This window comes from Mesoplodon mirus (genome assembly GCF_964341445.2).
Source record: "Mesoplodon mirus genome assembly, chromosome: 3".
Lineage (NCBI taxonomy): Eukaryota > Metazoa > Chordata > Mammalia > Artiodactyla > Ziphiidae > Mesoplodon > Mesoplodon mirus.
In genome coordinates, this window is record NC_138978.1 from 103,033,671 (window position 1) to 103,175,576 (window position 141,906).

At 44.0% G+C, this 141,906-nt stretch overlaps 5 protein-coding genes across 12 annotated transcripts; 3 read left to right on the forward strand and 2 right to left on the reverse strand.

Moving 5' to 3' along the window:
- Window positions 1–5,443: 5,443 nt before the first annotated feature.
- GPR61 (G protein-coupled receptor 61) lies at window positions 5,444–6,799 on the forward strand (the record flags this gene model as incomplete). The annotated part of the gene is made up of 1 exon (XM_082615150.1): window positions 5,444–6,799. One exon carries the CDS (start codon window positions 5,444–5,446, stop codon window positions 6,797–6,799), a length of 1,356 nt encoding a protein of 451 aa, XP_082471276.1.
- Window positions 6,800–11,017: 4,218 nt separating this feature from the next.
- On the forward strand, window positions 11,018–50,249 carry GNAI3 (G protein subunit alpha i3). The gene is made up of 9 exons (XM_082614930.1): window positions 11,018–11,234; window positions 33,128–33,170; window positions 33,286–33,427; window positions 38,615–38,772; window positions 40,563–40,691; window positions 44,310–44,439; window positions 45,004–45,157; window positions 49,491–49,704; window positions 49,795–50,249. Exons 1-8 carry the CDS (start codon window positions 11,117–11,119, stop codon window positions 49,679–49,681), a joined length of 1,065 nt encoding a protein of 354 aa, XP_082471056.1. The 5' UTR covers window positions 11,018–11,116; the 3' UTR covers window positions 49,682–49,704; window positions 49,795–50,249.
- A 1,815-nt stretch (window positions 50,250–52,064) lies between these two features.
- On the reverse strand, window positions 52,065–71,288 carry GNAT2 (G protein subunit alpha transducin 2). The gene is made up of 9 exons (XM_082614933.1): window positions 67,506–71,288; window positions 65,742–65,784; window positions 65,298–65,439; window positions 64,420–64,577; window positions 62,381–62,509; window positions 62,020–62,149; window positions 60,191–60,344; window positions 54,825–59,655; window positions 52,065–54,583 (listed from the first exon to the last, which is right to left on the reverse strand). The coding sequence occupies exons 1-8, from the start codon at window positions 67,621–67,623 to the stop codon at window positions 59,465–59,467; spliced, it is 1,065 nt and encodes a 354-aa protein (XP_082471059.1). The 5' UTR covers window positions 67,624–71,288; the 3' UTR covers window positions 52,065–54,583; window positions 54,825–59,464.
- A 3,151-nt stretch (window positions 71,289–74,439) lies between these two features.
- AMPD2 (adenosine monophosphate deaminase 2) lies at window positions 74,440–86,061 on the forward strand. Of its 4 annotated transcripts, none has more exons than XM_082616445.1 (18): window positions 74,440–74,524; window positions 79,472–79,602; window positions 79,820–79,950; window positions 80,506–80,574; window positions 80,664–80,775; window positions 81,034–81,220; window positions 81,453–81,594; window positions 81,707–81,796; window positions 82,051–82,180; window positions 82,347–82,541; window positions 82,630–82,761; window positions 82,971–83,134; window positions 83,370–83,496; window positions 83,586–83,749; window positions 84,042–84,162; window positions 84,418–84,591; window positions 84,774–84,884; window positions 85,000–86,061. In XM_082616445.1, the coding sequence occupies exons 1-18, from the start codon at window positions 74,515–74,517 to the stop codon at window positions 85,207–85,209; spliced, it is 2,400 nt and encodes a 799-aa protein (XP_082472571.1). In that variant the 5' UTR covers window positions 74,440–74,514; the 3' UTR covers window positions 85,210–86,061. The 4 variants fall into 4 exon arrangements, 3 of the variants coding, with proteins under 3 accessions (XP_082472571.1, XP_082472570.1, XP_082472572.1); XM_082616444.1 differs by lacking the exon at window positions 74,440–74,524 and adding an exon at window positions 75,375–75,533; XR_014293607.1 differs by lacking the exons at window positions 74,440–74,524; window positions 84,042–84,162 and adding an exon at window positions 75,374–75,533 and having other exon boundaries at window positions 85,000–85,018.
- Window positions 86,062–100,927: 14,866 nt separating this feature from the next.
- On the reverse strand, window positions 100,928–140,456 carry LOC309799696 (glutathione S-transferase Mu 3). 5 transcript variants are annotated; one of them, XM_082613129.1, is made up of 8 exons: window positions 140,355–140,456; window positions 139,892–139,967; window positions 139,487–139,551; window positions 138,313–138,394; window positions 138,135–138,235; window positions 137,145–137,240; window positions 136,945–137,055; window positions 136,448–136,645 (listed from the first exon to the last, which is right to left on the reverse strand). In XM_082613129.1, the coding sequence occupies exons 1-8, from the start codon at window positions 140,400–140,402 to the stop codon at window positions 136,547–136,549; spliced, it is 678 nt and encodes a 225-aa protein (XP_082469255.1). In that variant the 5' UTR covers window positions 140,403–140,456; the 3' UTR covers window positions 136,448–136,546. The 5 variants fall into 5 exon arrangements, with proteins under 5 accessions (XP_082469258.1, XP_082469255.1, XP_082469254.1 ...); XM_082613128.1 differs by having other exon boundaries at window positions 139,439–139,551; XM_082613132.1 differs by lacking the exons at window positions 136,448–136,645; window positions 136,945–137,055 and adding an exon at window positions 100,928–101,087 and having other exon boundaries at window positions 139,439–139,551.
- Between the last annotated feature and the right edge of the window lie 1,450 nt (window positions 140,457–141,906).

The following is a 141,906-nucleotide window of genomic DNA, read 5'->3' on the forward strand; positions in this document are numbered from 1 at the left end:
TCATGGCTGCCTCATAGAACTGGTGTGAAGATTGAAGGTCTCGTATGTAAAGGGGCTGGCACTCGTAAGAGCTCAAGAAAGGGTGGCTGGGATATTGGAGATCACAAGGTCGGGTCTGGGCTGGTCAGTGGCCTCTTTGTTGTTGACCTGGGGCAGCCACCTTGCCCCCTCTGAGTTTCCTGGGTGATTCATTGTTCTTATGGCTCTTTGGGTTGGGTCTGGTAAACAATTCCAGAATTCCCTTTCTTCCCTTTTAGAGACAGAGGGAGTTCCCATATAGGTGAGTCTCAGGAAAGAGGGCTCTGGAGTAGATATTATGCCTGAATTCCTTGTCCAGGCTCATGGCTCTGCCATGCGTGGCTTTGGGTAATCTCTTGACCTCTCTGGGCCTCACAAATATGGGTGCCTTGGCCTGTAGGATGTCTTACAGCTCTACAATGTTAGGATCCTATCCTTGGGTGTCAGTCGTAATCCTGGGGGAGCTGCTTTCTTCCTAGTTGGTGGGAAACCATGCCCCTTCATCTCACCTCCAAAGGCTCATCACCTGGCCTTGGACCTTCTGCCGATAATGTTCCCCAGCTCTGCTCAGTCCCGCAGATCCCACAGATCCAGACCAAACAGAGCCTTCCTGAGTACCTGCCTCCCACTCTGCCTTCAGGGAGCAGTGCTGTGCTGGTACCACAAGGTGGCTTATGAGGATGTTGGATTCCCTCATCTCCACCAGCTCTCTCAGCCCCACACCACATAAACATACAACCTAAGAAGACAATAGGAAGGCACTTTTTGAGGGGCAAGTGCAGGGTTAGGACAAGGCCCTTAGCTCCTCTTCAAACCCGACAGCCACTCCTGAACCTGTCCTCTCTGTACATGCGGCAGCTTCCAAAGGAGCCAAACCTTGGGCCACGCCCTCGAGCCACAGCCCCTGCGAGACCTGACCCTAGTGCCCTGTGTCTGCACTGACTGGCCTGGCTACAAAAGCACCTTGGTTCTGATGTCACAGAACCATGCAATGACAGGGCTGTCAGGAACCTTCAGGGATCATCTGTCCTATATTCTTTTTGAACTGATAAGAAACTAAGGCCAGAAATGGCAAGTGACTTGCCCAAGGTCACACAGTTAGTAACCGCCAGAGCCAGGCCTTAAACCTGGACTTTCTGACTCTGAGTGCTCTTTTGTGTCATCAGGCTGGCCAGGAGGGTCTCCCCCGCCTGCCATCACCTGACCCTAACAGGTTTTTGAGTTACCACTCCAGAAGCCTGAGAGGAGGGGGAGGGGCTGGGCCCACTCCTGGGCGCCTTGCCTGGGGGCACTGGTGCCTGGCTCCTGGTTCTAGAAGTGGCTCCAAGGGGCTGGGTGGGAAGCAGGAGGCCATTAGGACCCAGAAGCTCTCAGCGCATCCTGCTCTGCCGGCTGCCTCTCACTGATCACTGCAGTGGTTCAGGCTTCAGCAGCCTTGGAGAAGCATCAGCTGAGAGGAGCTATCACATGGGAGCCGGGAGCTGCTCAGCAAAGGTAGGAGTTGCCGACTAGGCCAGGAATGGGGGCCAGACCCAGGCCTGGTGGTGAATGCTGAGGTACTGTACAGAAGGGTACAGCCCATCCTACCTTACAGTGGGCAGTTTTGTCAGGGGATGGGCCCCCAGGTATCCCGAAGGCAATATTGGGGTGTGGGCATCTCTGAAGCCTAGAGATGGGGGTTGATCTGCTGCCAGCAGGAGTACCCACATCCTGCAGGCAGACAGGGTTCCTCATCTATCTTGCTCTATGTCGTAAAAATGGGTCCCCTTCATCCTAGGAATGAATCCTTTGGCATCCAGGCCGATGGGCAACTCTGTGTCTTGGGTGTGGGCAACTCTCCTGGGGAGAGGTGCTGTAGCCCCCTGAAAATCTTTCCTGGCTTAGAAGGGGCACGCTCTTGTCTGAAGGGAGGCCAGTCTCGGGTCCTTGGGATGAAGGCTCTGTATCTAAGAAACAGGTATATGTGAATCCCAACACCTCTGTGGCCTTGGGCTGGGCACTTATGTACATCTTGCATCCTGAGACACGGCTGTTTGTAACTTGACCATACCCCTGCTAGAGGCCCAGACCCCAGCTCCTAGGGTGGCAAAGCCTTCCAGGTACTGAGAAGTCCTAGAGGTGAGGGAAGGTTTGCTGGAAGGGAGCAGAGGGAGGACAAGAGTGTCCAAGAAGGCATGATGATATGAGCTAGGAATGGAGTGAGGCTCCCTGGGCTTCCCCTGTGAAACCGTTACCCACAGCCCTCTCAGGCTTTACCCTGGTCCATCAGTGAGGAAGTGCTGGGGAGCAGGTATATTGGCTCTTCTTTTAGAAGGTAAATGGGAATACTGGAATTTAGAGGTCAGTGCAGAGATACTGGCAAGTCTGAGGGGGTGAAAAAGAGAAATGTCCAATGCCTTCTTGCCTAGGGCTCCATCATGGCTGCACAGCACCCCTCCATCTCCACGTGGAAACAATGTCTGCTCCCGCAGTCTGGGACCCTGGGTGAGCCCTGCTGGCAGACACTTGATGTCCATGCAGACATGGTGGGCCTTGACTCCTTTAGCTTCCAGGGCCTCAGAGTCACGTCTTCTGGGCCCCACTCCCAGGTAGAAGGAATGCGGGAGTCATGGCATAGAGAGTAAGGGGCAATGTTGCCTCCCCTGGTGTTTCGTTCCACATTTTATTCTGGCAGATTGTCTTATGAGAAGGGTCTGCATTTCTGGGCCCTCTCTTCACCTTCTCTGCAGACCCAGTGGCTATGTGACACGTGCTGTCTCTTATCCTGGGGGAGAGGCACGTCTCTAGGTAGTTGTTCAAAGTTAGGGCTGCCTCAAGTCCAGGAGCCCGAGTTACTCGTTCCAGAAGACAGGCCCCTGGCTGGCACACAACTGATGGACTGAGTGTTCTTAGAGTATGTCCTACGGGGCAGAGATACAACTGATCAATCTGAGTTTGATTCAGGTCACAAAATTGTACTGAGCACCTATCGCATGCATGGCATGCTGGAAGTTAAATTAGTGCAAGGTTGGTGGTAATGCCAAAAACCAAGGGTGATTGTAAGGCTGTAGCAATTCAGGGGCAAGAGGACCCATCTGCCCCAAGTGGGCCCCTTTACTGCAGTAAGAGAAATGATGGGTTTTTAACTGAGCAGCCACCAGGCCCTCCATAGCCAAGGAACTCACTGAGCCATCAAATGTTGTTATATATGGGAAACTTAGAGGTTGTCCAGTTCAAACCTCCCATTTTACAGATTAGGAAACTGACCCAGGAAACTTCTGGCTTGTCTGCAGAAAGCCCATCAGACTTGGCATGTCCACACTTTGCCTCTAATTTTGATACCTTAGTACACTATGTTGAGGGAATCTGGACTTCAAGAATGGCATATGGAAATCAAAAAAAAATTAAAATTATAACTGACCCTTGAACAATGTGAGGCTTAGGGGCGCTGACCCGTTGAGCAGTGGAAAATCCAGGTATAATCTATAGTTGGCCTTCCATCCTACATTTCTTCTGAATCTGCAGTTCCACATCTGCAGATTCAATCTACTGCTGATGGGGTCCTGTAGTACTGTAGTATTTATTACTGAAAAAAATCTGCATGTAAATGGACTCCTACAATTCAAACTCATGTTGTTCAAGGGTCAACTGTACACTGAGCAACTTATTTCAATTCTGTGCAAACTCAGCATGGATAATGAGACACGTAAAACAGCTTTGAGCAGGAGAAATGAGAGACACTGAACACTCAGACCCCGCCCCTTGCCAGTTTCTTCCAGTTTTCCTCTCTGCTTTATGCTCACCCACCTCCACCCCTCCATACCTCTTACACAGATGCCTACTCCTCCCTCCTTGGACTGTGGTAACAGTCCAGGAATAGGAGGGTTTTGGCCAGGGGTCCTGTGATGATCCGCTCCAATGACCCAAGATCCAGGGGCCTGGGAAGTGGGAGGTTAAGAGCAGCTCCTCTCCCACCTGTGGGGGAACAGTGACCTTGGGAAGTTAATGAGTGGGTGGAGAAGGGCAGCTTTCGTATGACTTACGCCCTTCTGGCCTTGGGAGCTGTGGAGTCTGGATGAGCTGAGCTCCCAGTTTCCCTCCACCTGGGATGTTTTGTTTTCACTGGTCCTTCTCAACACTCCCAAAGTGGCAGCTCTTTGTCTTGGGGATGGTGATGTCTGAGCACACTAATGCACAGTCCTTCCCCCTTTCAGGTAATCTCTGTCTAGTGGTGAGAGACAGTTTTAGAGACGGTTCAAATTCAACAACTATTTACTGAATGTCTGTTATGTTGCAGCCACTGTGGAGGGCACCATCAAACACAGTATGGCACAGTGGGCTGGAGTACTGGCCCTGGAGCCAGGCCTCCCGGGTGCGTACCTGGACCTTGCTACTTACTAGCTGTGTGACCTTTGGTAAGTTATTTTATCTCTGCAAGCCCCAGTTTTATTGATTGCAAAATGGGGATAAGAATAACATCTACCTCATAGGGTTGTGTAAGGATTAAAATGAGTTAATAGGGGCTTCCCTGGTGGCGCAGTGGTTGAGAGTCTGCCTGCCGATGCAGGGGACACGGGTTTGTGCCCCAGTCCGGGAAGATCCCACATGCCGCGGAGCGGCTGGGCCCGTGAGCCATGGCCACTGAGCCTGCGTGTCCGGAGCCTGTGCTCCGCAATGGGAGAGGCCACAACAGTGAGAGGCCCGCGTACCGCAAAAAAAAAAAAAAAAAAAGTTAATATACGTAGAGTGCTTAGAACAGGGTCTGGTATATGGAAAGCACCATAGACATGTTACTGCTTATTATTAGCATTTTTATTAATAAATTCTGCAGCATCTTCCAAACAGTTGTGAAGTAGGTATTATTCCCTTCATTTCACAGATGCCTTTATGAGGAAACTGAAGTTCAGAAGAGTTAGTAGTTCCCAGACCTAGGACTGGAAACGAGATCTCGTGCTCCTTCTCCTCCCCGACAGCTGCTGCCATTCTGAGGAGACAAGAAATCATGAAGTTTACATAAGCAACCCTAATACTGGGGCACTATCCCAGAGTTCAGCAGGACCCTGGGAAAGGGAGACAGAGGATTTAGAGTCCCTGGATAACAGTCCTTGAAAGGGGAGAAGGGTGTGGAGAAGAGAGGAAAGGAGCTGGAGACCACTCAGAAGACGGAGTGTTGAGTGGGTGAGGCTCCCGCATCTCTCATGCTCCTGCTTCCCTGCAGTCACCAAGGTGGACCCGGAGCTGCCTCCCGAGCCCTCAGTCCCCGGCCTTGAGGGCTGGCAACAAGAGCCTGCCCGAGAGGCTCCAGCAGGAGGCGCTCTCTCCCCACCCCAACCCGCACACACAAAATTGGGAAGCCTGGGCCTGGGCTTGCCATCCCAGGGTCACTGGACTAGGATGGGGGATGGGCCTGTGACAGGAGGTGCCCTGGGTGTCCTCTTTCGGCCCCATGGAGTCCTCCCCCATCCCCCCGTCCTCAGGGAACTCTTCCACTCTGGGGAGGGTCCCTCAAACCCCAGGTCCCTCTACTGCCAGTGGGGTCCCGGAGGTAGGGCTGCGGGACGTGGCTTCAGAGTCTGTGGCCCTCTTCTTCATGCTCCTGCTGGACTTGACCGCTGTGGCTGGCAATGCTGCTGTGATGGCTGTTATCGCCAAGACACCCGCCCTTCGAAAATTTGTCTTTGTCTTCCACCTCTGCCTGGTGGACCTGCTGGCTGCCCTGACCCTCATGCCCCTGGCCATGCTCTCCAGCTCTGCCCTCTTTGACCATGACCTCTTTGGGGAGGTTGCCTGCCGCCTCTACTTGTTCCTGAGCGTATGCTTTGTTAGCCTGGCCATTCTCTCAGTGTCGGCCATCAACGTGGAGCGCTACTATTATGTGGTCCACCCCATGCGCTACGAGGTGCGCATGACGCTGGGGCTGGTGGCCTCTGTTCTGGTGGGTGTGTGGGTAAAGGCCTTGGCCATGGCTTCTGTGCCGGTGTTGGGAAGGGTCTCCCTGGAGGAGGGAGCTCCCCGTGTTCCCCCAGGCTGCTCACTCCAATGGAGCCACAGTGCCTACTGCCAGCTTTTTGTGGTGGTCTTTGCTGTCCTTTACTTCTTGTTGCCCCTGCTCCTCATCCTAGTGGTCTACTGCAGCATGTTCCGAGTAGCCCGAGTGGCTGCCATGCAGCACGGACCACTGCCCACGTGGATGGAGACCCCCCGGCAACGCTCCGAGTCTCTCAGCAGCCGCTCCACCATGGTCACCAGCTCGGGGGCCCCCCAGACCACCCCGCACCGGACGTTTGGGGGAGGGAAGGCAGCAGTGGTCCTCCTGGCTGTAGGGGGACAGTTCCTGCTCTGTTGGTTGCCCTACTTTTCTTTTCACCTCTACGTCGCCCTGAGTGCTCAGCCCATTTTGACCGGGCAGGTGGAGAATGTGGTGACCTGGATTGGCTACTTCTGCTTCACTTCCAACCCTTTCTTCTATGGATGTCTCAATCGGCAGATCCGGGGGGAGCTCAGCAAGCAGTTTGTCTGCTTCTTCAAGCAGGCGCCGGAGGAGGAGCTGAGGCTCCCTAGCCGGGAGGGCTCCATTGAGGAGAACTTCCTGCAGTTTCTTCAGGGCACTGGCTGTCCCACGGAGTCCTGGGTTTCCCGACCTGCACCCAGCCCCAAGCAGGAGCCACCTGCTGTTGACTTTCGAATCCCCGGCCAGATAGCTGAGGAGACCTCTGAGTTCCTGGAGCAACAACTCACCAGCGACATCATCATGTCGGACAGCTACCTCCGTCCTGCCCCCTCACCACGAGTGGAGTCCTGATGGGCTGCTGGACACTTGGAGGGAGATGGGGCTGGGGGCCGGTTAGGACCGCAAGGAACTCCTTGTGGTATCACCTTTTCCCAGCTAGCTGGGGCTGGGGGTCTCTGCACACAGCTTTCGCTTAGTGTTTTCTGGGTCAGGAACAGAGCCAACTGGATGGATATGTGGCAAAAGCCTTGGACATGGCTGTGAGCCTTGACTCCTGGGGGAGGGAACCTGGTGAGATGGTGACGAGAGTAAAGGGTCAAGAAGGTGAGATGATGCCTCTCAACCAATGAACTTCCATGACTCAGGAAGCAGGGAAACTCTAAGGGTAGGAGTTGGAAGATATAGGGCAGCAGACCAGGCTTGGAGTTATTCTGGGGACCCTTTAGGATCTTTCATTTTTCAGTGTAATTGTCCAGGGCAGAAATTGCACTCAAGCAAGGTAAGAAAATGACCCATGTCTTCTCATTTCCTTGCTAGGTTTAAAAACAACTAAATTACAGCCAAGTGTTTCCTTTGAGTTAATAGATTTTTTTTTTTTTTCTAGTTTTAAACCTGAGGTTTCCTTAAAGCGAGAGGACCAGCTGGGTATATTCCTTTCTTGAGTTTGGTCAAGCGAGGGGAAACAGCAATCAGGGCACACAGAGTAGAAGAGAGGAAAGTTGACTGCAGCTCTCTCTCTCCCACCCTCCAGGAACAGCCGTTTTGTTGTATTTTTCAGTTTCTCTTTTGGACATGGGAGATTAAGTTTGGGGCTTGATCTTAGCAGAGGCAAGAATAAAGCAGGAATGTTTTTCTCTTTGTCTTTTAGGATGAAGAAGTGGAAAGATTGGGGGTTGGATGGCTGAAGGTGGGGGTTAGCATTTGAATCGCTAAGGTGGTTGGATACAGAGAGGCCTGTAGTAACCCAGACCAATAATACTGTAAATCTTTTTTTTCCAGAGCTGGCCTCCCTGATCTCTCTCTTCACGGCAGTGACCCATCGCCAGCCCTCTGGACAATCGGGTACAAGAGACTAAGGTTGGGAATGGGAAAGGTGGGGTTTCCATGGTTCATTAAATGCCTCCCTACTCCCATTCATCGCTCTCAAAATTAGCTTCAGTGGCAAAGACTTAAATCTCTCTCCTATCTGCAGCCCTGGGTTGGAGAGGGGGCATGGGAGTTGGGCTCAGCTGTTCACTGATTGAGACTGTAGGAACTGTGTTGGGTGGTCTTGGTGGTGGTATATTCAAGGGAGGGGGAATAATCACAAACTGGACAGGACACCCATCTAGGACTACCCGTCCGTCCACTTCCCTCAATTCAATCAGGTCACATTAGAGAGTTGAGGCCGGACCACATGGTGGTGTGATCTGTATTTGAACAAATTCCTGGCTTAACTGAGCATCAAAGAGGAAGATGGCTTGGTGGGAGTGGGACAGTTTCCCCTCTGAACAGTTAATAAATAATTTTTATTATAAAAAGTTATGCTGATATCAACATTGACTCCTTCAGTTCAACTCAGTGCATGATAGTTGAATACCCTATTCTGTAAGACTCACAGAGGATTTGCAGTCACTGCCTTCAAGGAGTTCACAGTCTAATTTGATCAGGTACCTTGTATTTTGACAGAGCATTTACATATAGTAAAGCACTATGGAATGTGTTAAGAGAAATATATTGAGGAATATGTTCGTGGTTCTAACTTCTGAGAGTTCAGCCTATTGCAGCAAGATGCCTATATGGAGTCTTCCTGCAGATTGAAAGTCTGGGGGCTGTAGATGAAACTCTAGTTGAGGAAAATAATTTATCACATGAAACGGGGCAGCTTCTCCTCCTCAGATCTAGGAAATTTTCCACGTTTCTGTCTTCCTACCACTAGACTTACTCTAGTCCAGTGCTTATTACATTGAGGAAATCCCTTAGATAATATGTACACCGAGGAGAGTCTTTTGCGATTGAAATGCATGTTCTCCTCCTCTCTCTCCTAAAGGTAAATTCCTAAGGGACGAATCTCATTCCTAGATAGGGGGAAAACTTCCGAACACCACTGAAGAGCTAGCCGACCCTAAACATTGCCAGCAGGTGGCAGTGTGAGTCCAGTGGAGCTAGGAAAGATGAGGGCAGGTGGGGAGGGGCGGGGGGGACATTAAACACTGCCTGGCAGCCATTTTGTTAACTTATTTTGCCTTTTTGTTTGACTTTGCCCTCCAACTCTTCCTTCGCATACATCAAAGGAGAAAATCTTAAGTACAAGAATATGGCTAATTCAGGCTGAAGTTTCCTGACACTGTGATCTCACTGGTGTTTATTACAGAATTTGACATATGCTGGTTCATTTGCCATTTATTTTTCCCGGAGTGGATCATGAAGGAAATAAAATTTTCTCTTCTATTATGCTGAGAACTTTCCCAACAATTTGTCATGACCACCTTCCAGGGGTTTTCTAATCACCAGGATCACTTGGTAAAGTTCCATATGTAATTCTTAGCTGTGAAAGCCATTCCTGGACAAAATTTGACCTCTAAATCCACTGAAGAAATCAACAGGTTGAGAAAACCGTGCTCTCAAGTTATTTTTTCCCCGCACCCTGGTGGTGTTGGGGTAACTCTCAATCCTAGATGAAAACCTTCTGTTGTCGGGTCTCCCAGGTAACATCTTATAGTAGCATGGTAGAAAAGGAGTGAATTTGGAGTCAGATCTACTTACTCACTGTGTGAACTTGGGAAAGATGCTTAATTTCTCTGAGCCTATCTCCTCATCTGTAAAAATGGGGATAATATTAACCTACCTCACAGGGTTGTTGTGAGGAATAAAAGAGATGACACATGGAAGCACCTAGCCATACTTGGCAAATAGGTACTCAATAAATATTGGTTTTTCTTCCCTTTCCTCTTGCCCTTTTTCCCCATAAGTATTGATTATGGGAAAGCAGTCCCTTTTATTCTAACGGTCACTTGGAAAAGAGTAGGAGACTTCGAACTTTGAAGAACTGGCAGTAATAAATTATGGTGGATGAGGCTGTTTAAGGTGGCTCTCAAGAAATTCCTCTAATGATCATCAATCACCATATAGACCTTTCTGTTTGGACCGTATATTCTAAGGTTTAGGTTCTACTGGGGAGATAATATTTAATCGTAGAGAAAGGTTTTGAGGGCTACAAGAGTTCCCCACCCTAGAATATATGGTGAGAGTATTTGTGGGGCTATTTGGAAGTAAAGGTAATTTAGGGCTACTTTCATTGTAGTATCCAGGATTATGAGTAAAAAGGCTATCAGTCTGGGGCTTTTATAGGGGATTTATCAACTTTCAGGTGATGCTATGGCTGAGAGGCAAATTTTACCAGAACTTCCCTTTCATGTGGTACAACAGGTAATTTTAATAGGAGATTCACAGGATGCACTGGTTTGTTTTAGGGTGTGGAACTTTGGTTGCCTAATCCTGGTAGAAGTCCTAAGCGCTTAACGCAGGACGATATGTGAGCGCTAAAACTGGCTTATGTTGGGGAAAGACAGCATGGAAATTTTATGGAGAAACTACACTCTTACCTTTCAAGTAAAGTAAGATCTGTTAGCGATTTCAAGTGACCATTTACCAACGTAGTAGCTGGGCAACTCTCAAGTTCACTGGGTACATTTTGAGAGCAGGAGGCGGTGGGCCAGAGGAGAGGGCAGAAAGGGATCGATAAAGTCCCAGGCATGGTCGGTCTTACTAATTTCAGATGTGGAGCGCGGCCAGGGCCCAGACTCTAATTCTCATCCTATAGATCTGGCTGAGACAACTTCGGTCGAGAAAGTGTCCTACACTTGGGCAGAGGCTCCGTATCTCCACAGCCAGAGTCCAGCTGGGTTTTCTGGCCAGTGGGAAATTCCCAGCAGAGATTTCCGTGTGGGCTGCGGCCTTTTATTTGGGAATTCCCATCCCCCACGTCAATCTGAAGCCGCCTGTGTGACCTCGGGAGAGTGTCTTGAGCCGGAGAAGCCAGTCCCTGTTTTTTCCACACTTATCCAAATAAGGCAGCCGAAAAGGTGAAAGGGGACTAAGGTCGAGCGGCGCCCGGCGAGCTCGACAGGGCAGCCCTACACCACGGAACGGCCGCTTGACCTGCTCGCTCCTGTCTTCGTTCTCTCGCTCCCGGTTGCTCCTCCTTTACCCTAGCTAGACAGGGCCGAGAAGTAACGGCCGCGGGCGTTGCCGGAAGTGTCGTAAACCGCCGGATATCCGGTTCCTCTGGGCGCTCAGGGAGCTGACGGAGAGGGCCGCCGCCCAACAGTAGTCGCTGTCTCTGCCGGCTCCGCCGCAGTCTCCGGTGTGTGAGTGAGGCCGGGCCTGGTCCCCTCTCCCTCCGCCGCCATGGGCTGCACTTTGAGCGCCGAAGACAAGGCGGCGGTGGAGCGAAGCAAGATGATCGACCGCAACTTGCGGGAGGACGGGGAGAAAGCGGCCAAAGAAGTGAAGCTGCTGCTACTCGGTGAGGGGCTGGGGGCGGGGCTGGCGGGGTGTTCCCGAGGGCCCAGGCACTTGGGAGTCCTGGGCGGGGGTTCAGGCCGCGCCGGAGGAGAGGACCCCGAAGAATCTGGAGGGCGTGACGGACGTGGGGCGGGGTGTGGGGGGTTGGTGGCTGAGGCCGGAGGGCGTGATGAGGGGGTGGGGTTTTGGGGTGGTAGGAATTAGGCTGGAGAGAGGGTGTGCCTCCATGCTGGAATTGGGTTCAGCGAAGAGAGCTTGGAAGTGTGGTCCAGTAGGACATTGAGACTATTAGGAATATGGGAAAAGCTCATAAAGGAAGAGCTGCTGTTAGGGAAGGTTTTGCAAGGGGGAGGGGTTGGAGTGAGTTGGTAGCGAGGACGGGAGAGTGTGTTGGGCTTGTAGAGAGGGGGGCAGGGACAGAGTGGTCACATAGGACGTTGTCATTTATTAGAGAGTGGGCATTTTGAACTATCGGTAAGGTGGAGGAACTCTGGGTTATCCAGGAACAGGAAGGTGTGTGGTTGAGATAAATGACAAGTTCTCAGGTATAAAGGAAAAGTTTGGGTGCAGAAGCTGTGTGTACTTATCCACCTTTTTCTATTATTTTTATTCTCTTAAGGTTTTATAACTCCTTGTTTTTATAAAGTGGGAGGTTGTGTGAGCTGAGGAGATTTAAGGACTTGCTGGTTTGAGGTTTGTGGCATAAGATGTGATGATAATAGATTACACAGTGGGAGTTGCTGAATAGTTGCTAGGGATGATGTACAGTGGGACTGCAGTTATCTTAGGATAAGATAAATATTGGACATATTTACTGTAAAAGGTGTGACAGTGACAGATTTCTGGTGAGCTGTTCTTTTTTTTTTTAAATATTGGCTTCAGGAATTACTTTTATTTTACCTGACATTTGTTTTAAGTAGCTTTTATGTACAGTCAGATGCATTTTACTCAGCATGGTTAGTTTTAGAATTTTTGAGAGACTGGTTTCTAGAGGCTCAGTAAATCACATAAAGTACCCTGGTATCAGCTTACCAAAAGATAAAGCCACATTTCTTCACCTTTAGTATTTTCTAGGGATCTGTTAGGGAAAACTAAATAAGAGTAATGGTTTCTGTAAGCAATAGAACTTTACTTTTTAAAACAAGTGATTTTTGGGAAAAAGAAGTTGCTTTAGAAGTGCCAAGTTTTTATGGTGTAAAGCTCCAGAGGACACAATGCAGCACCATAACCCAGGGTTTATTTTGTACTCCAGGGTGTTCTGGGTGGCCATGCTAGTCTTTTCATGTTAACATGTTTGATGGTTTGTAGATTGCAGAAGCCCTGGTAACAGCTTTTTGGATAAAGAGGGAAAGTTATGCATTGGAGCTTGAGCTTTCAGTTTGAAGACCCGATCTTACAGAACGTATGAAATAAAATTGAAATTCCAGACTGCCACTGTCCATATAACAGTATCATTTGTGAATGAGCGTGGTCCCTGGTACATAGTAGGTGCTTCTTAAATATATACTGTTAACCAGCATGTGCCAGCTAATGTTGGACATTGCTCCTTGGGGCCTTTCAGATGTTTGATATAAACCATAATACTCAAGGCATTAGCATTGTCTCTATTGATCGATTAGTTATGAAAGTAAAGGTGTATTTTCATCTTCTGTGGTTATTTTGATTTACAATCATCATTAGAGATCCCCTCAGGACATTAGCCTATTGTGATACAGGACTTTATAAATAGTGCATTTAATTAAAAACAAAATTAAACACATGATCACTTAGGGAACTTCAAAAGCAGTAAGTAAAAACATTTGCTTTTACTTTTCATCAGTTTCATTGTTTTAAGTAATATTTTTTTATATTCTTGAGCAAGTTAAATCAACAAATTCAAATAGGTGGCAGAGAGAGATGTTCTTGCTTGAACCATAACATAACACACTTATGAAATTAAAGTTATCTTCCTTGCTATTTCTGTAAGCAAAATGCACCCATCACTGTATACAAATAATTTTCTTTTTGCTGTAGAATACCTCCTTTGATGTACATGCAAGTCATTTTTTAACTTCATCACTGTAAAACTATCAAACTTGGTCTAAGTTGAGATCTATTTACTTACTTTTGGGTTTCCTGGCACATAATAGGTGTTCTTTAAATATTACTGTATTTCCTTCCTTGCGGGGATGTAATTTAGCATAGTGATTAACAACATGGGCTCTGAAGTCAGACTGTTTCAAATTCTAATTTCCAATTACCAACTATAACCTTGGAAAGTTGTTTACTCAATTTCTCTCTGCATCAGTTTCCTCATCTTTAAAATGGAGAAAACAGAGGTACTTCATAGGATTGCTCTGAGGATTAAATATGATAATGTGAAGTAGAACACAGTCTGGCACAAAATATTAGTGTAATGAATATTAGCCATCATTGTTATTATTATATCAAAATGAATGTTATAGATTAAAGGTACTATAGAAATTCAGATTAGTTAAGGAAGAATGCAGTGTTATAATTCTCTGGTTACCTTTGGTTTAAATTTCTTTTAGATGTGTTATTGAGAAGCTCTTGATATACCAAATTAGTGTTTAATCATAATATTCTACAGAAAAACAAAATTATGTTATGCAGGGCTTCCTAACCAGAGTGTAGTGCATAGGAAGGCATACAGTGTGCTGTTTGCAAATGTTTTATGGTTTTGAAATTTTAAATCATTTTTATGATGTTATGATTTTTAAATCATTTTATGATTAACTTTTAAAAATTTTACAGCAGTTGGAATGATATTTGAACATTTTTGGTATGATTCCATCAGTAAACTCTGAATTTGGCAGTTGAAAATATTTGATTCAGAAGGCTTATACCAATTAGTATTTAATATCATCTGTAATATTTTGTATTTTATTTTTCATGTCATCATTTTATAATATAAAAAAAAAGTATTATTTTCACCAAGTCCCTCCAACTTACCCCAGTAAGCTTTACAAGTATTACCATTTTCAGCATGCGACATGATGTGACCAAAGTTGGGAATCACTGGGATAAAGCATAACAGTACTGCTTTTGGAGTCTCATAAAACTGAATTCAATTCCCACCTCCATTTACTAGCTGTGAGACCCAGAGCATGTAACTTAAACATATGAGTCTTAATTTTCACATATATAAAGTGGAGATGTGATGCTTATTTCAGAAGATCAAATGAGGTAACGTATGTAAAATACTTAGATAAATATTCACTAAATGGTGACTTCTGTCATTACAATGATGTTTGGAAAACTTATCATTTTAGCTACTTTTTTCAAGGGTGTTTCAGACAGATATTTGATTATTTTTCAAATATTAATGTACCCTTTTCAAAGATCTTCAAGGAATTTTAATATAACTGTTGTGTGGTAAAAGGAATTAAACATTATCATTTAGTTTTGTAAGTTACTGAATGATCTACTCCTGTGCTATCTCTATCTATCCATTTCTTGATAGTTCCCCTTAGCAGATCTTGAGAAAACATTGTTACACAAAATGAGGTTAATGCTTTGTTCTTTAGGATTTTGCTGGTAGTGGTATGGCAAAAATTGAGTTGCATGCAGAGAATTGGAATCATCTAATTCACTTAAACCTTATATTTTATATTTGATTATTTACATTTAAATATCTGCATGTTACTGGCAGAATATGCTTGTTATTGAAAATCAGACTGTCCTTTGATAAATATGCTATTATATTGTCATAAGATGATATTCTTTTTAATGTTTGCTATTTATTTGGCTTGAGATTCCTGGACAGTTATTAGATTTCTTGTGGGGATGCATCTTGTGCCTGGGCAAAAGAAACTGGCATAAAAAACAGAAATTCACAGTGCAAAAATAGGTTTGTTTCTTATAAGCACTTATTATTCTTTGTGTCTTTTATTTGCATTCATCACTTCTGCAGTCTGAAAGTGTGGTATCCCTTTCAGGAATTATAGTATTGTAATCTTGCCTGAGTATGCTAATTATGTAGTAAGTACAGGGATGACCATAGAGTTGGGTGCTTAGTACTTATTAGATTTGACAGGACATGTAACTTTTTAATCAGGGCTGCAACTGTGTTTCTTTAAAAATTTTAGCCTATTGAATGTATTTGCACTATTACAAAAAGTCTTTTAGTTTTGGAGCAGTGGTCTCTGATAAAAATAGTTCGTTCTTTTATAGAGAAGTGAGGTAGAACCTCAAGCACTGTGCTCTTTATCTCTCCCCTGTGGTGCTGAGCTGCTTCATCCTCTAGTTGCTTGGAAAGGAAAAGGGAGTGGATGAGTCTCTACAGATATTTCCTCTTTTTTCTGAACCCTGTCTCTTCTTTCACAGTTTCTTCCACATCATGCCTTAAAAAAAAAAAAAACAACAACAACAGCCTGGGGTGTGTGTACCCCTTAGGGCTTCAGAAGATCCATGAACTTTCTAAAATTTTTAGCAAAATTTGTGGTTACATGTGTTTTTCTGGAGAGAAGAGCCATATTTTTCATCAAGTTCTTCTTCCATGGTACTGCCTAACCTCCTTAAAGTCCCTCATCTTTGGACCAGGAAAATCAGTAGCTGGCCAAAAATGGAACATTCAGAATGAAAAAGAAAAAACCTAGATGTTGTGAAAGGTCTTTTACGTCTTCTAAAAGTTTTTTCCTTGGAATTTTTGAGAAAACTGTTTTCTGTACTTGAGATGGCTCCTCTTTCTCCAGTTCCCCCAGTGACACTTGCCTCAAGTCAATATATCCAGTACAGAACTTGCCACCCCTCCTCACTTCTCTCTCCCAAATCCACCTGTTGTGAACTTTTCTGTTCCGGCATTGTCATTCTCAAAATCATATACACTGAAAACTGAACTTGTTTTTTTAACTCCTGGCTTGCTCTCATCCATATAACCAGTCAGTTGCCAAGTTCTATGATTCAGTTGTTACCAGATTTTTGTATTTCATGGGCCAGTAAAATTAATTTTTTTGTTGTTGACTGACTTAGGATTCTGACATTTTATTTTTGTTAGTAAATACATTTAAAAAATATCCCAAGGTCCATCTATTATTATTTCTATTTTAGTTCCCTTTCCTCCATGAAACCTTTTTGATGTTCTGAATTGGATATGATCTGTCCCTCTTTTTGAAACCTCATAGTACTTTTTATGCTTACTGTTTACCATATATTATGGTTATTTGTATACTTAGCAGCTCCTCACTATATATGGTCCTTGAGGGCCAAGAGAACTAACTAGGTATTTCTTATCTTTATATGTGCTGCAGCACCTAAGATAATGCTAAGGTGTTTTGCCTGAAAGGAATAGAAATTCATACTTCTTCCAGTCAAGGAAGGCTTTGTTGAAAGGATACAGTAGGCACCTTCATAGGCATCAGACAAGGATAGATAAGAAATGCAATACAACCAGGTTGCGTGCACGTGGAATGTAATACATGTCCCCTCCCCCCATTTCTCCTAGAGTAGACTGGTCACTTGCTCTGCTTTGTTGGTAAGTCACCTCTTCAGAACAGCTTTCTCTGCTCACAGGACTTCTTTGCCTTCCTCCAGTCTTCAGCTTTGACTTACTCTCATACCTCTGGCTCCTCACACTGCCTAACCTGGTAGTTCAGGCACTTCATGTCATCTGACTCAGGTTCTCAGGATTCGCATTCCAGGTTCCTGGGAAAGAATATCAGATTGGCCCTTCCTTGTCAGGTGCCTGCCGCAGTCTAGTCATCTGTGGTGGGAATATGGCAGGGCTGTGGGGTATCATGAGTTTCATAAGGCTGACCCTTTCAGGGACAAGGTGGGTCAAGTTCTCAATTAAAAAGGCATGGCTAGAAAGTTAATGTTTAATAGATGACAGTGCCTACCAGCTAGTAGACACTCACTGAATATAAGGTGAAAATAATGGAATGAGATGGAAATATTGAAGAACTAAACATATCATTGCTTTAGTTTTTCTTTAATTCACAAGAGCATGCCTGCTAATTCTCAATATTAAGTTGTCATTTTGTATGGTTGGGAGATGTAATTAAATTCAACTTGAGGTAGGTGCAGGATTTTAAACTCCCATTATCAATGCATCCAACTCAGAATAGTTAATGTCACCTGATTTTAATTACCTTTGATTTTAATTCAGGAATTAATTTTCTTAAATGCCTATAATCAGTTCAGGGTCTATGCTTCGTTGTCCCTGCTTTTTTCCAGTTAATTTTCCCCCCTATTATTTTTATGAGCACCAGAAAATTGTCCAGAGCTAAGGGAAGAGGTAAAATGGACCATTTTGCTCCTTGTTAATAATCTTGCTTAGGGCTTCCCTGGTGGCGCAGTGGTTGAGAATCTGCCTGCTAATGCAGGGGACATGGGTTTGAGCCCTGGTCTGGGAAGGTCCCACATGCCACGGAGCGACTGGGCCCGTGAGCCACAGCTACTGAGCCTGCGCGTCTGCAGCCTGTGCTCCGCAACAAGAGAGGCCGCGATAGTGAAAGGCCCGCGCACCGCGATGAAGAGTGGCCCCCGCTTGCCACAACTAGAGAAAGGCCTCGCACAGAAACGAAGACCCAACACAGCAAAAATAAATAAATTAAAAAAAAAAAAAAAGACTGAGAAACAACATATTTCTGGATGGATTATTTAAAAAAAAATAATCTTGCTTAGAGGTTTTTGTTAGGGAGTAGGTAAAAACATTTGGCAAAGAGATTGCTCATAGCTTTTAGTTATCCATGCTGTGTCTTCTCCTGTTTAGTTTAGTTTTGTTTTATTGTGGGTTGGGGCTTGTCGGGGGAAATGGGGAGGAAGAGATGCTTTAAGTATTCAAGAGCTAGAATATTAGCAGTAAAGACCAAAAAATTTAAACGTGGGTCTCATAAGAATTGCCTAGAGCAGTGGACACTAAATTTGTTCAGATTACTGAAATTTGTTTTAAAATTTGTTTTGTAGTCAACAGAATACAGTAGACTAGCACTAATAAAATCCATCTATTTGAACTAGTAACTCAATTCAGAAATAGGAGATACCATGTGATGTAGGGCAGAGAGCAGAGACCGAAGACTGGGAGAGCAGTCCTAATTTCTGAGCTTCATTTTCCTTTTTCTGTACAATGAGGTCTGACCTCAGGGGTCCCTTGTCTGTGAAGTTAATATTATCAACTAGGACTTCCCTAGTGGCGCAGTGGTTGAGAATCTGCCTGCCAATGCAGGGGACCAGGGTTCGAGCCTTGGTCCGGGAAGATCCCACATGCCATGGAGCAATTAAGGCCGTGCACCACAACTACTGAGCCTGTGCTCTAGAGCCCGCGAGCCACAACTACTGAGCCTATGTGCCACAACTACTGAAGCCCGTGCGGCTACAGCCCGTGCTCCACAACAAGAGAAGTCATGACAATGAGAGGCCCGCGCACCACAACGAAGAGTGGCCCCCGCTCGCCACGACTGGAGAAAGGCTACGCACAGCAACAAAGACCTAACGCAGCCAAAAATAAATAAATAAAAATAAATAAATTTATTTAAAAAAAAAATAATATTATCAACTAGATGGAATATTTTAGCAAATTATAAAGGGGGCTATTTTTGTGTTGTTATTTCTCTTGTTCTTGAGTTTGATTGAAAGTAGTTTAACTTAATAAACCTGTTTAGGAAGATAGTTAAAAACTGAAGTTAAAAACCTGAAAGACATAAATTCACAAAGTACCCGTATGTAAATGTTCAAGGGAATATAAAGAAGTTCTTCTAGTATTTGATTTCTCCACCAATTTTAATTATCTTCATTTTGGTACAATTCTTTATCAGTGCTGAGCTAGTTAGAGTTATCCTTAGGCCTTTATCTATCCAGGCTATCCTTTTACCTCCTTGGTAATCATGTATATCGTTTCTGTAATTCAGGCTGCTTGAACTGAATAACATTGTGTTAGGATCACTGTTTAATTGTTCTAGTTTTGGTGCAATGCTGTATGTAAATGAAATATACTGTTTTCAATGTTTTGCTATTAGGTGGTAACAGAAATGAACATATCTGATAAGAACCAAGCAAACAAAAGATACCAAAAAGACCAAATTTGTTTGACTTGTACCTGAATAATGGCCTAGGTGATCTTAGAAACAATTTTCAGGAGGGTATAGTCTTTTTTTTTTTCCTTCCTTTTTCTTTTTGGCTGCGCCGCATGGCTTGCAGGATCTTAGTTCCCCAACCAGGGATTGAACCCAGGCCCTCGGCAGTGAAAGCATGGAGTCCTAACCACTGGACTGCTAGGGAGTTCCCGGATATAGTCTTTAGACATGAATTTCCTTTGATTTTGAAGTTAGACTTGGAAGATACTTAAAGTTTAAGACTGTTAAGGATTAGCTGAGATGTTACTGTATACATTGTTCTATTACTATTTTGCTGCTATAGTCATCAGTCTAATTCTCGAATGGGTAAGTGTTTTAACATACATACAAAAGTTTAGTTTTTTGGATGATGTTAGTATTTTACATCTCAAAAAGTTTTCGTTGCTTAACTTAAAAGTAGATAGTATTCTAAATTTTTTCTAGCTGCTCATGTAAATCTACAGCTGGCATGTCAGGCATCTCTCACCAGGATTAAAATACACACTATTTGTATATTTAAATTGTTCTTGTATCTCCTGCTTTTATTCATGTGGCCTGCTGTTAACACTTATTACACTGGTGATTTAGGGACCATTTAAATCAGACCTCTTTAAAATTAGCAAGGTAGCTGGATTCTTGTCATATTGTAATTAATCTTCCTGTAGTGGTTGATTGTGCAACCTATTTACACTGGGTCAGATACTCAAAATTTCCTTTATCCTTTCAAGTTGGATTTGAAAACTAAAATAGTATTCCATTGAATTCTAAGAACTAATGAAAATGTTACATTGTATTTGGATTTCTGTTTTAGCCATGTATTGATATCCCTAGTTTTTATGTTTTTATTTAGTGGATAGTTTGTATATTATGATATGATCTTGGAACTTCCCGGTATGATTTTAGAATCATTAAGTTTAAAATATTTTAAAATCAGTTGAGAAACAGCAAAACTCCTCTTTAGTCACTGCTCTCGAGCTAATGTGGAAATGAATTTTGCCCAGGACCTTGGAAGTTATATTTTACAAATTACTATAAATTATAGAAGGATTGTTTTAGAATGAGATACCTTTAATAGAACATTTCCCCCTCTATCTCCTGCAGTTAGAACATGGGAATCATTAACTTCAAAGCAGAGCTCTGTTTGAAGTAATGATATAAATACTATAATGATTTATGTAGATAATGTAGTTCTGATGTATGGGATATGATAGCACAGTCTTAACTTTTCTATGCAGGTTATTTCAATATTGAGTTATTTATTTCTGAAAATAAAAATTGAACTAGTTCAGTTTAATGATGTAAATCTTTTCACCACTTTGCAACATTAATAAATCCTGACATATTTTGGTTCATTTCATATTATTAAAAATAACTTCCGGGCTTCCCTGGTGGCGCAGTGGTTGAGAGTCCGCCTGCCGATGCAGGGGACACGGGTTCGTGCCCCAGTCCGGGAAGATCCCACATGCCGCAGAGCGGCTGGGCCCGTGAGCCATGGCCGCTGAGCCTGCGTGTCCGGAGCCTGTGCTCTGCAACGGGAGAGGCCACGACAGTGAGAGGCCCACGTACCACAAAAAAAAAAAAAAAAAAAAAACCAAAAACTTCCTTCCTGTCTACTTCTAAGAAGAGAAGTATATTTCTTATTCTTTTATTTTTGTTATTGTGGTTGCAATTAAAATCCACATTCATGTTCTCATTGGTATTTTGTAGTTCTTTCAACTTTTTCTAGACTACTGAAAAGTTTTTTAGTAAGCTTTTTGTTTTGGAATAATTTTAGATTTGTAGGAAAGCCGCAAAGATAATGCATGGAGTTCCTGTATACTGTTCACCTGATTTCCCTTAGTGTTGATGTGTTACATAGCTGTGGTGTATTTGTCAGTACTAAGAGATTAATATTGGTGCATTAATGTTAACTAAATTTCACACTTTATTTGAATTTCAGCAGTTTTTCCGTTAATGTTCTTTTTCTGCTCTGGGATCTAATCCAGGCCACTGCATTGCATTTAGTCAAAGCCACTTTTTATTAAGCTTTTTGGTTTTCAGTGTTCAGAAGGAGGCTCATTTATTGACTTATTTATGATTAGGTATCTCTGGTTGTCTTATGTGTACACAGGTACTTTCCTAGCCTGGAGGTATAAATGAGAAATAGACAAAACTTTTAAGCAGTTCAACTTGTGGAGATATACAAGTAAACAATGGTAATGGAATGTGGTTACAGAAAGAGTAGCCAGTTTTGGAAGGAGGAGGAGGAGGAAGAGACAAATCAGGGAAGTCCTCCCAGAGGAGGTGACATTTGAGATGGACCTCGAGGGATAAATAGGAACTCTTAAGGCAGTGACTGGAGAGAAGCACATCCAGACAGAGGGAATAGTATGTACAAAGACTCAGAAATATGAGTGAGCAAATAGATTTGCCCTGGAATAAAGGGTTGGCGCGGGAGGAGTGTAGGAGGTAAGGCTGGAAAGGTTTGCAGTGGATTTGGAGAGTATTGATTTGAATTTTTAGTAGCTGTATTTTTTTTTTTTTTTTTTTTTTTTTTTTTGCGGTACGCGGACCTCTCACTGTTGTGGCCTCTCCCGTTGCGGAGCACAGGCTCCGGACGCGCAGGCTCAGCGGCCATGGCTCACGGGCCCCGCCGCTCCGCGGCATGTGGGATCTTCCCGGACCGGAGCACAAACCCATGTCCCCTGCATCGGCAGGCGGACTCTCAACCACTGCGCCACCAGGGAAGCCCAGTAGCTGTATTTTTAAAAAGCCACAGTTTATTATAGATAGATAAAGATAAATATAGATATAATTTGGGGAAGCCATCTAGAGACTTTGCGTTCTCCTCCCTCTTATTACCTGCCTTTTTTGCCATTCCACTACCATTTGCCATTCCAAATTCCATTTGGGTTTTGACTTACAACATTGGTGAGCATTTATATGGTAAAGGAAATTGAAATTGTAGGCATCCTTAGGAATGCGGAACTGAATTTGAATTGAAACTGAGTTGAAATTGTAGGCAACTGAATTTATAATATTTTGTTATTGGTGAATTTTTAAAGTTGGTATTAATTTACATTCAATTAAATAGGCATGCAGAAAAGTGCTGTATGCTGCCGTCAATGTTTGCGACTTAGATAGGGATATGATTTTAATATTTTTCAATGTAAAAATTTGATGAATGGATTTAACATTGCAGTTAACTTTGTAGGACACCTCCACTACATATGAATTATTTGTGTGGGTTAAATGTATATTTTACATTTTTATCTCACAAAATTTTGAGGCAGAGCTAGTAAGAAATGTACCTATTCAAAAACAGTTTTCAGTCAGGTCATATGTACATACCATGTAATTTAGCATTAGCACCATAGTGACACTTTGTTGCTCTGCTTTCAAAGAAGTAAAGGGAAAGTTACCAGAAGCCAAAATTAGAACATTGCGGGAGCCAGAGGATGATCCCCCTTCTTGCTCACAAGTGATTGATCCCTTAAGCATTCTTTCTATATTCCACAAAAGTGAGGAAGAAACCCCTCTTCTCCCTGTAAATTGGCCAGTTGCCCAAAGAGAACACATGATTCTTAGCAACACTCGAGTTACCTTGTTCATATTCTCAGGTGAAAAGATATTGAGGAGAGCTACTTGGCTGAGTGAGCTGCCTCTTTTTTTTTTCCCATTTAATCAAACCAACATTTTCCTTAGGTGATTTATGAATGTTAAAATGGCCATTAGCTTTCTGCTGTATGGTTTATAAGGCTTGTAAAATGATAGGATCATGTCCATGAAAGATGTGAAACTGAATAAATGATGCACTACTGTGTAAGCTGGACATATTTTGGTTGTTAGGGAGTTAAAAAAATTTCTCCCCCTCCCTTATTGCATATTCACCCTCTGGAAATATTTAATGAAAAAGTAATTGATATTGGGGAGGAACACATAGGTGACTTCAGAGATAACTGGTAATGTTTAATTTTTTATATTGGGTGATAGGTACACAGATGTTTGTTTTGTCACACACGTCATAAACATCCCCTTTTGTATTCAATATTTAATTGAAACAACTTAAAAAGTTTTAAAGGCTGAAAAGGGGGTAATTGATTCTAATTAACTTAAAGCCAGTTCCATTCAAGGTGGTTTTTGTTTTTGTTTTGTTTGGTCACAAGGAATAGAAGACTCACTCAAACTAGCTCAAAGACTTGGAGAGGGGAATTATTGTTAGAATAGAGATAGGTTTTATGAGAATGAAGGAAGACTTGAAGAATCAGGCCACAGAAACTGAGGCAGCTCTGGCATTGGCCAGGCTATTTTCTCTGCCTTTCTTCTCTTTCTTTCTCATTGTCTTCATTATTTACTATTTCTGCCTCTTTTTACTTTCTTGTCTTTACTTGTTCTCCTTGGTCTCTTCCTCTCTTTTTTGTCTCCTTGGTCTCTTTCCTCACTCATTTTCTATCTCTCCTTTTGTATGGACTCTCTTCTCTCATGACATCTGTAAGTCTCTCTGTGCCTTTGTCTATTCTGTTTTCTCTCCAGATCAACTTCCTCTGAATTCTTTCCTTTATGGTATTGATGTGCATGAAGCCCTATAATGGTAACCTAGGTTTTCACACATTGTGACTTTGTAGTTTAGGATGACTTTTTCTGTATCTTCCAGTGCAGATTCCTCAGAAAATCTGGCTGGTCTTACTCATCTTTTGGAGCTAGATCACAGAGGGTGTAGGCCCTCTGTCCCCCTGTACTGGGTGACTCCTGTGTCAGGTATTTATTTACTCATTATCCAGCCACAGAGAGGGGCATGGCCCAGATCCTGTAGGCCACCTGCCCTGCAAATGAAATAGGGATTTCTCCAGAAGGGGTTATGGGCAGGCAGGTACTATAATATATCAATTAAGTTTTATCAAAAATTTCTTAATGCATTTTAAGCCTCTTTGGTGATTGGTATGTGATTGCTTCCTAGAAAAATCTTTTTCAGAGAAGAGACCCATTATCTTTGTCCCAGTCACAACTCACTGCTATCTTTTATTAAGATATTCATTCATTCACTGAACAAATATTTAATGACCACTCACGTTTCTTGCACTCCTTCAGGTATTAGGATACAGAGTGGGCAGGACAGATTCATAGCAGTTAATTTCACTGAAGCGGATGGTGGGCACAAAGGAGCTGGGACTGGGTTTTGAGAGTGAGGTTTAGAGGGGAATAGGGAGAACAGGAGGCTTGTGAATGAGTCCAAATTTATTGCCAAGTATAGTTGTGAGATGAGAGTTGAAGGCATAACCAGGAATGGGTGTGGGGCTGACTAAAGATAGCAGAGGAATGGAAATCTTCTGTTTCTGTTAACTGCCTATATCGAAAATTCCATCTATTGCAACTGGCATTTGGAAAATGTAATTAGGCAACCACTGGATCTCATAGAAACTCAAGCCATTCATCTCACAGTTATTAATGTGTCTACTGTGTCCTAGACTGTGCTCTAGACTGGGGGTAGAGGCACAAAAAGAAGGCACTGTTTTGTGCTTTCGAGGAGTGTGCTTTTGAGTTTAGGACTAGTGGAATACTAAACAGGCACCAACCCAAATAATTAAAATAATTTGACCAAGTATTAGTGTTGTGGTGTTTGACATTAACCTGTAGGATCAGGTTGAATCTGGTCAGAGTCACCTTGAGGGAGAATTACATAGATGTGGAAGGGTTTTCAGGTTGTACCAAAAAGAGTTTTGTTACCATTTAAATCAAAATCAAGAAAACCCATTAGCAGTTTATGAGATTCGGAGCTGGAAATAGAGACAAAAAAATTTTTATTTTTGAGTAGCCAGAGCTGGCTAGAGATAAAATGAGGTCAGGTGTCTGGGAAGGACAGTTTGGGACTTGATTTTGGAAATTAACCTCTGGGACTGATGCTGAAATGGAATAATCTGTGCCAGCCAACAGAGCGGGACTATTAATTGTGTTCAGAGGGAATGGGAGAGGCTTCAGCAAAGATTGAAGTTTGAGTTGAATAGGGTTTTCAAAAATGTTTAAATGCAGAGGCTTGGCATGCTTAGAGGGACAGTGGGCTGGGTGAAAAAATTATTCTGTTATTTCAGGTTAAGGAAACTTGCTAATTTCACAAGAAAAATATATCTAACTTCTCCCACGAGACCATAAATTCCTAAACTTATTTGTATTTGAAGTCTCATTGTCTAGCAATGCCAGGCAATGCAGGGGGGGTGGTGTGTGTGTGTGTGTGTGTGTGTGTGTGTGTGTGTGTGTGTGTGTGTGTGTGTGTGTGTGTGTGTGTTTTAAAGGCTGAATAACAATTTTTGTTTGCTCTGTGACGTGTGTGTGTGTGTGTGTGTGTGTGTGTGTGTGTGTGTGTTTTAAAGGCTGAATAACAATTTTTGTTTGCTCTGTGACATTTTTCCCATCTGTAATTTTGCTAACCATTTCTTTTACTGAATCAGGAAGCTGGAAACTGGTTTTTGTGTTAAGTATGGTACCTTGAAAAGCATTTTGGATGAAATGTCATTTTTTACCTTAATCTGAGTTTTTATTATCTTGGCTACTTATACCTCTATAGAAAGGAATCAGTGGGAACAATAGATAATCTTATTTTTGGAAATAGCAGGAACTGTGCTCCTGTGATCCTTAGTTATAGATATTCACATTTTTTTTTTTAAGAATAGCAGTCTAACTTGAATGTTCTGCTAGTTTAAGACTGTATATAGAATATCCTTGAGCATGAATATAGGAGCTTGGCTGCCAGACAACTCTTACTTCCTTACTGTTGCTACACTCTTTAATTCTTTCTGCTCTTTGTCCCTTCTTTTTTTTTTTTTTTTTTTTGCAGTATGCGGGCCTCTCACTGTCGTGGCCTCTCCCGTTGCGGAGCACAGGCTCCGGATGCGCAGGCTCAGCGGCCATGGCTTACGGGCCTAGCCGCTCCACGGCATGTGGGATCTTCCCGGACCGGGGCACGAACCCGTATCCCCTGCATCGGCAGGCGGACTCTCAACCACTGCGCCACCAGGGAAGCCCTGTCCCTTCTTGATCAGTAGTGCATAATTGAAGAACATGCTGATCACTGTATTATGGTAGTATTGTGGATTGTTGGGTTAATAGGAAGATGTGGATCCATGGTTTGATTTGAAGCCTCTGTGTGTCAGAATTAGAGATTTAGTCTGCCTTTAGCATTATAATAATTATAATCATTGAATATTAGAATGCAGCCATAAAGCACATCTAAGCCAAAGTCCTTCACATTTTATGTGTAAGGAGACTGTCATGAAATTAGGTGACTTGCCCAGGGTCACAAGCTAGTCATGGCAGAGCTAGGACCAAAGTCTCCTCTTCCATAGAGTTTGTTCCTACATGGTATCCCTAACTAAAAAAATCTTTTTAAGTGCCTGAGTTGTAAATGAAAGGTGAGAATAAGTTAGAAAGAAAAATCAAGTTACTGACTAAGCTTTCAATCTGCTGTGGGAGAGAGGCTGGTCTGTGCCTATTGCAGTCATATGTTCCCATATATCTGATTATGCAGGCCTGTAGAGAGACCATGAGCATGTGTGTCTAGCACTGGCTAGAGGGTTATCCAAAAATAGTGGCATATTGGGGCTGTGAGACTTCTAGAAAAGGGGGTGTGCTGTAGTTATAATCCTGGCCTTTTAGAAGTTTCATGACTTCTCTACAGAAGCAAGTATTTAAAAGGAAAAGGAGGTGTTTCAGGTGCCACTGGAATAACTAATAGTACATGAGGTAGTGGTGCAGACTGTGGGCAAACTTAAAGGAAAAGCTGCAGAGGTGCAGATGGGTGAGAAGTATGGGAGAAGAGGTAGCAGACAGGAGTATCTAGGGCTGAAAATAGATTTTAGGAAGAAAGTGTTTTTGTTCTTCAGGGTAGGGCAGAGAAAATGACTAATGCTTTGATGTAGTTTGCTGTAGCTTTTAGGTTATAAGTTGCTGACTAAGTGTGTGAATCCAGGTTCTATCCACGGTATTGTTATTGTGAGACAGCAGCTAAGTAGTTACACCATTTCTACTGAGGTGTTGAACCAACATCAGTATCCAAGAAGTTTTTATTAAATTAAACACTTTGGGCCTTAACATTACTTGGTGGTACTTGGAACAGAGGAAACAGCATTCACAAATAATGGCTGGTTAACATTTACTGAATACCTAGTATGTGCTAGGCACTGTTCTAAGAATCATCTATTGACCCCTGTTTTACAGATGAGGAAATTCATTATGCCTGATGGCACAGAAGTATGAAAGAGCGTAATATACTCATGTACCTTCTTTGGGCTGGTTTTAAGTTTTCTTTTAGTCAAAATGAGAGAGAAAAAAGAGGAGGCATCAGGTGACACTGTGGTTTTGAGTGTCAGCCATCTTTCAGGGTAAATTTTTAAAATCACTGTGTATGTGAGCTGAATGTGTTTACTCATATATAATAATTTATACGAGCAATTCACTGGCCTTAAAGATCTTGCAAAGAAATCATCACCATTTCTTATTTTTCACATTCATAATGTAGTATATGTTATGGGAAGAAATAGGTGGGCCTGTGATATGGTACCTGCTCTCAAGGAGCTCCTTAAAAATAAAATTTAGAGTATATTTAGCTAAATACAGTGAGTCTACAGTAGAATATATACTGGTAAATTGTTTTTTGTCTAACGGTGTTGGTGATTCTGTGTGCTAACCTGTACACACATTTCTTTCTTGTTCTGTTTGATTGTTTTATAACATGGTTTTCTAAATTAATTCCATTCCTTTATTCTCTGCAGATTGCCTTGTTTCTTTTGTTGAGAACAAGACCATCTAACTTAGTTACTTGTCTTCCTTTTCTCTCAAAAATCTCTGTAGCTTTAGCTCTCATCCTTTTTTCCTATTTATATTGGATGTACTTTAGATACATATCGTTTTAAGGATAAATCTTTTAAGTTGAACTGATCCCATTGCCTCCTGTCTCTGGAGCCTTTCAGACTTTTCTTCCCTATATGTCCTATCGCCTGCCCAGTTCCTCCCCTTCTGCCTACAAAATCATCTTCAGTTCCTTCCTCTTCAAGCCATAGAGTCTGTCTTTGCAATTCCTTTATGTCTATCCCATTCTTTATATCCTTATTATTGAAGATTGAAGATGGGCAAATGAATCTCTCCTTAAATTTGTGATGAATTTTGAAGGAAGATACATAAAAAGATGTACATAAAATTAGGAAGTTTCAAACACCACATGTGTATTGGGGAAGGAAGGTGAGACAAGGGAAGCAGTTTGGGGAAAACCTAAGAGTGAAAAGTTATTAGAGAGAGAACATACTACTGAAGCAGTGGAGCACAGAGGACTGAGGTAAAAATAAACAGTTCAGACCTAATAAGAAAGGGTCATAGAAAATGTTGGAAGAATTTGGAGAATTATTAGATAAAGTGATGTTTTTTTTTAATTTATTTATTTTTGGCTGCATTGGGTCTTCCTTGCTGCGCGGGGGCTTTCTCTAGTTGTGGCGAGAGGGGGCTACTCTTTGTTGCGATGCGTGGGCTTCTCATTGCGGTGGCTTCTCTTGTTGCAGAGCACGGGCTCTAGGAGTGCGGGCTTCAGTAGTTGTGGCACATGGGCTCAGTAGTTGTGCCTGCGGGCTCTAGAGCACAGCTCAGTAGTTGTGACACATGGGTTCAGTTGCTCCGTGGCATGTGGGATCTTCCCGGACCAGGGCGCAAACCTGTGTCCCCTGCATTGACAGGCAGACTCCCAACCACTGTGCCACCAGGGAAGCCCTGATGTTTTTTTAATAGTGCCATTTGGAGATGATGAGAAGGAAGAGGGGCTTTGAGCTAGAAGTTTGAGAAAATTGCAGCAGTAACATCCAGTAGGTATACGTCAGGCTCAGATAGATGTGTGAGGAGTAGAAAGGATTAATTTGAGAAATGCATAAGAAGAAGATTTTGTTACAGCTTGATGTAAGGAGAGAAGAGTGAGTAGGTTCCAGATGACTCTTAGATTTCGTACCTGGAAGGAAGGTAAGATGGTGGCACTTTTCATGGTGATCTAGAAGCTGAATGGGTCAAAGCCTTGGTATAAAACAATTCATTCTTTATTTGTATGAAATGCTATGGAACACCTACTGAAACAAATCCTGTATTTAGTTCTGTGGTCAGTAAGAGGTGCTTTCTTTTAAGAGATAGAATTGGATGCCTAATAAAAACTTGAGTGAATATATGTTGTGTGATAATAAAGAGAAGGACAAACTGACATTTTATCAGGGAGCCTTGGAAAAACATGAGAGAGAGAGTGGAACATTTCTTTCTTTTTTTTTTTTTTAAATCAGCACCTTCATAGGGGTAGAACTTAATGAGATGGGTAAAAATTGATTCTGAGATTAATAAACTTATTATTTCACTCAAAATAATCCAACATCAATGGTAGAAATGCTGTTTTCAATACATTAAAGAATGGTGCACATTACTTCATTAATCTCTACTTTTTGTAGTTAATTTTGTAGTTGCTGCTAACATGGGATAATCTGGGAATTGTGTGTTATAGACTATTTTAAATGTAAGTGGTATGCTTTTGTATTCTCTTCCTCAAAATTGAATCATTAGGGGTTTTTTTAGATATGCATGGGAGAAATCACTTCTTTCTCACACTGTCATTAGGAAGTTCTTTGTGTGCTCCTTGAATATTAACTGTTTTTGTGCTACCCCGATTATCAATTAAGTGATAAGAACAGAGATAAAATCATATATAAATGTGCCTTTTGATTCTCTAAAAATGTAGATGTTTGAAATTATAAAATTATTTGAACTTTATTTTAACTAACGTTTTTGGTTGATAGAGTTGAGAAATATTAATAAAGGATCATGCTTATTGAACAACAGTCATTCATCTGTTCAGCAGTATTTATCTACGTAACCAATTTATGTCAGGCACAGTTCTAGGCCCTGGGAATACGAGGATAAATAAACGTTCATGGAGCTTATATTTTGTGGAGAAGACAGGAGATGAAATATGTAACGTGAAGAAGTGACGTGCTTTTAAAAATATAACAGAGTAAGGGGAGAGAATGTGATTGGGTGGGGGCTGTTTAGATAGATTAGTCAGGGAAGGCTGTTCTGAGGGAAGCAGAAACCTGGGTGAAGAGATCTTGTAAAAACTTATTCCAGGCAGAGAGAATGGTAAATGTGAAGATCATGAGACAAGATCTAGCTCATTGAGAACCAGTTTGGTATGTTGGAGGAAAAACAAGAAAGCTGGTCTGACAAGTGCAAGACAACAAAGTGGAGAATAATAGGAGTTGAAGGTAAAGGGGTAGACAGGGGCCAGAGCATATTGGGCCTTATTGCCCATGAGTTTTATTTTGAGTGTAATTGGACACCATAGGAGAGTTTTGGGACAGAGTTGTGACATGATCTGATTTACATTTTACAAAATTCATTCCAGCTACTGAGTGGAAAACTGACCATAGGAAAGGTGAGGTCTAAAGCATTGGACCATTTAGGAAGCTTTTGCAGTGATCTAGGCCTATGGTTTCCAGTATGCTCATGACCATTGTGCTGCAAGAAGAAACTGTTAGAGCTATATTTATTTTTATTTTTAAAAATTAAGCTCTACTAATTCAGTATACATATTGGTCCTGGCACCCCCATTCCATCTGTATGTTAGCTACATGTCACTTACCAGTTTTGGCCTGAGTAACTGGGTGAATGTTGAAGTCATTTACTGAGATGAGATACATGGTGGAGCAGGGTTTGTTTGAGGGTAAAGGTGGGGAAGCAGTAAGTCAGTTTGGGCATTTTAAGTTTGAGATGTCTACTAGAAATATAAGATTTATCAGGTAAGTAATTTAGATATATGTGTCTGGAGCCAAGGTTAGAAGCCAGGGTATGGATTAGAGATCTAAATTTGGGAATCATTAGCACAGAGGCAGTGTACAAGAACTTTGGAGCCAACCTGTGTGTATTCAAATTTCAGCTTTGTCACTTACTATGTAGTGGTGGACAAGTGAATTTGTCATCTGTCTATAAAATGGGGATAGTAATATTATCTACCTCACTGGGTTATTGTGAGGATTAAATGAGTTAACACAAGTAAAGTGTTTAGAATAGTGTCTGGCATGTAGTACTCACTAGCTGTTAACTCTTATCAGTTTATGAGTGGTGTTTAAAACCATGAGCTTAGATGAGATGACCTAGAGAGTGAATTTAGATAGAGAAAAGGTCCAATGAAGGAGCTCTGAAGCAATACAACCTTTGGAATTCAGAGACAGGAGGGAGGACACTGAGAAGGAGTGGGGTAGGAGTCAAACCAGTAGGATGTTGGACCTAGAAGCTTGCCTAATGAAGAAAATATTTCAAGAGAAGTCATCAACTTGGACTAGTTCTGCTTGAGAGTTTGAGTAAGATGAGGACTGAGAATTGACCATTGGATTTGTTAAGATGGAAGTTGGAGACTTTGAGAAATGGGTAGAGTAGTGCATATGAACACCTGATTGGAGTGGGTTAAGGAGAGAATTGGGGGAAAGAATTGAAGAACATGTATATAGACAACTCAGAGGGGTTTTGCTATGAAGAAGAAGAGAGAAAATGGAGTGGTAGCTAGAGGAAGATTTGTGGAGTCAAGGAAAGGTAGGAAATGGGGTGTGTTTGTGTTGATTTTAAGATGGATAGTATAGCAAGTTTGTATAACGAAGAGAGTGACCCAGTGGGTAGAGAAAACTTGACGATATTTGAGTGACATGGGACAATTGTAGCAGCCAAGACCTTGAATAGGTAAAATGAGGTGGGTAAGTGCACAGCCTCCAATTGTGAACTCTCTCCAGGGTTAGTCTTAGACACTGGCAGAGGTAGTTCATCCACTGATAAAGGTAGAGATTAATGGAGGTGCAGATAGATTGGTGGGTTTGGTTATGGGAAAATGAGATAATTTTTTCAGAGTGCTTTACTTTTTCCATTAAGAGGGTGGCAGGATCATTAGCTGAGAGTCAGAGTGGGTAGGGGTTTGTAAGGTTTGAGAGAGAGAAGGTGGTGTCAGATAGGCATCTTGGAAGGGGGGAGAATGAGTTGACTAAGGAAGTGCAGGTGGAGTGTCAAGGAGTTCAGGTGGTCCATCTGACATTTGTGGTTGTTAAAGTGATTCCAGCTGGCTGAGGAGGGAAATGTGGTCTTGAGGGGGTATACAGTGGAAAAGTGGTAGGGACGATGCCTCCTCTGTTGTGAACTCTTTAGTCTCATGGCTGAGAGGATTGCTGCTTCTTAGGTCCATGGATGTTGACAGAGGAATTAATAAAAGTGAATAAGCCAAAAAAAATCATTTCATTTTTGCGTATGTTCAGTGTCTATGTCATTCACGATGTTTCATGTAGAGCAGCGGTCTTCAACTTTTTTGGCACCAGAGACCCGTTTCATGGAAGACAGTTTTTCCACGGGAGGCAGAGGGGAGGCAGGGGGATGGTTCAGGTGGTAATGCGAGCAATGGGGAGCGGCAGATGAAGCTTCGCTTGCTCGCCGCTCACCTCCTCCTGTGCGGCCTGGTTTCCAACAGGCTGAGGACTGCTGTCAGTCCGCCGCCCAGGGCTTGGGGACTCTGGATGTAGAGGATGAGTTCCTAGAGGTGTTTATGTTGCTGTATCTCCTTTAGAGTGCCTACGTTACACAGGTGATAATCAAGATGGCCCTGGAACACTTTCAGTGAATTATATTTGGTTGCTGTGTTACATAAAGAAAGAAAAATCTCTACTGGAGAAGCTTTATAGTTTTTCCTGATAGATAGAAAACCTCACCAAAGTTTTCCCTAGGACCTGTGGTTTCTGTTAATCTAGAATTATCACTTATGTTGATTTCATACTTTTGAGCTGGATTACAGATGAATTCAAAGTCTGGTTTTCTTTTGTTTCAGGTGCTGGAGAATCTGGTAAAAGCACCATTGTGAAACAGATGAAGTAAGTTGGAACATGGTCTTTTGTAAAACTACATTTACTCATAATGCATAAAAGTCCATAGTGTCTTTTCATTTTAGGTCTATGGTAATGAGTTGTGGTTTTCTTCTTTTTAAAGAATCATTCATGAGGATGGCTATTCAGAGGAAGAATGTAAACAATATAAAGTAGTTGTCTACAGCAATACTATACAGTCCATCATTGCAATCATAAGAGCTATGGGACGGCTAAAGATTGACTTTGGGGAAGCTGCCAGAGCAGTAAGTGTTTCTCATTTCCTCTTTACTTGCTCTTTTTCAGTAGATGCAGTTAAGCACAATTTGCTTCATGTGTTAGGGAAATAAATTTAAGCAACACTCTAAGATGTAGCAAAGTACTGTCTGCTCATTTGAGACATGTTAGCAATCTACTTTAAGAGATATTAGAGTACTACCACAAAGGTAAGTCTAGGAAATGGGATTCTGTGGATATACTATAGGTTTTTGTGGTAACTGTTTTATTCACTTGCTTCTTATACAGCACTGTTGACTTTTATAGTAGTAAATGATAGTAAATTGAAATAATCTAAGAGAGGTTGTCATGATATGGAGCTCTGCTTTCTGAGGTGTAGAGATTAAAGGTAAATATCAGTGTCGCAGAATAAACTTGGTAAGGACATGAACACTAAGTCTTAATTTTAGAGGCAAATTTCCAGTATTCAAGAATAACTGTATCCCTATACTACATTGTACTATAGGCTATAGAATTGGATTATACCATGTCCTAGTATAATTCTTGCACATGTCAGATATTCAGAAGTTGTGTTGATTGATTATAATACTTAGTGGGCCCTGAAGGTCTAGTTTATAAATTAGGATGTTTGATACAGTGGGGAGAGAGCCAAAATGAAAGTGGGGGATTTTTATATCATCATCAGCTAAATTCCAGGAGAAGGCTGGGAATGTATAGAACGCTTTCCTAGAACTAAGGGAGTCATCAGGTGTGTTCAGTGTCATACTTAGGTGCTATGGGCAATAAAAGGAAGTGACTTGGGGAGACTGCCTGGAAAGGCAAAGCCTATATGTCTGTGAAGTAGCTTAGGAACTCTTCTAAGCAACTCTCAGTTTCTCAGATGTAAATTAATATTCAGTAAATAAGTGAGGAAATTCTTAGAGGGAAAAATAATAGAAGGATGGTTCTAATTGGATAGTATTAGATTAGGAAGACTAGAGGTGCCATAAAGGAAGGGCAGCTAGAGTAAGGGTTGTAAAATGATTGGCAAGAAGAGGAGCAAAAGAAGAAATGAAGAGGAATGTGTGGCGCATGACTTCTACATTTTTGTAAAAGGGTTCCATATCACAAAAAATCAGACACTATTTTTCTAAGCCTCTGAGCAGGAAAAACGTGATAGCTAAGGCAAGAATAAACAAACTCTTATTTTTGTCTTATTCCTTCTATCCCCTCTCTCAGCTGCCTTTCTTCTTCCTTTTTCCTCCCTCTTTCGATCAGCTCTTTCTTGTGTTCTTACTTTTTTCCTCCCTTTTCTCATTCCTTCCTATTACCCAACTCTATTCCTCTGTTGTATTTGCTGTATCCAGTAATTGATTAGTAATACTGTATTTATTCTCTTCCCTCTCTTTGTTGGCTTTTTCTCCATCTCAGTTATTTACTTATTTTCTTAGTTTCCTCCTTTTTTACTTCTCACCCTCTGTCTGACCTCCTTTCTGTCTCTTGGTCATCCCTCCTCCTTTCCTTTCTTTCCACTATCAAATTAGTTGTTATTAATTATTGGGTCCTATCATTCCTTTGTCACCAGATGTAGTTGTCATATTCTGTCTTAGTCTGTTCAGGCTGCTATGATAAAGTACCACAGATTTGGTAGCTTATAAACAACAGAAATTTATTCCTCACACTTCTGAAGGCTGGAAGCTGAGGTCTGGGTGCCAGCATGGTTTGGTTAGGGCCCTCTTCCAGGTTGCAGACTTCTCGCTGTGTCCTCACTTGGCAGGAGGGGAAGGGATCTCTCGGGGGTCTCTTTTATAAGGGCACTAATCCCACTCATGAGAGCACCACCCTAATGACCTAATTTTCTCCCAGAGGCCCTATTTCCTAAAACTGTCACTTGGACATTAGGATTTCAACGTAAGAATTTGGCGGGGGGACACAAACATTCACACCATAGTATCCTTCCTCCTTTCACTTCTCTTTTATCAAATCAGTATCATTAATCTCTGGGTCCTAACACTCCCATGTCACCAGATGCAGTTGACATTATTAATTCCTCTCAGGCCTCCTGAATCACCTAGCCCTCCAGCATTCACTCATCCTAATCTACAACCCTTTTTTTGAAGTTTCTCTTTTTTCCTCTTGCATATGTAAGGATTTATATTTATAGCTCCTCTCTTATCCTTCTCTAGTTTTTTACACTTGTCTGGAGAGTGAATAGAAAAGCATAAAGCTGGGTGTGGAATAGGAATAGGTTGCTTTTTCATATCTGCTTAAGGGTGGAGGTATGAAGTTCACTGTAAAGAGGGGCCTCTTTATTGACCTATAAAAGAGGGTTTATTATGGGCAAGCAGGAGTAGGTCTGTAGAAGGGGTTAAGTGGTAAGGGAAAAATGTTTTGTCCTAAAACTTTACAAAGTCAGGACAGCAAAAATACGTAGCAGTAGCTCTCTCTCTATTTTAAAGTTTCTAAAATTAGAATCATGGTATTTAAAAAAAAAAAAAGCAATACTTATTGAGGTTTTGAATACCTGCATGAGTATAGGTCAAATTTCAGAACCAAGGGACTATAAAGTCATTAAATGTTAAATAAAGTACTATTCCATATGTGTAGAAGGACACGCCCACTGTTGAGTACATTGCCAGTTTGTGTAATTTTTCAGCTTTTCTCATTCGTTCCTTTATTGAAAATTTTTATCTCTAAAAAGAGACGAGGGGAATATAGATATTAGATGAAGTTTCTTTTAGAGACGATTGGGTCTAAAGTATTACTAGGAAGAAAACTGGAAAGGATCTCAAAGGAAGAGAATATTACTCAGCTAAGGCTGAAGATCCTGGGTTCGGCAAAATTAATTGGAGTGCACTATGGTTAGTTTTGGTTTGTTTTGCTTAGATGGATGCACGAGTTTTGGGAATACATAAGTCTTAGGAATTTTTTTTTTTTTTTTTTTTTTTTTTTTCCTTTTTGTGGTACGCGGGCCTCTCACTGTTGTGGCCTCCCCCGTTGCGGAGCACAGGCTCCGGACGCGCAGGCCCAGCGGCCATGGCTCACGGGCCCAGCCGCTCCGCGGCACATGGGATCCTCCCAGACCGGGGCACGAACCCGCATCCCCTGCATCGGCAGGCGGACTCTCAACCACTGCGCCACCAGGGAGGCCCTTAGGAATTTTTGTTTACAATTTCACCTGTGGTCTGAAATGCTTTGTGCGTGCTAGTTTATTGTCCTAATGACTATTCGTAATACAATTGATTGCTCCGCTTCCCCCTTTACTTCTTCTTTACCCAGTATATGTTTTTCTTTAGTAGTTGCATTTTTATGATGATTTGGAAATCTCCTGAGGCAGATAAATACTAGATTTGAGGTGGGAAAATCATCCCATGAGACCTATGTTTATTTTTATAAAGTATCTGACAAGCAGTGCTAGGTAGAATAAAGCAAAGCAATCACAATTCTCAGCGCTTTCTGCCCTCTTTACCTCTCACATATCTTAGTTTTAAAAACCGTAACCAGGACTTCCCTGGTGGCGCGGTGGTTGAGAGTCCGCCTGCCGATGCAGGGGACACGGGTTCGTGCCCTGGCCTGGGAAGATCCCACATGCCATGGAGCGGCTGGGCCTGTGAGCCATGGCTGCTGAGCCTGCGCATCCGGAGACTGTGCTCCGCAACGGGAGAAGCCACAGCAGTGAGAGGCCCTCGTACCGCAAAAAACAGAAAACAAAAAAACCCGTAACCACTTATAAAGCTATGTCTGTGACTCACGAAGTTTTGATCAGATCTCTGTGTTACTTTCTTCTTCTCCTTCTGCCTTTCTTTCTCTCTCATTTAGAGGATTATTATACTTTTGGGGAACGTAGAGACTGAATTATTCCCTTAGGGGTTTATTTCCCGTACTAGATTTCCAGACTTCTTAAATGTTTCAGTCTCTTCTTCCTGTTCCTCTGAGATGAAGAAGGAAAAAGAGGACAGTTTCCTTAAATTTGATTAATGTTTTACTTCCTTTGACATGTTTAGACTTTACCTCTTATGTGCTAGTCTTTTCATTTCTTTTTTTTTTTTTTTTTTTTTTTTTTTGTGGTACGTGGGCCTCTCACTGTTGTGGCCTGTCCCGTTGCGGAGCACAGGCTCCAGACGCGCAGGCTCAGCAGCCATGGCTCACGGGCCCAGCCGCTCCACGGCATGTGGGATCTTCCTGGACCGGGGCACGAACCCGTGTCCCCTGCATCGGCAGGCGGACTCTCAACCACTGTGCCACCAGGGAAGCCCTTCATTTCTATTTTTATTGTAGGCTTCCTTTAACAGAATGAGGATGTGTTACATGTGCCTGTCTCACAGACAGATCAGTATTTTTCTGTCAAAAAAAAAAAATCATGGGCTTCCCTGGTGGCACAGTGGTTGAGAATCCACCTGCCAATACAGGGGACACGGGTTCGAGCCCTGGTCCGGGAATATCCCACATGCCGCGGAGCAGCTGGGCCTGTGCGCCACAGCTACTGAACCTGCGCTCTAGAGCCCGCAAGCCACAACTACTGAAGCCCATGTGCCTAGAGCCCGTGCTCCACAATAAGAGAAGCCACCACAATGAGAAGCCTGCGCATCGCAACAAAGAGTAGCCTCTGCTCGCCACAGCTAGAGAAAAGCCCGTGTGCAGCAACGAAGACCCAATGCAGCCAAAAATAAATAAATAAATAAATGTATTTTTAAAAAAAATCATGAGTAACCAGGATGGGGATTTGTAGGACAATCAGAAGAGATCTTTTCAGGGGATGGTGGTGTGTGAAAAAGTGGTAGTGGGAGTGAAATCATTCCTCAACTCTGCTCTGCACTTCTAACTGTAGTGGAGAGAGAAGGGGGACAGACTTCATTGTAAATTCTCTCAGACTGCACTGCCAGGAAAGGCCTCTTTCATACCTCTTTTTTTTTTTTTTTTTTTTTGTGGTGTGCGGGCCTCTCACTGTTGTGGCTTCTCCTGTTGCGGAGCACAGTCTCCAGACGCGCAGGCTCAGTGGCCATGGCTCATGGGCCCCACTGCTCCACAGCATGTGGGATCTTCCCGGCCCGGGGCACGAACCCGCATCCCCTGCATCGGCAGGCGGACTCTCAACCACTGCGCCACCAGGGAAGCCCCATACCTCTTTTAAGTAATATAACATATAATGTATATCTGTGTGTGTGTTAAAGAGACTCTTGTCAATTCTTTAAGAAATGGAGAATCATGTGTCTCTCTCCTTTAACTGCTTTCTTCAGGATGATGCCCGGCAATTATTTGTTTTAGCTGGCAGTGCGGAAGAAGGAGTCATGACTCCAGAATTAGCAGGAGTGATTAAACGGTTATGGCGAGACGGTGGGGTGCAGGCTTGCTTCAGCAGATCCAGGGAATATCAGCTCAATGATTCTGCTTCATAGTAAGTAATTTTTCTCTGTGAAATGAAAACAGAAAGTAACTTGGTGACCCTAGTGAAAGTTCCGTGCCCATTCTTAAGGGACAGACACTCTTAGAATTCTGTAGGATCCCTTTATAAAGATTGTTTCAGTTTAGTGTTATAGAGCCCTTAGTCATTTTATATGATTTGGAGAAAAATATTTCCTCTTGGAGTGTAAATGGGAGACTTTGCATCATGAAAGTAGCTCTGTGGTCATTTATAGTAAAGAAGTGAAAGAGCAGAGAAATCTATTGCATCTGAGTCCTGGATCTCTTCCAACTCAGTAGGTTCCCTCTGCATAAGGACTTTGCATTGATTGCCAACTAGCAAGGGAAATTAATATGTGATATCCCGTTTATGCATACAACTCTCTGTGGCTGGGCTGCACTATGGATTTCTCTGGTACTAGTCACCACTTATAAATCTTTTGCCAGATCACAATAGTAGACTTTGTATAGAAAGAGAATGTTGAGTCTTGGGATGAAGTTGAAGCATCTATTTGTTAAGGAAATTCTCTAGTGTTACATAGTTTTAGAGAATTTGTATTGATAATTAATACTTCTGTTAAGCTCTTACATGTTGTCCTATATTGTTTCTTTTACAGTATGTTTATTTATAAGACCTATATTCAGAATGTGTGGGGTTTTTTTCTTAACGTGCTTTTGGGGGGCTTGGTAAGTTCTTGTTACTTGTATCCATCTCCATACTAAATGAAGGCAGTTCTAAGCATTAAGGTATTTTCTCCAATATTATATTTTCCTGCTTTTCCTATTATTCTAGCTCAAATTATTATAAAAAGATGAAATGATATTTGAAGAACTTAGCTTACTTTTTAAATGAAAACTTGACTTTAGAAACGTTTCAGGATTCTTGTCCATCTCAATAATATTTTCAGTTGCAGATGTTGGTAGTTTAAATAATTCTCCCAGTAGTCATCAAGCTAGATTGTAATTTTTTTTAACATACATTCAGTAAGCTCTGAATCCTCTAACTACACCTGAAGACACATGATTTATAGAGTTTTTTTTTTCATAATTGTTGATCTGAGGTTGACTGATTCCTTAACATTAATGATGGTACTTAGTTTTATAGAAGATCATTAAAAATTCAGTTATTATGGTATCACCTATTAAAAAAAATCTTGGGGAACCCTGAAATTGTGAAGAATTTAATTTAGCTTTGAAGCAGTTTTTAAATTATTCCACTGAACAAATGAAGTTTCTTTGGAGGTATTTGTTTTTGGCTTAGATAAAAAAAAAAAAAAAAACCTGTAACTTTTCTGTTTCATGAAGGAAAACAGGAAATACTCATTCTTATTGAGCTAAGTAGTTCTTTTTAATTTTAGTAACTCAAACAGCATTTTCTAATGTCCTAGCAAATGTTTAAACGTACAGAAGACCCATTAAATGTCTGAGGGCTTTTGTTTTGGTTAGGTTTTTGTACTGTGCAGTGCACAGTTGATTTAGTATTAAGTTTCAGGAATCTTTATTAAGAATAGCATTCCATGTTTGTTTTTAATTGGCTTTCACAGTTTAATTTTGGTAGAATTAAAACCACTTTTGTGTAGTGTATATAAAACCTACTTTAATTGTCCTATGCTAGGTTCATTTTTTTCTCATTATCTTCTGTGATACTGAAGATCTGATTTGTTCTGCTACTTTAGTGACAGGTTCAGAACCTGCTTTTGGCAGGGAACTAGTTTAGTCTGTTGACTTGCTGTGCACATGGTTGGCTTCACTAAGTAAAAATAAATGTGTATTTTACTTACTTAGTTACCTAAATGATTTGGATAGAATATCCCAAACCAACTACATTCCAACTCAGCAAGATGTTTTGCGGACAAGAGTGAAGACCACAGGCATTGTGGAAACACATTTCACTTTCAAAGACCTGTACTTCAAGTAAGTCATTAGCCTTTTTCTAGATATGCCACACACAAATATCTTTCTTTTAGTTAGTATCTCTTAATCAGGGTAAAATTTCTGTAGGCAATATTCTTTGATTTAGAAACTTATAATTATATTCATCAGCCAGTATTTGACTGTTTAAACTGAATGGGGGCCCAGACGTTTCTTCTTTCTCCAAATAGCATCAAGTATATTTTCCATTTGGAGGAACTTACATTCAAAATTAAATTGTAACTTACATATCAATAAAAGTAATCATATGGTTACCAATTTATGTTTTTTTTTTTTTTTTTTTTTTTTTTTTTTTTTTTTTTCTTTTTGCGATATGCGGGCCTCTCACTGTTGTGGCCTCTCCCGTTGCGGAGCACAGGCTCCGGATGGGCAGGCCCAGCGGCCATGGCTCACGGGCCCAGCCGCTCCGCGGCATATGGGATCCTCCCAGACCGGGGCACGAACCCGTATCCCCTGCATCGGCAGGCGGACTCTCAACCACTGCGCCACCAGGGAGGCCCGAATTTATGTTATTTTTAATTTTATTTGTAGCTGCTTTTTTATTGGAATCGCCAAAACATGTATTGAATGTTTGTTGTTTAGAAGGGTAACAACAATACTAAAAGGATAGAAAGCTAGTGTTTTGGTTTAGTTTATGTGGCTTTGTTCTGGCATTTTGATATTAAAACAGAAATGCTTTTCTCACCAGTGTCAATCCTTTCTTACTGGATCGCACTTCTCTCTCAGTTTACTGGAATGAAGCTAACACTGTCATGGCCTTTGACTGATTTGTGCACAGTATCATGCACAACTTAGTTCTTAATACAGTACAGAATGGAATATCGATCTAGGGATAGAGGTATTTTGTGGAGGTATGATATAATATAAACAATTATTGTTTTAGAGAGAGAAGATTCTAGTATTCTAATACAGAGGATTTTCTCATCAGCACTAGTAATTCTAGAATACGCTTCAGCTTGTCTCTGTGTTAATGGTCTTTTGTAAATAATAGAACTGTCTTTTTGGTTCTTGTTTTCTGCTTTTATGACCTTTGAGATTAGGAGTAAATTTACCCCCTTCAGTATATGATGTCCTTTTTAGCTACTTCATTATGCTTGTATGTAGAATGTGATATTCAGCATTGTTGCGTGCAAATGTAACTTTTAGTTCAGATTCTCTCAATTTTCTTTTCTCTGAAAAAAATTGCTTCATAGGTTTCGCAAAACCCACACAGAGTTTAGATACTACTACATACTAGTTGAGGTCTTGAAATCTTAATACACCAAAACAGATTTGAAACCTGGTGCAGGAAAATAGCAGTTCAGCTGAATATTTTTAGAATAGAAGAGCTGCTTATCATAGTACTGATGAATTTATTTAACAAGAATAGCAGAGTCTCCATGGATTATCACCCATGAAACCGTAAGAGTGAGATATCTCTTGGTGTGCTATAAGATTAGTAATCCATTCATAATTATATGTCATGACCTTTATTTATTTAGTGTGGGAAACTTTTTTGTTGATGTCATAGATTGATCTTTAGTTAGGTGATTCCTGTTGGTCATTTTATGTCAGGATCAATAGCCAGATATAATTAAGGTGCTGCACCCACTTTATTGTTGGCATGTAGATATCTTGTTATGAAGTACTATCACTTCTTCCTTTTCCTCTTCTCTCTAGGCAAAACCACTATCCATTTATTCAAACATTAATTGAGCATCTACTATATGCAAGGCATTGTGTAATTGCTTACTTGCCTCTCAGTTATGAGGTAATGTCTATAAAATGTTGATCTGTTAGTGAATGATACTGTAAATGTTAATATGTGTGAAAAGCCCACTTTGGGAACTTCACAATGTTCTGCCAGTTTTATGGACTTTATAGAAAGAAATGGTGGAGCAAATTCAAATTATGGTGTACCAGTGTGTGTCTGCTCTTGAAAGGTCTATGGTGAAATATGTGATGTTAGCTTTCTTAAAACCTATAATATGACCTTGTATTAGAGCCAACTTGTGATTGCCTCATTCCAGGTGTCAGGACTAAAGGTTGAAAAGAACTGGGGAAGATCAAAAGACCAAAAGAAAAAGTTGGGTCATGAAGAGATGAGATGACTGTTCTCTTTCAAACATACATTGAGAAATTACTCAACTGTGTCTTATCTCTCTCAATCTCTAGGGAGAAAATTCTCTGGAAATAGATCCCTAGTCACTGTAGATCTGACACACTGAACCAGCTTGGCAGAGTTTAACCCTAAAACATTTTATCATTGTCATCAAACATATATCTTTTTTTTTTTTTTTTTTTTTTTGCGGTACACGGGCCTCTCACTGTTGTGACCTCTCCCGTTGCGGAGCACAGGCTCCGGACGCACAGGCTCAGCGGCCATGGCTCACGGGCCCAGCTGCTCCGCGGCATGTGGGATCTTCCCGGACCGAGGCACGAACCCGCGTCCCCTGCATCAGCAGGCGGACTGTCAACCACTGCGCCACCAGGGAAGCCCCCAAACATATATCTTAAGAGTAGCTAACCATTTGTATGCATACCTCCTCAGACCCTAGTACCAGTTAAAAAACAAAGCCGTGCAGGTCCTCCTTTTACTATAGGTGGTAGATGAGGACACTGCTGACAGAAGTTCAGCAGTTGACTCAGGATATCAAGTAAGCACCCCAGAAGGGAGTAGTGGTCTAAAACTGATCTGAAGTGGAACATAAAATGTGTGAACCGTTGAGGCTTTGTTATTTTTAATTAGGTTAAATAAGACTTGGAGTTGGGAAATACTGGTTAAATTTTGTGTTTAGATATTGGGTTCTTAGAGTCCTACCATAAAATATAATTTACTTTTTTCTGTAATTAATCTCTAAAATGTTTTCCTTAAAGAAAAATGTATCTCAGTTAACCTCAATTAAAAAAAAAAGAAACAAACAAAAAGTAAGGAAAACAAAGTTTTGAATCAGTAGAGTTATGGAAGCAGAATGCAAGTTGGGGATTTATTGTTCTTTTTTTTAGCTAGAGAGATAAACCATTTTGAGAGGTAGAGTAGTGTTGTGGGTACCAGGTTGGATGCTGGAGTTAGAGTTCCAGTCCCCATGTGTTAGTAGTGTTCCCTTGGGCAAATTATTTAACATATCTGTGCCTCAACTTCTTCATCTGTAAAATGGGAATAATAATAGTACTGACAGGAGTGTTATGAGGGTTAAATTAGTTAATGTACTTTAAGACGTTTAGTGTCTGGTAAATGTTAGTTATTGTTACTATCTTAAGTTGTGTTGTTCAGCTCTTCATTTTTCCTGTCTTTTTTCCCTCCTTCTTTTAATCCATTTCAGTGCTTACTCTACTGACTTTTGGCACGTTTGACACAAGCTTTGATAGTGAAGAGGCTCAACTGTTTATCTAAAATGAGAATTTTAATTGTTCCTAAATTTTATTTTCTCATATTGTTCTCTTTTACATTTAACCACAGATAATTATTTTGACTACATTTTATCTGCTCCTTGTTTGTCTTTTCTATTGTAAATGGGGTTTTGAATATGCAATAGTGGGAAGTTCCCTAACCAGTTCAGTTTAGGGAGATGTGTATGTGCATGACCTTGCTGAAATTGTGCCTTCTTTCCCCTTACTCAGGATGTTTGATGTAGGTGGCCAAAGATCAGAACGAAAAAAGTGGATTCACTGTTTTGAGGGAGTGACAGCAATTATCTTCTGCGTGGCCCTCAGTGATTATGACCTCGTTCTGGCTGAGGATGAGGAGATGGTATGTTGGAGCTTCTGGTAAATAAAAGGCCTGTCTAATGCAGCAGAAAACGGAAAATAACTCTTAGGAAGACTTTGTGCATCCATTTACTCATTGAACTAAAACTTAAAATCCTTAATTTTTCTCCTTGTCAGTGTGATTAGATTTTTCAAAATATTGATCCATGCCCTCTTAAACTTAGGAGATATGACAGCACATTGAGTATGTGGGCAGGATTAAGTCCTCTTGTTAGCCAGTCCTTATTCCCACCTCTCAACCGCTAAGAATTATAAAAATGAGGACTGACTCAGCTTTTGTGTTATCAGTGTCTGACTTCTTTTCATGATTGTCCATCAGCGCTTTTAAAACTTCTTGGTCTGGGACTTCCCTGGCGGTCCAGTGGTTAGGACTCTGTGCTTCCACTGCAGGGGGCATAGGTTCGATCCCTGGTCGAGGAACCAAGATCCTGCATGCCTCGTAGCACGCCCCCCCCCAAAAAAAAACCTTTTTGGTCTGTTGTTCGTTAACAGTTAATCTACTTTTACTTTTTTGCTACTGACCTATCATCCTTTGTTTCCTTTTTAGAATCGAATGCATGAAAGCATGAAACTGTTTGACAGCATTTGTAACAACAAATGGTTTACAGACACTTCGATCATTCTGTTCCTCAACAAGAAGGATCTTTTTGAGGAAAAAATAAAGAGGAGTCCATTAACTATCTGTTATCCAGAATACACAGGTAAGGGATCATGAAAGATTTTGTTGGAGGTATACATCTTGAATCAAAACTTTAGTGACCTTCCTACAGCTGTCTTTTGTTTTGAACATTGTGTGTATTTCCTTATGGAGAGTGTTCACTGGTAGTGGTATCAACATTAAGCATGTGATTAAGACCCCTTAAGTCTAAAGTGCTATTCCAGACATAATCGAGTTTACTGTGTTTATTTTATATTTCTGTCCTCCTCATTTTCTGAGGCAAATAAAGAATGATAAAAATCAAAATTTGGTATAAATATATTTACAAAATACAAGAATAAGGTGCAGTTATTACACTCAAGAAACTGATGTTGTAGAAAGAGAGACACTTGAAGAATTTCATTTTAGTGTAAAATGTTCATTAATAGAAGAGCAGAAGAAGGGGTTACCTCAGTGGGATCAGTGTAGTCTTTTTCTAGAGGAAATGGCACTTGGAGTGAGATAGTAAGAGGATGAACTATGAATCATCAGGCAGACGGGGGAATAAAAACATTTTAGGAAGAGGAAACAGAATATATGGAAATATGGAGTTAAAAATGACATGATTTTTTCTGAAACCTACGAGGAATTTGGTATTGCTGGAGCTTAAAGTGGTGGGGAAGAGTGGTTGGAGAAGTGGACAAGGATGCTCGTGGAGGGCATTGTATCCCATGCTGAGACAGTGGGGAACTACTGAAGGATATTCATTGGGGTACATGATGTAGTAGAAACTGGTTTAGAAAGATTATGTGATAGATGGCAATAAAGATAGATAGTAAGGGAGTTGAATTAGTGAGGACTCTCTTAGGATGCAAATAGAAACTTTTGATGAAGATACAGGGATATATCATAGAAGTCAAGGACAAGAATGCAGACAGTTCTCAAGAATGCAGTTAGAATTAGGAACCCTGCAAGCACTGTCAAGAACCCTGGGAGCACTTCTTTCCACATCTCTGTTCTCTCCTCTCTGTGTCTCTATATTCTTCTCTCTTTCCTTACCAACTTTCTCTGCTGCTCAGTTTATGTGATAAAAGATGGCCCTGCCACAGTTTCTGTATCTCCTCCATTTAAAAGATCAGGCTAGACTGGGATTGTTTGGCCCAAGGTTCAAATTCCTAAAAGAGATTCTGGCCAGGGTTAAGTCAGGCAGAAACCCTTAGTTCAATCAGATGAGGTTAGGGACACAAACATGAGTGCCAGGGCTATATCACTATGACCTTTAGATCAGAATTGAGTATTTCTAGGAGAGGGGACCCCTTGTTAGCTGAGCAGACACTGTAAGTGCTTTATATAGTAAGGTGAAAGGGTGTAGCTAGGGTAAGGAAGTGGGACGAGTCAAAGGTACTCTGAGTTCTGTCTTAATTGGGTCCTGGTACTGTGATCTGAATTCATATTTAGGGATGTTGGTTTTGAAGTATCTACAGAACATCCTGATGGAGATATCTAACAGATAGTTATATATGTGGCCTTGGAGCTTGGGGAGAGGTTACAGGTTAGTAACAGATACTGATTTGGGGTCATGTGTAAATACAACATGGAAATGGATGAGATGACCTAGAGTGATGATATAGAATGAGGAGAGAAAAGAATAGAATGAGAGCGGATACCAGCCTCTATTGGCAGGAGAAAAAGAAAGGTTTTTATAGGATGCAAAGAGAAGAATCTGGAAAGCCAAAGTATCAAAAACTAAGAGGAGAGTTTAAATAGTGAGGAGTGGTCAACAATGTCATATGCAGGTAAGTAAATACATTTTGAAATAATGGCCTCTGGAGTTAGCAATCAGGAGACCATTGACTGTTATGGAGAGCATTATCAGTGGGATGATGAGAGTAGAGCCAGGACCAGTGAGTTACTGAGTGGGAAGTGAAGAAATGAAGACAAGTGTAGCCTCCTCTTGAGCAGCTTAGATTACAGGGGAAGGAGAGATCTTTAAACGTTTATGGGCTTAGAGGTAAGATCCTACAGCAAAAGAGAAGTTACAAAAAGTGGATGTAATTGATGGAGCAAGATTTGTAAGCAGGTGGGAAAAGAAGGAATCAAAAGTCTAGGTAGGATGAATGGATAAGCAAATTGGTATACCTGTACAATGAAGTATTATTTAGCTATAGAAAGGAACAAAGTACTGATAATGCCACAACTTTGATGAACCTTATAAACTTTATACTAAATGGAAGAAGTCAAACAGAATAGGCTACATTTGTGTGATTCCTTTGATATATCCCAAATAGGCAAATCCATAGAGACAGAAAACAGATTGGTTGTTGGTTGTTAGGAAATTGGCACAAGGGGAATTGAGGAATGATTACTTAATGGGAATGGGGTGTTTTTCTGGGGTGGTGGAAAAGTTTGAAACTAGAGAGAGGTGGTGATTGTATAGCATGTGACTGCACTAAATGCCACTGTATTGTAAATTTATTGCATGTTATGTGAATTTCACTTCAACTTCAAAAAAAAAAGAGCATAGATAGAGCAGTTGAATTTTGAATCAAAAGGAAGACATCTCTAAGACCAAAGGTACAAATAAGTGCAGATACAGATAACTTTTTAAGTGAGGTGGTGGGTTAAAAAGTTGAGATGGGGCTTCCCTGGTGGCGCAGTGGTTGAGAGTCCGCCTGCCGATGCAGGGGACGTGGGTTCGTGCCCTGGTCCGGGAAGATCCCACATGCCGCAAAGTGGCGGGGCCCATGAGCCATGGCCACTGAGCCTGCGCGTCCGGAGCCTGTGCTCCGCAACGGGAGAGGCCACAACAGTGAGGGGCCCGCGTATCGCAAAAAAAAAAAAAAAAAAAAAAAAAAAAATCATTCCAATTTTAACGGAGCTTAGCCTCAGAGCCTTAGGGCAATAGTTTAAATAACCAAAGGTAAACCAGTAGATGCAAAAGGGAAAGGGGCCTGAACTGTATACGTTTAAATGGTGAATTTTATGGTATGTGAATTTTACCCTAATAAATCTGTTATTTCTTCAAAGAGGGGGACCTGAAAGTTAAACCCTATTTCAACAACATTGGTAATTAACACTCTTAATCGCCTGCTTCCTACACAATCTTGTCTACTTGTGAATCTTTAGAACAGCCTTAGAAACTGTCTGCAGAGCCAGGGAAACTCAACAAAGACAGCATACACAGTTATTCCTGTGAACTAGGGGCTATTTTCAGTGACATTAAGCATGACAAAAATATATCAACAAATAAGTATATAAAGACGACTAAATAACAAAGAAAGGCTTAAGAAAGAAATGACTATTATTTAAACAGACTGTTTAAAGAACGGAAGGAAGACAGCTTGGTAGGTGCTTGAAATAGATTTACTGAGATGTGCAGAACCTCTGTAAATTAAAGGAGACAGATGTTTGAAACACGTAACACCAGATTTTTGTCTGGTAGGAACAGATACTGATACTTGGGAAATCAGGACTGTGAGAATCCTTAAGAGTGAAGTCAATGAAAGATAGGCTTGGAAATTCACCCTACCCCCCGCCACCCAAAAATAAATGGACATGATATTGAGGACTCTTTGCTATGTGTGAAGATTCCCAGCTGAAACATTAATGTCAATCCTTTACTTGTCTTAAGTAAGATTGTTCTCCCATTCTAACACGGATACTTTCCATCAACTTACCCAACTCTCACCTCCCTCCTCCCTCTGAACAGATGACAACATTTCGAAATTCCCTAAGAAAACAGAGGCCATGGGGCTTTAAACTACATTTCAACTCGTTTTTTTTTTTTTTTTTTTTTTGCGGTACGTGGGCCTCTCACTGTTGTGGCCTCTCCCGTTGCAGAGCACAGGCTCCGGACGCACAGGCTCAGAGGCCATGGCCCACGGGCCCCGCTGTTCCGCGGCATGTGGGATTTTCCCGGACCGGGGCACGAACTCGTGTCCCCTGCATCGGCAGGCGGACTCTCAACCACTGCGCCACCAGGGAAGCCCTGGAATGATTTTGAAAAGAAGCATGACTTCCCCGTTTGAATTGTTTATTTCAGCATCACTCCAAGGAGCACAAGCTCTCTGACCTTTTAAACAGTTATGTTCTTCTAGAAATGCATCTTCCTACTTCCCTAGTTTCCTTTTATGCTTTCTAGATTTTTTAGCTAAAAAGTCTAAGTAGAAGGGAAAGAAACTTAAAGTTTTGTTTTCCTGGATCTTTGTGATAATTTTATTTTACTTATAATGAGATTCTGCACTCAAGAAACATGTAATGATTATAGAAAAATAGAAATCTGTTTATTTCAATTGTGTTATATTTCCTCTCTCCATAAGTAAATTGTGATGGCCTGACTTAGTTGAGTCCAAGCAACTGTTTTAATTTGAACTGAGAATATTGGGTGTCTGCCTCAGGTTCCAATACATATGAAGAAGCAGCTGCTTACATTCAGTGCCAGTTTGAAGATCTGAACAGAAGAAAAGATACCAAGGAGATCTACACCCACTTCACCTGTGCCACAGACACCAAGAATGTGCAGTTTGTTTTTGATGCTGTTACAGATGTCATCATTAAAAACAACTTAAAGGAATGTGGACTTTATTGAAGAGTGTGGATGTTAAATAAAAGGTAAAACCTTGAACAGTTTAATTATAGTGCTGTACTGATGTCTCTTGACTTTGTAAACTTTTTCTAATTACAAATGTTCTTCTTTCCTAGTTATTACAGTGTGGAGTGTTGAGACCAGACTTCTTTTGCTGTCTCATTGGGCAGCTGCAAGCATGAACGGGACCAGGGAATGGCAGCGGCATGCAGAATTTTAGTACTCTTTAGCACAATCTTCTGTATTAGGGAACTCTTAATTGACATGAGATGCTAAAGTCAGACATTGGAATTGGAACAACTGTAAAGTATGATTTGATCATCAAGACATCACTTGGATTTCACAATCTCAAATGTTTAGGGCAGATGTCAAGTTGAGGTGCTGCATTCCAGAACTTCAATATGTAGCTTACTCTTTTTTTTTCCTTCTTGACAAACCACCAGTAGTTCATTTTTTAAGTTGTTTTTTGTTGTTGTTTTTTTTTTATCAAGGGAAGAGTAACTTCACTAAGTTTTATTTCTTTGTGAAAGAATCTTTATTAAAACACACACAGTCTTAACTATGCACATGATGTGACCAGATCATCTTGAAAATTTTCCTCTTAGTAGGAACTCTTTGTTTTTAACTCTTGGTATGGTCAGAATGTAATATTTCCATAATTACTTAATTCTTTACAATTATTGGGGCTTTAATTATAGCTTTTTTGGATGAAATTTATGTTATTATCCTGTTCAAAGTACCATTACGGTTTCTAAATGGTAATTACATTGAAGAATTCTGTAGTAAGATTCCAGCTCTTTTTTTAAGCTTGTGGTTGAAGGTTAACCTGGTTTATGCTGATTACCGAATTACTAGATAAATGCTGATGTAGTATGAAGTCAGCTTCTTGGATACAGACACACCCAGGGCAGCTGCCAGTTAGAAATGCAAATTGCTAAATTCCAAACAGAACCAGTGACTTTGCTGCTACACATCTGCTAAATTGACCACTTCAATTCTTGCTTGTCCGTCTCAGTCATAGGGAGTTCTGTAAAAGATGCCCCTTGTTTTCCATCTTCCATTGGCTTTTTCTGTTGGGAAACATCTAAAGTGTATTAACAGTGCATGCCTTTACTTTGTAAACGTGGTGCCAAATCCCTGTTTGCCATTGTTTTTATCGTAGCAATGTTCATTGTAGTAATCCTTAGTCAGTACCTTCTTTTGCTGAAACTATTGATTTGGGGACTTTTTTTCCACTTTGTTGTGTGTACAGATTTTAATCTGTTATAGTTGGCAGCAGTATTAAAATGGTGAGTAAAGAGTCCAGGTTTGTTCCTGTTTGTAACTAGTCCTTTCTGGAAGTATTTTCTTCTGTTGCTTTTTGCCCCTGCTGTGTGCTTAGGCCTTTGTCTGAGAATGGGTTTAGGTAGAAGGGTTCCCTGAAGGTGTTAGTCTTCTGGTGTAATAGTATTGTTGAATCTTGGCCTGACTGAGCGTGTTATGTCATATCTGTGTTAGTGATATGCAGTCAAAACTCATTTTCCAGATTTACATTTTGGTTGTGTGGAGAGCTCTATTCACCTCAGCCTGCAGGTCCTTTTGTACAATGTACAGCAAATGTCATTAAATATTGAATGGTCCATTAGGGGAAGGCAAATGAAGAGAATGCATTTTAAGCATTCCAAATCAGTAGTTTGAGCAGTGCCTTTTGGGGTCTGATCTTTTTGGATTGGATTCTATTTCATCTTTTGATGTGACCTTTCACTAGTTCAAAAAAAAAATGGTTGGTGGTCATCAAAGCTGGTTCAGAAAGCAAGCCACAGCACTTCAATGCCTTTATTGGTAGTTTTTTTTTTTTTTCTTTCGTGGGAAAAATATAACTATACAGATGGTATAACCATATTATCTAACAGTTTTTTTTTTTTAGGATTGGCAAAACTGCATCTAAAAGAAAGAAAATTATCAGCTTCAATTGGTGATTGACTTATGCCCACAATGTAAATAGGGATAGTTCTTGTTCATTTTGAATATATCTTTTCCTTATTGTATTCTGTGATACAGGATCATCTGGAAATGAGAACTGGTAGAATGTTGGTTTAACTGTAGTCTTTCTATAGTCTGGGCTAATGGGATGGCGTTGATAACACAAAATAAGGGATAATCCAAAAAAATTAATACTTTGAAATGCATTTTGTATTTTCATTTGAATACGTCTGTCTGATATGTTAATTTTTAGCCCTTCTGTCAATGAAAAACAGTAGTTCTCCACATTTTTGCCTCTACACCATTTACATTTGTTGAGGATCACCTCCTACCCCCCCATGCCAAATAATTTATCAAAATGCACATTCCTTAAGGACACAGGGACACAGTTTCAATCAGTGGTTTTCAAATATGCCTTAAGTCAAAATCACCTGGATCCATCTCAGAGATTGACTCTTGGCTGGTGGGCTGGCATTCTGTAATTTTAAAAAGGTGATTCTGATCATCAGCCTTGCAAATCATTATTGTATCAATATATTGAATTAAAAGGTCTTTTCTTACAGCAGAGCCAGAATGGGGGAATGAAACCTCATATCTATTAGCCTGGAGAAAAAGGATTGATGTTTGTAATCAAAGAAGTGAAAAATTGCCTGTGTCTTTTTGGTGGAGAATACTGGAGATTTGTGATGGATCATGTTTCAGAATTTAGGTGCCCAGTCTTTGGACCACATAAGAAATCAGCACATCTAAGAAAATTAAATTTTAACAAATAAAGAACAGGAAACAGACACTAGCAGGAAGGATTGTTAACAGTACCTTTATTTTGTTGACAGTCACATCTTCTCCACCTGATTAAAACCCTGGGCTGTAGAATTGCCATCCATTAGGCTCTATGTAGAGAGGAAGTATTCTGCTCCTTAATGGCCAGTCTTCTCTTACCTTATAATTTCAGCCTTGCAACAGATTTCACCTCCTGGCATGAAAATTCCAAGAATTTTTACAGTTATTCATAAGTGGATCTTGAAATGTTTTTTTCACCGTGGACAGTTTAAATTCTAAACCTCTAATTCAGTGTATCATACTGATGGGTTGTTATTTTTCACAAGGTGCTGCATTCTAAGAATAGATGGATCAAATTTTTAAAAGCTGTTTTCTTCCCTTGTTTCTTTTTTATTCTCTAATGTATTATATTTGTGTTTTATTATATGCACATTATGGAGTATTTAGGAATAACTGCTGGTTCTTCTAATTTATTTGTCCACCTGTTATTCTTATATCCTGGCCACTGTTCTCTGATTTGTAGCTGTGACTTTCTTTGGACATTGCTTGCCTGACCTGACTAGTTACTTTTTATATTTATCCATTTGCTTAGCATAGTTCTGGAGTTTCCTGTTGCAGAGCTCCTTGCTGTATTGGCAGTTACATATAAGAGAAAGTTAGTCTCTCATCCAATTAAAAACCTGTCTTTGATTTTTTTCCTTTCTAGATGTTCAAAAAACAACAGCCCTCTACTCACTGATATTACCTGTGAAATCTTTCATACGTGACACTGACTTTAAGAACAAAATTATCTCAGTTTCCAAGTACTGCCAGGTAATTTTTGTGTTCCAGTTTAGACTTCAAAGTACAAATCAGAGATCTGACCTGGACCAGTCACAGCTCTCCGTATAACTTTATGGCCACCAAACACAAGAGAAAACCAGGCTGCTTAGAGGCCTGGAACTGAAAGTTGCTCTTACTATGAACTATCAGAAAGTAAAAGATTTAAGTGAGGCGTACTGGAGAACTAACTTCCAGGGTGGTCAAGATCCTTGTTCCTTTACCTTTGTTTAGGTTTTAAATCCCCATTCCCACCCCCCAGTTTTCTCATAACCTTTTATGAGTTACTTCTGCTGAGGAAAGCATATTTCAGAACAAATCAGGGCAGGATGGTTATTTTCTGATACTATGTCAGGCCTACACCTGGCTTTACTCAAGTCTCTCAGGAATAAGAGATAATATGGAATATTATGCAGCAGTAGATACCTGAGGTGCAAGATTAACATACAGATTCTCTGGCTAAACTCCACTCAGTTAAAATGTCTGAGCCAGGTTCTGGGAATATGTATTTTTAAAATAAATTCCTCAGGTAGTTCTGATGCAGCTAACCTGGGCCAATATTTGGGGACAACTGAATAGACCTTATATTAAAGATCAACCCAAATAGTAGACAACCTGAAAATCACTAGTGAATGACTAAGTTATTTTTTATTTGCCACTTAAGTATAAAGCACCTACATGACTTAAAGTGCCTTTCACCCAGAAAATTAGTATGAGGACTGTTTGGTCAAAGAATATTCCTACGTTTTAGATAGAGTATTTAGTTTTTATATAAAATTAAGGCAAAACTAGAAACTTGGGGTTTCCAAACTTTTGTTTATTTCACTCCATTTATTTATTCAGTGAAAATTGAAAGATATACCAAAGTAAAGATAAAATCCTATGACAAAGGTAACTATGTGTAATAACATGAATATTCATTTACAGTTGGCAGATAAAAGAGCAAAGCTAGCTATAGAATGAAAGTCTTCTTGAGAGGGTTTGGGAAGGGGTAGGTAAGGGGAATAATTGAGGAGTCAAATATAATATAAAATCTTTGTATGCCCAGTGGTATATGTTCTCCCTTCCTGAAATCTAATGGGAATCAACATGGTAGTAGAAATAATCAAATATTAGTAAACATACTTCTGGGATACACCATCTCAGTGTGTTAGCATTCACTAAGCTGTGAGATCTTTGACAGCTGGCATATTAAGTTCTGTACAACCTGGTTTATCCTGTCTTCTTACCCTCCACCCCCACCCCTCAGCCATATTCCTTTGGGTTATCCAAACATTTTTACTGAGAGGCTTGTTTATATGTAAGAGAATATCTCAGTAGATATAACAAATCATAAGAAATTACCTGTTGGGCCTCCCTGGTGGCGCAGTGGTTGAGAGTCCGCCTGCTGATGCAGGGGATACGGGTTCGTGCCCCGGTCTGGGAGGATCCCATATGCCGCGGAGCGGCTGGGCCCGTGAGCCATGGCCGCTGAGCCTGCGCATCCGGAGCCTGCGCGTCCGGAGCCTGTGCTCCGCAACAGGAGAGGCCACAGCAGTGAGAGGCCCGCATACGCAAAAAGAAAAAAAAAAAAAAAAGAAATTACCTGTTTTTTCTTGCTTATGTAAGATGAAGGTCCTCAGACTCTTATGAAGTTGGAGAGTTGCTTGATGTGCTGGGTTCTGGTCTTTTCCCTGCTTCCAGCTAGCTATGAAATCTTTCAGTCTTATATCCCTCATCTAAAGACAGACTAAATTATTTCTTCTAGCTGTGATATTCTATGGTTCTGATCAAACAGAAATAACACATTTAAAAGTGTTTTGTAAATACTCTTTATGATACTCAAGATTGTACTCCACTGCAAAAAAGGTAACCTCAGATAATACCAACAAATGTATTCATTGTAGCTGGTTGTCTTTTCTCAGCATCACTTTTCCCATATTCATTTCGAAAACCTGAAGTGAAGTTCAACTACAGATTACCCTATATTTTGCGAAGCAGGGTGAAAAGGTCTTTGTTTTGCATTTAAATCCAGTTCTTTACTTTCTATTCAAACTGGTGCTTACTTTTCCATGACCAAAGGAAAGAAAAGTTCCTGCAGTCTGCAGTATATCTGTTTGACCTCACAGAGATGTCTTCACGCGTTTACCTAGCAGGATCACCAGAGGCTCTGGCACACTTGCAGTCCCTGGCCCAACACTGAAGTCCTGCTGGAATCTGTGCTCCGGGGGCTGTGCCGGGTAGAGAGGGAAGTGGGAGGTAAGAGCTCTTCACCCTTCACCACCTTCTCCACCCAGCATGGCCGGCACACTTTGGTCTACGGCACATCTCCAAGTATAGAGTGGTTTTTGAATGCTGTGATTTTTCCCCTTGGGAATGGGGCCACCCAGATTTGGACTATTTGGGGTACGTGATTTTTTTTATCAGAGTAAGAACTGTTACAAGTAAATGTGTCTTTTATAGTTATACTGAATTTTTAGACTGAATTTTTGTGCTGCTTTTATTCCTCCTTTAGTTGACAGAAACATAAAAGCACATTTCCAATTATATTTTTTCCATTTTTTTATTGTGTTAAAATATACATAACATAAAATTTGCCATTTAAATTATTTTTAAGTGTATAGTTCAGTAGTACTAAGTACATTCACATCGTTATACAACATTACCACCATTCATCTCCAGAACTTTTCTCATCTTCCCAAACTGAAACCATACCTATTAAATAATAATTCCCCATTTCCATTCTACTTTCTGTCTTTATAAATTTGACTAGGTACTTCATATAAGTGGAATCATACTGTATTTGTCCTTTTGAGTCAATCATATTTTTATAAGAAAAAACTGTCATCAGATTTATATGAAATGGAACTTAATTTACATTTGGCTTACTTTCATCAATATCTAATCATGCAATGCAAGGGAAGTGTTACAGTCTCTGCCCTCTAAGTATAAGAACAGAAAATTATACCTTCAACAAACAAAGCTATTTATACTTTTACTGTTTTATGCTAATTTCACATTCCATTTTGAGACCAATTTGTATTTAGTGTGGAGATGATTTTGTTAAATATCTATGATTTAGAGATGTCATAATTTAAAAATGACCAAGGATTTGTTTGGGAATAGAAGGAGCTTAGGAGAATGAGAAAATTGACTTTGACGTTATAGTGTATGGTGGGCTGTCGGTATTACGGTGCATATAGAAAGACCACTGGCTTTGGATTCAGAAGACCTGTTTTGGAGTTCTAGTTCTGCTGCTTCCTAGCAGTGTGATCTTGATGAAGACTCTCCACCTCCCTTGGCCTCAGTTTCTTATCTATAAATTGCTAGTGGACCTGGAATATTTTAAGTTTCTTCTAGCTTTATCGTTTTAAGAATTAAGATTGCAGTACGTGAAAATAGGGTTGAGTATTAGTTTCTGACGTATCTTGTCACAAAAAAACAATTTCACCTATCTTGTTACAAGAAAACAATTTCTGATGATATAAAATTCAACAGTATAGTGTAAATTTAAAATGAAGCAAAAGAAGACAGATATAGGCAGCAGAGTGAGTATATGGCATAATTTTGGTTTTAAGCTTTCTAACAGCTGTTTTATGCAAAGAGAACTTTTCATGCACACAATCAAAATGTCCATGAAATAAAAATAAGCCAGTTGGGTAGGAGAAGTACCAGTGGAGTTGTCTCTAATAGTATGAGGTTTGGGAACCATCTCTGGGCCTGACAAACAAGCTGCGGTAAGGATTAATGCCTTTTTTGGAAGCTTATCCAGAACATTTGAAGTCCTCTTACCTTTACTCAGAGAACATCTCGGTGTTGGCTAAGAGCTTCAGGAAATTGTTTTGACTTTGTTCTAAGGAACAAGAGAATGGATGACCAAGGCCCGCTGTTTTTATTCTGTGTAGACTCACCAGAAGAGTTTTAGCTTGAAAATATTATAAGATGAATAACCAGATCCTAACTTCAGTAAAGCAGCTGTAGAAGTGTCGCTTTTAAGTACTGCTACTTCCCCATCCAGCCTCCAAGGTAACCTTTTTGCAAAGTGCATATAGGGTGGCTTGTGTGAATTTGTTTATAAACCAGTTAAAAGCTGGGATGTCTACCAGAGCAAAAGAAAACGGAAACACAGCCGTGTTTTATTCTGCTAGAGATTGTTCTACCAGAAGACCTGTCCCACTGGCTTTGTTTTCATGCTAGTACTGTAAGGGCAGGTTCTATATGAACATTAATAACCGAGGAGCCTGGGTTGGGCTTTTACAGTTTGGCCCATAGCCAATTCCTGCCTAGAGTCAAAGATCAAGGAAAAGTTAATAAAAGAAGCAAATAATCTGGCATGATTTGGGGGTAGGTGGGGCTACCCTACTTGAAGGTAGAATAAATGGGAAAAGTTACATCTGGGCCCTGAATAGATAAGATCATAGCTATAGCAAAGATTCTTAACCTGGGGCTTCAGAACTTCAAAGATAAAACTGGGTTCAGTATGTTGGTTTCCTTTGTAATTCTCTGAATTTTATTTTATGCATTTTTAAATACTCTGAGAAGAGGTCCATAGGTTTTATCAGACTGCCAGAGGGATCTATGATACCAAAAAAAAAAAAAAAAAAAAAAAGACTCGGAGCCCCTATATGTTGAGTTAAAGCAAAGAGGTTAGTGATCTTTGGAGCGTGCCCTTTAGTATAGTCCCTGAACAGTGCTTGGATGCAAGAAGTCTTACCCAGATTTTTTTCTTTGGCTTAAGTGTTTTAATCGGCAGTGGGCAGAGTAGTTTTCCTTATTTTTCTGGTAATTTTCCCAAGTTGGTTTCTCTTCAAGGAATCAGAAAGACTATTAAATGAATCCAATTTTAACAGCTGCAAATGTATTCTTCAGTGTATTTCAAGCTCATATGGCTCTCTAGTATCAATATTGCTAGTAGTAGCCTAAGTGTGAATGTATATTTTTGGCAAGGAGCAGATATTCATTTTAATTGACACTTTCTTTTATATACTAAATCTTGGATGCCCAGAGCTTTCCTCACTAGTAGTTGTAAATGCTAAATCTATACTTGACTTCACCACCTCCTGTCAAGATAAATACAAGCTTTGTTTTCCCCCAAAGGAGTTCAGGGAATAATTTAATTGTTGGCCTGTTTGGGGAGATGTTGTTTTCAGCCAGGCATCTGATGGACCCAACTGCAAAGATTTTCAGTGCCTAAAGCAAAATCAACTGCCTTTTTTGTTCTCCTGAAACATGTAGTGGTTGAAACAAGGATTTTAGGATTGCTCACTTACTCTAAATTCTGTGATAGAGAAGTGGGAGCAATAAAATCAGTAATACTCCAAGTGGGAGTGTGTTCTGTCCTCCAAGTTTATTCAGAAAGTGTCTTGTATAGCTGATAAAGTTACTTACAGGGATAAGTATCCCTATACTTAGAGAGATACAGGGAACACAGTCTTTTTGGCAGTTTGGGAGCAGAGGGATAATCTGTGCTTAATAAAAATCATTTCTGGGAATCCCCTGGAAGTCCAGTGTTTAGGACTCTGTGCTTTCACTGCCGAGGGCCGGGGTTCAATCCCTGGTCGGGGAACTAAGATCCTGCAAACAGTGCGAGCGGCCAAAGGAAAAAAAAAATCTTTTCTGGATGTATACCTTAGAAACTAAGAAACTCACAACTTTTATCTGGTGATTCAGGTCTCTGAGCTAAGGCACATAAAGGTCTGTTAGTAAAAAAGGGTGGTAGGTTTAGTGAGGTTCCGTTTTTAATTAGTTTTTTTGCAGACTGCAGGGAAGGTTTGCTTTTTTGTTTGGGATAATTCATCTAAAAACCTGGTGTTGAATTTTATGAATGGGAGCTTTTATATAGGATTTCTTTCTGTCACTAACCACACAGCTTTTATGTGCCTTCTCCTCCTTCAGTTATGTTTATGATCATTAGAATAACCCTGTGAAGTAGTATAGAGAAGTTATCTTCATTTTATAGATGAGGAACTCAAGACTCAGAGAAATGAAATATTTACATTTTTGTAGTAAGTTGCAGAACCAGTACTGGAACCTGGGTCTTCTGACTCCTGGCCTTGCATTCTTTAAACTGTACTAGCTATCCCACTTTTAAAAGAACGTATGAGACGCAATTGCAATCATACATACTCCATCTCCAAGGGAGAATGGATGTATTCTTGTCATGGTATGTTGACCTAAAATTTTCTGCTTGAAGTTACCCAGATTCTGAACCTGTTTATAGAACGTATACTTGAGGAATGGTGAGAATTAGAAGAGTCCACAGTCCTTGAGGTTTTCTTTGATGATAATATCTGTAACTGCATCAAATACAAATTTGACATTCTGGGTGTCTGTGGCACAGGTCATGTGACTGTAGATTTCTTTGACATCTTTTCTCATGTTGAGGTCAAGGAATTGACTCTTGATATAATTCCCTGCATCCTCATAAGAGTTGTTCCCTGGTTTTCCAGAAAAATAGTGAAGAAGTGGGATAAATTAACCCTTCTTAGTTGCTCACTTTTTAAGTGACTCACTTGATCCTCAAAATGTTGTATTAGACAGCTGCAGTTGGGGGCCTATTTTTAGAGGGAGGGCCCTCTCCTTTATTGCACTCCAGTGTTTCCCACTTGAGTTGAGCAAAGAAATTGAGGAGAGAGGTGTCTATGTCTCCACCTTGGTTTCTGGCAGTTATCATCTGAACAGTCGGTGGGTCTCCTGAATCTAATGTCTGCTCTATTCCGGAGACATCTGAATTTAAACCTCTAACTGAATGCTCAAGTTTCTCAGGTTAGACATCCAAATATCACTTGGACATTATAAAGCTCATAAGAGGAACTGAATATTAAAGGGATAAGGGATCATCAACTTGGCAAAGCAGAGGAGTTACACTTACTACTCCTTAAAGACAAGTTCCTTTATGTCTCCTTGGTATAGGAAATGAGGCAGCCACCTGTCATTACTATGAAAGAATTGTCTCCAGCCCCTGGCACTTACCATCATACTCTGGAAAACAAATGCTGAGATGGACTTTCTTGATTTTTTCCTCAAAGAGGTCCTTCTTGTTGAGAAAGAGGACAATGGAAGTAGCCGCAAAGAACTTGTGGTTGCATATACTGTTGAACAGGTGCAGTGACTCATGCATACGATTCTAGTAAGAGGAAACACCATCAGAGATATCAGGTTGGGCTTATGGGATATCTGTCTACTTCCTGTTCTTGCTCCCCTTGAAGAAACCAGTGTTCCAAATGTAAAAGGAAAGATAGGCAACAGCTTATCTCTTTTTTAGTGTGGTAGAGTAGAGCCAAAGAGATCTGACTTCCTTCTAATCCTCTTTATATCACAACTGTATGATTTGAGGGAAAGTACTGAGCTTTTCTGAGTCTCAGTTTCCCTCTCTCAGGATTATTATGAAAGTTAGATGAGATCATGTATGTATAGTGTCCATGATAGTAGGTGGTGTACAGTAAATGTTATGCAGATCTTTGGCAACCAGGGCACAGCTTAGGACTTTGATATCCTTAAGGGCTGCTGATTCAGGGTTAAAACTGGGCCCAAGTTAACATATCCACATACATCTCCAGGATGATTTTGATAGGCTTCTGTTATAAAGTCCCACATCTCAGTTCAGGCAGGAACATAATAGGGATTATTTGGCCCTTGTGCCAAATGGTAAGGGCTAAAGAATTTCCCAATGCCACAGCACAAGCACTTCTGCCTTATTTCCTTCTCTGATTGCCACTTTCAATAAGTGAGAAGTAGTGCTGTAATCTGCAGAGTCTAGAGGTTACCCAGTGCCCCAAACCAGCCTATTGTTAGGGGGTAGACCTTTAGGGTCTTGAAGTGTGCTATTAGCTGACTTGGGCTCAATCTTTTCACCTAATAAAACTAGTAGCCTTTTCTCATTGCTAATACTCCTATAAAAACCCTTTAAGACCTTCTAGGCTTCAAGGTTAAAGATGGAAGAGATCTTGGGAAATGAATGGCCCTCTAAGACATTTTGGCTAGAAGATATTCAGAGTGCACTAATGTGAACCTAAACTACTAAGGAGAAGGGAGAAGAACTGGAGCAGGGAATAGAAGGATAGAAGCTTTGTCTTCTATCAGTAAACTGTGGGTCTCTGTTTATAGAGCAGATGCATATGTAAAATTGGCGTTTTCCATGCCTTTGACATGCCCTGTCTTAAACTTGGAAGGTACCTGGATGGGCTGACACTGTTCCTGCAGAGCTCCTGTCTTGTAAAACTCCACAGGCTCAAGAGGACCACCCTCAGGTAGTTCTCCAGCTGCCAATTTAAGTGGCATGTGAGAAAACTGGTTTGCCAGTCTCTCTCTAGTCCTATTGACACTGAGTATATATTTAGGCTTCCAAGTGAGGTTAGTGTGCAACCCCTCTATCATGTTGCATAGATACACGTCGTACGTTGTTCTTTCTGCTCTATCATTTTCATCTCCTATCCTTTACTTCCATAGGCAGCTTGGGAGACTACTAAGTGTGACTCCTTTGCATTGCCAAGTTAATGATCACTCATTCCTTTAATACTCAGTTTGTCTTACGAGATTTTTGATGTCCCAAGTAGTACTTGGATGTCTAATCGGAGACCAAGCTCTCAGTAAATCTGGAGCTCTAAAGTGCTAACCTAGAACCTTCAGAAGAAGAGGTTTTTCTAAAATTATTTGCCTGAGACATTGGTCTGCTAGAAGACTGCTAGACTGTTAGTGTTAGCTGAAATCACCCAAGTTGGGGTAATGGAGTGACACAAAGTTTAGAGGAAGGGTCACAGGGGAATTATCTATCAAAGCTGCTTGGTGCAAAGTTCACTCACCACTTCGTCATCTTCCACCAGCACCATATCATAGGCACTGAGGGCTGCACAGAAAATGATGCAGGTGACTCCCTCAAAGCAGTGGACCCACTTCTTTCTCTCTGATCTCTGCCCTCCCACATCAAACATCCTGAGAGAAGAAACACCTGTTTTCAAACGTATACCCAATGTGTGACCCACATGCACTTGGTGTTTACCCCACAGAGGTGGCAACTTTGGGGCCCGTTAGCAGTAAGATGGGAAGTGGAAAGGAAAGGGGGAGAAGGAGGAGGAAGTCAGACTGGGCTTTTGTGAAAGCCAAGAAGCATACCTACGTCCCTTTTTGGGTATCTGACATGCTCCCAGGGAACCATGTACTCACCTGAAGTTCGAGTCTTTGACAGAAAACCTGGTCTCAGTGATGCCTGTGGTTTTGACTCTGGATCGTAGCACATCTTGCTCAGTAGGGAGGTAGTCAGGGGCTGTAATTCGGTCTGATTGATTCAGGTAGCTGGAAAAAATCGATTGGCATTGATAATATTAAATTTTCCACAGCCAAAGTCAAGAAAGGTGAAGGGTTTTACCCAAAGGCATATAGCTAACTTAATGATAGAACCAGCCTAGAATTCATATGGTTAAATCTAGGAGTCTTTCCTTCAAACCCTCTTGTGTCCTTACAAAAGGAAGTGTGGGATGGGCTGAGGGACTGGCCCATTTGAGGCAGAGGTTCTGGCCCATTTAAGTCAAGTCAGATAACTTTTCCTTCTGTTTCACCTGACTACAAGGTTTTCTAGACCCTTGAATGAGACTTGGTGGTTTAAATGGGTGCCAAAATTCCATCAAGAAGCAGGAGTATATTAAAAGAGATTTTAGAAATATATGAGATGTGAACCAGTGCAATGCATGGACCTTGTTTATATCCTGAATCAAGTTGAAAAAACATTTGAGATAATTGGGGAAACTTGAATGAACACTGACTTGGATATTTGATGACATTAAGGAATTATTAAATATTTAGATATAATTATGTTGTGATTCTTTTTTTTTAAAGAATATTTTTTAGAGATAACATAATGAAATTTTTAGGATGAAATGATATATCTGGAGTTTACTTGAAAATATTCCAGTGGGGAATGGAGATAAAATGAAACAAGTGTGGCCATCGGTTGGTAACAGTTGAAGCCAGGTGATTGATTGTATTATTCTGCTTTTGTATTTGTTTGATAGTTACCATTAAAAAGTAAAAAAAAAAAAAAAAAAAAAAGCAGATGTGAAGTGAGAGGACTGAGAGAAAGAGGGAGGGCAAATTAACTATATGCCAGACATTTTCACATTTAAATTCTCATTTAACCTCATAAACCTTCAAGTTTCATATCCCATTTTACAGATGAAGGAAAAATCCAGAAGAGTTAAATAACTTGTCCAGGACAAGAGGCATTGTGGTATACTGTAAAAAAACATTCAACTTTGTGGACAAATAGACCTGGATTTAAATCCAGCCTCTGCCATTTATCTATATGACTTTGGGCAAGTTAATTTACTTCTCTGAACCTCAGGTTTTCCATCTGTAAATAGGACTAATAAAAAATACTATCTACCATAAAGGCATATTGTGCAGATTAAATGAAAAGGTGTACCTAATGCACTGAGCAGTGCCTAGGCCTGAGTGAGTGAGTGAGTGCTCCAGGGATAGTAAATGATAACTTTATTATAAGATTAGGTGATAAAACAGGGGCTAAACCCAGGTCTATTTGACTCTGAAGCTCATGCCCATCTATGATATCATGCTGTTTGAGGTAGGATTGATAAACTCTGTGTACCTTATCTTTTGGGGACCAACTTTGCAGAGTTAGTGCTCTCTAATCCCTGACCAACTTTCTTTGGTTTGCCCTGGCAGTTTGTGTCCTGTGCCCTGGCACTTTGACATAAGATGCTATGGGTGAAGGAGATTTTCATTTTAGGCTAGTGGCTTAAGTAGAGCCTGTGTTGCCAGCTAGAAATTTCAGCCCTGAGAGGGTCATGATGAATCATGCCTCGTAGGAGAATGCGTGGCAGAGCTGCAGGGCTGTATTAGTGTTCATGATTCTGAAAGGAGAGGCTACGTGTTTGATTTAAGAAGGCAGGAGCTGAGGGCTGTTAAACAGAGCACCTCTGTTTTGAATTTTGAGTCTTCAGCTTTGTAGGTTGCAGTGAACCAGTGTAAGCAATACAAAGTGGTGGGAACTGTGGCAAATGTCCCAATATAAAGGCATTAAATTCAAAGCATAGTAAAACACTGCTCAAGCCTAATAAGACAGGCATGCAGCCTGAATTCAGTCCTTGGGTCTCCAGCTGTCAGTGCCTAAAATTTTCAGCTCGCTGTGATTTCTCCTAGAAGGTTGCTGATGCCTCATCCCACCCCCTCCCCAATCAGAGTCTTACTAGGATGCCGAGTCATTGAGCTGGTACTCTGCAGCTCTGTCAAAGCAGGCTTGCACCCCACTATCCTTCCACAACTTCTTGATGACCTCCACCAGCTCAGGAGGCATAGTGCCCTCCTCAATGGCGTCAGCCAGGTTGTTGAGCTGTCGCCCATCATCCTGTAAGGCAGAAACCAGGATGAGAATTACACGGGAGTAATGGCTTTCCAGGAGGCTTTTGGGAATTCTGCTGAAAGGAAAGCATTTTGCATTGCAACCAAAGCCTAAGGTGGAGATGGTGTCCAGCAAAGATTCTAAATAAACACTGATTAATTTTTGAGGGTGCTTCTGAGATGCAGAGGGTGGCAATATATCCAGTCCTGGGATGCCTAGTGGATAACAGAGGTCCCAGGGGCTTCCTCTGTGGTGTTTCCATCTTCCATCCTTAGTCCAAAAGTGAGTGTCCTGCCACTAAATGTGGGTGGTCTGCTGCAGGGAGATTGGAAGTTTAAAGACCAGATTGACCATGAAATGGACAAGATGATAGACAGGAACCTATCACCTTTGTTTTTTCAATGATTCAAATCTAGGAAAAGGACAATACTGGAACTAGGAATTTGGCTTATAAAAGTTCCACAGCCAGGGCAAAGAACCTGAGGGGAACAATTTAGATGGTAAAATAAGACCAAAAGGCAGAGGAAGCTGAGCAGATTTTTTTTTTTTAATGAACATTTATTATAAAGGTAGGAATTGCATGCTTTGCTAGGACTGAAGTAAAAAAAAGCTCAGCAAGTGGGGTTTTAGTTACATAAACTTTTTTCTGACCCATGTTTCCTCATAGCTCATTGGCCACTGGCCTGTTCACCTCGTTAGCTTTTCCTCCCACCCTTAACCACATACCACACAGCTTGCTTCAGCAAAGTCAATGCCCAGTGTGGGCATGGCCCGGATGATAGCCAGGATGGACTGTAGCACATTCCCATAGATGATGGCCTTGTACTCCAGGCATTCTTCTGGTGAATAGCCTTCCTGATGAATGATCCTGCAAGGAGGAGACACCCAGCCCTTCGTTGGACCTGAGTAACCAGACCTAAGGGATTGGGACTCTGGGAGGATTTAAAGGGTCATAAGAACCCAATCTCTCTATTCTTACTGCTATCCCGAAGTGGAGAGTGAGGGACATGGGGCATGCAGATGAGGAACGTTGGGAATAAGATCCTTTATATCCTTTACATCTGGGTTCCTTAAGAACCCAGATAAAGAGCCCTTTATCATCCATGCTTCCACTGGCTCTACTGACTTCTTCACCCTACCTCAGTCCTTAGGGGCTTTGTTCCTACTCACTTCATCTGTTTGACGATAGTGCTCTTTCCTGACTCCCCAGCACCTGCAGGGAGAAATGCTTATGCTTCAGATTTCCACCGGCTCTCCCCACCCCTCCAGTAGATGGCCCGTGAGAAGTCTAAGCCACTGCTCGCTTGGGAGCCTTGTTAGGGGAGAACACATAGGGATGATTATTGCCCCGATTTCTGCCAGCTTTGAGCTCAGGCCATTTGATCTGGAATCGGAGGAGAGTTTCTCAACCTCTGCATTATTGACACTTTGGGCTGGATGGTTTTTTCTGTGGAGGGCTGTCCTGTGCATTGTAGGGTGTTTAGCAGCACTGGCAGAGGCCAGTAGCACTCCAATCTTCCGGCTGTGACGACCAAAAATGTTCCCGACATTTCCAAGTGTCTTGGGGTGGGGGTGTACAAGATCTCGTTGAGAACCACTGATAGCTTCAGGGGAACTCCTTTAACACGTTTCTACTCTGCCTGTTTTTACTCAGGAGAGTGATCTTGGGGTGGGATTGGAGAAAGCTGGATCACCTCACTGAAATACTATTTTTTCGTTATCTTACTGTTTCCATTATTGACTAAAATGTTCTTAGATCATCATTCACACCCCACTCTCCCTCTATCAAAGACCCGCATACCCTTCAGCTCTCTCCCCCACTCTATACTATCCCTGATGCCTTAAACATCGCCCCCCGCCCACTTATCCTGTGCTTGGTCCCTCTAAGCTTCTTATCCTGAATGTAGAAGAAAGCTGCTTAGGCTTAAAAGATCTCTCAGGGGCCTTGCCATCTCTTTCCCCTCTGTAGCCTCCTGGGCTCCTTGGAGTCTGCTTACAGAGATGTGCTCTTTATTGTGTCCTTAGGGCCATGCCACAGATCAGCTGACGGAAGGGAGGTGCCTTAGTTTGGGGCCCTAGTTCCCAGGCTCCTCATGGGTTTGGAAACCCAGCCCAGCCAGCCAGTCTTCTGCTATAAAGATCCTACCTGCTCCAGCTTGCCTACTTCTGTACTACCATTGGGTTTTTTTCCTAAGCCAGCTGTCCCAAACTCTATTGTTTTGGCTCTGTTTACAGCCATGATCAATTTCTGACCGACTGAGGTGCTTTTCTTTTTTCAGCACAAACCTGTGATCTGCTTAGGAGCTCATCAAGCTGATGATCCTCCCATCTGGCAGGGGCTTTAGAGGCAGCTGCTGAATAGAAAGCCAGGAAAGGACTTCTCTAAAGACTCCATTCCTCCCCACTCAGGGCTCCCCACTTCTCATATTTTTACAATTTTTTTTTACTGAAAGCAAGGAGAAGGAACCAGTATACTTGGTAAGAACCATTAGGCCTATCCTTGGGACTACATGACACTGATTATATGGTAGGACTTCTGAGTGCACTGTCCTTTTCTGAGTCCTTGACTCAGAGTTTCTGTTTGTAGATTCAGTAAGTGTCTGCAAGCCTAGAGTTCATGATATTTGCTAAGTTGTTAGGTGTTAGGTTTGGTTAAATCTGGAGATGGGTGGGTGCATCCTGGCCCTCACACTATTCCTGGTTCAAGGAAGAGCAGAACAGTTCCAGAGTAACTTTGGCATTCTGCATCTCGTTGGGGTGGATGTGTTCAGCCCTAGAGCTCCTGTTCCCCTAGCCTGAGACTGGATTGGGAGAAGAAAAATGACCTTCCATCCCTCCTCCCCACACAGTGGGCTAGAAACCACCTACCATCCAGGATAAGCAGGAAGGAGCAGTACCTTCTCCTTCTCTGGCTCATCTAACCATCTCGCTCACCCAGCAATAGCAGCTTGACGGTCTTGGCTTCCTTGTCAGCATCCTCCTGCAGCTTCTTTTCTAGCTCTTTGGACCTCTTGGCCAGTTCTTTGTCCTCAGCACTGGCTCCACTCCCCATCTTTCTGCCGTCTCCTCCTTGGTGGCTTCCTCTGGCCCTTAAGCTTCTCCTCTAGGGTTTCCTATCTGAGAGATGGAAGATAAGGAAAAAGTAAATTGGGATCGGATCACGTATCAGTTTCTTAGTCCTCCTAAAAAGCCAGTCTATAGGGAGCTGGGTGAGGGAGTGGGCTCTATATTCTCGTACCCTGCCTGTCTTGCCCGAGACTATGTACCCCAGCCAGAGACCTACTTAGTCTAGGGATTGTAGCCTTTATATCTAGCAGTGTGATGGGTTGAGCCAATTAAGAGCTCAATATGACAAAGGGCAAAGACCCAAGTGTTTCTGTAACTAGGGAAATGATGTGCTGGATTCTGACACAGGAGGATAGTATGCAATGCTGGAACTCTCTGGAATAAGATAATGGTTGCCCCATCCTTTTGAGGGGCTGATCCCCTAAAAGTCTCTTCCTTCTTAGATTCACTTGCATCTTAGAGCTAGAGATTAAAGACACAAACAGAGGAAGCTTTCCCCACGTTGAGACTCCAGATTACAAAGCTTCAAGGCACCAACGCAGACTCTTCCATCATAGCAGGCCGGTCCTGGCAAGGAATCTTTGTTTGAGGTTTACCCCTTTTTGGAAAGATTAGAAATGTTTCCTCCAGCTCCTCCAGTGGCTGCTGCACCAGGAAGCTATTAGCATTGTTCCTTTATGTTGGCTCATCTCTTTATATATACTCCTGTTATTAGCACTTAATCACTTCATTATTGTCTGTTTTACAGATGGGTTTCCTCCAGACTGAATTCCTCCCCTCAAAGGTCAGGTACCAAATCTGATTCATCTTTGAATCCTTCAGACCTTGTGGTTTATTAGTGGATCCTCAATGAAGTTTTGATGAGTGAGGGAAAGAGGAAAAAGGGTATGTGGTAGAGGGAACGGGGCTGCTTACCCACTAAAGCCACCTGGGGCCTAACTTCACTTGGCAAGTGAACTTTGCTGGTATTTAGTGTGGAGGGTTTGTGCTGCCTCACATAACAGTGCTTCCTTGGGAAATTAGACTCTAGCCTCTGGCTCCTCAAAGGTCAGGGCAGCCCTTCCTCTGGCTCTCGTTGCAGCTGCCCCTTCCCAGGGAGAGATGAGCGTGCAGCCTACAAACTGCCTCACAGACATATCAAAGACTCTCTCCATTGGTCATACTTGTCTATGCCAATTATTTCAGTTTACTTAAATGAGTTGCTGTGGAAGCTCCTCAGAGGGAATGTTGCTACCGAAAATGTGGTGAAAGGCCCAGCACAGATCACCTGGGAGCTGCTTATAAGTGCAGAATCTTAGGCCTTAACACAGACCTTCTGATTCGGAACGTGCATTTTAACAGGATCACAGGTGACTCTAAGGATACTAAAGATTGGAAAGCTCTGCCCTAGGGAGTACTAGAGAACTGTTTTTTCCTCACACTGGCCAAATCATAAGAATTACCTGGGATGCTTGTTTCTATATTTCATCACATCTTAGATGGCACTGAATGGAAGATCATTCTGATTTCAAAGAGGTTAATATATGTGTGTTTTTAAAAGAGTGTGTTTTAGAATCAGTAAGTTCCAGTAGTAGTGCCAGTTCTAGAGCCTGAGAAACTGTATTCTAAACTAACACAGTTTGAAAAACCCTGATCTAGAACAGTGGTTCTCAGCTTTTGGTGTATATTGGAATTTACCCAGAGAACTTAAAAAAAGAAAAAAATACTGATTTAACTGGTCTGGAGTGCAGTCCAGGCATGAAGAGTTTAAAATTTCCCAGGTGGTTCTAATATGCAGCCAATGCAGAGAAACACTGAGCTCCAAGTATTTAACTTGCTCTTTCCTTTTAGAGTGGAATTGCGCAGCAGTGGCCAGGTAGACTGAGAAAGTGGGAGGTAGAACCTAGGTCTCCCATCTACCAGGTACCCTGAGCTATCCCTGATCACCTTCCTCCTACCCACCGCCTCTCGCCTGCATATCTGGGTATCTGGCTGAGAAGCCCTGGGCCTGGAGCCCAGACTCTCAGGGCTGATGGAGAAGTAGGCAGCCGCCAAGGTGCCTTCCATGGCGATCATCTTTTCCCAATCAAAAATTGGCAGGTGCTTATTGACTTAAGGGAAAACAGGAGAGTCTTTGAAATTGTGACTGTCTTGGAATCTTGGCTATAAAGTTTCAGTAATGATACCTCACCAGCCCTGCCTAACCTACCCACAATATTGGTAACTTATACCTAGGCCAGAGCTGCGCTGCAGCCTGCACTGTGCAGAGCAAGGAACTGCCGGGAACTGTGCTAGACAGTTTACGTGGCTCATCTCAGTTAATTCTCACACTGACTTCAAGGTAAGTGCTCTTGTCCCCAAATTACAGACCAGATAACTGAGACTTGAGGGTTAAGTAACTTTTATTCAAGGTCATATAGCTTAGTAAACAAACCAGGCAATCTTTCTTTCCACTGCTCCACAAAAGCAGCCAGAGAAAGAACATTGGGCAAAAAAAGACGGGCAAATGCATGAGCTCAGTAACAGCAGCACTTGCATTGTTAAAGGAACCACTGACTTGTTTCACAAGTGGGGAAAATGTTTGAACTTGTTCCTTTTTTACCTACCACCTCAGCAAACTTCTGTGCTGCTTCTCCTTGTTTCCTAGCTTGCTGGGCTCCCAATTCCCACTACTAAGCTGACTATGGGAACTCCTGGCCCTCACCTGCCCTCTAATTGCACAGACCTGCCCGCTACTATGCATGGACCATCCTGATGCCTCCTGCCTCCTGTCTTAAGCTCCTGTGCCTTTCCTGTGGCTGTTCTCCTTTATTATCCCATTTGGGTTCAGTGTCCTGGTAGAGTAGGTGCTATTCCCATTTTAGAGGTGAGTGAACTGAAGCACAGAAAGGCGATCCACATGTTACTAAAGTTAGTATCAGAATTAGCTAGAGCTCATGTGTCCTAGTCCACAGCCCTTATAACCCCCCGAAATTTTTTAGCTTCTTTAGCAACAGACTTTATTGTTTGAGTAGTTACAATATTTTGAATGAAAGAAAAAAATCACTGTTTTCCAACTAATTTAATCCTGCTTCCTGAGTTAAGGGGAAGTCTTAGGATCTGTCTTATACCCAGTGGTAGGGATTGTGTGTAAAGCCTTGTCCCAGCTGGAGTTGGGGGGTGAGCATGAAGAAAGAGGAACTCCCTTCAGGGTCTTCCAGTCCAAAGGAAGATTTGGTGTAAATGCACCGAGAAACAATTTAGTTAAAGGAGCACTGTGCTAGTGCTGGAGAATTCAGAGCTGTTTAAAATCTAGCCTGTACCCCTGGTAGAAAAGACAATTGCATATCTCACTGTCAAATTGATAAGTTCTCTAGTAGAAGAAGGGAGGGAAAAATTTTAAAATGAACAGACTCTCAACAGAGAAGCAGAACAACAATAGAAATGGGGGATAGACATTTGGAGGAGAGGAAAGAGCTTGAGAAAAAGCATGGAGGCATGAGGTACAAAGTGTGCTCAGAGAAGACTGGGAAGTTTGATATGACTGGACTGGAGTAAAAGAGTGGAAAGTGCATGGAGGGGAGGGCTGGGAGACGAGAACAGGAAAGGAAAATTGGGGCTAGCCAGTGAAAGGCCTTGAATGACAAAGGGTTTGGCTAAAACCCATTTAAGACATAAGCAAGTATGGTTGGATACAGCCGCATGGTGCTATAAAAATGCGGGGTGACTGGGGTGGGGGACTGGCTCCTGGGAGAAGCTGAGAAAAAGAGCTGAACAGCTTGATTCTAGAAGGATCTAGGCATAATGTTTGGTTTAGGAAACTCATGGCCAATGATCTTTTTGAGGCTGCAGGTATTCTCTCCCAAGTCTAATATCTGCTGAAAGTGGTTTGACCTTGGTAGGAGGCTGACATCACAGGTGAGCATCAGGCGAGAAGCTAAGAGAAGCAGTTCCTCAGAGAATTAAGGAGTGCATTGTCAGTGGGGGCCTAAGGTTCAGGGAGGGCCATTCCAGGAACCATCTGGGGTACAGGCTAGGCAGTGAGGAAGCTGGTTTCAAGCTAGGGAACATCCCAGAGGCTCAAAGACAACATTAAGTCCCCAGTATGAAAACAGCTGGAGGTCAGAGAGGATGACTCACTCCTTCATTTCCCAAACTGTTCTACATAGACAATGAAACCCCATTAAGATTCTTGCTGATGTTGTGTAGGTGGGGAGATTGAGGCTTAGCTGTAATCAGGGCAGACTTCCTAGCAGGGACAGCATACTGAAAGTCTAGAAATGGGAGGGTTATAGGGTGAAGGGTGTGTTGTAGATGGGACTAGGGAGGAGCATGAAGGGACTAGTGAACTGGTTTTCCTAGGTAGGGTGGAGGGCAGGAATTGCCACCTATGGGCTGGTTAGGTAGGTAAACAGGTAGGTAGGTCTGGATTAAGGGGGAATCCTAAAAAGACCTTGCCCAATACAAGATACCACCCTTTAAAGTTACATCAAAATTTGCATTGTATCAGAATATAGATGACCTTCTACATGGTTACCTGGGACTTGATTTTTAATTTTGAGATTTATTTTATTATTCAGTGTTGAGAGCCCAACAGCCTCAAAATTCCTAAAGGCCCCAAGACTAACTTAGTCTGGGGTTAAGACATAGGAGAGTCTTAACTAGGTGGGATGTGGAGGCTATTACAGATTTTTATAGACTTTTATTGCTTTCCATTTCCTTGATTATAAAAATCATGGATATGCATTGTAGACAGTTTTTAAAATGCAAATAAGTATAAAGAGGAAAATAAAAGCCATAATTCCACCACTCACCGATAATCATTTGTTACACTTTTTGATGTGTTTGTTTTCTATGCATATATGTCACATAATTAGGGTCATACTGTATGTACAGATTTGTGCATCCATTTTTTTCACCTAACTTTACATTGTAAACATTTTCACCTTAAGAGATTCTTCAAGAACGATTTTTAATGGTTGTATTTCATTGTATGCATATGACATAATTTAAACGTTTTCCTATTGTTGGACCTTTAAGTTTCCAACCTTTCTATGTGATAAACATTGAAGTTATGAACAATTTTGTGCATACTTTTCTTGCAGCGCTTTTTAGAAGAACAATTTCCTGGAAGTGGAATTACTGGATCAGATAATATGAACCTTTTTAAGACTTTTGAGTAGATGTTGCCAAATGGCTTTCAGAAAGGTTATATCAATGTTTTTTACGACCACCTGTAGGATATGTGTGTCCCATCTCACTAACTACCCCCTTGCCTGCTTTAGGATTTTCTTTTCCTTTAATCTTTGCTAATTTGATGGGTAAACATGGTATTTCCTTGTTCTCTTTTTAGTTTTATTGATTCTTTGTGAGGTGAACTTCCCTCCCCCTGCCATGTTTACGGAGGCCATGGTTTTTTTAGTTTGTCCAGGGTGAAGAGCAGTAAGTAGGCAGGGATCAATGGAGGCAACACCAGGTGCAGGTAGAGAATAGGGTTCAGGGTCCACAATCCAGTCTGGGTAGGAGGGGAGGAGGCAGAGTTCCGGAAGGAATTTGGTTGAGGTGGTGAGAACTGGGAAGAGCTGGGCAAACAGCATTAGTACAACTGGGTGTGGGGGCAAAGGGCTCCCACAAGGTGGAGACACAGGAACAGACTAATAGCTGCTAATACGTTTAATTATGTGCAGTGACGTTATAGGGCCTTTCTCCCACAGGTTTCCTTTAAGTAGGATTCTCTGCCACTTGGGAGTGGGGGTTCTGGTTGTGTGGGGTATCTGCAGTCCCCAAAATAGCCCAGCACTCCTTTATAGACTGCAAGGTGAATCAACCTCTGAGAGTGTAAACAGGGGACCAAGGCCAAAGCACAGCAATGATATTACGGAACATTAACTGAGTAGTAACTACAAGCCAGGCACTTAACTTATATTAGTTCATTTATCCTAACAACTACCATATAAAGTGGGGTCTCTTACACTCATTTTATAGAGGAAATAGAAGCACAGAGAAGTTAACATTCCCAGTGGCAGTCAGGAAGTAGGTGGAGTCTGGAATTGAACCACACTGGCTACAGAGCCTAAGCTCTTGACCAACAAATACAGAAATAAATGTGGGAAGGGGAGTCAGAATTGCAGGACACACCTTGCCTAGCTACGCCTGCCGGGAAGGACTTCTGCTAAAAGAGAACCCTGGCACAATAATAATAGCTATCTTTTATTGGGCACTGACTTTGTGCCAGGTATCATGCAAAGGTGCTTAACGTTTCATCCTCACAATAACCCCTTTGAGTGAGGTACTGCGATTACCCCATCTCGCTTTACTGGTGAGGAAGCTGACGCACAGTACTTGCCCAAGACACTGCGGGGCGGATGCTGAGTGGCGGCTGCCCACGTGGCGCCGGGAAGAGGAAAAATGGCGGGGGCGGGGCCGGGGCCGGCTTGGCGGGGGAGGGCCCGAGCAGGGGCGGGGCCAAGGACTTGGCTGGGCCTGGGGCTGCGGAGAAGCGCGCCGGCGCTGGCGAGGTTTCAGTGGGGTTGCACCTGTTGCGTGACTCCCCCACAGTCCAGCTACCCGAGTCCGACCCGAATACCCAGAAAGTGTGGAGAGAAGCCCAGACGAATTCCGGGTTCCGCTCTCTGGGGAGCACGTGGCCTGCCCGCCTCTGGAGTGCGGGGCTGGGGGTCGGGACGCCGGGGTCTACAAGGCCAGTGCAGCGGCCCAGGTCGGCGGGGGTCCGCCTCCCTACAGCCAGCAATTTTGAAAGACTGTCTTACTTCTCCCATATCAGTGTCAGGGCAGGGGCCCTTGGAGCGACTTGCCGGGGTCTGGATCCCAGCCCTTCTCCCGTCCCTCGCGACCGGGCTTCCCGGCTTTGCAGACCCTGGAGAGCAGACTTCCCGGTACCCCTCAGGGCTCGGGCAGCATGGCCTCAGGTGAGTGTGTGTGCATGTGAAGGAGGGCAGGGTCTCTGGGACAGAGAAGTGCAGTGTCCAGGGTGACAAGAGGGTGGGCACAGCCTGCAGACCTACGGGAGGCAGACAGCTCCTCCCGGGGAGCGCCTGGAGAGCAGAGCCTGAGTGTGGAAAGACAGAAGGAAAAGTCAGAAGCCGCTGGGGTCTCTTTCCCAGACCCCAGAGAAGCCCCTGACTCCTGGCCTCCCTGCCTTCCTAGAGGGTAGCTTCTGTGGACAGTGGAATTTTCCCAAGACAGGCTCCTCCCTACTGGGCTGGGATTCTCAGTTCTACCCCATCCTTCCCGAGCTGGGCTACCCCTGGGGCCGGGGGTCAGACGAGGAAAAAAGGGGACTCTGCCCCAGAGGGGCTGGATTTTCATGGAATCCGCTGGCCTTGAGAGGAAAGTGTTCTGAGCTTGGGGGTGCTTGCACTGGATCTCTCTCTATTACTATTTGTTTTCTCCCTGGCTGGCTGGACCAGTTAGCCTGGACTTTGACTCTTTTGCTCCAGAGCCCTGGCAAGGGGCAAGGGGCAAGGGGCAAGGGGCAAGGGGCTCCTGAGGGCTTCGTGGAGTGCTGGGGCTGGCCCTTCTCCATCTTGTTTCCTCACTTCCACCCCCCAGGGGAAGTGAGGAAACAAGTGACACGACCATCCGTGTAACTCCGGGGACTGAGGAGAGGAAGGGAGGGTTAAAGGGGCAGGGATGGAGGCCCCCCCTCCTGAGGTTGCCTAGACAACATCAGAAATCATGGACAGGGCCTCTTCCGCCTGCGGGGCCTCTGCTTCCTGCATCAGTCACTCCCGCTGGGGGCGGGGCAGAGGAAGGGGTTGGATGTGGCAGAGCCAGGCCCAGCTGGTGCGGCTCAGACTCCCCCCGCCGTCTCTGCGGCCGGAGCCATGGCATCCTATTCATCTGGCTCCGGCAAATCCAAGGCCAAATATCCCTTTAAGAAGCGGGCCAGCCTGCAGGCTTCCTCTGCAGTACCAGGTGAGCGTGTGCTTCCTGGCCTCAGGCTGGCTCTGCCCCTACGTCTCGCCCAGGCCACTGGTCCCCTCAGGAGGGGGCCTTCTCCTGCACCTTCTCTGCAGTGGTGCCCCTTGTCCCTTTCCCAGGGACAGCTGGCTTGGGAGGTGGTGTGGGGGGGAGGTGGGGGGGAGGGTGACAGGGTTCTGTGTCGGGGATGCTGTCCTCTGTAACGAGGAGTGGGCGTGGGTGTGGGTGCAGCAAGAGTGTATTTGCACACGTGTCAGCGTGTGGATGTGTTAAGACTGTTTGCATGTGGAGTGTGTGTGAATGGAGTGGGGGTTGTGTGGGACTGACTAGTTTGCAGACTGGCCACACAGCTGGTGGCTGTGCCTTTACCAGCAGGCTCAGGCTGTCCTCTTGCAGTTAGTTACTCTTTCTAGGATCCTAGATCTTGAACCCCCTTACTGGGGGTCTGATGTTAAGGCATACTTATTGCCGCCGGGCATCCAGGATCTAGGGGCTCAACTGTATCTATTGTTTGCAGTTTGTTCATTCCTGATCTGTCTTGTGAGCTTCCTCAGAAGTATGGGGTGCCCTTGGGTTGGGCCCGTGCGGGGGCTCAGGCTGGGGCTGCTGCCGGCCTGCGTGTGCTCCTGCACCCTTTGGTTCGGCTCCCACTCCTGTAGGCATCTCTGCACCGTTTGGATCTGGCAGCGTGGTGCAGCTGTGCCCATCGCCCTGAGGGCTCGGCTGCCTGGGTCGGTGCTTGCTGAGGGATAGCTACCTGCCGTCTGCTGCTCCCAGGCCTGTGGCTAAGGGAAGACCACCCCCACTTTGGTGACCAGGTCAAGCCAGTGCCCCCACCCTCGGAGCACCTGTCTGTACTTGTAGCCTGATTTTGCTTATGCCTACCTCCTGGTTTTCTTATGCTACTGAAGATGCTGGCCTGAGTTCTGTATTGGCCTGAGGGTCTGTGTTCTTTGTGCCCAGGTCTGTGCCTCCAGAGGGTGTGTCCCCTGAGGCTAGATCTGTATACCTTGGGATGGTCACATGGTGGGAGCATCTGATTCTTGGGGGTCAAAGCCTTGGGTACCTCTCTTCCTGCCGAGGCAGCCTTGGCAGTGAGTGAGGGGCTCTGGTCAAGTGAGTAGACAGGTTGGCAAGAATCTTGGAGTTAGTGGGAATGGCTGGGGAGTAGCCCCCTCTGGCTTTTGACCACCCCTCCCCACGCCGTGTGGGTGTGGGTATGGGTGTGGGTGTGGTGCTGTGGCACAGACCCTGGGAGAAGGGACCAGCAGGCAGCTGGGTCTTCTAGACCTGGCCTCAGGAAGTGTGGAGGTTATTGCCTGTCTGTCACCTCTAGTGAACCCTGGCAGCCCTGTGTGGTGGCTTGGCAGGCTGGGGGGGATGGCTCTGCGTGCCACAACCTGTCCTGGTCACCCCAGCATTTCTGTGGAGACCCTGGGTCACCCTGCTAGGAGAGGTGGTTGAGATTAGGGCCTTTGACTCAGTTCTGCTGACCCGATACACACCAGCCCTGGAGGTCTGTGGTCAGCCTCTCTGGAGGGGGTTAGAAGTGAGGAGGAGCCGTGTAGGGTCAGGGTTCTTGGGGGAAGCAAGGGCCTTAGGCTTTGTCTTAACACTCTGAGGGCAGAGCTGGTGCCCATCTTCCTTCCTCTTTCTGCTCTGCCCTCTTCCAAGTAAGAGACAGTGTTCCCACCCTGCCAATTCTGTTCTCTTCACACCTTCACTGCTCATTGCCTTGGCCTACGCTGAGCCCAGAAGCCCCCCCGCCCGCCCCCAGTGGGTGGGACTGCATGTGGGGAGTGTTTGGAGGGTCCCAGGAGTTCATAATCACAGATGATGGTACGTTCCAGAGAACTTGCAGAGCCGTATCTCTGTGCGCCTTATAGCAGCTGTGGCTAGGCAGGGCAGGACCTCTTATCACCCCATTATAGGCAGACTTGAAGCCTCCGGAAGGTAGAGACTTGCCAGTAACTGGGAACAGAGTCAGACTCAAGTCCTCCAAATTCTAGTCCCACTTCTGAACCTCTTCTCCTGGGCAGTCTGTCCCCGACGATAGGCTTGGACAGGGGCTGGAGGTCTAGGGGGCCATGAACCAGTCCCCTGGGCAACAGGGAAGCTCCGTAACTAGTCCTTTCCTGGACTGAGCCTCTACCCTGGCTGCCAGCCAGTTCCTGTCCCCAGCAGGGGCCCTGTCTCTCCCAAGAGACCCCGTAGTCAGGGGCCCAGAGGGCAGTGGTGAGCAAAACAAGGCCATTGGGCAGAGGAAGCTGGCCTGGGGCTGTTGGGTATGGAGGTGAGGAGGGCTGCTCGTCCCCTCTTACTCTTTGGCTAGCCAGGCCCTACACACTATCCCCTAGGGTACTGCATTTTAAGGAGGCTTGTCCCTTCCCTGCCAGCCTGCCCTGCCCATATCGGCCTGCCCTGCCTCCTCCCCCTTGGGGGCCCCACTTTGGGCTGGGCCCTGGCACTGTAGAGGTTAAGGGCCTGTTCAGTTTGGGGGTTCCTCTTATCTCCCAACCTGATACTCCTTCCCTTGATTTCTTTACTCCCCTGAGCTTCCCCAGCCCCCTGCTTGCCGTCATCCCAGGGTCTCCCCTGCATGCAGCTGCACTTGGTACAGCCCGTGCCGGCCCCTGAGCTGTCCTGGGGGACTGGCTGCAGCTCCACTCAGCAAACAGGCGGGCAAGGGGCACAGGGCTGCTGGCCGGCGCTGCCTGACTGCAGGTAGGGCCCAGGCAGGCACCAGGGCGGGGGGGTGGTGGCTAGGTCCTGGATCTGGGGCAGGCACCCCCTCTTCTTTTTGTCCAGCCTTAGGACAGGACTCTGGGGTATTGGGAAGTGGGCCCAGAGACTTCAAGGCATGCTGCCTGGTAGAGCCTCTAGTCCATCCTGAGCCACAGTGGAGAGGGAAAAGGAGGGTGCTGGAGGGGAGTACCCCCCACGGCTGACTGGGAGAGCTTCCTGCTGGGAGGGTGGGGCTGGGGAGCCCAGGGAGGGTCCTCTGGGGTGGGCTGGGAGCTCAGGCAGCTTCTCTAGACTATCAGCTTCAAGGCTTTTAGTGCCAGCCTCCTGTTGGAAGCTGAGGAATTCTTCCTTCCGTGGAGAGAGACTGGCTTATGATACTCCCTTCCCGAGGGCCTCCGGCCCAGATCCTGGGGCCTCTGAGTGGCGCAGACTGTTTGTGGCAGCTCCCTTTGGAGGGGCAGCCAGCAGTGGGAGGGGCAGCCTGGGGCCAGGCCACAGCTTGGCAGCCCTGGGGTCCTGGGGGAGAGGGCAGGTCTCCAGGGAGGAGGTAGGGTTCCTGCTGCCAACCAGGTCCTCCACTTCCTCTCTTCCTCTTCCCTTGAAGGCTGGTCCCCAGGTCAGAGCTGAGTGGCAACTGTGGCTTCCCCAGGCTTTGTAGGTCTAGGGTATCGGGCGCAGACCCTGGCCCTTGAGAGGGGGATCTGCTGGTCCAGAGGCAGGTCTGATACTGGACTGTCTGCCCTGGAAGCTGTGGACTTGGCATCGCTGGTGTGGCCTTAATGAGCGCCTGGAGTGGGGGGGGGGGAGTGTGTGTGTGTGTGTGTGTGTGTGTGTGTGTATGTGTGTGTACATGGACACGTGGGTGCCTGCCTGTAGCAGGTACTCACATGGAGGTTCTCTCATGGCCTGATGGGGTGGCCCCTAGTCCAGGATTCAGATTTTTATTCCTGGGGTGAATGAATCCACTTGTTCTAGGGGCAGACTCGTGGCCCCACGCATGAGCCTGGAATGGGTGAGGGGTCCCCATGCCAGACTGCAGGTGAGGTCCACATGCGGGCTCACTCCTCAGCCTCTTAGGGGTGACTGGCCTCTCTCCGGGGCTGGCCTGGGGCAGGCAGGGGCCCAGGGCTTCCAGTGCACCCAGGCCCTGCCCTTCACCCTTTGACCCTGCATCACTGTCTCCACAGAGGCTCGGGGTGGGCTGGGGGCCCCTCCGCTGCAGTCTGCCCGATCCCTGCCAGGCCCTGCCCCCTGCCTCAAGCACTTCCCGCTCGACCTGCGCACGTCTATGGATGGCAAATGCAAGGAGATCGCCGAGGTATCGCCTGACACTGCACCCTGTGTCCCCCCATCACTGCTGCCACGCCTAGTCTTTGCTCCCCTCACCCCTCCTCCACCTCACCTGTCCCTTTACTTCACGCTTGGCTGTGCCCTGATCCCCTAGCCTGTACCAGGTACCCCCAGCTCCTGTGCCCTCACCCCATCCCCAGACCTTGGTGGCTAGGCCACACTGACCCTTCCTTCCCTCCCACCAGGAGCTGTTCAGCCGCTCCCTGGCTGAGAGTGAGCTCCGTAGCGCCCCGTACGAGTTCCCGGAGGAGAGCCCCATTGAGCAGCTGGAGGAGCGGCGGCAGCGCCTGGAGCGGCAGATCAGCCAGGATGTCAAGTAAGCCCCCAGGTTCAGAGCCAGACAGGCCACCTCAAGGGGCAAGCCATGGGGTGAGGGGCACAGCCAGGCGGCCATGGGGTGAGGGGCACAGCCAGGCGGCCATGGGGTGGAGGGCACAGCCAGGCGGCTATGGGGTGGGGGGCACAGGAAGCGTGGGGTTGTGGGGAGGGACACAGGACAGTTTGCCCAGCATCCCTCTGTCTCCATCCGGACGCTTTCAGAGCCCCACCTCTCTTCTCTTCCAACCAGTCCTCCCTCTGGGGCCCCCTGGGGAGGCGGCACAGAGCAGTGGTGTGAAGCATAGGCTTTGGAGTCAGGCTGCTGGGTTCTGGTTCTGTCTTCTACCCAACAGCGTGGCCTGGAACACGGTGCTTAACTTCTGGGTGTGCCTTCTCATCTCTGATGTGGGGCAAGAGCAGCACCCACGGCATAGGGTTCTACATCCCTGTGAGGACCACAAGTGATACCACAGGCACGGCACCTAGTACAGTGCAGGGACCTGGGAGCAAGGGCCTCATCAGCTGCCTGACCTCTCACTCCTCTCACCTCTAGGCTGGAGCCGGACATCCTGCTTCGGGCCAAGCAAGATTTCCTGAAGACAGACAGTGACTCGGACCTCCAGTGAGGAGGGCAGAGGGGTGCGGTGGATGCAGGGCTGGGGCCTGTCCCACTGCTGTCTCCAGCCCCTCCCTCGTACCCTCCACTTGTAGGCTCTACAAGGAGCAGCATGAGGGGCAGGGCGACCGGGGCCTGTGGGAGCGAGATGTGGTGCTGGAGCGGGAATTTCAGCGGGTCACCATCTCTGGGGAGGAGAAGTGTGGGGTGAGTGTCCCCGTCCCCTGGATTCTGCTGGGCTCCCTGAGTCTGGGCAGCTGGGGGTAGAGGCTAGAGAGGAGGGTGTTTATCTTTCTTGAAGCTGGAGGGGCAGAGGGCCTGGCTGGAAGCTAGTTGCTGTGCTGAGAGCAGAATGGTCTGAGAGTTTCTGGGGTCAAGGCCCAGGGAAGAGGTGAGGGTGAGCCGGGTCTGGGTCTGGGTCTGGGACTGGGACCAAGGAGAGTGATTCCGTGTCCCCATCTCCAGGTGCCATTCACAGACCTGCTGGACGCAGCCAAGAGCGTGGTGCGGGCACTCTTCATCCGGGAGAAGTACATGGCCCTGTCGCTGCAGAGCTTCTGCCCCACCACCCGCCGGTACCTGCAGCAGCTGGCCGAGAAGCCCCTGGAGACACGGACCTATGAGCAGGGCCCAGACACCCCTGTGTCCGCTGGTGGGACCCCCCATCCCTGTCCTACTCCAAGTGCCCTGGTATCCCAGGCTCCCTGAGCTTGGTGCCCAAGAACCTCAGCGTGCCTGCTTCTTCCCACACCCGAGTTCATTCCAGCCTCTTGGCATGCAGGGGCGGAGGCAGGGGCAGGAGCTGTCCTGCTGGGGCTTCTGGGTTAGGCAGTGGGTGGCCTGGAAGAGGCATGGCCCTGACTCCACCCTTCTCACCCCTGCAGATGCCCCAGTGCACCCCCCTGCGCTGGAGCAGCACCCGTATGAGCACTGTGAACCAAGCACCATGCCGGGGGACCTGGGCTTGGGCCTGCGCATGGTGCAGGGTGTGGTTCACGTCTACACCCGCAGGGAACCCGATGAGCAGTAAGAGGGGCGTGGGGCATGCTGGGGGGGAAGTCGTGGCGGGCTGCATCGGCTCGGGAGGGCCCACAGGGCCTGGCTTGCTCTCCTCACTCAAGCTCCCCCTACACACCAGCTGCTCAGAGGTGGAGCTGCCGTACCCCGACCTGCAGGAATTTGTGGCAGATGTCAATGTGCTGATGGCTCTGATTATCAACGGCCCCATGTGAGTCTGTGCCCGTCCCAGACACTCGGCTCCCCTCCCAGCCCGGATTCTCCCAGCCCCAGCCCTGCCCCAGACACCTGTCACCCAGTCTCCCACCCTTTCAGTCACTGAGTCCTAGATTTTCCCATCATCTCCTGCCCCCTTGGCAGCCTCAGGTCTGCACCTTCCTGCTTCCTCCCTCTGCTCTGCCACCCAGGCCCTCCCAGGTGCTTCCTTGTGGGCCTGAGCCCCTGCCTGCTTCTCCTTCTGCCCAGAAAGTCATTCTGTTACCGTCGGCTGCAGTACCTGAGCTCTAAGTTCCAGATGCACGTGCTGCTCAACGAGATGAAGGAGCTGGCCGCCCAGAAGAAGGTGCCACACCGAGATTTCTACAACATCCGCAAGGTGGGCCCTCACCCCCAAGCCTGACCCTGCACCTCTGCCCAGCCTCCCCCTCCAGGGCCTGGGTCCCCACCCAGCATCCAGTTTGAAGAGCCCTCTCCCATCCCACCGCCCAGGCTCCGGACTATCCTGGCCTCCCGTGGACCCAGCAGTCCCCGTTCCCCCCCAGGTGGACACGCACATCCATGCCTCGTCCTGCATGAACCAGAAGCATTTGCTGCGCTTCATCAAACGGGCGATGAAGCGGCACCTGGAGGAGATCGTGCACATGGAGCAGGGTCGCGAGCAGACGCTGCGGGAGGTCTTCGAGAGCATGAACCTCACTGCCTACGACCTGAGTGTGGACACGCTCGATGTGCATGCGGTCCGTCCCAGTGGTAGAGGGGCTGAGGGGCTGGGCCAGTGTGCGGGCCAGGGGTCAGGGGTGACTTGGGCCTGCCCTTCTCCCCCAGGACAGGAACACCTTCCATCGCTTTGACAAGTTCAATGCCAAATATAACCCTATTGGGGAGTCTGTCCTCCGAGAGATCTTCATCAAGACCGACAACAGGGTTTCTGGGAAGTACTTTGCTCACATCATCAAGGTAGGGAGGAGGGGCTGCCGGGGCCCACGTACAGGGAGGGGCAGCGTGGGCCTGGGGCAGCCCTCCCTGACTGGGTAGCTGGGGGCTTGCATAGCTGGGTGGGGAGGGTGGGTGAGAGGCATGAAGGGGTCTGACTGAGCACACCTGGTGGGCACGAAGACAGGGACGGGTGAGAAGCCTGAGGGTGACAGTTGCCTCGCACGTCCCAGGAGGTGATGTCGGACCTGGAGGAGAGCAAATACCAGAACGCGGAGCTGAGGCTCTCCATTTACGGGCGCTCAAGGGACGAGTGGGACAAGCTGGCGCGCTGGGCCGTCATGCACCGTGTACACTCTCCCAACGTGCGCTGGCTCGTGCAGGTGCCCCGCCTCTTGTGAGTGTCCCTTGGAGTAGGAGGGAATGTGGGGGCAGAGGTCAAGAGGCCAGGGCCTCCTCCTGCCTTCCTGGGATGGCTGGCTCTCCCCTGTCCCAGCCGAGCCCTCGGAACAGGAGGGACTCCCTGGTCCACTCGTGGTCTGTCCCGCCCGGCCCACCCAATATGGCTCAAAAGTGCTTCTGTGATTCTGCCCTGACCTGCACATACCTGTGTGCACTCGTCTCGCCTGCAGTGACGTCTACCGTACCAAGGGCCAGCTGGCCAACTTCCAGGAGATGCTGGAGAACATTTTCCTGCCGTTGTTCGAGGCCACCATCCACCCTGCCAGTCACCCGGAGCTGCATCTCTTCTTGGAGCATGTGAGGGCGTGGCCCAGGGCTGGGTATGGGGGGGACACTGCCTCAGGCCCGGCTGCGGCTCTGGACCTGACCCCAGAGTCCTGTGCCAGGTGGACGGCTTTGACAGCGTGGATGATGAGTCCAAGCCTGAGAACCACATCTTTAACCTGGAGAGCCCCCTCCCTGAGGCTTGGGTGGAGGAGGACAACCCACCGTATGCCTACTACTTGTACTACACCTTCGTCAACATGGCCATGCTGAACCACCTGCGCAGGTGCCTGCCCCTGGGCTCCGCTGGTGCCGTGTCTCTGCCTGCCCTGCCGGCTCTCAGCCAGCAGGCCTTACTCTGGGCCTGCCCTGGGCTGGGGCCACCAGATCTCTGACCCACCTCTTGGCCCCAGGCTTAGATCGGATGGGTTCTCTGCCCTCGGGGCCCTGTGGGTCAGGCCTCGCAGCCAAGAGTCTGCCCCTGCCCCCTGGTCCTAGGCCCACAAAGTCACTGGGTGGGGGCTCAGGAGCCCAGGCGAGCCAGGCTTGGGACCCGACGCTGTCTTCATGCCCCCCAGGCAGAGGGGCTTCCACACGTTTGTGCTGAGGCCGCACTGTGGGGAGGCCGGGCCCATCCACCATCTGGTGTCGGCCTTCATGCTGGCTGAGAACATCTCGCATGGGCTGCTTCTGCGCAAGGTCAGGCTCTGCACCCCAGCTTCCCCTCCTCCCAGCCCTTCAAGCCTCTTCAGCAACTGGTCCTCCTCCCCAGCTTGGACCCCAACCTCCACACTGAGGCCCCAACTTGGATTCTGGCTGTAACCGACCCTCTGCAACTCGGGCTCAGCCTGGACTGCCCCCTGTTCCCCACTGTGACCTGTAACCCCCAGAACCAGGTGTCCTCCTCAGCCTGGAGGCCACCTGACAGGCCTGCCCTCCCTGTTGCCTGCCCAGGCCCCGGTCCTGCAGTACCTGTATTACTTGGCCCAGATTGGCATCGCCATGTCCCCGCTCAGCAACAACAGCCTCTTCCTCAGCTACCACCGGAACCCCCTACCTGAGTACCTGTCCCGTGGCCTCATGGTCTCACTGTCCACCGACGATCCCCTGCAGTTCCACTTCACCAAGGTCAGCACACGGCGGCAGCCCGGTGGGCAGGTGTCCTGGGACACAAAGGCCACCCGGACAGGGCAGGTCTCGGGGCTGGTGCTGCCCTCTGCTGGTGGAGTGCAGCATGCCTCGTGGCAAGTCCATGGGAGGGGCGGGTGGCAGGCCCGGTCCACCCGCCTGAGGGAACCTGGCCTGTGCAGGAGCCACTGATGGAGGAGTACAGCATCGCCACCCAGGTGTGGAAGCTCAGCTCCTGCGACATGTGCGAGCTGGCACGCAACAGTGTGCTCATGAGTGGCTTCTCCCACAAGGTACTGCACCCCCTTGGCATCCCCTCTCCTCCCCTGCTCTGCATTTTGGGAAGGTCCCAGCGTTCCTGGCCCCTCAGAGCTGGCTGCAGCCCTGCCCATTATCCTGCCCCTTCAGGTGAAGAGCCACTGGCTGGGACCCAACTATACCAAGGAGGGCCCCGAGGGCAATGACATCCGCCGCACCAATGTGCCGGACATCCGTGTGGGCTACCGCCATGAGACCCTGTGCCAGGAGCTGGCGCTCATCACGCAGGCCGTGCAGAGCGAGATGCTGGAGACCATCCCGGAGGAGGGGGGCATCACCATGAGCCCGGGGCCTCAGTGAGCCCAGCCCACACAGTGCCCCCGCGTCTTGACACCTTGACCACGTTCTGTCCTCAGACCCCTCCCGCCCTGTTGTGGTCTCTGCATGTGTCTGTTCTTCTTTGTTCTGTCCTGCATGTCTCTACCTGTGTCTGTGCCACCCAGGGAAAATGGTGCCCAAGAGCCGCTTTACCCTTGTCTTGGCTCAGGTGGCACCTGATGGCCCAGGTTTGAGGTCTGCCCTGCTGGTGGACCTGTCCCAGGATCCTCTGAAGTCTGGCTGTCCTGCGGGCATCTGAGTGTCCACAAGAGCCAGGGATGGTTGTGGGGGTCTGGCCCCTCTGGCCCTTGGGGTCCTGGCTTCGGCAAATTTGAGCTTTGGCTGGGGCTTGAGTTTGGGCCTCTGTCTTGCTTATGTGGCTGAGGGGCAGTCAGGTGTGGCCTGTAAATGTGTGTTGTGGGCACGGGCTGCCAGGGATCTGTGGCAGGTAGAATTGGCTGAGTCACAGCCCTGGCTGTCTGGGCTCGGGCCCCGGAGGTGCTGGACCAGCACCTCCGCCAAGTCACAGCCCAGCAGCTTTCACCGTCCTTCCTCTGGTCCATGTGCTCCCCTGGTGTCAGCTTCCTGTGCCTCTGTGGGAGGGGGCAGCTGCCCTGTGCTGTGTCTGGGGCCATTGCAGCTGGAGGCTCCTGGATCTGCCACCAGCCCTGAGGGTAGTATCCCTACTATGGTTCCCAGAGTGTTGACCAGACCTGGATCCCACCTGGTCCCTTGTGTTGTGTTCTGGACCGAGACCTTTGCTATGAAGTGTGGTGTTTCATACAGTCCCATCTTTCCTAGTGCATGAGAAATAAAGATTATTTAAGTAATGAGGCAGATGGGGTCTCTGTTGGGAGAGGGAGAGCCGTGGTGGATGGTGGCTGAGGTCGGGTCCAGGAACACTGTGGATGGAGATACAGCAAATTCTGAGGGGAGTGACTGGGCTTGACTGAGTGTGTTTATGCATGTGGAAACTGACAAAGGAAGCGGGGTGGGAGGAGAGGCCCACCGGGGACCTGTCTGCTGCCCCTAGGCCCTCGTCCAGCCCGCCCCCTCTGAAATGGACACTTGGCCCCAGGTCTCAGGCACATCTCTGTCACATCAGTTTGGGAAGTAGCATCCCCTTTCCACCTTCTACTTCCTCCTCACTTCCAGCCTCTTAGGACACCCTAGTAGATGTGAGAATGTGAGATTACAAGCAAGCCTGAGGCCAGTGGTTCTGAAACTCTGGGGACATCAGGCCCTTCTGGGGAGCTTGTTTAAAATGCTGTTTCCAGGTCCTACCCTCTGCGATTCTGATTCAGTAGGTGGGAGGCATAGTGCAGAAATCTGCAAGCTCTCAGCAGATTCTCTTGCAAAGGGTTGGAGCAAGCGTGTGCCTTCTGAATCCAGACCTAACCAGCTTGGCTTCAGTCCCATGTTTAATGTATGATTTTTGGAGCACCTCCTTGGGCACAGAGGTTGCTAGACGCTGTTGCCCGTGTAAGGAGGAGAGTGGAATGTGCCCTGTGCTGTGCAGGGTCTTGGGTTGGCGATGGAGAAGCTGTTTGCTGCTGCTGCTGCTGCTGCTGCTGCTGAGTGGGGAGAAAGACGGCTGGTCGCTTCAGACACAATTAGCCCTAGAACAGTGTGAGCCTGCCTAACAGGGCCTGGAGAGGGAACAGGAGGCTGGCTTCCTCCCCACTCCTGGGCAGCTCGCTCTGCTCCAGCCCCACCTCTCTTCCTGCATCTGCATCTTGCCCAGCCCTCTGGGCAGAAGCTCCCCTGATGCCACTGCCTCCTGAGGGCTACTAGCCAGGTTCACTCCTGGCCAAGACCAAGGGTCCTTCTGTCTTCAGAAGGCATCTCTAGCCAATTTGTTCTAGCCGTTTACACAACGTAGAGCAGAACGTTAGAGCTGGATGCTGAGCAAGAGATTGTACAAGTCTGGCTGGTTTCTGGTTGGGGAAACAGGCCCAGGAGATGTAACTGGCTGGTGGCGGAATCTGGGCTGGAGCCAGGGGAACTCGGGGTCCAGGGCTCCCCACCTCACACTGGGCCTGCATCTGCCCAAGGGAGGATGCTTTAACAGGCTGAAGGGAACTTACTTTTCAAGGAGGTGAATGTATTTAATAGTAAAAACATTGTGTCTTCATCTGTAAGACAAGGAAGGAGGATTAGAAGATCTTTCTAGAAGGCAAGAATTACCTGTCTCATTTGCTAGCACTTAGGACAGCCAAGACTCTGTATTTTCTTATTGAACTTGTCATGTAATAGAATCCTTCATTCCATTTTCTCATCCCTTGTACATTCTTCTCAGTGTTCTGAGGCCTAGCTGTAAGAATATTACCAATTTTAAAAGTTTAACAACCTCCCCACTAATTTTTTTTAAACAACTTGCTTCTAGATATTTTGTCTCTCAGAAATTTCTCTTTTAAACATTTATTGAGAGCAAATAATTTTAAAACAGACCTTAGTACTTTTTCCTAACTGAAAAGAGTAATTTTCATGTAAAAAGTTTGGAAAATATAGAAAAAATGGGAAGAGGAAAAAAGCCCACTCATAATCTACCAGTTTCAACAAATATTTGATCAACTTCTGTCTGAGATACATTTATATGTTTAAAATATATTTTATATATTTACATATTCCTTTCAGTTCTTTTTAAAAAGGCATTTTAAGTTGAGATCATACATGTTTTTTTTTTTTTTTTTTTTTTTGCGGTATGCAGGCCTCACTGTTGTGGCCTCTCCCGTTGCGGAGCACAGGCTCCGGACGCACAGGCTCAGCGGCCATGGCTCACGGGCCCAGCCACTCCGCAGCATGTGGGATCTTCCCAGACTGGGGCACGAACTCGTGTCCCCTGCATCAGCAGGCGGACTCTCAACCACTGCGCCACCAGGGAAGCCCATACGTGTATAATTTTGTATTTTAAAAATATCTTAATATCCTTCCACATTTCATTAATATTTTTACATTCTTTATACATTTTAATCACTGTACACTGCCCCATGATGAGCCCCACCATAATGGCTCTTCTTTGTTAAGAATAACTATGGCCTAATGTCGTGGCTACCAGTGTCTGCTTTGGCTCCAGACCACTGGGGTTTGAATTTTGGCTTCACTGCTTACTGGCTGTGTGACCTTGGGCAAGTTACTTCCCCTCTCTGTGCCTCCAGGTCCTCACCAATTTCATAGGGATAATAATAGCACTTTTCTCATGGGTTGATTTTGGATTCACTGAGTCTCAATATAAAGCACTAAGTGCTCAATAAATATTAAATATTATTATCTTTGCATATAGGGCTTTACAGATTATTCCTAATCTAGATGACCGTGAATAAAATGACCAGGTCCAAGATATCTATCTTATTGCTTCTTGATAGAATGAATCAAAGTGTGTCAACTGAAGTTAAAGTCCTTTCCCTGCCTTCTGTCTCACCCACTCCAGTGCAGTCCTTCTACCTCCTTCCCTTTCTTGGAATTATGTCATGACCCTCCTCGTGGCCTGCTTGGGAGGTGTGTGTGGAAGTCTTTGTGAAGAAGCTGCATCTTTCCTCCTCTCCCTCCTTCCTCAATGGTCGGGATCCAGGGCTTCTGCCTCTTGCGTGGAGAAGGGAGTGGAGTGGATGGCAGAGGGAATTCAAAAAACTGGTCTGCTCTGAAGGGCCCCAGACAGAGTACAATAAAACAGGCAAATCGACTTGTCTCGGCCAGTCTGCTTTGAATGGGCCCGGCCCTGAGTGACGTCTATACTGGGGAACTGTCCCTTGTCAGTCAAAAAACGCTGTGGCTGGGCGGGCTGTGCCAGGCCACATCACACCCTACCCTGCCCTGCTTCACCTTCTGGTGCCCCATCCTGGGGGACTTGAGGGGAGCAGGGGGGCAATTGGCTGTGCCCCCAGATGGAAGGGGCTGGTAAGGCTTGGTTAGGATGACAGTGATCCTGATTTCCAAACCTTACATGAGAACATTCGCCCCATCAAAGCATTGCCTCATTCGTAAATGTATGTATATGGAACTCCAATAAAGATTTAAGCATTAAATCACATTTAATCCAACAGTTGGCAAATTACTTTGTTTTCAAAATGAGAATACAATTACCCAAATAAGGATGCCCTGGACCATCTGGGGTTGGGTGCTCTGGCAGCTGGACCTGCAGGGGCAGGCTGCTTGTCTGGAGATGGAGAGGAGCCAGTGTGCTGGCTTCGCGAGCAATCCCGTCCTATCCAGGGGCCAGGGCGGACTTCTAAAGGCCCAGGAAATGCTGGAGACTTGAAAGAAAAACTTTGGGGGCTGAAAAATATGAAAAAGTGTCAAAATTGCTAAATGTTTAACTAAATGCCTTCAGAAAGTAACATGTCAACTTTAATATTTGTTAAGTTTGGTATCCATACAAATGTCACTATATTTGAAAACAATTTGTAGGTTGGATTTTTGTCATGAATTCCAGAACATGCAGGAATGACTGAAGAGAAATCATAGCCAGTAGTAAATTGAAAGCGTTATTCAGAGTCTAGTAATTTCAAAAGCAAATTCATAAAAATCCTTTTACATTTCAAGCAGAGTTATATTTAATGAGGAATGTGGGTGCAGTTTTAATGTTTGTGGTGATGAGGGTGGGGCCTCCGAGAATCAGATGCAGGGTCTGGAAAGGGCTGAAAGCACCCCGCCCTGCAGTCCTGCTCTGGGCGGGGATCAGCTCAGCTCGGGACTAGCCTGGCCCCTTTGCCCTCCTGCCTCCCTAATGAGTCTGGGCAGACGCAGGGCACCTCTTACTGCCACAGGCATCTTCTCTAGGTCTGTGCAGGACCATGTGTGCCTGGAGTTTGTCTCCATTTTGCAGATGAGAAACTGACTTGGATTTGAAACCTGAGTGTTCCACTTATTAGCTGGGCAAGTCGCCCCTCCTCCCTGACTTTCTTGGTTTGGGGGTGACAACCCATTCTCAGCCTGTGTTTTCCATGTGGGGTAAATACCTCCCGGGCACCCAGCACTGGGCTGAGCACTTTACAAGTGTGAGTGCATTTCGTGTGCCTAAGGACTCTGCATGCTAGCTCTCATCATGATGCTCTGCCTTAGAGAGAAAATTGAGGGTCAGGGAGGTTAAGTAACTTATCCAAGGTAACCCCACTGGCAAATGGCAGAGCTGGGATTTGAAGCTAGAACAGTCTAGCTGCAAAGTCCTTGTTCCTCCTACTCTATGATGGTCCCTGGGGCGGGGGTGGGGGGGAGGGAGCTGTGAGTACTGCATGTCTGGTGGGGGTGGATCTCTGTAGAATTGGGTGCTCAGGGAAGGGACAGTGCCTGGCTCTGGTGAGCAGATGGACCAGCAGAGGCAAGGCTGGAGGCACAAAGGCTGTGGAGGAGGCTCCTGTAGCATCCCAGGTGCGAGTGGGAGTGGAGACGAGATTTTGTGGGGAGGCAGTTAAGACCAGTGGTGAAGAAAGGGGTGGCAAATAAAAGAGAAAGGAGTGGAAGAACTGGCCTCAGTGGCTGGCACAGCTTGATCAAAGACTGAGTATGTGAATGCCCTGAGGCAGGTGTGTACTCCAGTTGGCCACAAGCCCCATCCCTCCCTGATGTCTTTCACCTGGCCCAATCCACACACTGCCATGGAGGTATCTGACTTTGTGATCCCTGGGTTAAAATCACTGTTTCGCGGTACAGCTGTTTCACTTTATTAGCTGTGATCTTGGGCAAATTGTATGAACTCTGAGCTCCAGTTCTCTTATCTATAAGATGGAGACACCAAGGTCTCCTGCACTGGCTGTTGTGGACATTAAATACCATATATAAAGCTCTTAGCAGAGTGATCAGCACACAGAAAACCCTTGGTGCTCATGTGAAACTTATGAAACCTTAATGCCCTTTTTGCTTCTTGTCTCTATCTCTCCATCCACCCCTCCTTCTCCCCAGCAGACCATGGAGTCCGATTCCTGCTGCTGCTTTTTGCTCACATCCCAGAGGCAGCAAAGACATTTACTGGGAGAGAGGCACGTGCTGGGGCGGAGGTGGGGGAGGAGAGCAGCAGGGAGGAGACCCCTTGGCTGTACTCACTGAGGGCCTCGGTGGGTGAGCATCTTAGCAGAGGTCGAGATGGAGATGGTATTCAAAAGCTGCGGAGGGAGGCAACCCTGCAGGCCTGATCCTCTGTCTGTCATGGTGTCCGGAGATGAACAGTGGACAGGACCCGACTCCCTCTGACCGAGGTCACAGGAGACATGCAAGTCTCACAGCAGAACAGGCAAGTTACTCACCAACTTATGAGAGGGAATCAAAACACCAAGCAGAGGATTTTCTCAAAAGTCAATCAGCAGGGGGCTTCCCTGGTGGCGCAGTGGTTGAGAGTCTGCCTGCCGATGCAGGGGACGCGGGTTTGTGCCCTGGTCTGGGAAGATCCCACATGCCGCGGAGCAGCTGGGCCCGTGAGCCATGGCCGCTGAGCCTGCGCATCCGGAGACTGTGCTCCGCAATGGTAGAGGCCACAACAGTGAGAGGCCCGCGTACTGCAAAAAAAAAAAAGGCAATCAGCAGTGGCTTGGTGAGTGGTGAGATGCAGCCAGGGTTTTGAACAGCCTCTGTTGGCCCTGCGGCTCCTCCTCTGCAACCATTTGTCCCTGAGCAGAGCCGTTCTAACTCATAGAGTGCCTTTGTGTATTTAGAAAAAGATGCCCCTTCTCTGAGGAGACGGGCCTCATGCTGGGGAGCACAGCTTGGTGAGCAGGGAATAGGCTGGCTTTTGATCCCTGATCACCCAGGGGCTCTTGTCAATGGATACCCTGTTGGATGTAGGTAGCAGACTGGCCCTGGGGCCCCTGGGCACCTGCAGCCTGAGGGTGTGTGTGCAGCCACATTGTCACTGATGCCACTGGCTCTCGCATCTGCCCTTGGAGGATGTCACCCAGCCAGGTCTGGGAGTTCTTGGCAGCATCCTACATGAGCTTATGAGTCAGATAAAGCTGCAGTCACCTCTGGTCCATCCCTGTCCTGTAGCTGAATAAGGCTCAGTGCCCACAGAGCTGCCCCAGTGCCTCAGTGCTGCTGTCGGGGTGCACATGTTCATGCCACAGTGTCCCCAGGACAGTCTGCCTAGGGCGCTGGAGACCCCACTGTGAAGAATCGGGCGCATGGCTCTCTCCCGCCCCCTCTGCCACATCCCGTCCCTGTGCATCAGGGGCCTTTCAGGGCTGCTTGAACACCTGGGTCATGCGCAAACCCAGGGCTGATGTTCACCTGCGTATCACCTTTGTGGCAGGATAGGAAAAGGTGGCCCCTTTGGGCAGACGTGGCCGTGACAGCTCACAGAACTGATGGCATTTTTGGGTAGAGAAAAGGGTGTTCTCCCCCAACGCAGGTAATCACAGGCAGCCATGCCAGGGCGAGTTCCTTGGTGAGCAGAGAGTAGACTGGATTTCAGCTTCCACTTGCCCAGCCGCAACCCGGGACTGGTAGCCCTATGCAGTTTCCAACGTGTCCACACGGTGACAGTACTGAGATCCTTGTGAGAACCCTATGGGCTTCTGCCCGCAGCTCCTGGCTCTGAGGCTGGGCTGGGGCACCCATTCCAGGCATCCATGCCACTGACTCATGCAGTGGGCACCTGTGGGGCTCCGCCCCGCTAGCCCAGTAGGCAGACTGGCTCACGTACAAATCCTCCCCGTGAGATATGGCTTAGGCTAAGCCAGGAGTCCCCCAGGAGTAGACCTGCCCAGGGGCCAGCTGACGTGGACACCCTTTGTCCTGGATAAGGATTCTAATCCTTTTTTTCTTTTTTAAAGATTTTTCTTGATGTGGACCATTTTTAAAGTCTTTATTGAATTTGTTACAATATTGCTTCTGACCCCTCCGTGTCACAAAGTCACAGCCTTTCCTTCTCTCCCAGCCACTTCTGCATGAGCCTGCATCAACCTCTGCTTCATGTTTAATTGGGCAGTTCTCAGCCAGGCTGGAGTTGACCTGGTATCCCAGATTGCCCGCTGAGACCACAGCTCTCATTGTCCCTCCTCTAGGGGTGTCCCTAACTCCTGATGCTCTACCAAGGGCAGAACTCCCTGAACCAGATCACCATCACCACCATCGCTACTTAGAGGTTCCTGCTTCTCCCATCCCAGGTCAGACCTCCTGAATGCATACAAGGCCCAGTTCCAGTCTTCTGGAGCCAAGCCTACAACCTGCTTTGTGCTCCTGCCAGACCAACTTGTTGCCACCATCGATTGAGAGAAAAACGCACAATGCAAGAGCTGTGAGTGTAAGTTTTATTCAGGGTCTTACAACCTATAGCTCAGGAGACAGTCGCTCAATAGCTCTGAGTAAAATGCTCTGAAGAGGTAGGGAGAGAAGCCAGTTTATATGTGATATTTAGCTAGGAATACATGCAGTCAAGCATACATCTTGGTGAAAGGTTACCGCCAGTCACAAAGGACAGATATCTCAAGTTAAGGATTTTAGTGCTTTACGGTGCATGGGAAGGTGCAAGAATCTGGGGTCATTAAAATTCTTCCTGTGACATGCACCTAACTGTCTACGCGCTACTTGTCCAAAGCACAGAGTATCCTGTTATTGTCTTCGTTTCCTCCCTCTGAAGCACAGAGTGCCCTGTTGGTCAGCGACTGCAGTGGGTTAATGTTTGTAGAACTGGGTGATGAGCAATGCTCTCTGTTCTTTACTTACAGTTTCTCCCCTTTTGGTGATAAATTCAACCAATATTTGGGAGGCATTTCATGACCAATATGTCCCACTGTGCTAGGAAGGCTCATTCCTAGGTCAAATGAGGATTTTGTTGACAGGCCACTCAATATGTTATGACTGGAATGGGCCCTTCTAATGGTAGCTGTAAAAGTCTCTGGACCACCTGTCTTACTGTTATGGTCCAGGACATGATTCTGCCTTGTTGTTTCTTCCTATACCAAGAGTTACACTATTACAATCACTTTAATCTTACATTGCACTATATATTTGGTCAATCATTTCAAGTCACTTAGTCATCATTATCTTTGTCGGAGGCTCACTTACTCATTGGGAAATACAAGAAACAACAATCTTGTAAATAAGCCGAATACAATATAGCTAATAACAAGTAAAAATTTCAGTCAAGAACTCCCATTAGGTGCAGCCCAGTTTATCCCCAGTTACCTGACTCAGTCCGTTCTGTACCAACTGCTATCTTTAAGGGTAATGATATATTGGTATTGTTCATAAGACACCCAGCCCACTTTCCTACTGTTATTAGGCTGATAATCCTTAGTATGATTTGACAGTTTCCAACATAAGGAAACCTTCAGCCCTATGTAACTAATTCTTGTTGATCTTGATCTTCTGTTAACAGTTTTTTTTTTTTTTAATATAATAGTGTTTATTTTTACTTGTTGACAGTTTGCTTTATTTATTTATTTATTTTTGGCTGTGTTGGGTCTTCGTTTCTGTGCAAGGGCTTTCTCTAGTTGTGGCGAGCGGGGGCCACTCTTCATCTTGGTGCGCGGGCCTCTCATTATCACGGCCTCTCTTGTTGCGGAGCACAGGCTCCAGACGCGCAGGCTCAGTAATTTTGGCTCACGGGCCCAGTTGCTCCGCAGCATGTGGGATCTTCACAGACCGGGGCACGAACCCGTGTCCCCTGCATCGGCAGGCAGACTCTCAACCACTGCGCCACCAGGGAAGCCCCTGTTAACAGTTTTAGGAAGCCATCAGTTTCTCCACTGGAGTACTATAATTTCTAACCTAGTTCAGTGGTATGATCTAAAAGTTATCAGAAACCTCTACTTGTCAAAAAGTTCTTTCTATGAATTGTCTTGAAGATTATAAAGCCTTTTGTAAAAGCATCAGAGTAAAACAATAACTGTCTGTAAATGACAAGACTTAAAATGGCATGGTTAAAGATCTGATTATGATGCAATTGACAAAGAAATTTGGTTATTTCTGTGACATACAGTATTTCAAGATAATAACTAGAATTGTGACTGATAACATTATACCAGGGCATATGCAAATTTAGTATAATTTCTAGAGCATTTATATTAATAACACTTATCCATACAATATAACCTAAGAAGGTTTATTATCACTGATTTGACAATGCTTCTCATGTAATTTAATACACCAAATAAGCCTAATTAGTTTAATATCTTTCTTTGAAATTTTCAGAGCCCCTCTGAAATGTTCCGAAGTTAGCTAGGAGTCAAAAGGACTTCATTTAGAATTTGATTTTGGAAAGTTTGTCAAAGATATCAAAAGATTTTAAAACACTTGGCCAAATAGAGTCATAGGTCACTGTGAAACAATGCTTATTCACTTAACCAAAGTGACAATAAAGATTTCAAAGGCAAATACACAAAGTTTCAACAGATTACTTAAAAGGTGAAGAAACTTTACAATCTGTTATCAAAAGCAGATTGATATTCCAAGAAAACTTTGTCCTCTTAATAGAGAGAAAAACAATTTCTAGTTTTGTACCATCTTACTTTTAATATTAAAATTCATTCATTCAGTTAAATTCATTCTAACCTTAGCCAGTCCTGACCATGCACAAAACTCTTTTCTCAGGGTTTCTTCCACAAACCTTTTACAACCTTCTTTGTTATCTTCAGATTTTGTTCTATGTTTTCCCTTTCTCTCTCTTTCTCTTTTTAACCTTTCTTTAGGACAAAATTACTTTTTTCCCCTTAACAAAACGCATTTCCATTCCTTATACCTTTCTTTCCTTGCATACCAAGATGTTTTTCCTTATTAATTTTAGTAGTTTTAATCACACATATTAATTAGAATTCTTAACTTTGAAAAAACTTAATTTCTAGTGAAAACTAAGAAGCAATTATAAACTGTCTTTCACATTAGCAGTCTGTAGATTGGCAAACTTATGAACACATTCCACAGCCTCTAGAAACACACATTTCCTCACAGCATAATTTATTTCCTCAATGTGGTACAAGATGTGTGTCCGATAAACCCAAACATCTTTCTTTCTTTTTTTTCTCTAGTAAGAAGACAAAAGTAGGTAAACTTAGACTTGCTTAGCAATTAATGCATAAGTATTTAATCTTATTTTGGAGATAATCTGGACATTCAATGAATTCCATAATTTAATGTAGCAAAACTCTAAAGTTTCAAGTTACTAAAAAGATCTGGAGAAACTGTTTTTAAGTAGACATACCATAAACATAATTATTCTTAAAAGTTTGTCTAAAAGCTCTTATCTCATTTACATTTAATTTACTTATGAAAAAATTCTCATACCAACTTAGTTTTCTTGCTGACAAATTTTGTTAAAGAGATAACATGAACATTTCACTTTTGGTAAACCTAGGTAGAATAAAAGTTTTACATTTAATGTTGATAACTTGACAGATAGGCCTATTTAATTACACCAACCAATGAACTTGTTTTTATTTACTAAGGATTAATCTTAGGTCACGTGATCTTAAAAGAATTTGGATTAGTTTCTATTACATTTAGAACTATTTAATTCTGACTCCCCTGGTAATCCAGGGGTTAAGACTCCACACTTCCACGGCAGGGGACATGGGTTTGATCCTTGGTCAGGGAAGTTCCACGAGCCACACGGTGTGGCCAAAAAAAAAAAAAAAATTAATTCATAAGTATTTACTTTTAAGCCAGTTAAATAGAGCTGCTTTACAAATTAATTTTGGCAATACTTTCTGGAGTTAGAAACATATCATATCTATAGTATATACGCAGACATAATAGATAGACACAGAGATGGCATAGTTTTCATTTTAAGGTTTTAGTTATGAAACAGGTATAATACAAAACTCACTAGTTTATAAATAACAGTTGGAATAAATTAAGCCCTACTTGTCTGAGTTTAAAAAGGCCTATTTTCCCTTTTTTTCCCCTCTCAGTCTCAGGAATTGGAGATGTTCTAGATAAGAGAGTCCTGAGAAAACCTGGAGAAACATTCACATCTCAAAGGCACAGGGAGATAAATGTAATTTCCCCCCAGAAGGACTTTTGTTCCCTTAGGGTCAGAACTTTGAAAAAATGTTTTTTCAAACTGGCTTTCTCTAGCTTCATACACACACAATTTGGAGCCCCATCTTGACAATTTCAAGTCGAGATCTCCTTTAGTTCCCATTTAAGTAAGTACTTCTAAGTATTATAAGCTCTGTACATACATAAACCCGGCTGGGGTGTTAGTCGGGGTTTGACAATCTGGTGCCCCTTTTTCTTTTTAGTTGAAGCCTTTGTTTCCCATTTCAGTGTTGGTTTGTCAGGATAAAATTACTATTGAAAATTGTGTGGCAGGCTGGTGTGCTGTTTGTGAGCTGAACTCCTCTAGGTGTCACCCGAGAGTCGTTTCAGCTCTTTTACGTGTCTGGCTTCTCACTGCAGCAGCCTAAAACCACTGTGGCTCTCAGAGCACTGGATGGTCAATCCTTATGTGTGTGTCTCTCAGACAGTTTTTATTTTATTTATTTATTTAGTTTTCAACATCTTTATTGGAGTATGATTGCTTTACAATGGTGTGTTAGTTTCTGCTTTATAACAAAGTGAATCAGTTATACGTATACATATGTTCCCATATCTCTTCCCTCTTGCATATCCCTCCCTCCCACCCTCCCTATCCCACCCCTCTAGCTGGTCACCAAGCACCGAGCTGATCTCCCTGTGCTATGCGGCTGCTTCCCACTAGCTATCTATTTTACGTTTGGCAGTGTATATACGTCCATGCCACTCTCTCACTTTAGACAAGCAGTTTTAAAATTACTGAGTGGTTTTCTCTATGGGACCACTGCACGGTATGTGGACTGACCTCCACCACTCCTGTAAACTTCTCAGTTGCCTTAGAAGTCTGTACCCGGCCAGTAGGAGCTCTGTCCCTTACCTTCGGAGCTGAAAGCTCTTATATGATATCTTCACTGTTATTCCAACAAACTCTGTTAAAGTAGCTAATTAAAGAAAAACACCAGGCCAGCTCCCTACCTAGTCACCCAGTCCAAACCCTCTCAGTGTCTTTCAACTGAGCAACTTTCCCACTGTCTTTCAACTGAGAATCCAGGTACCTCTTCCTGAACTTCATTAAGTTCAGAGAAACCTTCTCCTCATAGCAAGGAGTTTACCAACCATCAAATAAAACTCAGGATCATCAACCAAGATGTGAGATCTGAAGCCAGGAGAGACTTACCCAGTTGACTGGACTTGCTGATGAGGTGTATGGGCACAAGGAGACTTTGCTGGTACCAAGGCTCTGGATCCTTGTAGAGTTCAGGTGAAGGAGAGAAGTTTGCTCTGGGTCCCTTTGTGGTCACCAAAACTATTAACCAAAAGAAAGATGCACAGTGTAAGAGCTGTGGGTTCAAGTTTTATTCAGCATCTTGCTGAGGACTGTAGCCCAGAAGACAGTCGCTCAGTAGCTTGGAGTAAACTAATCCAAAGAGGTAGAGGGAGAAGCCAGTTTATATGTGATTTTTAGCTAGGGAATATGTGCAGTCAAGCATACATCTTGGCAAAAGATTACTGCTAGTCACAAAGAACAGATATCTCAAGTTAATGATTTAAGTGTTTTCCTATGTATGGGAAGGTGCAAGAATATTGGGTCATTAAAATTCTTCTTGAGATATACATCTAAGAGGTCTGCTTGTCCAAAGCACAGGGCATCCTGTTATTATGGTCATTTCCTCTGTCTGGAGCACCGAGTGCACTATCAGTTAGCAACTGCAGTGGGTCAGTCCTTGCAGAACTGGGTGATGAGCAATGCTCTCTATTCTTCTTTGTTTACACCTCGCTCCACATGGTCCCAGTCTTTCTCTGACACTTCCTTTGTACTTAGAAGTTTGCTTCACTAATCTTATCATGGTGTGCAAAAGCCCAAAGGTTTGATACAACGGGTCTTCTGCAGCCCAATGAGGTTTTTGCGCTCCAATCCACTGCTTTGAATCTTTCCAGCACATTCTTTCTGGCTTATGGTCTCTCTCGGGTGTATCAGTTACCTTGTTGACACCACTTCAAGTGTTTATAAGATCTACTTACACTGAAATATTCTGGCCTTGTGAAGTTGCATTTCTTGCCGATAAGGAATACAAGGGACACAAAGCGTTCTAAGAAACACCCACTGTGCTTGGTGTGTGAGGGTCCTTTGCTTACTGCCAAGTTTGCCTAGCATCAGCTCCCACAGTGTTTGGAAACAGTCTTGGATTGTTGTCGGATCTTCCGGTCCTGTGGTTTCACTCTGCAGGCTTTTCAGGCAGTGTGGTATCCTGGGTAGCACTGGGCCTTGGGGATGGCTGGACTGAATCAAAAACATTTCAGTGACTTACTAGCTGTGTGTCCTTGGGCAAGTTACTTAATTTCTCTGAGCCTTAGTTTCCTCATCCATAAAAATGGGGGGAGAAATATGTAATTTAAAGAGATGATTTGAGAATTCAGTGAGAAAGTATATGTAGTAGATGTGATTGGCACTCAGAAATATTGGCTGGGATCATCAGTCAATGCAAACAGACCCCTCCTTTACAGAGGAAGACAGCTTTTTTCCAAACATCTTTGGCTGCCAAGAAGTTATTGTTCCCCAAGACATCCAGGAGCAGAGGTCAGGGAGAGGGGTATTTCAGGGTGCAGGGGAGAGGCGTTGCCACGTGGTGCTAGGGACCTGCACCCTCAGACAAAAGTAGGAGAAAGGCCATTTCCAACTTCTGCTGGTTTGAGGAGCTGGGCCCTCCATCTGGGCTGGGTGAGGCAGAGGCAGCGCTGTTCTGAGGAATTAGGTAAAAGGCCCGCAGCCAAACGTGGGATCAAACCTCAGAGAATAACAGAGCTTTGAGGGGCCTTAGATGAGCACTCAGGCCCCAGTCTTAGGAGAGTGGCTGCAGACTCCACAGGCAGCAAGCCAGGCCCGGCCTGAGGATGACACACGCTCATGGAACATTTGCCATGTGCAAGGCACTGATCAAAGTGCTTTTCACATGTTAGGAGATTCAGTTTCCCAAGCCACCCCCCATTAATGGCTTCTGTGAAATCCGAACTTTGTCTATTTTGTTCACTGTTGAATTTCACAAGAGTTCCTGCCACATAGTTGATACCTGCTACAAATTCGGTGAATGAACAAACCCTGTGAGGTTTGCCAGAGGAAATTCAAGTATGAAGAGAGATTAAGTAATTTGCCCAAGATTCCCCAGCTGGTAAAGGGCCAAGTCAGGATTGGAACCCAGGCCACAGTGAGAAGCTGTCTGCAAGCCTCTGGCTTCCCAGTCTCCCCACTGCCTGTTTTCACAGAACGTCTGACCAGTTTCTTTCCCTTCTTGTGACCTGCTTACTTGGATCTTTTCCTACCTTGGCTATCTGTAGATATCTGTAACCTCAGGAGAGTTACGTTTGGGGCACTTAGCTTCACCTACCCTTGATTTCCCATTTTCACAGAATACAATTTTCCTATATTTCAGTAAAAGGTCTGGTTTACAAGTTTGCAGACTCTAGTTTTTCCTGATGACAAGGGTGTTGCAGGGAATTAGATCTCCAGGGTCGAAGGCTGGTGGATTTGCATCCAACTGGAAATCCTTCTGGACTGTCCAAGCGTGTTCTGCACATTCAGTGAGGATGTGAGAAATGGGTGTGATGGTGTCTGAACCTGCCCTTCCTTCTGGGCAGCCTGTGAGGGTGTTATCGAGTCCAAGCTTGTACTGCTCACCACACGACAGGCCAATGAATAGAGAAACGAGTTGTTGGGCAAGGAATAGCGACTTTATTCGGAAAGCTGGAAGACCGAGAAGATGGTCTGGAAGAACCAACTTGCCTGCGTTAGAATTCAGCCTTCTTTTATACTAAAAGGTTGGGGAGTAAAGTTCTCGTTCCGGTCAGCTGGAGGGCATGTGTTAGTTTCTTCCTCCCTGCAGTCATTCACAGGTGGGCCTGGTCAGGATGTTTCCTGCGAGCTAAACAAAGGTATTTTAGTTTAATGCTCATTACCTGGGAGGCAGGGCTCCCAGAGATGGGCCATTATGTATAATTTAAGCTTACAGGTGACATTCCTTTAGTGATTAACTTGTAATAGCAATGTTTCTTCCCTATTACAAGGGGTCATCTGTTAGAGAAGAAACTAACTTGGAAAGAAATCAAGGATAAGCTAGAAAGAGAGTGGCCACCGGTGTGGCTGGGTCTCCACTTCACTTTGGGGCTCTTCTGCTCCCCACCTCTCCGCGTCGTCCCTCCTCTCCCTCTACCCACTTCTCACCATTTCCCCTCCCGCCTCAGCCCCGGAACTGCTCGTTCTCTTGTTCTGGAGCCTGGAGGGCTTTGAGCATTGCCCTGCCCAGCCTGGGGATGTTCTCTCCAGTCTGGGCCTCTCAACCCTCGCTGCCCATCAGCAGCACTTGTGTGTCTGGAATAAATATATGCAAGTGCCCTGTACCACCACCCTCCCCAGATTCGAATTCAGCAGGTCTGGGGGAGAGTTGAGGGATGTGCATACACAGACTCTGTCCACCGGTGATTCTGATGCGGGCCTTGATTGACAAACTGCTCTTCTGTCTTGCCAGGTTTCCTTAACTTGGGATTATATGACAAAGAGATGAAAGGATGTATTTAGAGTTACTGTGCTGATTCTGTGAAAAGAACTAATGTGCTCAGGAGGCTTACTTGGGATTTTTTCCCCCAGCTTTATTGAAGTAGATATAATTGACACATACCATTGCGTAAGTTTAAGGCATAAAATGTGATGATTTGATGTATGTATATGTTGTGAAATGATTACCAAAGCAAGGTTAGTTAACAAATCCATCCCCTCACATAGTTACCATTTCTGCACAGTGTGCGGTGAGAACATCTAAGATCTACTCACTTCGAGTAGACTTTCGAGCAACTTTTGAGTGCACGATGCAATATTGTTTACTATGGTCCCCATGCTGTACGTTAGGTCCCGGGAATTTGTTCCTTGTACAGCTATAAGTTTGTACCCTTCAACTAACATCTCCTCACTTCCTCCACCTCCAAGCTCCTGGCAACCACCAATCTATTCTGTTTCTCTGAGTTTGGTGTTTTTAGATTCCACATATAAGTGAGATCATACAGTATTTGTCTTTCTTTGTCTGACTTATTTCAATTAGCATAATGGTCAAGGTCCGTCCATGTTGTCACAAATGGCAGGATTTCCTTTTCCTTATTTTTTTCAAGGCTGAATATTATTCCCTTGTGTGTGTGTGTGTGTGTGTGTGTGTGTATACCATATTTTCTTTATCTATTCATCTGTCGACACTTAGGTTGTTTCCATATCTTGATTGTTGTGAATAATGCTGCAATCTACATGGGAGCACAGGTATGTCTTTGAGGTAGTGATCTCATTTCCTTCAGATAAATACCCAGAAGTGGGATTGATGGATCATATGCTAGTTCTATTTTTAACTTTTTGAGGAGCCTCCATATTGTTTTCCATAGAAGCTATACCAATTTACATTCCCACCAACAGTGCACAAGGGTTCCCTTTTCTCTGTATCCTCACCAGCATTTGCTATATCTTATCTTTTTGATAGCCATTTTAACAGGTGTGAGGTGATATTTCATTGTGGTGTTAATTTGCATTTCCCTAATAACTAGTGATGTTGAGCACCTCCTATGCACCTGTTAGTCATTTGTATATTGTCTTTGGAAAAAATGTCTATTTGGGTCCTTTACCCATTTTTTAATCAGGTTTTTGGGGGTTTTGCTATTGAGTTGTATGAGTTCCCTATATGTTTTGGATGTTACCCTCTTATCAGATATATGGCTTAGAAATGTTTTCTCCCATTCTGTGGGTTGCATTTTCTTTTCTTTCTTTTTTCTTTTTTTTTTGTGGTACACGGGCCTCTCACTGTTGGGGCCTCTCCCGTTGCGGAGCACAGGCTCCAGACGCTCAGGCCCAGCGGCCATGGCTCACGGGCCCAGCCGCTCCGCGGCACGTGGGATCTTCCCGGTCTGGGGCACGAACCCGTGTCCCCTGCATCGGCAGGCAGACTCTCAACCACTGCGCCACCAGGGAAGCCCCTGCATTTTCATTTTATTGATTGTTTCTTCTGCTGTGCAGAACTACTTGGGATATTGTAACCTGTATATTCCCAACCTACGTTGAGATAACGTTTCACTTTTACACTGATTTGTGAATGGCAGAAGCCTCTTTGACCCAAGTGCCAGCTCATATATTCTCTCTTTCTGCTAGTTGCCCAGAGCACTACTCTATGAGTGTCCCCTGTTCCCCTGCTCTGACTCCAGTGTGATGGCCTCGAGCCAGGCACAGCTGTCTCCTGTGGTGACATCCTTCATACCCCTGTGTTTCCACTTCAGAGCCTTGAACTGAAAGCAGGTGGAAAGCAGTTAACAAGACCTTCCTCCAAGCGTGAGAACAATGAAAGGAATTACCATCATTGCTATCATCATCATCTTCACAGCTAACACTGTGTGCTAGGCAGCTCCAACTGCTTCATTTCATCCTCACAGCGACCCAGTGAGGTAGGTACTGTTACTATCCCCACTGAACAGATGAGGAAACTAATCTCTCAACCTCAGGTAGCTAAGCCAAAGAAGCTAGTGTGTCTCTAGGAGGGTTTACGGGTAGCAGCCACAGGCATAAACCTTACTGAGAGTCCCATGTAACTCTCAGAAGACTTTAAACAGGAGATGCAAATTCAGCCTCTATCAGCATGGCTCCCCACACCTGGGATTCCAGGTCAAATTGCCTCACTCCCCACTCCATCCCTCCCCCATCCTTCTCTTCCAGTCCTCTGACCATTAGTGGAGCAAATGGGGAACAAATATCCCCTTGGGGGAAATCCTCTCCCTTCCCTAATTCAAGGTGTGGTCTGACTCCAAAAACTCATATTTGACAGGTGTCACCGTTCACGATTACTTTTCTCAAGGTTTGGGTTGGGGCTTAAGTAAGCACTAAAGAGGGACATCCCAGCCCAGCTCTGAGGCCCTCACCTTGTCTGGGACACAAAAAGTAGCCATAAGATTAAAGCATAAGCACCTACTGACCCCCAAAGTATGTAAATGAAGGAGGGCATGCATCCCACGTTAAACAAAGTGATCTCTTTAGACAAATAGGACAATTTCTTATGGCAGTTCTTTTGTTTTTTGGTCTTCAAAATCTCTTTAAAATGCTTAACCAGGGCTTCCCTGGTGGCGCAGTGGTTGGGAGTCCGCCTGCCGATGCAGGGGACGTGGGTTCATGCCCCGGTCCAGGAGGATCCCGCGTGCCGCGGAGTGGCTGGGCCCGTGGGCCGTGGCCGCTGGGCCTGCGCGTCCGGGGCCTGTGCTCCGCGGCGGGAGAGGCCACAGCGGTGGGAGGCCCGCGTATCGCAAAACAAAACAAACCAAACCAACAAAAAAAAGCTTAACCAGAAGCTGAAGTTCGTGCAATGGAGTGATTTTCCAATTTTGGTTTACATTTCGATGTTAAACCATCAACAAAAAAGTGGGAAGGGAATTAGAATAACATCACGAGCTAATTCTGATTAATGTCTAAAGGGGATGATTAGGGAGACAGTTTCTCATGTTTTGTAATTGCGCTAGCTAAAGAATATTTCAGGGAGGAAATTTTTGAGTCTGAATTACATTTAGAAGCTAGCTTCCTAACACTAATTAAAGAAAGCTGGACTAAATGCTCCCACCAAAAGACACAGATTGGCTGAATGGATACAAAAGCAAGACCCATATATATGCTGCCTACAAGAGACCCACTTCAGACCTAGAGACACATACAGACTGAAAGTAAGGGGATGGAAAAAGATATTCCATGCAAATGGAAACCAAAAGAAAGCTGGAGTAGCAATTCTCATATCAGACAAAATAGACTTTAAAATAAAGACTACTAGAAGAGACAAAGAAGGACACTACATAATGATCAAGGGATCGATCCAAGAAGAAGATATAACAATTGTAAATATTTATGCACCCAACATAGGAGCACCTCAATACATAAGGCAAATACTAACAGCCATAAAAGGAGAAATCGACAGGAACACACTCATAGTAGGGGACTTTAACACCCCACTTTCAGCAATGGACAGATCATCCAAAATGAAAATAAATAAGGAAACACAAGCTTTAAATGATACATTAAACAAGATGGACTTAATTGATATTTATAGGACATTCCATCCAAAAACAACAGAATACACATTTTTCTCAAGTGCTCATGGAACATTCTCCAGGATAGATCATATCTTGGGTCACAAATCAAGCCTTGGTAAATTTAAGAAAATTGAAATTGTATCAAGTATCTTTTCCAACCACAATGCTATGAGACTAGATATCAATTACAGGAAAAGAGCTGTAAAAAATACAAACACATGGAGGCTAAACAATACACTACTTAATAACGAAGTGATCACTGAAGAAATCAAAGAGGAAATTAAAAAATACCTAGAAACAGGGCCTCCCTGGTGGCGCAGTGGTTGAGAGTCCGCCTGCCGATGCAGGGGATGTGGGTTCGTGCCCCGGTCTGGGAGGATCCCATATGCCGCGGAGCGGCTGGGCCCGTGAGCCATGGCCGCTGGGCCTGCGTGTCCGGAGCCTGTGCTCCGCAACGGGAGAGGCCACAACAGTGAGAGGCCCGCATACCGCAAAAAGAAAAAAAAAACAAACCTAGAAACAAATGACAATGGAGACACGACGACCCAAAACCTATGGGATGCAGCAAAAGCAGTTCTAAGAGGGAAGTTTATAGCAATAAAATCCCACCTTAAGAAACAGGAAACATCTCGAATAAACAACCTAACCTTGCACCTAAAGCAATTAGAGAAAGAAGAACAAAAACATCCCAAAGTTAGCAGAAGGAAAGAAATCATAAAAATCAGATCAGAAATAAATGAAAAAGAAATGAAGGAAACGATACCAAAGATCAATAAAACTAAAAGCTGGTTCTTTGAGAAGATAAACAAAATTGATAAACCATTAGCCAGACTCATCAAGAAAAAAAGAGAGAAGACTCAAATCAATAGAATTAGAAATGAAAAAGGAGAAGTAACAACTGACACTGCAGAAATACAAAAGATCATGAGAGATTACTACAAGCAACTCTATGCCAATAAAATGGACAACCTGGAAGAAATGGACAAATTCTTAGAAATGCACAACCTGCCAAGACTGAATCAGGAAGAAATAGAAAATATGAACAGACCAATCACAAGCACTGAAATTGAAAATGTGATTAAAAATCTTCCAACAAACAAAAGCCCAGGACCAGATGGCTTCACAGGCAAATTCTATCAAGCATTTAGAGAAGAGCTAACACCTATCCTTCTCAAACTCTTCCAAAATATAGCAGAGGGAGGAACACTCCCAAACTCATTCTACGAGGCCACCATCACCTTGATACCAAAACCAGACAAGGATGTCACAAAGACAGAAAACTACAGGCCAATATCACTGATGAACATAGATGCAAAAATCCTCAACAAAATACTAGCAAACAGAATCCAACAGCACATTAAAAGGATCATACACCATGATCAAGTGGGGTTTATTCCAGGAATGCAAGGATTCTTCAATATACGCAAATCAATCAACGTGATACACCATATTAACAAATTGAAGGAGAAAAACCATATGATCATCTCAATAGATGCAGAGAAAGCTTTCGACAAAATTCAACACCCATTTATGATAAAAAACCCTGCAGAAAGTAGGCATAGAGGGAACTTTACTCAACATAATAAAGGCCATATATGACAAACCCACAGCCAAAATCGTCCTCAATGGTGAAAAACTGAAACCATTTCCACTAAGATCAGGAACAAGACAAGGTTGCCCACTCTCACCACTCTTATTCAACATAGTTTTGGAAGTTTTAGCCACAGCAATCAGAGAAGAAAAGGAAATAAAAGGAATCCAAATCGGAAAAGAAGAAGTAAAGCTGTCACTGTTTGCAGATGACATGATACTATACATAGAGAATCCTAAAGATGCTACCAGAAAACTACTAGAGCTAATCAATGAATTTGGTAAAGTTGCAGGATACAAAATTAATGCACAGAAATCTCTGGCATTCCTATATACTAATGATGAAAAATCTGAAAGTGAAATCAAGGAAACACTCCCATTTACCATTGCAACAAAAAGAATAAAATATCTAGGAATAAACCTACCTAAGGAGACAAAAGATCTGTATGCAGAAAATTATAAGACACTGATGAAAGAAATTAAAGATGATACAAACAGATGGAGAGATGTACCATGTTCTTGGATTGGAAGCATCAACATTGTGAAAATGACTCTACTACCCAAAGCAATCTACAGATTCAGTGCAATCCCTATCAAACTACCAATGGCATTTTTCACAGAACTAGAACAAAAAATTTCACAATTTGTATGGAAACACAAAAGACCCCGAATAGCCAAAGCAATCTTGAGAACGAAAAATGGAGCTGGAGGAATCAGGCTCCCTGACTTCAGACTATACTACAAAGCTACAGTAATCAAGACAGTATGGTACTGGCACAAAAACAGAAAGATAGATCAATGGAACAGGATAGAAAGCCCAGAGATAAACCCACGGACATATGGTCACCTTATCTTTGATAAAGGAGGCAGGAATGTACAGTGGAGAAAGAACAGTCTCTTCAATAAGTGGTGCTGGGAAAACTGGATAGGGACATGTAAAATTATGAGATTAGATCACTCCCTAACACCGTACACAAAAATAAGCTCAAAATGGATTAAAGACCTAAATGTAAGGCCAGACACTATCAAACTCTTAGAGGAAAACATAGGCAGAACACTCTATGACATAAATCACAGCAAGATCCTTTTGGACCCACCTCCTAGGGAAATGGAAATAAAGACAAAAATAAACACATGGGACCTAATGAAACTTAAAAGCTTTTGCACAGCAAAGTAAACCATAAACAAGACCAAAAGACAACCCTCAGAATGGGAGAAAATATTTGCAAATGAAGCAACTGACAAAGGATTAATCTCCAAAATTTATAAGCAGCTCATGCAGCTCAATAGCAAAAAAAACAAACAACCCAATCCAAAAATGGGCAGAAGACCTAAATAGACATTTCTCCACAGAAGATATACAGACTGCTAACAAACACATGAAAGGATGCTCAACATCTTTACTCATTAGAGAAATGCAAATCAAAACTACAATGAGATATCATCTCACACCAGTCAGAATGGCCATCATCAAAAAATCTAGAAACAATAAATGCTGGAGAGGGTGTGGAAAAAAGGGAACCCTCTTGCACTGCTGGTGGGAATGTTAATTGGTACAGCCACTATGGAGAACGGTATGGAGATTCCTTAAAAATCTACAAATAGAACTACCATATGACCCAGCAATCCCACTACTGGGCCTAAGCCCTGAGAAAACCATAATTCAAAAAGAGTCATGTACCAAAATGTTCATAGCAACCCTATTTACAATAGCCCGGAGATGGAAACAACCTAAGTGTCCATCATCGGATGAATGGGTAAAGAAGATGTGGCACATATATACAATGGAATATTACTCAGCCATAAAAAGAAACGAAATTGAGCTATTTGTAATGAGGTGGATGGACCTAGAGCCTGTCATACAGAGTGAAGTAAGTCAGAAAGAGAAAGACAAATACTGTATGCTGACACATATATATGGAATTTAAGAAAAAAAATGTCATGAAGAACATAGGGGTAAGACAGGAATAAAGACACGGACCTACTAGAGAATGGACTTGAGGATATGGGGAGGGGGAAGGGTAAGCTGTGACAAAGTGAAAGAGCGGCATGGACATATATACACTACCAAACGTAAGGTAGATAGCTAGTGGGAAGCAGCCGCATAGCACAGGGAGATCAGCTTGGTGCTTTGTGACCGCCTGGAGGGGTGGGATAGGGAGGGTGGGACGGAGACGCAAAAGGGAGGGGATATGGGAACATATGTATATGTATAACTGATTAAATTTGTTATAAAGCAAAAAGAAAATTAAAAATAAAGAAAAAAAAAGAACAGTATAAATGCAACTGAGAAATACGTTGTTTTTAAAAAGTCTCAAAAGATTACACACAGGCATGCCTTCATGTAAAGTTCAAAACAATGGAAATAAAAATGCATAGCTTTTTTTTATCAAGGTGAAGTTCACATAAAAAAAAAGAAAGCTGACTTGTGGACAGTTGGGTCTTTTGTTTGTTTTATTTATTTATTTTTAAATTAATTAATTTATTTATTTTTGGCTGTATTGGGTCTTCGTTTCTTTTTTTTTTTTTTTTTTCTTTTTGCGGTATGCGGGCCTCTCACTGTTGTGGCCTCTCCCGTTGCGGAGCACAGGCTCTGGATGCGCAGGCCCAGCGACCATGGCTCACGGGCCCAGCCGCTCCGCGGCATATGGGATCCTCCCAGACCGGGGCACGAACCCGTATCCCCTGCATCGGCAGGCGGACTCTCAACCACTGCGCCACCAGGGAGGCCCCCGTTTCTTTTTTTTTTAACATCTTTATTGGAGTATAATTGCTTTACAATGGTGTGTTTGTTTCTGCTTTATAACAAAGTGAATCAGCTATACATATACATATATCCCCATATCTCCTCCCTCTTGCATCTCCCTCCCACCCTCCCTATCCCACCCCACTAGGTGGTCACAAAGCCCGGAGCTGATCTCCATGTGCTATGCGGCTGCTTCCCACTAGTTATCTATTTTACATTTGGTAGTGTATATAAGTACATGCCACTCTCTCACTTCATCCCAGCTTACCCTTCCCCCCTCCCCGTGTCCTCAAGTCCATTCTCTACGTCTGTGTCTTTATTCCTGTCCTGCCCCTAGGTTCTTCAGAACCACTTTTTTTTTTTTAGATTCCATATATATGTGTTAGCATATGGTATTTGTTTTTCTCTTTCTGACTTACTTCACTCTGTATGAAAGACTCTAGGTCCATCCACCTCACTACAAATAACACAATTTCATTTCTTTTTATGGCTGAGTAATATTCCATTGTATACATGTGCCACATCTTCTTTATCCATTCATCCGATGATGGACACTTAGGTTGCTTCCATGTCCTGGCTATTGAAAATAGAGCTGCAATGAACATTTTGGTACATGACTCTTTTTGAATTATGGTTTTCTCAGGGTATATGCCCAGTAGTGGGATTGCTGGGTCGTATGGTAGTTCTATTTGTAGTTTTTTAAGGAACCTCCATACTGTTCTCCATAGTGGCTGTACCAATTCACATTCCCACCAACAGTGCAAGAGGGTTCCCTTTTCTCCACATCCTCTCCAGCATTTATTTTTTCTAGATTTTTTAATGATGGCCATTCTGACCAGTGTGAGATGATGTCTCATTGTAGTTTTGATTTGCATTTCTCTAATGATTAATGATGTTGAGCATTCTTTCATGTGTTTGTTGGCAACCTGTATAACTTTGGAGAAATGTGTATTTAGGTCTTCTGCCCATTTTTGGATTGGGTTGTTTTTTTGCTATTGAGCTGCATGAGCTGCTTATAAATTTTGGAGATTAATCCTTTGTCAGTTGCTTCATTTGCAAATATTTTCTCCCATTCTGAGGGTTGTCTTTTGGTCTTGTTTATGGTTTCTTTGCTGTGTAAAAGCTTTAAAGTTTCATTAGGTCCCATTTGTTTATTTTTATTTCCAGTTCTCTAAGAGGTGGGTCAAAAGGGATCTTGCTGTGATTTATGTCATATAGTGTTCTGCCTAGTTTTCCGCTAAGAGTTTGATGGTGTCTGGCCTTACATTTAGGTCTTTAATCCATTTTGAGTTTATTTTTGTGTGTGGTGTTAGGGAGTGTTCTAATTTCATTCTTTTACATGTAGCTGTCCAGTTTTCCCAACACCACTTATTGAAGAGGCTGTCTTTTCTCCATTGTATATTCTTGCCTCCTTTATCAAAAATAAGGTGACCATATGTGCATGGGTTTATCTCTGGGCTTTCTATCCTGTTCCATTGATCTATATTTCTGGTTTTGTGCCAGTACCATACTGTCCTGATTACTATAGCTTTGTAGTATAGTCTGAAGTCAGGGAGTCTGATTCCTCCAGCTCCGTTTTTCTTTCTCAAGATTGCTTTGGCTATTCGGGGTCTTTTGTGTTTCCATACAAATTGTGCAATTTTTTTTTCTAGCTCTGTGAAAAATGCCAGTGGTAGTTTGATAGGGATTGCATTGAATCTGTAGATTGCTTTGGGTAGTAGAGTCATTTTCACAATGTTGATTCTTCCAATCGAAGGACATGGTATATCTCTCCATCTATTTATATCATCTTTAATTTCTTTCATCAGTGTCTTATAATTTTCTGCATATAGGTCTTTTGTCTCCTTAGGTAGGTTTATTCCTAGATATTTTATTCTTTTTGTTGCAATGGTAAATGGGAGTGTTTTCTTAATTTCATCAGTGTCTTATAATTTTCTGCATATAGGTCTTTTGTCTCCTTAGGTAGGTTTATTCCTAGATATTTTATTCTTTTTGTTGCAATGGTAAATGGGAGTGTTTTCTTAATTTCACTTGCAGATTTTTCATCATTAGTGTATAGGAATGAAAGAGATTTCTGTGCATTAATTTTGTATCCTGCTACTTTACCAAATTCATTGATTAGCTCTAGTAGTTTTCTGGTAGCATCTTTAGGATTCTCTACGTATAGTATCATGTCATTTGCAAACAGTGAGTTTTACTTTTTCTTTTCCAATTTGGATTCCTTTTATTTCTTTTTCTTCTCTGATTGCTGTGGTTAAAACTTCCAAAACTATGTTGAATAAGAGTGGTGAGAGTGGGCAACCTTGTCTTGTTCCTGATCTTAGTGGAAATGGTTTCAGTTTTTCACCATTGAGGACGTGTTGGCAGGTGGATTCTTAACCACTGTGCCACCGGGGAAGTCCTCAAATTCAAGTTTTGCACCAGCTTACTTTTAAAATTCATTTACTCCGTTAAATTTATTTTAAGCTTAGTCAATCCTGACCATGCTCCAAACTCTTTTCTTGGGGTCCACTTGCCACAAACCTTTTTATCAGTTTCTGTATCCATTACTTTATTTTTCCATCTAGAGCAGCCACCTGTAAGTCAGACCTACTTCTTTTTCCCTTAATAAAATGCAATTCCATTCCTCATACCTTCTTTACTAAAAACACACATCCTACTTTCTTTAAGCAAGCATGAACTGTCCTTTATATCAGCACTCTGTAGATTGGTAAACATAAATCCAAATAATAATTTCTTGAAAAATGTGCTTTCTTACAGAAAATATCTCAGTGTGGCACCAAACATATTTATTAATAGTTCTAGACCTTTTGTTTCTCTGTAAAAGGAAGCCAGTGTTCAGTAATTAATGTTTCAGTATCTTATTTTATTCCTAAAAAGTTCACCCGAAGCTCTTATCTCATTTGAATTTTTTTCCTTCAAAGTTTCTTCACATTGAGTTACTTTCCTTGCTGACAAATTTACAATGGATATAACAAGATTTTATTTAGCTTATATTAAACCTAGATGCAATAAAAATGTTATACTTAATGTTGGTGACTCTAAAGACATGTCTATATTAATTAGATCAACAAACTTAAACATTAATACCAGGTATTAATTTAATACTGAATATTTCCCAGTTCATGTGAACCTGAAATTCATTTAGCTTAATTTCTCTTGTATTTAGAATTGCCTGATTTATAAGCCCTTACTTTTCTTTAAGCCAATTAAATAGAGCTCACTTACAAATTAACCTCAGCAATATTATCCAAAGACAAAGACATACACTGAGACATACATATATCCAGACAGACACAACGAGAGATCTAACTTCATTTTCTAAACTTAGTCATGAATTAGATATCACAATGTAAAACTCACTAGTTTATAAATAACAGTTGGAATAAGAAAAATTTTAAAAGGCTTCATTCCAGTTTTTTTTCTCAGCTTCAGGAATTAGAGATAGTCTAGATAAGATAAGTGTTCCTGAGAGCCCTGGTCTCAAGGCACAGGGCGAGAAAATCAAGTTCTGCTAGTAGGACTTATTCCTCAGTGTCAGAATTCTGAAAAAAAGTAACAAGCTAGCTTTTTCTAATTGCACATGAAAAAAGAACCAGTTTTGGAATTTAAAAAAGTTTTTTTCTTAACCAGTTTTCTCCAGAGTCTAAAGAATATTGTGGCCACACTGTCAAAAATCATCTTTCTTTTTCTTTGGTCATAGTAGTTTCATAGCTAAAATTTAGACCAATTTAATGCTCAGATTAGCCTGGATACAGGGGCAGACTGGCTGATAAAATGTTGTCCCGGCAGGGATTGTCCCTCCAGGGAGGTGGGGTCTTAGTTTGATCAGAGGAGTCTGAAGGAGTGAGGGAACTTGCAGGAAGGGGAAGCTCAGTTCCCCCCTGAGAGTTGGGAGAAGTTAGAAGGGATCATTTAGAACATCAGGAGAGTCTTCCTCAGTCCATTTTCCCATACTATGGCAGTAAAGATCTAATTGTAAGAGACCCATTTTCAGGCCATTTTTTTCCATCCCCCTACTTAAATAAAGGCCAGGCAATGTTACAGCAGGACCTAAGCTTTCCTTTCTCAGCCCGTCTGGCTTAACTGCACTCCTAGAAATGAAGTCCAGCGTCCTGGAAACATTACTAGGAGGTACCTGAAGGAGATTCAGAGCATCCTCTGAATTTCCTTCAAATCCTGTGCTTGGTGGGATTTTGAGTGTCCTCTACTCTCCCACTGATCCCTGACCAGACATCTCTGGTCTACCCAGTCCCTCGAGTGAGGGGTTCCTTGAACCACTGCTGGTGCATTGCCAGGGGTCTCCTTGAGCATTGCAGTCTGCTTGAAGGTGGCCAGCCCAATAGGCTGTCCGTTGCAGTGTGTTGACTGCCAACGCCTGGAGTGAAGGGGGAACTCCGGAGGAATTGGAGTTGGCCGCAATGGAAAATGCCATGGGGGTCAGGACCTGAGGGCCTGAGGGGTGGGACTTGAAAAGAAAGTGAAGCAGAGAGCAAGAGAAAGAGGGCAAGAGTGCAAGTCAGAGGCCTCAAGCCGCAGCTGGGCAAAACCTGCAATTTACCTTAAATTCCCTGGTTTCAGCACCAAATATGATCTCAAGTGGCCTAGGCCTGTAGAGGCTTGAAGCAGGGTTTTGGTTCCTGGCCAGAGACCAAGGTCGGGTCGCGGTGGTGAGAACACCAAATCCTAGCCACTAGAACAGTGGTCAGTGACAAGGCCCTGGCCCTTTGGCTTTGCAGAAAAGAATTCCCACAAAGATGCAAAGTAGTGAAACAAGTAAAGTGTCTATTAGGAGAAAAAAAAAGAGTACAGTACGTGTGGATAGACACCGGTTGGGCTCAGAGAGAGAGTCACACCCTTGTGGTAGTTTGAATCACTTTTATGGGGCATTTCTTCCAGGTTTCCTTTGACCAGTCATCTTGCTTTGCCTGGTTCTGAGTCCATATTTGGTATATCTCAGGGTCCTCCCCTATGTGCTTGCACTTCTCTTAGCCAAGATGGATTCTAGCGAAGAGGCCTATGGGTAGTTGACATCACTTACTATGAGGTGGCGCCCCCTCCCTTTTTGACCTCCAAGGAGGCTTTCTGTGCATGTGTAGTCGGGGAGGTCTCCTTGACTTCGAGAATGAGGAATATGTGGTCTTTTATCTCTTATCTGGGCAGGGCCCAGCCTCCTCCATCATCCTGCTTTTATGGAGTTTCTGCTATTATGGAGTTTCTGTCCACAGGGGATGAACTTCAGCTGTTTGGCCTGGGTCCCATCTATCTCCTGCCTCACTCTCACCTTTCATCCAGGTTTTGCTGAGTGAGATCTGGTCTCTTCTGCAAGTTGCTTGGGCACTTTCTGAGCCCCTTTGTTTTGCTAGGCGTCCATCCCTTTGTGGGCAAACCCTGGGAACCTAGAAGTCTTTTCTGAAAAAGAGAACGTTTTTGCAGAATGGGAAGAACAAGTACTCCTATAACAGGATGTTGACTGGAAAAAAAACCCTCACAAGTTAAGAGCAGTGAGTTTCAGTTTTATTTGGGGACCTTACTGAGGACTGTAGCCCGGGAGACAGACTCTCAGAGAGCTCGGAGGAAATGCTCTCAAGACGTAAAGTAGGAGACAGTAAGTATACGAATTTTTGGTTGGGAAGTACATGTAGTCAAGCATGCATCTTGGTAAAAGATTAGTGCTAATTATTGAAAAACAAATATCTCGTTAATGATTTTAGTGCTTTTCTATGTGTAGGAAGATGCATGAATCTGGGGTGACTGAAATTCTTTGTTTGATATGCATCCTAACTCTCTAAGGTCCCCCATATCCAAAACACAGAATGTTTCATCCTGGTTTTCTCCATCCTGAATTCCCCTCAGGGCACACTGTCAGTGGGTGACTACAGTGGGTTGCAGCTTACTCCTTTCTAAAACCGATAATGAGGGAGACTCTTTAGGCTTCTTACTATTCGTGGAAAAGACTTAAGATTTACATTCATTCTTGACAAATCCTTAAAAGAGGCTGTGAATTAGATTTTGGGTGAAGGAGCCTTTCTAACCATTTGAATTTAAAAAGGCCTCTTTTCCTTTATTTTTTCCCTTTGGTTTCAGGTTCTACCTTAAGTTAATCAGGTTCAGTCTCAGGTCATTGTGGGCTGTATTTACATTTCTGAAATGTGGGGATTCGCAAGACATAGTTGCTTTTATTTTTTAAAAATATTTATTTATTTATTTGGTTGCACCAGGTCTTAGTTGTGGCAGGTGGGCTCCTTAGTTGCAGCTCATGGGCTCCTTAGTTGTGGCATGTGAACTCTTAGTTGCAGCATGCATGCAGGATCTAGTTCCCTGACCAGGGATTGAATCTGGGCCCCCTGCATTGGGAGCTTGGAGTCTTAACCACTGCACCACCAGGGAAGTCCCCACAGTTGCTTTTAATTCCCCAAAGAAATGGGCTGCCACCTAAATGATATCAAAAGATTGATTTGCCCAACTACATTTTCTTTAATTTGTTTTTTTATATCAGAAGGAAAATTTCCAACTAAACTGGAAATCAAAAGATTTCCATATTCCAGAACTTTAGGGATCAGTGTATCATGCCTTCAAATGTTTGCAGAAGGTCCTCTTTCTGAGTGCACAAGTCAAACTCAGACCAATTTACCCTAGGGACAAACAAAACAAACAAACAAAACCCCCAAACCAAACTCCATTATTGCTTTTGTTAGCCCCTGAATATTAGACCCCAGCTTTTACCTCATACTCTGTGGACTCATGTAACCGTATTGGTTTCCTTTACCATGTTTAATTAACATTGCCTGAGAGACAGATTATATGCCCTGTCTTATGCCAGGCAGGGGAGCATTCCCCAGTGAGACATATTGTACATCCCCACAATATATTAGGTAAAAGAGATGAACCATCTTACATAAAGCCTGTTCAAATACGCCAATTTTTTGGGACTTCCCTGGTGGGGCAGTGGTTAAGAATCCGCTTGCCAATGCAGGGGACACAGGTTCGAGCCTTGGTCTGGGAGGATCCCACAAGCAGTGGAGCAGTTAAGCCCGTGCGCTGCAACTACTGAGCCTGTGCTCTAGAGCCCATGCTCCACAACAAGAGAAGTCACCGCAATGAGAAGCCCGTGCACCGCAACGAAGAATAGCCCCCACTCGCTGCAACTAGAGAAAGGTCGAGCGCAGCAACAAGGACCCAATGCAGCCAAAAATAAATAAATAAATTTATTTTAAAAAACACAAATACACCAATTTTTAATAAACTTTCATCTCAATTCTATCAACTCTTATACCTTTAACTGTAGCACTCATTAGGACCCTATTAACCAGTCTTGGTCTTATAAGGAGTCCCAGAAACTTTCCTTTTTATTCCCTGGCCATTTTACCCATTTCTGTATAAAAGGCTTTGGAGTCTCCAGTGAGGGGTTGAGCCAAGGGACCCAGAGCTTTTTGTCAATCTTTAACCTGATTGATTGGCATGTTGCCCCGAGCAATTGCTGGTCAAGTATCTGAGTGTAATTTTTTTTACCTTCTTGCCTTTAAAATTTTTCTAAACTGGGGCAAATAGAGTGGACTTGTTTGGGGCCCTTTAACATTAGGAGGACCAATAAGGGGTTTTTTGGCCTCTCCAAAACGTTCTTTTTGGTAGTGTTGTATCAAAACCTTTGTTTTAATGCTGTCAAAGTCTGTTTCATTTATCCCATCTCTTAATAACCATCTAAAGATTTCCACCCTATAAACTAAGGGAGTTCTTAAGGTTAGCCATTATATCTCTTTGTATCCACCTTCTAGTTTGGTGTTTCCATAGGTACCAATAAAACAACTGCTTACAATGAGAGGTCTCTAAAAATTTACCAATTTAGAAGTTTTTCCAATTTAAAGGCTCCATTGTTAGGATTCTTAGCTGTGATTCAAACCAATAAGATGCAAGAGGCATCCCCAAAAGAGAGTGCAAAGAATGCAGCCTTCACAAGAACCAGAACGTTTACTCCCAAATATAGTCTAAGAAAGTAAAGGCCTTTGTTGTACAGGGACACAAGGAAGGTTGAGACAACAAAGGCGCTTTGTGGACTGGGACCCCTTATGACACATTTCCCTAAAGCTGGCATAGCTGGACAAAAAGACCGCTTGGAATTCCAGTCTATGCAACTTTCTGCCAAATGTACTCCATATGTGTACCTTCTCAATTGCAGAGACTAGGCTACCAAAACACAGTAGAAGATGCCTAAGATCAGGTAGAACATTTATATCTCAAAGGCATGGGGAGATGATGCAAGTTCCTCCTAGAAGGGCATTTGTTTCCTTAAGGTCAGAATTTTGAAAAAAAAAAAGTTTAAAAAACTTTTTGACTAAAATAATCACAATTTTACCAAGGCTTTTGAATTATTGTTGCTTTCTGTGGGGAATCAATTTTGGTGTTATAAAAATGAAGTTGAGAGAGAGATGAATAGCATGAAGGAGAGCATTGCAGTGGACACTTAGAGGAGCGGGGAGGCGCAATGGAGAGCAGGTCCAGCTTCAGGGGCCTTTTAAAAATTCGGATATAATTTCAAGCCATTTTTTGTTGCTTTCCTGCAAGAAGTTACTTTCTCATTTCCTCTTTTAGAAGCTTCTAAATACCAATCGAAATGAGCATTCCATTCAGTCTGTTTGATCTTATAGCCCGCTTTCTCTAGCTGTGTACACCCAAAAAACCCAGTATTGGAATGTCCAAAGAACCCCATTTTGGCCATTTTTAGGATGAGATCTCCTTTGGTATAGTTTCCCCAATTAAGTATTTGCGGGTATAAACTCCGTATGTAATGTACCTAAACCTGGCTGTGGTGTTAGTCATAGGTTAGCAATCTGTCACCCTTCTCTCTTTTGTTTAGAAAGCTTTGTTTCCCATTTCAGAGTCTGTTTGTCAGGATAAATTACTATTGATAACTGTATGTGGTGGGCCAGTGTGCTGTTTGTGAGCTGAACTCTCCTAGTTGTCACCCTAGAGTCATTTCAGGTCTTTTACACGTCTCAGTTTCTCCCTCTGACAGTCTAAAGCCTCGATGGGCACTGGAAACACTGGATGGCCAAATCTTTTTGTGTGTCCCCAGATGGGCCACTTTCTGTAAATTAAAGAATGGGTTTCCCTATGGGACTGTGTGGTATGAAGGACTGGCCTCCACCACTCCTGCAAGTTTCTCAGTTGCCTGAGAAAGCCACACCTGGCCAGGAAGAGCTCTGTCCCTTATCTTTGGAGTTAAGAGCTCTTATATGGTATCTACACTATATTCCAACCAATTCTGTTAAAGTAGTCAATTCAAGGAAAGATGCCAACCGGCCCCTTACCTACTCACCCAGCCTGAACCATCCCAGTGGCTCTTGACTGGGTACTTTCTCAGTATCTCTGAACTGAGAAGTCAGGTACCTTTTTCATCTACCACTGAATAAAACTCAGGATTGTCAACCAAGATGGTAAAACTGAGATCAGGAGAGACTCACCCAAATTCGTATGGACATGTAGAGAGGTGGACCGGCACAAGGGGCCTTGCTGGTACCAAGGCTCCAGATCCTTGTAAAGTTCCGGTGAGGGGAAGAAGTCTCTCCTCTGGGCCCCTTTGTGGCCGCCAAAACTGTCCACTGGAAAGTAAAACCCACACTACGTAAGAGAGGTGAGTTTCCCTTTTTGGGGGGAACTTACTGAGGACTGTATCCCAGGAGACAGCCTCTCAGATAGCTCTGAGGAACTGCTCTCAAGAAATAGGGGAGGAGGTTTGGGAAATAGGAATAATCAACTCTAAGTCTTGGTAAAAGATCACTGCTAATGACCAAAAAACAGGTATCTCAAGTTAGTGATTTTAGTGCTTTTCTGTGGATGGAAAGATGCACAAATCTGAGGTGATTGGAGTTTTTCCTTAGTTATGCATCCTAACTATCTAGGGGCCAGGTATCGGAAACACAGAATGTTTCATCTTGTTTTTTTTCCATCCTGAATACCCCTCCAGGCACACTGCTGGTGAGCAACCGCCCTGAGTGGTGACTTAACTCTTTGTATAAGTGGATGATGAATGAACCTCCTTGTTCTTTTTGTTTCCAGCTGCGAGGAAGGGAGTGCAGCAGAAAGAGCTCAGAATGGAGAGCGAGAGCGAGCCAGGCTGCATTCTAGACATATTACTTATGAGCTGTGTGAGCAGAAGGGAGGTGCTTATCCTCTGTGTGCCTCAGTTTCCCTTCTGATAAATGGTGACAGTAGAACCTATCTTGTCAGGTAGTCATGTAGAGATTCTAAACCTATATTATCATCTCTAGTGGATATACAGCACCTTATACAGGGGAGAGTCTCCATATGTGATAAGTCTTATTAAGAAATCAAATGAATTACAGGAACTTGGAAGAGTCAACTTTCCAGAGCTGAGCATCCCAAAAGACTGTCTTTTGCCCCCAACATTTGACCCCACATGGAAGGGCTGTACCAGGGTACCAAACTTGGGGAGACCTGCATGAGCCCCAGTGGGGCAGCAGACCTGAGGCCTGGCCTTCTTTTTCCCACCCTCAGGGCTTGAAGAAGATCTCTGCCTACTTGAAGTCCAGTCGCTTCCTCCCAGGCCCTCTGTTTCTATAGACTGCCGTGTGGGGCGACAAGTACTGCCCTGTAACCAGGAGACGGGAGTGAGGAGCCATTGCCCTGGAGACCAGGTGGACCTCCCTGTGCACAGAACCACCTGTCTTTTTCTTTCTCCTTCTTTTCACTCTAGATGCCATCTTGGCCCCCTTTATCTCCCTCCCAACCCCCTTTTCATCCATCCTTTATTCAGTTCCCCACTTTTCTTCAGCAAAGTTCCTCCCCCACCCCACATTATCCCGCCTGCACTAAAGCCAACCAGACTATCCTTCCCTTCCATGGTTGCTTCTGCTGTGAGGAGCCCGACCAGAGCCCTGGCCCATAGAGCTCTGCTCTGAGCTCCCAGCACTGCCCTGAAGATCAGAATTGGCCTGGAGTGCAGGCCCCGCCTCCCAGTGTGGTTCCTGCCCAGCCCTGTCTGATCCCCAGTAAAGCCTTAATGATACCTGCTGTGTCTTGTCTTATTCCCTCCTGGCTTCCTGGAGTCACGACTGACTGTTGGGTGTTTGTGTGTGTCCGTTTTTCCTTCTGTTGTCCACTGCAGAGGCTCCGTGGATGGGCATGCATGTGTGTGTGTGGCAGGGGGTTGGGGACAGGTGGGATTATACTATTGCTTGCTCCTATCTCTACTTCATGTATCTCTGTTCCTTAGTATGGGGTCTCTACAGAAGGGGCCCCCTTCTGTGCCTGGTTCCCTCCTTAATTCAGCATTCATGGGATGCCTCCTGTCAGCTTGTGGTACTCTGTGTCATGGTTCAGGGGGCTCTTGGGTGCTGGGGAAGGGTTTCAGTAGTCTACTGATAGTGTGGGATCCTGGTGGCCTACCTTCTCTCACCCTTTCCTGGAGGCTTTCTCTGCTTTAGATACCCTTCATCTGTGTTCTTATAACATATCTCAATAAAACATACCCCCACTGTATTAAATTGTTGTTTTACTTGTTTTGCTCTCCAACTCAACCATAAAGTCATTGAGGAGAGAATCCATGTCTTATTCGACTTTACACTTCTTATATCTATCATACTGCCTGGCGCACAATAAATATTTAATGAAATTTGGAAATTTGAAAGGATTATCTCTAGTTAAAGCCCTGGCAAGCTCTACAGCCATTATATGGATTTAGAGCCTTGGATCTCAGCCACCTGAGATAAAGAATAAATTTCAGAAGATTTAAAATCTACAGGTCTGGGGGAAAGCCATTAGCTCTCTCTAACTTAAGCATTTAGTAGGCTGTAGCTGCCTCTTGGATATCTTGATCTGAAATCAGGCTTAGTGGGCTGGATCAAGTGTAGCCACTCTGTGCAGTCAAGAGGTCGTGTGGCCATTTTATGTTAGGATACCTGCAAAGTGTAGGACTCTTTAGAGTACCATCTTATTAGGAGGTTCCTCAAACACTGGCTGGATAGTGGAGTTGGGCCATCTTAAGGCACGGCCTCAAGTCTTAGCTCAAAACAGGGAGTAGCTTTAGAGAAGTATCCTGTTGAACATTTGTCCAGATGACCATTTCTTGCAGTTATTACATAAACAGCAGTAAAAATAATGTTAAAGGTCTTTAAGAATTAAGTGATTAAAGATAAAAGTGGTATGCTAAAAAAAAGTCCAGTAAAGGAGAGCAGCCAAGATGGTGGAGTAGTAAGTTCACTCTCTCTCATGAGCACACTAAAATCACAACTCTCTGCAGAAGAACCCATCAATCAAAAACACTGGGACCTACCAGAAAAGATCTTCTATAACTAAAAGACACAAAGAAGGAACCACAACAAGATGGGTAAGAGGGGAGGACTCCTGATATAATGAAATCCCATACCCCCTATGTGGATGACCCTTTTTTTTTCTACCAATACCAATACAATTTTATTGGAATATGGAATGTAAACAGATGTTTTCAAACAAACAGTCTAACCTTATACAAATGTATGGCATTATTAAATAGTTAATAAAGATCCTAAAATGTCATGTAGTGGTAGACACTTTGAGCTCTAGCCCACCTAGCTGAGGTGTGTGAGGTCCCCAGAGCTGTGGCATGGCTCTGTAGCTGGGGTCAGGGAACTGCTTGCAAACCATGAGTGAGAGTTCTGAGCCCTGCATCAGGCTCCCCAGTCTGGGGGTTCAGCACTGGGAAGATGAGCCCCCAGAGCACCTGGCTTTGAAGGCCAGTGGGGATTAACTGAAGGGGGAAAGAGATTTCACTCTTAAAGGGTGCACATGAACTGGAGGGACCCCCTGAAGTGCTGGCCTCAGCCAACTAAAGAGCTCGGGACCTGCACTATCACAGGCACCAAGCACCCTTAGACCGAATGAGGGGCACAGTTAGGAGGTGGTCTGTGCTGTGTCAAGGGGCTGGGCTGCACTACAAGAAGTTCTTGGCTTACCCCTGGATCCTGACCATCATGTGGCTGCAGAAACTGGGCATGTGGATCAGGCAGAAGGCTGATTGGCAGCAGGTAAAGTTGCTGCTGTGATCTCCTTCTGGTCGACCGTCCCTACTCAGCAGAGATCAGAGCTGCCCTTCATCTTTCAGCCCTGCTGTCCCCTGTGTTTTCTCAATACCACAGAAAGACAAGAAAGGCCTGAGCCTGTCAGAACTAAGGAAGCTGATAAGAGGGCGAACAGAGACCTCGGTGATCTCTGAGAAACAGTGAAAGGTGACACAGGGTGTGAAAATTTCACCTGTTTTGAAAGGAATCTCAAGAAAGAAATACAGAGCAGAAGCAAGAAGAACTACAGTCCTGCAGCCTGTTGAATGGAAACCACAATCACACAAAGTTAGACAAAATGAAATGGCAGAGGAATATGTCCCAGATGAAGGAACAAGATAAAACCCCAGAAAAACAACTAAGTGAAGTAGAGATAGGCAACCTTCTGGAAAAAGAATTCAGAATAATTATAGTGAAGATGATCCAGGATCTCAGAAAAAGAATGGAGGCAAGGATCGAGAAGCTGCAAGAAATGTTTAACAAAGACCTAGAAGAATTAAAGGGTGCACACAAAATATCACACATACTGGGACCCAGAGCAAATGCAGTAATTTGATAGGATCCTGAGTCAGACCTACCTGCTGGTCTTGCAGAGCCTCCTGGAGAGGTGGGGGGTGGCTGTGGCTTACCCTGGGGACACAGATACTAGTGGCAGACATATTTAGGAACATTCAACTAAAGTAAACACTCCTGTTGGTTGCTGCCATCTTAGCTCAGTAGTACCAAGCCCTGGCCCCCCACCAACAGCCTGTAGGCACCAGTGCTGGGATGCCTCAGTCCAAACAACTAACTAAGCAGGGGCAGTGTTCCGTCCATCAGCAGACAGGCTTCCTAAAGACTTCTGAGCCCATAGCCACCTCTAGACATGCCCCTAGATGTGGCCCTGCCCAGCAGAAGGCCAAGACTCAGCTCCATCCACCAGTGGGCAGGCACCAGCCCTTCCTGCCAGGAAGTCTGCACTAGCCTCTAGACCAGCTCCATCTATCAGGGGGTAGACACCAGAATCAAGAAAACTATGATCTTGCATCCTGCACACAGAGTCCACCAATAGCAGCTCATACCCTACCTTGGGACCAGCTGGGTCCTGGCCCTGCCCATTAGCTGGCCAATGCAACCTTCAGGACACCCTGGACCCCATACCCAACTGTATCAGGAACTGCTCCCACCCCCACCCCAATGATCTGAAATGAGGTTTTGGACCCCTGGGCCCTGCAGGCAGACTCCAGGAACCAGCTTTGCCTGCCAGTAGTCTGGCACTAACCCCAGGATCTGGCAACAGCCCTGGAGTCTTCAGAAACTTGGCTCTACCAACCAGTGAGACAGCACTAGCTCCTTGGCCCCCTAGGCTTCTGTAACCAGCTGCCTCATGGCCAGGCTCTGCTAAACTGCAGTTGGAGCATCTGCATATGGCAGGACCTGGCAACAAGCAAGCCTACCAGACCACCCACATAGCCTGACACAACAAAAGGACACATGCAGCCCTCTTAGGGGGAACCCCTAGAGCATATAGCTTGGATGATGAGAGGGGAGTGCACTGCTGGGATGCATAGGACATCTCCTGCAGAAGGCCACTTCTCCAAGTTTGAGAAATGTAACTAACCCACCACATACATAAAAATACAAAGAGCAACTTAGACAAAATGAGGTGACACAGGGATATGTTACAGATGGAAGAATGAGATAAAACCTCAGAAGAACTAAGTAAAGATATCATTCTCTCCAGGAGGAGAATGGATGTAGAGTGAGAAGTTAGAATTTGTTAACAAAGAGTTAGAAAATATAAAGGACAACCAAACAGAGATGAAGAATACCATAACTTAAATGAAAAATACACTAGAAGGAATCAATAGTAGTCTAAATGATACAGAAGAATGGATCAGTGAGCTGGAAGACAGAGTAGTGTAAATCACTGCCACTGAACACAAAAAAAGCAAGAAAAGAAATGAGGACAGTTTAAGAGACCTCTGGGACAACATCAAGCACACTAATATGTGCATTATAGGGGACCCAGAAGGAGAAGAGAGAGAGAGAAAGGACCTGAGAAAATATTTGAAGAGATAATAGCTGAAAACGTCCCTAACCTGGGAAAGGAAACATTCACCCAAGTCCAGGAAGCACAGGGAGGCCCATACAGGATTAAGCCAAAGACAAACACATCAAGACACACTGTAATCAAAATGACAAAAATTAAAGATAAAGAGGGAATATTAAAAGCAGCAACAGTAAAAGTAACAGATAACATGCAAGGGAACTCCCATAAGCCTATCAGCTGATTTTTCAGCAGAAACTCTGCAGGCCAGAAGGGGGTAGAATGATATATTTAAACTGATGAAAGGCAAAAACCTACAACCAAAAATACTCTACCCAGCAAGGCTCTTGTTCAGATTTGATGGAGAAATCAAAAGCTTTAAGACAAGCAAAAGCTAAAAGAATTCAGCACCACCAAACCAGCGTTACAACAATTGTTAAAGGAACCTTCTCCAGGTGAAAAAAGAAAGGCCACAAATAGAAACATGAAAATTATGAAATGAAAAAGCTCACTGATAAAGGCAAACATACAGTAAAGGTAGGAAATCATCCATACACAAAGTTAGTAGGGATGTTAAAGACAAAAATAATGAAATCATTTGTATCCACAATAAGCAGTTAAGAGATACACAAAACAATTAGATGTAAAATATATGATATTGAAAACAGTAATTGTGAGGGGAGGAGAGTAAAATAAAGGGTTTTTTCTACTAAACATTTATAGAAGACTTAACACCTATCCTTCTGAAACTATTCCAAAAAATTGCAGAGGAAGGAACACTTCTGAACTCTTTCTATGAGGCCACCATCACCCGGATGCCAAAACCAAAAACATCACAAAAAAAGAAAATAACAGGCTAATATCACTGAAGAACATAGATGCAAAAATTCTCAATAAAATACTATCAATCTGAATCCAATAATACATTAAAAGGGTCACACACCATGAAAAAGTGGGATTTACCCCAGGGATACAAGGATTTTTCAATATCTGCAAATCAACTAATGTGATACACCACATTAACAAACTGAAGGCCATATGACCGTATCAATAGATGAAGAAAAAGCTTTTGATAAAATTCAACATCCATTTATGGTAAAAATTCTCCAGAAAATGGGCACAGAGGGAACATACCCCAACATAATAAAGGCCATATATGACAAACCCACAGCTAACATCAAAACTCACTGATGAAAAGCTGAAAGCATGCCCTCTAAGATCAGGAACAAGACAAGGATGCCCACTCTCGCCACTTTTATTCAACATAATTTTGGAAGTCCTAACCACAGTAATCAGACAAGAAAAAGAAATAAAAGGAATCCAAATTGGAAAGGAAGAAGTAAAACTTTCACTGTTTGCAGATTACATGATACTATACATAGAAAATCCTAAAGACGCCACCAGAAAGCTAGTAGGGCTCATCAATGAATTTGGTAAAGTTGCAGGATACAAAATTAATACACAGAAATTGCTTGCATTTCTAGACACTAACAACAATCAGAAAGAGAAATTAAGGAAACAATCTCACTTACCATCACATAGAAAAGAATAAAATACCTAGGAATAAACCTGCCTGAGGAGGCAAAAGACCTGGACTCCAAAAACTATAAGACACTGATGAAAGAAATTGAAGATGACACAAATGGATGGAAAGATATGCCATGTTCTTGGATTGGAAGAATCAATACTGTTAAAATGATCATACTACCCATGGCAATCTACAGATTCAATGAAATCCCTATCAAATAATCAATGGCACATTGCACAGAACTGGAACAAAAAATTTTTAAATTGGTATGGAAACAAAAAAGACCCCAAAAAGCCAAAACAATATTGAGAAAGAAGAATGGAGCTGGAGGAATCAGGCTCCCTGACTTCAGATTATACTACAAAGCTACAGTAATCAAAACAGTGTGGTACCAGCACAAAAACAGAAATACAGATCAATGGAACAGGATAGAGAGCCCAGAAATAAACCATTTATGGTCAATTAATCTATGACAAAGGAGGCAAGAATATACAAAGGAGAAAAGACAGTCTCTTCAATAAGTAGTGTGGGGAAAACTGGACAGCTCCATGTAAAAGAATAAAATTAGAACATTCTCTAACACTATATATAAAAATAAACTCAAAATGGATTAAAGACATAAATACAAAACCAGATATTATAAAACTCTTAGAAGAAAACACAGGCAGAACACTCTTTGACATAAATTGCAGCAAAACTTTTTGGATCCATCTCCTAGAGTAAAAGAAACAAAAGAAAAAATAAACAAATAGGACCTAATTAAACTTAAAAGCTTTTGCACAGCAGAGGAAACCATAAATAAAACGAAAAGACAACCTATGGGAGGGGAGAAAATATTTTCAAACGATGAGACTGACAAGGGATTAATTTCCAAAATATACAAATAACTCATACAGCTCAATATAAAAAAACAAACAACCCAATCAAAAAATGGGCAGAAGACCTAAGTAGGTATTTCTCCAAAGAAGACATACAGATGGCCAATAGGCACATGAAAAAATGTTCAACATCACTAATTATTAGAGAAATGGAAATCAAAACTGCAATAAGGTATCATCTCACATCAGTCAGAATGCCCACTATCAAAAAAATCTACAAATATTAAGTGCTTGAGAGGGTGTGGAGAGAAGGAAACCCTCCTACACTGTTGTTGTGAATGTAAATTGGTGCAGCCTCCATGGAGAACAGTATGCAGGTTCCTTAAAAAGCTAAAAATAGAGCTACCATATGATCCAGCAATCCCACCCCTGGGCATATATCCAGAAAAGATGAAAGCTCTAATTCAAAAAGATACATGCACCCCAATATTCATAGCAGCACTATTTACAACAGCCAAGATGTGAAAGCAACTTAAATGTCCACCAACAGATGAATGGATAAAGAAGATGTGACACACACACACATGCACACACACACACAATGGAATATTACTGAGCCATAAAATAGGAAACAATGTCATTTTCAGCAACATGGATGGACCTAGAGATTATCATACTAAGTGAAGTAAGACAGGGAAAGATAAATACCACACATCACTTATATGTGGAATCTAAAAAATGATACAAAAGAACTTATTTACAAAAGAAAAACAGACACGCAGGCATAGAAAACAAACTTATGGTTACCAAAGGGGTAAGGGTGGGGGCAGGGAGGGATAAATTAAGGAGTTTGGGATTAACAGATACACACTATGTATATAAAACAGATAAACAACAAGGACCTACTGTATAGCACAGGGAACTATATTCAATATCTTTTTATAACCTATAATGGAAAAGAATTGAAAAAAAGAATGTGTGTTTGTGTATAATTGAATCACTTTACTGTACACCTGAAACTAACACAACACCATAAATCAACTATACTTCAATTTTTAAAAAAAGACATGAGAGTGGGAAAAAATGCCCAAATCAAAAATTAATCTGCCATGAAGAAAAAAAAGTCTAGTAGAGCTAAAAGTTAATGAAACTGGTAAGATAAGTCAGTGAATGTTTTTGGCTTTGCGGGCCATATGGTCTCTGCGACAATTGGTCCCCTTAGCAGCCACAGACAACACATAAATGAATCGACGGAGCTGTATTCCAATAGAACTTCAAAAACAGGTGGCCTTAGTTTCCCTACTCATGATTTAGAAGCTCAAGTTAAAAGGGCATAGCTACATTAAAGCTTAAATCTTAGATTTGAAATGTAAAAGGTGATTATCAAGGAAAAAAGGAGCAAAATAACTCAATCCTTAAAAAAAGAGGGAATATGTGATAATGAAGTCAGTTGCAAATGAAGTTTTTCTAATCATTGTGGTCAAAATTATAAAAGGTAAAGACATACATTTTAAAGTCTGGGGTAGAAGCAGTAGAATGTATGTACTTCAAACTGAGGCAACCAAAAAAGATGAATTTTCTTGTGGTTGGGATCTGGCAGAGTTCTTAAGACTTGGGATTCTTTGGCACCTCATGGCAGTGCTCCTACACCATTCAATGTGCACCTTTCCCTCTAGAAAGAGAAAACAAGACACATTCTGAGAACATGGCTGCCTGCATTGGGGTCTCCTGCATTGACCTGTAATTACCTGCTGTTAATTACAAGTTCCATGCCTAGTATTCCTCCATTATCACTGTATCAGCAGAGAAAGATGAAGCTGATAGAGATCCCAAGCTAGCAGCCTACAGAAAATGGAAGTTTAGTCTTCCTTCATGTCCCATGGAGAATACTCCAGGCTGTTGAGGCAGTTTTGCTCTACGAAGTTATTCAGGAACTCAGGCTCCTTCCATCCTGTGGCTCTGACATTTGTAAGGCTGCTTCCTCATTTCCTTGGTTGCAGCTATATCATAAGTATGGGAAAGAAAATAGAGCAAACCCAAGGAAGCAACTTCTCATTATACAAGTGAGGCAGAAGTTGCAAACATCACAACTGATCACATTCCATTTGTGATCAGTTGTGTGGCTTTACCTAGTCACAAGGGTAGACACATATTTCAACAGAAGAATAGATTTGGTGGACAGTTGCAGTCTCTCCCACACCCAGGAGAGTGAGGATTAAAGGTTAAACTCAAGACAAGAAGAAACCTTGGGTTTAAGCCAGTGGTTTCTAGCAGGTAGGATAGAGACTAAGGTATTAAAGATAAGATGTTTATCTTCAGATAGACCTAAGGGGAGTGGCATATCCTTTAGTGTTCCTTGTTGCTGAAACAGGAAAATAATTTTTTAGAGGTATCAGGTAGCTCACTGAATCCCTGGGAGGGCCAAGGAGTTGGCATTGGAAGCTGGGTAGCTAGGAAGTGTGCCTAACCACAAGTGGGACTGTCCTAGAGACAACCCCACAGCCATTGCTGGGCACAGACACTGGGGCTCCTAACCCTGACATGTGTCACCACTGTTGCCTCCAAAATCCTGATCCCTCCACCACTACTCATGCCAGATAAATTCTCAGGGCCTGCCTCTTTGGAACTGAGGTCCTGTACCACCGTGTGCAGTTAACAGAACCTGGGTCACAGGCCTATGCCTCAGCCACAAGAGAGGCTGGAAGAGCAAGTGAATTAGTTAGGGTTAAGTTCTGCTGTATATAACTAAATAATAACAGTGGCTTAAATAGGACAGAAGTTTATTTCTCATGTGAAAAAAGATCTGGAGGTAGATAGTTAAGCACTGGGAATGTTGGCTTCATAGTAGGTTTAATGACTTAGTTTCTTAACTTTATGCTTCATCATCCTCAGCAGGTGTTTTCCATTCTCTATGTCACCTCATAGACACAAAACGGCTGCTAAAGCCCTGTCACATCTGTGTTCCAGACAGCAGGAAGGAGAAAGAGAAATGGGGCTTGCTCTTTCCCTCTTAAAGAAACTTCCTGGAAGTAACGTATAACACTTCTGTTTATATCTCATTGGATAGAACTTAATCATTTTGGAAATGACGTCTTCCCCCTGGGAAGTAACATGCCCAGCAGAAGTGGAGATTCTGTGACAACAGAAGATGGGGAGATGGGATATCGAGTGACAACTAGCAATCTTTTACCTTGGGGAGGTGGGACCTATAATGTGAGAAATTCCCCACCTATAAGAATGATGTTTAGAAGATGCAGAGGATAGATGCCTAACAGAAACATAACCTTTTCCACACGTGCATTTCCAAACAATCATCCCTACAGCCACCACAAGACACTCACACAACCATCCCTGTACAAACAAAAACACGTGCCCCCTCTTTCACCCAAAACAGGAACCACCCAAAGTGTTATCAACTACTGCATCCAGTTCCAAGTTTGGCATCTCGGGGTGACATTCAGATTGATATTTTGAAAATGACAGACTAAAGCATAATGTCAGTGACTTCCAGCTCATCCCATATGAAATAGTAAGGGAATGGGAGGTGTAAAACGGGGAAAATTAAGCGAGCTCTATAATTTAATAGAAAACAGCCTGCACTCAGATTTGCAGATAAGCTGTTTTGCATTTATCTACAATGCTTATAGGACGCCCTTCTTTGGTGAGAGGATTCCAAAGAGATGCTGCATAATAAGGCTTTTATACTAAACACTGATACCTGCAAACTAAAATTACTCCCTGGATCCGCTCTTGTGTCCATCAATCTGGTGACCCCACTTCCAGGTTCACGATCGTCCCACTTTATTAGTCTACCACTTGATTAATGACAGACACAGAGACCAGCCTGCTCTACATGGTAACTCAAGACTTGGAAGCAAAGAAGAGGGTCCAGTCCTGGTGGATTCCAGAACATGCCCATTGTCCTATTCCTATTTAATCAAATCTGGCTTTTCCCAGACTCCTTGGTGGGGTAGCCACACCCCCTGAAAATGCATAGTCCTGCCTAAAAGGCCCAGCAGCCACTCTGCATTTCCTACATTCTTCTACTTTTCTTCCCATTTTAAACATAATTTTGGAAGGAAGCAGATATGGTTTCAGTCACAGTTCAAAAAAAAATCTGTTAATACAGTTGGAAACATTACACCACTGAAGATACAGATCTCTCATTTCCCCTCCAACTTCTCACACAGCATGAACATTATCCTGTTTATCCTACTCCCACCCCTCGCCACCACTGTAAACACCCGCTCTAATGACAGTAACCTCAGGTTGGCCCTGGGTCTCCATGTGTCCTCTGCACCACAGCACCTATTCATCTGAAGTTCAAACATACTCACATCTATATAATCTTTTCTTCTGGATTTAAATCTCATGTGTGAAGCACCTATAGTTGTTTCTATTGAAAATCCCCCCAAAACACTAAGAGCTCATGCCTGTTGATCCTCAGCAATGTTTCATTACAATTTGGCCTAAGCAAGGAGCATGCCAGACCACGAAATCTCATCACCCACCCTCCAGACTCAGAGTTCTTTGCTGATCCCCGGGACCTCCCTGAACCTGAACTTCTGTGCTGACTCCAAGCACTTCAGCCATCTGCTTCAAGAACAGGGCATTTCGTGTCGTGTTGTCTCCCAACCAGAACAGAGAGAAATTTTTAAAGTTCCTTGAGAGCATGAAGCACTTTTCTGAAGCAAACTCTTCTTTTCTCCTTCCATTCCCATTAGAAGGAAGGGAATAAATGCATTGTTGTGTCTACTTTGTGTCAGGCTCTATACAAGCTCCAAATTAAAAAAAAAAAATTGGCTTAAGTCACAGTCCCTGCTCTCAGGCAACGGACAGTTTAGCGGCAGAGACAGACATTTAAACCAGCAATTAGAGTTCAGTGTGGAAAGTGCTAATGGAGGAGAACACTGAATCCTGTAGGAACAGGGATTTTAAAAGTCAGTGCATTTAAATTAGCTGGGGGGAGGTAGAGGAATGTCCGGCAGGATAAACCAAACCCCAGTGGCTTAATGCATATTTATTTCTTGCTTATGCTTCACGTCCACTGTGGTCAACAGGCCCTGGTTTTCGTGGTCTCTCAGAGACCCAAACTGATGGGGCTTCTGCTTGGCACCTGCTCTCAGTCATGACAGCAGTCGGAAGCAGATATGGCCACTCCCACACTGGCTTTTAAAGCTTCTGCCTGGAAAATGTGTATAATTTCCACTGCATTTAATTGGCCAAAGCAAGTCAGAATGTTACATGTAAGTTCAAGAGGGTAATGAAGCTTCCCTAAAGGGAAAACAATCAGAAATCTTTGGTGACCATCACTAATGCTTCCCACAAGGGTTATCAGCTGTGGCTCTCTAGGCAGGGGCTTCTCAGCTTACCTTAAACAATGAATAGGCATTAGGCAGGCTCAGTTGGCCAGACCAAAAGCATTCCAGGCAGGGGGCACAGCAAGTCCAAAAGCGTGAAGATAAAAGAGAACATGGTGCTTCTGGATAATTTATATTTACAAATTTATATAGCATCCATCCATTCTAAATGTTTTAAAAACACTGGCTTACTCCTTACAAGGTCCCAGTGAGGGAGGGTTCATTTGTCAGAGAAAGTACAGAGGCACAGGAGGCCAGAGCTTACTGTAGCAGAGCCAGGACCTGAACCCAGGGAGCCTGACTCTAGAGTCTAGGGAATTCAGAAAAGCTAGAACCCAGTGCTCCAGGGCAGGGAAAGAGGGGGGTGCCTGCCAAGAGATGGAGCTGGAAAGGAAGCAGAGGTCAGATTATGAAGAATTTTGTAAACTGGAGGAGACTGTCTTTTTCCTGAGGCCTAAGAAGCCATTAGCCATATTCAAGCAGGGGAGTGACATGAGCAAGCCTGCACATTAGAAAAATCACTGGCTGGGCTTCCCTGGTGGCACAGTGGTTGAGAGTCCGCCTGCCGATGCAGGGGATGCAGGTTCGTGCCCCGGTCTGGGAAGATCCCACATGCCGCGGAGCGGCTGGGCCTGTGAGCCATGGCCGCTGAGCCTGCGCGTCCAGAGCCTGTGCTCCACAACGGGAGAGTCCACAACAGTGAGAGGCCTGCGTACCACAAAAAAAAAAAAAAAAAAAAGAAAAATCACTGGCTAAATGTCACTTCCTTCCCTCTCCCCTACCATTCATCCACCTGAACTCCTTAAATCCCTTTGTACCCACATGGCTTATTGTGCCACCTAGTCCTGCAGCTGAAGGATAAAGAAAATGCAATTTCTGTACCAAGTCCAGGTGTTTTCATAAGCCCTTAAACTGTCTTTAAAGGCAGGTCCATGCCCATACACATCAGAGTCCCTCACTCCACCCATCCCATCAATGAAATAACTCTACAAATTTTTCTTGAATCACATAAGTTATTTCCTCTGAACTGGAAATGCCTTAATCCAGCTGCTCAACAATGAATACAAATGAATTTCCCTAATACTTTTTGGGGAACTCCTCCACCAAATTCAATTCAGCTATCACAAGTTTTTTGTTTTAAAAAGTTCTTATTGATGCTACTTGCACAAACCCATCACTAGTCTACTAGTTTCACACTTGTGCGATCTCTGTGCCTCTGGGATGATAGGGCATCCACTTCCCTTATTTGCTTGAAGGGAACCACTGTAAGAGTGTTCTCTTCTTGTCCATCTTAGAATTAGAGTTAGGGGCAGTTGGGACCTGGGGGAGCCACAGCTCCTGTGGAATGGATCTGTTCCTCAGTGACCTTCTCTGCTTTCTTGGTTTTGGATAACAATTAAATGGATTTTCCCTAACAAACATAATAACTAGAAAAATTTGGAACATGTGATTTTTCTACAGTCTATCTGGAATTCAGGTGCAATATGGACCTATGTTTTTAAAACCTCTCCTTTACAATTGCCATGGTGCTCTCTTCTGTCATCACTTCTGTCATCCCAGGATTCTTTTCTCAGGGGACTGCAAGGCCAGTTTCCCATTTCCTTGCCTCTTCCCTGTGGTGAACGGACTATAAAATGGCCCTCATAATCCCACCTTCTGGTACTCACGATCTTGTGAAATCCTCTCCCCCTGAGTGTAGGCAGGACCTATGATTTCTTCTAATAAACTGCAACAGAAGTAATGGGATGTCATTTCCTTGATTATATTACATAGGACTGTAGTGTTCCTCTTTCCAGGAGACTCTTTCTACCTTACTGGGTTTGGGGAAGCAAGGTCATCTTTGTTGGGCCACAGGATATGATTTGAATTTTAGAAGATATTGACAAATTGTCCTCCAAAGTAGCTATACCAATTCACAAGTTCACCAGCAAGAAATCCTTACCAATTTCCCAAGCTTTGCCAACACTTCACAAACTTTAAATTTGTTCATCTGAAAAATGGTCCTCTTACTGGTATAATTTAAAGTTTCTTGGATTATAAATATTTTTTAAACTTTCTTTGGCCATCAATATTTCTATTTCCATAAATCATCTGTTCATAGATATTTGTCCATTTCTAAAAAACTGAGTTGCCTCCACAATGAGGTATCACCTCACACCAGTCATAATGGCCATCTTCAAAAAGTCCACAAATAATAAATGCTGGCGAGGATGTGGAGAAGAGGGAACCCTCCTACACTGAAGGTGGGAATGTAAATTGGTGCAGCCTCTAGAGAACAGTACGAAGGTTCCTCAAAAAACTAAAAATAAAGTTACCATATGATCCAGCAATCCCACTCATGGGCATATATCCAGAAAAGACAAAAACTCTAATTCAAAAAGATAGATGCACCCCAATGTTCATAGCAGCACTATTTACAACAGCTAAGACATGGAAGCAACCTAAATGTCCACTGAAAGATGAATGGATAAAGAAGATGTCATATATAGACACAATAGAATATTACTCAGCCATAAAAAAGAATGAAATAATACCATTTGCAGCAACATGGATGGACCTAGAGATTATCATACGAAGTAAAGCAAGTCAGTCAAAGACATGTATCATTTATATGTAGAATCTAAAAAAGATACAAATGAACATGTTTACAAAACAGAAACAGACTCACAGACATAGAAAATAAACTTATGGTTACCAAAAGGGAAAGGTGGTGGCAGGGGATAAATTAGGAGTTTGGGATTAACAGACACTCACTAGTATATATAAAATAAACAGTAAGGACTTACTGCATAGCATAGGGAACTATGTTCAATTAAAAAAAAAAACCTGAGTTGCCTTAATAAGAGTTCTTTACATAGTCTTTATACTGGTCCTTTATCTCACTTGTCATTTCATTTTGTAATAAAAAATTTTTATGTGGAATAATGTTGAATTTGTAAATCTTTCCCTTTATAGCTTTTTAAAATGTCTTAGAGAAATATTTCCTACCCTATGATCACAAACGTTCATACATTTTCATTAATACTTCTAGAGCTTTGTGTTTAACATTGGGCCTTAAACTCCAGATGACTTAATTTCAGTGAATGGTATGAAGTATGGGTCTATTATTATTATTTTTAATAAATTTATTTTTATTTATATATTATTTTTGGCTGCGTTGGGTCTTCGTTGCTGTGCGCGACCTTTCTCTAGCTGTGGCGAGTGGGGGCTACTCTTTGTTGCGGTGCTCAGGGTTCTCATTGCGGTGGCTTCTCTTGTTGCGGAGCACAGGCTCTAGAATGCACGGGCTTCAAGAGATGCAGCGTGTGAGCTCAGTAGTTGTGGCTCACGGGCTCTAGAGAGCAGGCTCAGTAGTTGTGGCACACGGGCTTAGTTGCTCCGCGGAATGTGGGATCTTCCCGGACCAGGGCTTGGATCCATGTCCCCTGCATTGGCAGGCGGATTCTTAACCACTGCACCACCAGGGAAGCCCAGGGTCTATTTTTTTTTTTTTTTTTTTTTGCGGTACGCGGGCCTCTCACTGTTGTGGCCTCTCCCGTTGCAGAGCACAGGCTCCGGATGCACAGGCTCAGCGGCCATGGCTCACGGGCCCAGCCGCTCCGCGGCATGTGGGATCTTCCTGGACCAGGGCACTAACCCGTGTCCCCTGCTTCGGCAGGCGGGCTCTCAACCACTGCGCCACCAGGGAAGCCAGGGTCTATTATTTTTAATTGCTAAGTAACTGTCCCACTCCTACATATTGGTTAGTCTACCAGTTTGAAATATCATCTTTATCACATATATAAGGGTCTGTTTCTGAACTCCAGTTCTGTTGAGTTCATAGTACCCCACAGTTTTACTTATCTTCACCAGGTCTTCACAGGGGCTCTAGTCTCATTTAACACACTTGTCATCTACAGCTGTGCAATCTCACCTTTATTTCTAGTACTTTGAAGGGCTAGTCAAGAACCTCTGGCCCTTGAACTCAGGTGTGGGGTGGGGGAATGTCAACATTGCAGTGATTGAAATAACATGTCCTCACTCTCCTTTGGCCTTTACTCCCAAGAGACATCCAGCTGGACACCAGTAGCCTCAGTGCTATTTATTGAAAAGAGCAGAGAAGAGAAAGTACAGGTCCCCTAGGGACAGGATGGAACAAAACAAGCAGTGCACGTATGCCTCCTGCTCAGCATATTCTCTTGTTGCCCCACTGGGCCATCTTGTTGTTGATGGGCATCTTAAGGAAGCGGTCAGACTGCATGTAGGCAGCTATTTTCTCCAAGGCCTGAAGGGAAAGCACACCAAACCTTATAAAGACTCTAACCCAGCCAAAAGACCCATTCCAAAACAGCAACACTCACATGCTGCCTGACTCCACCCACAAGCCCCTCACCCCTGCCATTTCTTGTAGACAGTCCCTTCAAGGTATAGAAGCCAGGGCCTTCCCAAGACTTAAAGGCTTAGAGGTGTCCAACCTTGATCCCTTTAGGCAAAAGCTGATGTTGGGTAAGAATCTACCACAATGGGGTCCCTCGGGGCCCGGGGGAGTCTGTTTTTGTAAGAGAAAGGTGCAGGGAGCATCACCTCAAAACGGAACATGAAAGCCTTCAGATTTGGAAATTCATCCAGGCACTTGGGCTCAAAGATATGGTTCTGATCTAAGACATCATAGGTGAGGAAATCCACAAAGGTGAGCTAGAGGGACGATAAGATCATCAGGTCTGGGGAGTTCATTAACACCTGCAGAGATAGAAAGGGATACCCTCCTTTTCCTTTCTTCCTACCTTTTCTCCTGCAAACCATGAGTATTCCCCCAGGAACAAGGAGAACTGTTTCAGTTGTCCAGGTAGCTGTTCCAAGTACTGAGGCTTCAGTTTTTCCTGGGAGAGAAGTAAAAGGGAAAGTGAGAATAGCTGTCATCATCTGCATGCGAATGGAGCAGAATTAACATTTGGGTTCCTCAATGCTCCTTTTTCTTTTTTTTCTTTTTTTTTTTTTACATCTTTATTGGAGTATAATTGCTTTACAATGGTGTGTTAGTTTCTGCTTTATAACAAAGTGAATCAGCTATACATATACATATGTTCCCACATCTCTTCCCTCTTGCGTGTCCCTCCCTCCCACCCTCCCTATCCCACCCTTCTAGGTGGTCACAAAGCACAGAGCTGATCTCCCTGTGCTATGCGGCTGCTTCCCACTAGCTGTCTATTTTACATTTGGTAGTGTATATATGTCCATGCCACTCTCTCGCTTTGTCACAGCTTACCCTTCCCCCTCCCCATATCCTCAAGTCCATTCTCTAGTAGGTCTGTGTCTTTATTCCTGTCTTACCTCTAGGTTCTTCATGACATTTTTTTTCTTAAATTCCATATATATGTGTCAGCATACAGTATTTGTCTTTCTCTTTCTGACTTACTTCACTCTGTATGACAGACTCTAGGTCCATCCACCTCATTACAAATAGCTCAATTTTGTTTCTTTTTATGGCTGAGTAATTCCATTGTATATATGTGCCACATCTTCTTTATCCATTCATCCGATGATGGACACTTAGGTTGTTCCCATCTCCGGGCTATTGTAAATAGAGCTGCAAGGAACATTTTGGTACATGACTCTTTTTGAATTATGGTTTTCTCAGGGTATATGCCCAGTAGTGGGATTGCTGGGTCATATGGTAGTTCTATTTGTAGTTTTTTAAGGAACCTCCATACTGTTCTCCATAGTGGCTGTACCAATTCACTTTTTCTTGATGCCTTCCTGCTAAGGAAACTCACGTGGTCAGGGTTGTAGCAGAGTTGTATCAGTTGCATGCGAAAATCCATTATTTGGTTCTCCATCATGTCCACTCGAATCTTTTCTTCTTCAGTCTCACCACCTGTAGGCCAAACTGTCATTTGGCCTTATCCACCCCCAGGTGAGCAGCCCTCACCTCACCAGCCCTACCCCACTCACACATATTGTGCTTGCGGGCGATATAGCGCAAGATGGCGTTGCTCTGGGTGATCTTGTTCTTACCGTCTATGAGATAGGGCAGCTGGAAGGAAAAGGAAAGCCCAAATGAACAACCCGACTCTCTCTTGCCTACCTGCCTCTCTCTCCTGGGAAAGATAAGACTTGCAGGGAAGTGAACAGTAGAGAGAAGATGCTGTGTCAGGAGAAAGAAGAGAGTAAGTAAAAGTTAGTAACTGGGTCCGCACCTGATTCTATGGGTCCGCACCTGATTCTAGACAGGGGTGCTTAATCTGTGTGTGTGCGTGTGCGTGTGTGTGTGTGTGCGTGTGTGTATGTGCACGCCAAGGACCCTTTTTTTTTTCTTTATTATTTATTTTTGGCTGCATTGGGTCTTCATTGCTGCACGCGGGCTTTCCTTAGTTGTGTCTAGAGGGGGCTACTCTTCGTTGCAGTGTGTGGGTTTCTCATTGCGGTGACTTCTCTTGCTGTGGAGCACAGGCTCTAGGCGTGTGGGCTTCAGGAGTTGTGGCACATGGGCTCTAGAGCACAGCCTCAGTAGTTGTGGCCCACGGGTTTACTTGCTGTGTGGCATGTGGGATCTTCCCAGACCAGGGCTCGAACCCATGTCCCCTGCATTGACAGGCGGATTCTTAACCACTGCGCCACCTGGGAAGCCCTGGACCCTTTCTTAGAATAAGGTTTTTAAATGCATAAAGCAAATTACATATATTTACACGATTTATATAATATTAAAAGAACAAAACTGTAAGAGTAATATGTGCCTATGAATGCATTAAATAACAAGAGGTAATAACTATCATACTTTCAAAATATGATAAGTGTAAATAATATTTATTTATAATATCTGCAACACATTAATATAATACAAAAATATCCGTTTTCTACTAGTGACAAAGTCACAGGTATGGCTAATAATCAAGGTCACTGATTGCCTATACTCACAACAGAAGGAATTGTTAACTTTTAGTTAGTAGTTAGTGGAAATGAAAATGTAATTTTTTCTCCATCTAAGTTCAAGGACCCCTGAATTCTATCTATTCTATCCAGGTTAAGAGCCCATATTCTAGATCCCCCTAGAATAGAGAGGAAAGGAGCAAGGATATACTTGAAGGCCTTCCCTTCTGTTTCTGTCCCCTCTTCTAAAGCCACCTACGTTAGGAAAGTCCAGGTCTAGTTTGAATTTCATATCCAGCCACTGGCTTTTATCATAGTCCGGAGCTGTAAGAGAGAGAATGAAGTGGGATCCAACCTCCTTAATATCCGACCTGAGGAGAGTGGAAAGATCTAAAGACACACCCTAATTCCAATACCTCACATACCTAGGCCCCCAAAGCTTAACCATTACTCATAAAGTGTTAAGACATGGTTGGGCTATGGCAGAGGGAGAATCCCCAGCTCTCTCCTCACATAGGACACAGCAGAGAGTTCCCAGGTGATTGGGGCAGAAGTCCCACCCGACCTCGTCGTGATGCCAACCTCAGGGCAGAAGAATACAGGGACAGTTGGAGGGCCTGCTCGGCTTAGCGTGGCATCGCACTGGCACCCAGAGGGGCATTACCTTCCCCGCACGTGTATCTTTTCTCTTCATAAGCTGTATCCGTGAACTCCAGGAGCATGCGGATGGCATGCGCCAGCTGGGGAGTAAAAAAGCTCCCCGTCAGCATCTGCACAGCTCCCAGCGGCACCCCCCAAACCCCGCCCGCCAATGCCCCCGCCTCCGGGTTGCCCAGACGCTGCATCCCGCCGAGGGAGTAGTTAAGCGGCTCCTGAGACCAACCCCACTGGGCTTGCTGCCCTCAGCCCCTCTCCCCAACGCCAGCGTGTCCAGAGGCGGGACAGGGGTCGGCCTCCGCGGCCCGGGAGCTCGGCTGGGGCCGGCCGCGCTGCGTTAAGCGTCGCGGCGTAGGAGGTTTGGCCCCCGAGTAGAACCCCTTCTCTCGGAGACCACTGACCGTGAGCCCACGGCCACCTCCGCGTCCGTCTACCAGACCGAGCGGCTTGGCAATTGAGACGGCACTCACCCCACGAATATCCCAGTAACCCAGAATCACGGTCGACTTCGACAACATTCCGATACTGCGTGCGTGCCTTCGCGGACTGGCGGGTAGATGGCCAACGGGAGGGACTTTATACCCGACGTAAGTAGGTGGCACCAACGTGCGCGCCTGACTCCGCCCCCACCGTCGTCTTCCCCTCCCTCCGAGTGTCCGCCTGGCCGCGCGCAGGCGTGACTTCTGCAGGCCCTGGGGTTGGGGGCAGACCATCCCCGGGCTAGGCAGGGGAGGAGAGTGACCCGGACCTGGGTTTGGGTCTCTGCATTCTCCACGCGTGAAGCCGAACTGTGTTTGTTTACTAGTGCCAATTAGGGTGGGAGGAGCCCTAACAGCCTAGGCGGTGAGGGCCCTGGTTACGCCGGGAGAGTGCGATTCATGCCATAAATATTTATCTAGCGGGTATGGGGGGTTTGGGGGGAGGTGGGCAAGAACCAGGAGGCGACTGAGACTGACCACCAGGGAATCTCTATCTTTGGCGTGTGCATTGAGGGTGGATGGGGAGGAGTTCAGAGCTGCTCGTTAGGTGTCTGGCCTGGCGTCTACAGCACAGCCACTTAGAACACAGAGCCCCTGTGTTCTAAGAACCCCTAGCCTGGGTTTGGGAACTCAACATTTCCCCCTTCATTTGGCTGAAGCAAAGATGAGACTTTTTAAAAGGACAGTTCACTAAAAGAAGAAAGGAAAAAAGTACAAACACATTGGGACAGACGCATTTATAATGCCTGGATTTCTCCTCCTAAGGTAACGGGCCAGTCACAAATTAACTTGGGTGTAAGACTAACACTTAGGGAGCACCTATGATATGCTAATCAATAGTCTAGGTATTTCACGTATGTTACCAATTTATTGCACTTTAAGCTTCACAACAACTTTGTGAAGTAGGTTTCATGCCCATTAAGATTATCCAGGCCTGGAGAGGTTGGGTGAGTTGCCTTCCTAGGTTCAAGTTTCCATGGGTGGCCTGGGATTCAAACCTAGGTCTGTCAGCCCAATTTGTGCTAGTTCCTTTGTGCTTGGATGTCCAGACAGTCTCACCTCATCTCAGTCCTTGCTGGGAAATGTGGGGAGCATACTTTTTTAATCTGGTTCTGGAGGGTTTCCCTGTTTCTAGGACTCCTTCAGCTCCATGAAACCCCAGAAGGCAATGTGTCAATATCTCCTCTCCCCGTTCCCCCAAATTAACTTTTCTGGTTAACTTTTGCCCTTGAAAGTCAAACCTTAAGGGTCTCACTTTTGTTCTATTTTGTGAGGGAAAATGTTTGCATTCTTATTCAGTGTTACCAGCTAAGAGAGATGATTTTCGGAGGCCAGGAACTTGAGGGGATGACATAGGCAGTCGAAAAATACAATATTCTGGCAGGGTTAGGGTCATGGACAAATTCAATTAAGAGAGACTAAGGGAACATCTTAAGGACCCTTAATTCATAAGTACATCAAGCCTTATCTAAAGGCTTGTAGACTAAATCAATGAAAGTACAACCTCTGTTTTGTAGGGAGGGCAGTCTGTGACAGTTCTGAG

Coding starts and splice junctions, on each gene's coding strand:
- GNAI3 (XM_082614930.1), top strand. CDS start 11,117: ATGGGCTGCACTTTGAGCGCCGAAGACAAGGCGGCGGTGGAGCGAAGC. Junction 11,235..33,127: donor AGTGAAGCTGCTGCTACTCG/GTGAGGGGCTGG, acceptor CTTTTGTTTCAG/GTGCTGGAGAATCTGGTAAA. Junction 40,692..44,309: donor TTCAAAGACCTGTACTTCAA/GTAAGTCATTAG, acceptor CCCCTTACTCAG/GATGTTTGATGTAGGTGGCC.
- GNAT2 (XM_082614933.1), bottom strand. CDS start 67,623: ATGGGGAGTGGAGCCAGTGCTGAGGACAAAGAACTGGCCAAGAGGTCC. Junction 65,785..67,505: donor CGTCAAGCTGCTATTGCTGG/GTGAGCGAGATG, acceptor TTCTCCCTGCAG/GTGCTGGGGAGTCAGGAAAG. Junction 64,578..65,297: donor TTGCTGAAGCAAGCTGTGTG/GTATGTGGTTAA, acceptor TCTGCCTTACAG/GATGATGGGCGACAGCTCAA.
- AMPD2 (XM_082616444.1), top strand. CDS start 75,443: ATGGCATCCTATTCATCTGGCTCCGGCAAATCCAAGGCCAAATATCCC. Junction 81,595..81,706: donor CGCAGGGAACCCGATGAGCA/GTAAGAGGGGCG, acceptor CCTACACACCAG/CTGCTCAGAGGTGGAGCTGC. Junction 83,135..83,369: donor GTGCAGGTGCCCCGCCTCTT/GTGAGTGTCCCT, acceptor TCTCGCCTGCAG/TGACGTCTACCGTACCAAGG.
- LOC309799696 (XM_082613128.1), bottom strand. CDS start 140,402: ATGTTGTCGAAGTCGACCGTGATTCTGGGTTACTGGGATATTCGTGGG. Junction 139,968..140,354: donor GTTACTGGGATATTCGTGGG/GTGAGTGCCGTC, acceptor TTTACTCCCCAG/CTGGCGCATGCCATCCGCAT. Junction 137,056..137,144: donor CATGGTTTGCAGGAGAAAAG/GTAGGAAGAAAG, acceptor TCGTCCCTCTAG/CTCACCTTTGTGGATTTCCT.